The sequence below is a fragment of the Nerophis lumbriciformis genome, linkage group LG21 (genome assembly GCF_033978685.3).
Source record: "Nerophis lumbriciformis linkage group LG21, RoL_Nlum_v2.1, whole genome shotgun sequence".
NCBI classification, from domain to species: domain Eukaryota; kingdom Metazoa; phylum Chordata; class Actinopteri; order Syngnathiformes; family Syngnathidae; genus Nerophis; species Nerophis lumbriciformis.
The window spans coordinates 9,523,068-9,652,500 of NC_084568.2; the positions used below are offsets into that span (position 1 = coordinate 9,523,068).

At 40.3% G+C, this 129,433-nt stretch overlaps 4 protein-coding genes across 9 annotated transcripts in view; 1 reads left to right on the forward strand and 3 right to left on the reverse strand.

Moving 5' to 3' along the window:
* The window catches only part of LOC133621184 (neuronal acetylcholine receptor subunit alpha-7-like), a 17,935-nt gene extending 10,766 nt beyond the window's left edge, over nucleotides 1–7,169 (reverse strand). For 2 of the 4 annotated variants that reach the window (XM_061983137.1, XM_061983136.1), the window contains exon 1: nucleotides 6,704–7,097. In XM_061983137.1, coding sequence (XP_061839121.1) covers nucleotides 6,704–6,976 — 273 coding nt within the window. In that variant the 5' untranslated portion in view covers nucleotides 6,977–7,097. Of the gene's footprint in view, nucleotides 1–6,703 lie in introns of all 4 variants that reach the window. The other 2 variants (XM_061983139.1, XM_061983138.1) reach the window with 2 other exon arrangements.
* A 17,789-nt stretch (nucleotides 7,170–24,958) lies between these two features.
* LOC133621183 (uncharacterized) lies at nucleotides 24,959–42,361 on the reverse strand. Its single transcript, XM_061983135.2, has 4 exons — nucleotides 41,486–42,361; nucleotides 32,453–32,599; nucleotides 28,140–28,301; nucleotides 24,959–27,667 (listed from the first exon to the last, which is right to left on the reverse strand). Exons 1-4 carry the CDS (start codon nucleotides 41,610–41,612, stop codon nucleotides 26,157–26,159), a joined length of 1,947 nt encoding a protein of 648 aa, XP_061839119.1. The 5' UTR covers nucleotides 41,613–42,361; the 3' UTR covers nucleotides 24,959–26,156.
* Nucleotides 42,362–57,985: 15,624 nt separating this feature from the next.
* Nucleotides 57,986–97,903, forward strand: LOC133621182 (low-density lipoprotein receptor class A domain-containing protein 4-like). 2 transcript variants are annotated; one of them, XM_061983134.1, is made up of 4 exons: nucleotides 57,986–58,326; nucleotides 87,878–88,026; nucleotides 91,724–91,774; nucleotides 96,303–97,903. In XM_061983134.1, exons 1-4 carry the CDS (start codon nucleotides 58,233–58,235, stop codon nucleotides 96,864–96,866), a joined length of 858 nt encoding a protein of 285 aa, XP_061839118.1. In that variant the 5' UTR covers nucleotides 57,986–58,232; the 3' UTR covers nucleotides 96,867–97,903. The 2 variants fall into 2 exon arrangements, with proteins under 2 accessions (XP_061839118.1, XP_072771640.1); XM_072915539.1 differs by lacking the exon at nucleotides 91,724–91,774.
* A 5,340-nt stretch (nucleotides 97,904–103,243) lies between these two features.
* On the reverse strand, nucleotides 103,244–121,213 carry LOC133621181 (protein FAM210A-like). Of its 2 annotated transcripts, XM_061983133.2 has the most exons (5): nucleotides 121,056–121,169; nucleotides 117,171–117,245; nucleotides 116,200–116,638; nucleotides 111,723–111,834; nucleotides 103,244–104,228 (listed from the first exon to the last, which is right to left on the reverse strand). In XM_061983133.2, the coding sequence occupies exons 3-5, from the start codon at nucleotides 116,604–116,606 to the stop codon at nucleotides 103,914–103,916; spliced, it is 834 nt and encodes a 277-aa protein (XP_061839117.1). In that variant the 5' UTR covers nucleotides 116,607–116,638; nucleotides 117,171–117,245; nucleotides 121,056–121,169; the 3' UTR covers nucleotides 103,244–103,913. The 2 variants fall into 2 exon arrangements, with proteins under 2 accessions (XP_061839117.1, XP_061839116.1); XM_061983132.1 differs by lacking the exon at nucleotides 117,171–117,245 and having other exon boundaries at nucleotides 121,056–121,213.
* Between the last annotated feature and the right edge of the window lie 8,220 nt (nucleotides 121,214–129,433).

Consider the following 129,433-nt stretch of genomic DNA (forward strand, 5'->3'; position numbering starts at 1 on the left):
TACACACATATATACAGATACAGTACAGGCCAAAAATTTGGACACCTTCTCATTTCAATGTGTTTTCTTTATTTTCATGACTATTTACATTGTAGATTGTCACTGAAGGCATCAAAACTATGACACCTGCAAAGTGAAAACTGTCAGGTTCAAACACCAACATACTTGCCAACCCTCCCGAATTTTCCGGGAGACTCCCGAAATTCAGCGCCTCTCCCGAAAATCTCCCGGGACAAATATTCTCCCAAAAATCTCCCGATTTTCAGCCGGAGCTGGAGGCCACGCCCCCTCCAGCTCCATGCGGACCTGAATGAGGACATCCTTTTTTAACGACGGGAGGACAACAGGGTGACAAGAACTAAATCATCCAGACAAGAGATAAATTGTATTATGTTTATCTTACCTAAAAATAAATATATTTATTAATTTAAAAAAAAGAAAAACAAAATACATTTTTACTATATTTTGCTAAAAACGTCAAAATTAATTGTATTTCTATTTGTATTTTTTCTGACTCCTTATTACATCCAGGCATTAGAATTATACATTAAAATAAACATATTTGAAATAATTAATTTTAAATTATCATAATTCATTTAAAATGACCATATTTAATTATTAAAATTGCTTGTTTATCAACAACTTTAGCATTTTATTCATTACATTTTGAAGCTCTCAGAAGCCAAGTTGTGTTATATTCCTTAATATTTATTTATGCAAGTTTGAAGTATCAATTATCTAAACACAGTTGTATTTGCATATTTTCAGGATGTAGATATATATGTATATATATATGTATATATATATGTATATATATATGTATATATGTATATATATATGTATATATATATGTATATATATATGTATATGTATATATATGTATATATATATGTATGTATATATATGTATATATATATATGTATATATATATATGTATATATATATGTATATATATGTATATATATATATGTATATATATATATGTATATATATATATATATATACATATACACATATATATATATGTATATATATATATATATATATAATGTGTGTGTGTGTGTATATATATATATATGTATATATATATATGTGTGTGTATATATGTATGAAATACTTGGTGAATTCTAGCTGTCAATATACCCTCCCCTCTTAACCACACCCCCACACCCCACCTCCTGAAATCGGAGGTCTCAAGGTTGGCAAGTATGTCAAACACTGATGACATCTATTAAACAAGACAAGAAGCAAAGAATCAAACAGAGGCAGAATTCAATTTTGCTCAATTGAGGAGAAACGTGTCAACCTGTAACCTCTTACAGTGTCACCCACGCTCTGGCGAAAGATTGTACGCCACCTCTTTTTATTTGGACTTTCCCTGTTTACATAACATCTGTTTCTAAAGGAATGGGGAGTATGTAAACAGTCATTGTTTTCGGTCACATTAACACACACAAAAAAAAAGCCTCGGGCTTGGGCTGGTCCTGGTTTCAGCTTAAGCAGGTCTTCGATGACAATAGATAACTCCCATCCCGTCTCCTCCATCGTACACAATGGAATTTTTCCAAGCCTTTGCTTGGTGCAACAAAGACAGCCTCTTATCTGTTCATTGGGAACTCAGAATGGAAAGTTTTTTGATCATTTACATACAAGTTATCTGACAAAAAACATTTCAGGTGACTACCTCTTGAAGCTCATCCAGAGAATGCCAAGAGTGTGCAAAGCAGTAATCAGAGCAAAGAGTAGCTATTTTATTTTCAGTTATTTCACCTTTTTTTGTTAAGTACATAACTCCACATGTGTTCATTCATAGTTTTGATGCCTTCAGTGACAATCTACAATGTAAATAGTCATGAAAATAAAGAAAACTGTTTGAATGAGAAGGTGTGTCCAAACTTTTGGCCTGTAATGTATATATATATTTTTTTTTCTATATATACATATGTATATATATATACATACATATACAAAAAATATTATTTATTTAACACATAACTCTTAGGCCGATTAGAAAAATAATTACTCACCAAATTTACTGTATAAGAAGGGACTCATGAATAACTGATGAAAAATAAATGTACATAATTATGTTATGCTAACATAGAAAACACATTGAATGAGAAGGTGTATCCAAACTTTTGGCCTGTACTGTAAGTATATATATATTTTATATATATACTTTATAGATAGGGATGTCCGATAAGGGCTTTTTGCCGATATCCGATATTCCGATATTGTCCAACTCTTTAATTACCGATACCGATATCAACCGATATATGCAGTCGTGGAATTAACACATTATCATGCCTAATTTGGACAACCAGGTATGGTGAAGATAAGGTACTTTAAAAAATAAATAAATAAATAAGATAAATTAAAAACATTTTCTTGAATACAAAATAAAGTAAAACAATATAAAAACTGTTACATAGAAACTAGTCATTAATGAAAATTAGTCAAATTAACTCCCTTGCAGACTGTATTGATATATATATATATATATATATAATGTAGGAACCAGAATATTAATAACAGAAAGAAACAACCCTTTTGTGTGAATGAGTGTAAATGGGGGAGGGAGGTTGTTTGGGTTGGTGCACTAATTGTAAGTGTATCTTGTGTTTTTTATGTTGATTTAATTAAAAAGAAAAAAATTAAAAAAAATAAAACTATACCGATAATAAAAAAAACGATATCGATAATTTCCGATATTACATTTTAACGCATTTATCGGCCGATAATATCGGCAGGCCGATATTATCGGACATCTCTATTTATAGATTATTATTTATTTAACACAAATTTTAGGCTGATTAAATATAATTAGATAAATTGTTAATGAATATAGTTCTGAAATAAGCTGTCAATACAATTAAAGTGCAGATGAAAATACAGCTTCACTACTTTGGTCATATTTTTTTGCGCTGAAGAAAATTCTCTTGTGACTTCAGCTCCAGACTTCTTTTGTTTAATATTGTCATTACTGCCACAAATGGTGGAAAAGTGTAATAAAACTATGTATATGTATTTACACACATATATACACATATGTATATATATTTTTTATATATACTTATGTATATGTATACCTATACAAAAATTATTATTTATTCAACACATAACTCTTAGGCCCATTAGAAAAATAGTACTCACCAAATTTACTGTATAAGAAGGGACTTGTGAATAACTGATGAAAAATAAATGTACATAATTATGTTGTGCTAACATACATTAGCTAAATTGGTAATGCATATGTGTCTTAAATAAACTGTCAATAAAATTAAAGTGCGGATGAAAATACAGCTTCACTACTTTGGTCATATTTTTTTGCGCTGAAGAAAATTCTCTGTGACTTCAGCTCCAGACGTCTTCTGTTTAATATAGTCATTACTGCCACAAGTGGTGGAAAAGTGTATTACAACCAAGAACATACCACAGCTGAGAAACAGATTGTTATTGGTGGCCCTCCAGGGGGCGCTCACGGCCCAACAGCGGTTAAGAAACACTGCTCAAAGGTCCCCAAAATATAATTAGAACTCGAAATGTGTTTGAGGCTGAAGTAGTTGGAAAAGATTGACTCATTTAAAGTGGAAAAATAAAACCTATGATATTTATACAGCAGTTTTATGGAAGCGGGCATTAAGTAAGTAAGGGTCTTTAAAGCAGTGTTTGTCAACCACTGTTCCGCAGCACACTAGTGCACCGTGAGATATTGTCTGGTGTGCCATGGGAGATTATGTAATTTCATCTAAATGGGTTAAAAATATTTTTTGCAAACCAGTAATTCTAGTCCGTTGTTGAGTGTCGGTGCTGGCTCGAGCTCGGCAGAGTAACCGTGTAATACTTTTCCATATCAGTAGGTGGCAGCATTGCTTTGTGGATGTCGGGAACATGGTTTGTCGTGATCACAATATGCAGACAGCGGGAGGCAGTGTGCAGGTAAAAAGGTGTCTAATGCTTAAACCAAAAATAAACAAAAGGCGAGTGCCGCTAAGAAAAGGCATTGAAGCTTAGGGATGGCTACGCAAAACAAAACTAAAACTGAACTGGCTGCAAAGTAAACAAAAACAGAATGCTGGACGACAGCAAAGACTTACAGCGTGTGTCCACAAAGTACATCCGTACATGTCATGACAATCAACAACAAAATAGGAGCGCGAGACAAGAACTAAAACACTACACACAGGAAAACAGCAAAAAAATCAAAATAAGTCACAGCGTGATGTGACAGGTGGTGACAGTACACCTACTTTGAGACAAGAACTATATTGATGCATGCTTGGTTATGGTTTGAATTCATATCCAACAATTGTGAGAACGACTTTTTAGTAGAGATGTCCGATAATGGCTTTTTTGCCGATTTCCGATATTGTCCAACTCTTAATTACCGATTCCGATATCAACCGATACCGATATATACAGTTATGGAATTGACACATTATTATGCCTAATTTTGTTGTGATGCCCCGCTGGATGCATTAAACAATGTAACAAGGTTTTCCAAAATAAATCAACTCAAGTTATGGAAAAAAAATGCCAACATGGCACTGCCATATTTATTATTGAAGTCACAAAGTGCGTTATTTTTTTTAACATGCCTCAAAACAGCAGCTTGGAATTTGGGACATGTTCTCCTTGAGAGAGCATGAGGAGGTTGAGGTGGGCGGGGTTGGGGGGTGGAGGGTAGAGGGTAGCGGGGGCTGTATATTGTAGTGTCCCGTAACAGTTAGTGCTGCAAGGGGTTCTGGGTATTTGTTCTGTTGTGTTACGGTGCGGATGTTCTCCCGAAATGTGTTTGTCATTCTTGTTTGGTGTGGGTTCACAGTGTGGCGCATATTTGTAACAGTGTTAAAGGGGAACATTATCACAATTTCAGAAGGGTTAAAACCATTAAAAATCAGTTCCCAGTGGCTTATTTTATTTTTCAAAGTTTTTTTCAAAATTTTACTCATCACGCAATATCCCTAAAAAAAGCTTCAAAGTGCCTGATTTTAACCATCGTTATATACACCCGTCCATTTTCCTGTGACGTCACATAGTGATGCCGATACAAACAAACATGGTGGATAGAACAGCAAGATATAGCGACATTAGCTCGGATTTCAGTGGCTTAAGCGATTCAACAGATTACGCATGTATTGAAACGGATGGTTGTAGTGTGGAGGCAGGTAGCGAAAACGAAATTGAAGAAGAAACTGAAGCTATTGAGCCATATCGGTTTGAACCGTATGCAAGCGAAACCGAGGAAAACGACACGACAGCCAGCGACACGGGAGAAAGCGAGGACGAATTCGGCGATCGCCTTCTAACCAACGATTGGTATGTGTTTGTTTGGCATTAAAGGAAACTAACAACTGTGAACTAGGTTTACAGCATATGAAATACATTTGGCAACAACATGCACTTTGAGAGTGCAGACAGCCCATTTCAGGCGCGCTAAGAACATATATTTTTCCACGATTTCAGCACTCAGGTTAACCATACCTAAATAGACACAAAATACTGCATTACACAAGACTACCCGAATGTACTCGAATGATTGAAAAAAATTAATGTTTTTAAGTTAAATTATTAGTAAACACAGTTTATGTATAATAATTTACGTAAAACCGCGAGTAATGAATAAAGTTTTCGTCAATTAATATATTCTGTAGACATACCCTCATCCGCTCTCTTATCCTGAAAGCTGATCTGTCCAGTTTTGGAGTTGATGTCAGCATCTGCTTTGAGTGTCGCAGGATATCCACACGTTCTTGCCATCTCTGTCGCAGCATAGCTTTCGTCGGTAAAGTGTGCGGAACAAACGACTGACCATTTCGTCGGCTTTCCCCACAGCCTCGTATTTTGAACAAATTTCGTCCAATTTCTTGCCACTTTCGCATCTTTGGGCCACTGGTGCAACTTGAATCCGCCCCTGTTCGTGTTGTTACACCCTCTTACAACACACCGACGAAAGTGAGAAAATGGCAGATTGCTTCCCGATGTGACGTCATCGCTCCGAGAGCGAATAATAGAAAGGCGTTTAATTCGCCAAAATTCACCCATTTAGAGTTCGGAAATCGGTTAAAAAAATATATGGTCTTTTTTTCTGCAACATCAAGGTATATATTGACGCTTACATAGGTCTGGTGATAATGTTCCCCTTTAAAGTTGTTTATACGGCCACCCTCAGTGTGACCTGTATGGCTGTTGACCAAGTATGCATGGCATTCACTTGTGTGTGTGTGTGTGTGAAAAGCCGTAGATATTATGTGATTGGGCCGGCACGCCCCCAATATTATTGTCTGGGTGGAAATCGGGAGAATGGTTGCCCCGGGAGATTTTCGGGAAGGGGGCGCTGAAATTCGGGAGTCTCCCGGGAAAATCGGGAGGGTTGGCAAGTATGACTGGGAGACGTTTTAAAAAGTCATACATTTTACTTTTTGAAACCTATACCGATAATTTCCGATATTACATTTTAAAGCATTTATCAGCCGATAATACCGGCAGTCCGATATTATCGGACATCTCTACTTTTTACTGTCAATATCGGCTGCTGAGTTTAATTTTTTTAATGTTTTCTGCTAGTGGAGTGCCTGGGGATTTCTTTTCAATGAAAGAAATGTGCCTTGGCTCAAAAAAGGTTGAAAAAAACACTGCTTTAAAGAGTTAAACGACGTGACAATGTCTGTGGTGTCAGGTGTATTTGAACGTGTTTTCCTACCACATCCATGACCTGCATCAGCGTGAAGGAGAACTGGACCACCAGTGTGTGCGAGTCGTTTGCCACCGGTCTCTCCATGGGGTTGTAGTCTCTCAGAAGCTCCCTGAGCAGAGAGCGCTGCTGCGGACCCTGCATTGTTCCTACAGGGGTCAACGGAGATGGAGAATTGGTAAAGTATTGATCTTTTTTGGCGGGGGGAGGGGCAGAGTCGTGAAGAAGAGAACGCTGTGTCAGGGCCGGCCAGATGATGGCCGAAGAGTAATAGAAGCTCATTACTTCTAATCAATTACCCGCCCGCTGATTGATCACGGCGGACAGACTCTCTTTCTGCCGTCGTAAAAGAAAGACCCGCTTCATTCCATGCAGTGAAAGTGAGGCTATTAACCATGGACACAACCTGGAGAGACACACACATAAAATTCCCCTGAATGGGGAGCTTTCAATATGCACCTCATAACCCAAAAGACACTTTAAAAGAACACGGTGCAAAAATGCAGCTTGGTTTTCATTGGTATAAAATAAAAGCAGTACCAAAGACTATAAAAATGGGACCCATTACCTCCCTGCTTGGCACTCAGCATCAAGGGTTGGAATTCGGGGTTAAATTACCCAACAATGATTCCCGGGCGCGGCCACCGCTGCTGCTCACTGCTCCCCTCACCTCCCAGGGGGTGGAACAAGGGGATTGGTCAATTGCAGAGGATAATCTTACCACACCTAGTGTGTGTGTGTGTGTGTGACAATCATTGGTACTTTAACTTTTTATTTAGATTTAGACTTCCTTTTATTGTCATTAAATGTTGAACTTTACAGCACGGATAAGAACGAAAAGAGCAATAAGGTGCATATATAAATAAATAGATTATTGTACGGATATATATAAATATATTGCACTTTTGCATATGCATCTATGTTTATAAATGTATGTTATATTGTCGTTATATTCCAGTGAGTTAATCCGTTTTGGGGGGGATTTGAGGGGATTATTATGATGCGATATAATAAGATGTATTATGAGATATTACACTTGTTTTTTAAATGCATCAACCCCTAGATCTTTAATTTTGACCTATATGTGGACCCGGCTGAACAACTGTTGGATATTCCTGTTAAATCGCAATGACTTTATGTAATAAGGGTCCATATTGTGATCATGTAATACATTTTCGCATCATTATGTAATAATGCTACATTTTCTAATAATCTGTCGCATTTTGTAACACGAATGTATTTGTATTTTCTATGACCGCTTATTAAAAAACTTTGACACATTTTGCAACAACATGTCACGCCTATCAAAAGTTATTATTACATTACAATTGTTCTACGTTTTTTAAAATTAATAAAAATTATTATTCATTTATTTGAAATTGTTTTAATAAACTTTGTCACACAAAAGTTATTTTGAATGTAACAATTTATATATATTTTTAAATTAATTGTAATTAAGTATACATTTATCTAATTATTATTCATGTATTATTGTATTTATTATTTAGACTAAGAGAGACTTAGACTTCCTTTTATTGTCATTAGAATTTGAACTTTACAGTACAGATAACGCAATTTCGTTGCATTAGCTCGTTGTAGTGCAGAATAAAAGAGCAATAAAGTGCAGATATAAATAAATAGATTACTGTACAGATACATATATTGCAGAGTAAACAAAAACTCTGAGAAGCTGTGTCCACACTTTTGGCCCGTACTAACTATATATATATATATATATATATATATATATTTTATATATATGTATATATATATACACACACACAGGTAAAAGCCAGTAAATTAGAATATTTTGAAAAACTTGATTTATTTCAGTAATTGCATTCAAAAGGTGTAACTTGTACATTATATTTATTCATTGCACACAGACTGATGCATTCAAATGTTTATTTCATTTAATTTTGATGATTGAAGTGGCAACAAATGAAAATCCAAAATTCCGTGTGTCACAAAATTAGAATATTACTTAAGGCTAATACAAAAAAGGGATTTTTAGAAATGTTGGCCAACTGAAAAGTATGAAAATGAAAAATATGAGCATGTACAATACTCAATACTTGGTTGGAGCTCCTTTTGCCTCAATTACTGCGTTAATGCGGCGTGGCATGGAGTCGATGAGTTTCTGGCACTGCTCAGGTGTTATGAGAGCCCAGGTTGCTCTGATAGTGGCCTTCAACTCTTCTGCGTTTTTGGGTCTGGCATTCTGCATCTTCCTTTTCACAATACCCCACGGATTTTCTATGGGGCTAAGGTCAGGGGAGTTGGCGGGCCAATTTAGAACAGAAATACACCATGGTCCGTAAACCAGGCACGGGTAGATTTTGCGCTGTGTGCAGTCGCCAAGTCCTGTTGGAACTTGAAATCTCCATCTCCATAGAGCAGGTCAGCAGCAGGAAGCATGAAGTGCTCTAAAACTTGCTGGTAGACGGCCGCGTTGACCCTGGATCTCAGGAAACAGAGTGGACCGACACCAGCAGATGACATGGCACCCCAAACCATCACTGATGGTGGAAACTTTACACTAGACTTCAGGCAACGTGGATCCTGTGCCTCTCCTGTCTTCCTCCAGACTCTGGGACCTCGATTTCCAAAGGAAATGCAACATTTGCATGGTTGGGTGATGGTTTGGGGTGCCATGTCATCTGCTGGCACTGTGATATAATAATAACATAATAAGATGTATTATGAGATATTACACTTTTTGTTTTTGAATGCATCAACCCCTATATCTTTAATTTTGACGTATATGTGGACCCGGCTGAAAAACTGTTGGACATTCCTGTTAAATCACAATGACTGTATGTAATAAGGGTCCATAATGTGATCATGTAATACATTTTCACATCATTATGTAATAATAATAATAATGTATTTGTATTTTCTGTGACCGCTTATTGATAAACTGACACATTTTGCAACAACATGTTACGCCCTTTCAAAAGTTATTACATTACAATTTTTTTACGTTTTTCAAAATGAATTAAAATTAAATATACATTTATTTAATTATTATTCATTTATTATTATATTTATAAATTGAAATTGTTTTAATAAACTTTGTCGCATGTTTCAACTTCTTACGTCCCCTAAAGGGACATGGGGGAATTTTTTATTTTTTTATAATTTTTTATTTTTTATTTTATTTTTTTTTTAGACATGTATCTCGTGCGCACGAGATACATGTCTAAAAAAAAAATAAAAAAAAATAAAAACAATTATAAGATACATGTCTAAAAAAATAAAATAAAATAAAAATATTTAAAAAATATATTTTTTTTTTTATAACTTTATAAAAAGTTTCTCGTGCGCACGAGATACATGTCTAAAAAAATAAAATAAAATAAAAAAAGTTATAAAAAAAAACATTTCCCCCATGTCCCTTTAGGGGCTCTGTAACTTCTTACACATTATAGAAGTTATTTAAAATGTAACAATTTATATATATTTTTAAATTATTTTAAATTAAGTATACATTTATTTAATTATTATTCATTTATTATTATATTTATAAATTGAAATTGTTTTAATAAACTTTGTCGCATGTTTCAACTTCTTATGGAGCCCCTAAAGGGACATGGGGGAATTTTTTTTTTTTGTAATTTTTTATTTTATTTTTTTTTAAGACATGTATCTCGTGCGCATGAGATACATGTCTAAAAAAATAAAATAAAATAAAAATATTTTTTTTATAACGTTATAAAAAGTATCTCGTGCGCACAAGATAGTTTCTCGAGAGCACGAGATACATGTCTAAAAAAATAAAATAAAATAAAAAAAGTTATAAAAAAAAACATCCCTTTAGGGGCTCTGTAACTTCTTACACATTATAGAAGTTATTTTAAATTTAACAATTTATGTATATTTTTAAATTATTTTAAATTGAGTATACATTTATTTAATTATTATTTATTTATTATTGTATATATTATTTAGAGTTAGAGAGCTGGCTGAAAAACTGTTGGATAATCCTGTTAAATCGCAATGACTGTATGTAACAAGGGTCCATATTGTGATCATGTAATACATTCTCACATCATTATGTAATAATGCTACATTTTCTAATCTCTCACATTTTGTAACACAAATTTATTTTTATTTTCTGTGACCGCTTGTTTATAAACTTTGACACATTTTGCGACAACATGTTACACATGCAACGATTTGGTGCATTTGCAAAAAAAGCTAAAATGATGTATAAAACTAACTATAACCTGCTACCCAAGAATGTACAACAGTTCTTCTCAACAAAAGAGGAGAAATATAACCTTAGAGGGAAATCTAATTTAAAACATTTGTATGCTCGTAAAACCTTTAGCGTATCTGTATGTGGAATTAAATTATAGAATGGATTAACCAAAGAAATCCAACAAAGCACCGGTATAATTCAGTTTAAGAGACTGTTCGAACTACAAATGTTCACAAAATACACAGGACAAGAATTATGATGAACATCTTGAACCCTTTTTTTATTGAGACAAATATTATTTATGTATTTAATATTTGTTTGGCTACTATGGTATATTATTCATTTGTTCACTGTTCTGTTACAGAGAACAAGGAAATTGCTAAATAAAATTGCTATGGTATGAAAAGGGGTAGGATTCAATAAGCTCTGCTTCTTCCTACTCCTTTTCGGACGTGGTGTAATGAAACAACTGGAATTGTGTGATGCATTACATTGTATCGTATGCATGTTACAAATAAACTGACACTGAACATTTCAAAAGTTATTATTACGTTACAAATTGTTTTGATAAACTTTGTCGCATGTTTCAACTTCTTACACATTGTAGGAGTTGGTTTATATTTAACAATTTCTATTTTTGTATTTTTTTAAAGCTTTTTTTTTTTTTTTACCGCATGTGTTTGCAAAATAAATTTTCCGGGCTCAAAATCTGCCTTTGCGAGCTCAAAATGAAGGCCCATATACAACTCCATAGTTTAGCGCAGTGTTTTTCAACCTTTTTTGAGCCGAGGCACATTTTCTTCATTGAAAATATTTGGAGGCACACCACCAGCAGAAATCATTAAAAAACGAAACTCAGTTGACAGTAAAAAGTGGATATGACTTTAAACCATAACCAAGCATGCATCAATATAGCTCTTGTCTCAAAGTAGGTGTACTGTCACCATCTGTCACATCACGCCCTGACGTATTTGGATTTTTTTGCTGTTTTCCGGTGTGTAGTGTTTTAGTTCTTGTCTTGAGCTCCTATTTTGGTGGCTTTTTCTCTTTTTTTGGTATTTTCCTGTACCAATTACATGTCTTCCTTGGAGCGATATTTCCCGCATCTACTTTGTTTTAGCAATCAAGAATATTTAAGTTGTTTTTATCCTTCTTTGTGGGGACATTGTTGATTGTCATGTCATGTTCAGATGTACTTTGTGGACGCCGTCTTTGCTCCACAGTAAGTCTTTGCTGTCGTCCAGCATTCTGTTTTTGTTTACTTTGCAGCCAGTTCAGTTTTAGTTCCGTTCTGCATAGCCTTCCCTAAAGTTCAATGCCTTTTGCTTATTTTTGGTTTAAGCATTAGATACCTTTTTACCTGCACACCATACTTGCCAACCTTGAGACCTCCGATTTAGGGAGGTGGGGGTGGGGGTGGGGGCGTGGTTAAGAGGGGAGGAGTATATTGACAGCTAGAATTCACCAAGTCAAGCATTCCATACACACACACACACATATATATATATACAGGTATATATATATATATATATATATATATATATATATACACACACATCCTGAAAATATGCAAACAAAACTGTGTTTAGATAATTGATACTTCAAACTTGCATAAATAAATCTTAATATAACATAACTTGGCTTCTGAGAGCTTCAAAATGTAATGAATAAAATGCTAAAGTTGTTGATAAAGAAATAATTATTTTAATAATTAGATATGGTCATTTTAAATTAATTATTATGATCATTTAAAATTAATTATTTCAAACATGTTTATTTACCTGGGGATAAGTTGATTGGCAACACTAAATTGGCCCTAGTGTGTGAATGTGAGTGTGAATGTTGTCTATCTGTGTTGGCCCTGCGATGAGGTGGCGACTTGTCCAGGGTGTACCCCGCCTTCTGCCCGATTGTAGCTGAGATAGGCTCCAGCGCCCCCCGCGACCCCAAAGGGAATAAGCGGTAGAAAATGGATGATGGATGTTTATTTAAATGTATAATTCTATGGCTGGATGTAATAAGGAGTCAGAAAAAATACAAATACAAATACAATTAATTTTGATGTTTTTAGCAAAATATAGTAAAAATGTATTTAGTTTTTTTTTTTAAATTAACAAATATATTTATTTGTAGGTAAGATAAACATAGTAATACAATTTATCTCTAGTCTGGATGATTTAGTTCTTGTCACCCTGTTGTCCTCCCGTCATGAAAAAAGGCTGTCCTCACTCAGGTCCGCATGGAGCTGGAGGGGGCGTGGCCTCCAGCTCCGGCTAAAAACCGGGAGATTTTCGGGAGAATATTTGTCCCGGGAGGTTTTCGGGAGAGGCGCTGAATTTCGGGAGTCTCCCGGAAAATTCGGGAGGGTTGGCAAGTATGCTGCACACTGTCTCCCGCTGTCGCCTGCATATTAGGATCACGACAAACCATTGTCGTCTCACATGATGTGTTCCCGACATCACCCTTGATCACCCCCTGGGAGGTGAGGAGAGCAGTGAGCAGCAGCGGTGGCCGCGCCCGGGAATCATTTTTGGTGATTTAACCCCCAATTCCAACCCTTGATGCTGAGTGCCAAGCAGGGATATACTTTTCCGTCCATATCTCCCAGCCCTATGTTTCACTAATGCATCCTATGCTTGTAACGGTCTGGGCGCATTGTGATGCGGGGGGTCGTTTTCCCAAGATGCAGATGGACTTCGGACACAGCCTGCAGAGAGGAACATTATTTATTATAACAATAAATCAGGCAGGAAAAAAACAAAGTGTGCACATAGCACTGGAAGACAGAGCCAAGTTGAGTCTAGCGTGAAAGCTAGTATATAAGACAGGAATCAAAAAACTATAGCGTGGAAACTAGTATATCAAGAGGAATCAAAATACTAACTGTCGTTACCTGTTGCGAGTAGCAAACTAGGAAGCCAGACTGAGTGTGGAAAGAAACAGGAATAAATATCACTCTGATTAGTGCCTGGCAGCAGGTGAGTATCTGAGACCAGTGTTTTGGCACACTAGTGTGCCGTGAGATACAGTCTGGTGTGCCGTGGTAGATTATCTAATTTCACCTATTTGGGTTAAAAATATTTTTTGCAAACCAGTAATTATAGTCTGCAAATGATGTGTTGTTGTTGAGTGTCGGTGCTGTCTAGAGCTCGGCAGAGTAACCGTGTAATACTCTTCCATATCAGTAGGTGGCAGCCGGTAGCTAATTGCTTTGTAGATGTCGGAAACATCGAGAGGCAGCGTGCAGGTAAAAAGGTATCTAATGCTTAAACCAAAAATAAACAAAAGGTGAGTGCCCCTAAGAAAAGGCATTGAAGGTTAGGGATGGTTATGCAGAAAAAAAATAAAACTGAACTGGTTATAAAGTAAACAAACACAGAATGCTGGACGACAGCAAAGACTTACTGTGGAACAAAGACATTGTACATCCGAACATGACATGGCAATCAACAATGTCCCCACAAAGAAGGATAAAAACAACTGAAATAGTCTTGATTGCTAAAACAAAGTAAATGCGGGAAATATCGCTCAAAGGAATACATGAAACTGCTACAGGAAAATACCAAAAAAATAGAAAAAAACACCAAAATAGGAGCTCAAGACAAGAAGTAAAACACTACACACAGGAAAACACCAAAAAAGTCCAAATAAGTCAGGGCGTGATGTGACAGGTGGTGACAGTACACCTACTTTGAGACAAGAGCTATATTGATGTATGCTTGCTTATGGTTTAAAGTCATATCCAACGATTGCGACAACGACTTTTTATTGTCAACCGAGTTTCGTTTTTTTTAATGATTTCTGCTGATGGTGTGCCCCGCATTTTTTCAACGCAAAAAATGTGCTTTGGCTCAAAAAAAGTTGAAAAACACTGTCCTAGACACTAATTAGAGGCAACTGAAACCAATCAGCACCCATGGCAACAGAAAAGAAACTCAAGGGTGATATATATATATATATATATGCTAGTTTTTTTTTTTTTAGCTCATTTAACTCATATTTTTGACGATTTCTGGACTGTTCGGCTTTGGCTCTTCAGCATTCACACAAAATTTATACCGAAATTGCTTTTTTCGAATAATCGGTATTATTGTACCGGTTTTGAAGGTGAAAACTAACGAAATGGCGCCCGCCGGATCCTTTGATGTGTCAGTCTGTGGCCCTCAAATGTCCAAAAAAGGGTCAAGCCGCTTGACCCAGTGGTGGGAAAAAAAGGAGAAGAACGCATTTCAGCTCCTTAGGAGCAAAGTCACATCCGGTAAAAGGCAAAAAGGTCAACCGTAAAAGTCACTTACCGGGCAGCTGAGTGGCAAGCGTCAGGAGGCAGAGAGCCGCGGAGCGCAACATGCTGCATCGGTGCAGGTGGGGAGGAAGTGTGAGGAGATGATGGATGGCTTGCGATGGCGGAGAGGTTGGTACTGGGAGGGAAGTGAAAAGCAGCAGAGTGAGGAGAAGCAGGAGATGAGGGCAAAGGGATGGGAGGGGGAGAGATATCGCAGTAAAATAAACACTAGTGGAAAGATGCTCTCGCTTCACTCTAACTTTTTTATTTTTTTATTTTTGAATTTTTTTTTTTAGGGTAGACGTCACTTAATTGTTGTCTGAATAATGTTTTCATACATTCGTTCTTTGTTTTTTTTATTTTATAAACCTTTATTTATAAATTGCAACATTTACAAACAATTGAGAAATAATAATAATCAAAATAAGTACAAAAACAGTACAAAACTCAATAAAGTAACTAAAATAGAATGCAATATATATATATATATATAGAGAGGGGGGAGGGGGGGGGGTCACCCACATATGCGGTCCTCTCCAAGGTTTCTCATTGTCATTCACATCGACGTCCCATTGGGGTTGTGAGTTTTTCCTTGCCCTTATGTGGGCTCTGAACCGCGGATGTCATTGTGGCTTGTGCAGCCCTTTGAGACACTTGTGGTTTAGGGCTATATAAATAAACATTGATTGATTGATTGATATATATATATATATATATATATATATATATATATACAGGGTGACACAAAAAAAACGTTCATCAGTAAAAATCGAATAACTTCCAAAATTGTATTTAGATTAACACAAAAATTCAGCTATATTAGGTTAAGTCTATGTAGCAGACATCTCTAAAGTTTAAAGTCTGTACCACAAAAACTCTTTGTTTGACTGGCGCTCAAAAAATGTGCACTAAATGAGAAAATAGGCCTCAACTATAAATGTCTTTTGTTCAGTATTAATTATTTCAAAAGTTATTCAAGTTTAGGTAATGAACGCTTTTTTTGTGTCACCCTTTATATAACAAAGTGCAAAGCCATAGGCTCACACAAGTTCAGTAAATAATTTACATTTGGAACACAGTGTCATCGTTTTCACAGCTTTTTGGTTGTTAGAGGTAGAGAGTGTTTTAACGTAGTCTTCTAATTCTTTTTTTAAAGGCACAAAAAACAGGTCCGCTTCATTCTAACTTTCTTCCTCCATCCGCGCTCGTTAACTTCATTACCGGAAATACTTTTATTGCACTGCTGAAAAGCTTTTAAACTTAAAGGCCTACTGAAACCCACTACTACCGACCACGCAGTCTGATAGTTTATATATCAATGATGAAATCTTAACATTGCAACACACGCCAATACGGCCGGGTTAGCTTACTAAAGTGCAATTTTAAATTTTGCGCGAAATATCCTGCTGAAAACGTCTCGGTATGATGACGCCAGCGCTTGACGTCACGGATTGTGGAGGACATTTTGGAACAGCATGGCGGCCAGCTATTAAGTCGTCTGTTTTCATCGCAAAATTCCACAGTATTCTGGACATCTGTGTTGGTGAATCTTTTGCAATTTGTTCGATGAACAATGGAGACACCAAAGAAGAAAGCTGTAGGTGGGAAGCGGTGTATTGTGGCCGACTGCAGCAACACAAACACAGCCGGTGTTTCATTGTTTACATTCCAGGAAGATGACAGTCAAGCTTTACCATTGGCCTGTGGAGAACTGGGACAACAGAGACTCTTACCAGGAGGACTTTGAGTTGGATGCGCAGACGTGGTACCGTGAGTACGCATGCAGCTGCGGCTTCCAAACATTTGATCGCTTGCCCGTACGTGCGTACCGCTATGTGCATGTCACGTACGTAACTTTGGGGACTTTGGGGAAATATATGTGCTGTATGAACTTTGGGGAGGTGAACGGTACTTTGGGCTGTGGGATTGAGTGTGTTGTGCAGGTGTTTGAGTTGTATTGGCGGGTGGGGGGAGGTGTTTGTTATGCGGGATTAACTTGTGGCATATTAAATATAAGCCTGGTTGTGTTGTGGCTAATAGAGTATATATATGTCTTGTGTTTATTTACTGTTTTAGTCATTCCCAGCTGAATATCAGGTCCCACCCGCCTCTCACAGCATCTTCCCTATCTGAATCGCTCCCACTGCCCTCTAGTACTTCACTCTCACTTTCCTCACTTATCTCATCCACGAATCTTTTATAAAATGTCTCAAAACGTCATCAGGATTCCCGACACAACCTGAAAATGGAAGAAAAAAAAGGTTTTACGGAAAAATAATTTTGCTAAAATGTCGTAAGGGGGGACCCTTACGAAAAATTCAAAAAAACGGACTTGCTTCAGCAGCACATTTCTTGTGCTGTAGCTGTATAAAATGTCTCAAAACGTCATCAGGAGTCCCAACAGAACCTAAAAATGGAAAAAAAAAAGTTTTACGGAAAAAAATGTTTGCTAAAATGTCGTAAGGGGAGACCCTTACGAAAAATTCAAAAAAACGGACTTGCTTCAGCAGCACATTTCTGGTGCTGTAGTTGTATAAAATGTCTCAAAACGTCATCAGGAGTCCCGACAGAACCTAAAAATGGAAGAAAAAAAAGGTTTTACGGAAACAATTTTTTGCTAAAAAGTCGTAAGGGGGGAGGGACCCTTACGAAAAATTTTAAAAAACGGACTTGCTTCAGCAGCACATTTCTGGTGCTGTAGTTGTATAAAATGTCTCAAAACGTCATCAGGAGTCCCGACACAACCTAAAAATGGAAGAAAAAAAAGGTTTTACGGAAAAACATTTTTGCTAAAATGTCGTAAGGGGGGCCCCTTACGAAAAATTAAAAAAAAACAGACTTGCTTCAGCAGCACATTTCTGGTGCTGTAGTTGTATAAAATGTCTCAAAACGTCATCAGGAGTCCCGACACAACCTGAAAATGGAAGAAAAAAAAGGTTTTACGGAAATAATTTTTTGCTAAAATGTCGTAAGGGGGGACCCTTAGGAAAAATTCAAAAAAACGGACTTGCTTCAGCAGCACATTTCTGGTGCTGTAGTTGTATAAAATGTCTCAAAACGTCATCAGGAGTCCCGACAGTACCTGAAAATGGAAGAAAAAAATGGTTTTACGGAAAAAAGTTTTTGCTAAAATGTCGTAAGGGGGGACCCTTACGAAAAATTGAAAAAAACGGACTTGCCTCAGCAGCACATTTCTGGTGCTGTAGTTGTATAAAAAGTCTCAAAACGTCATCAGGAGTCCCGACGGAACCTAAAAATGGAAGAAAAAAAAGTTTTACGGAAAAAAATGTTTGCTAAAATGTCGTAAGGGGGGACCCTTACGAAAAAAAAATTCAAAAAAACGGACTTGCTTCAGCAGCAGATTTCTGGTGCTGTAGTTGTATAAAATGTCTCAAAACGTCATCAGGAATCCCGACACAACCTAAAAATGGAAGAAATAAAAGGTTTAACGGAAAAAATGTTTTGCTAAAATGTCGTAAGGGGGGCCCTTACGAAAAATTTTAAAAAACGGACTTGCTTCAGCAGCACATTTCTGGTGCTGTAGTAGTATAAAATGTCTCAAAACGTCATCAGGTGTCCCGACACAACCTAAAAATGGAAGAAAATGCATATTTTACATGAAAAAATGTTTTTCTAAAAAGTCGTAAGGGGGGACCCTTACGAAAAATTCAAAAAAACGGACTAGCTTCAGCAGCACATTTTTGGTGCTGTAGTTGTATAAAATGTCTCAAAACGTCATCAGGAGTCCCGACACAACCTAAAAATGGAAGAAAAAAAAGGTTTTACGGAAAAAATGTTTTGCTAAAATGTCGTAAGGGGGGACCTTTACGAAAAATTCAAAAAAACGGACTTGCTTCAGCAGCACATTTTTGGTGCTGTAGTTGTATAAAATGTCTCAAAACGTCATGAGGAGTCCCAACAGTACCTGAAAATGGAAGAAAAAAAAGGTTTTACGGAAATTTTTTTTTGCTAAAATGTCGTAAGGGGGGACCCTTACGAAAAATTCAAAAAAACGGACTTGCTTCAGCAGCAGATTTCTGGTGCTGTAGTTGTATAAAATGTCTCAAAACGTCATCAGGAATCCCGACACAACCTAAAAATGGAAGAAAAAAAAGGTTTAACGGAAAAAATGTTTTGCTAAAATGTCGTAAGGGGGGACCCTTACGAAAAATTCAAAAAAACGTACTAGCTTCAGCAGCACATTTCTGGTGCTGTAGTTGTATAAAATGTCTCAAAACGTCATCAGGAGTCCCGACACAACCTGAAAATGGAAGAAAAAAAAGGTTTTATGGAAACATTTTTTTGCTAAAATGTCGTAAGGGGGGCCCTTACGAAAAATTTAAAAAAACGGACTTGCTTCAGCAGCACATTTCTGGTGCTGTAGTAGTATAAAATGTCTCAAAACGTCATCAGGTGTCCCGACACAACCTAAAAATGGAAGAAAATGCATATTTTACATGAAAAAATGTTTTTCTAAAAAGTCGTAAGGGGGGACCCTTACGAAAAATTCAAAAAAACGGACTAGCTTCAGCAGCACATTTCTGGTGCTGTAGTTGTATAAAATGTCTCAAAATGTCATCAGGAGTCCCGACACAACCTAAAAATGGAAGAAAATGCATATTTTACATGAAAAAATGTTTTGCCAAAAAGTCGTAAGGGGGGACCCTTACGAAAAATTCAAAAAAACGGACTAGCTTCAGCAGCACATTTTTGGTGCTGTAGTTGTATAAAATGTCTCAAAACGTCATCAGGAGTCCCGACACAACCTGAAAATGGAAGAAAAAAAAGGTTTTACGGAAAACATTTTTTGCTAAAATGTCGTAAGGGGGGACCCTTACGAAAAATTCAAAAAAACGGACTTGCTTCAGCAGCAGATTTCTGGTGCTGTAGTTGTATAAAATGTCTCAAAACGTCATCAGGAGTCCCGACACAACCTAAAAATGGAAGAAAAAAAAGGTTTTACGGAAAAAATGTTTTGCTAAAATGTCGTAAGGGGGGACCTTTACGAAAAATTCAAAAAAACGGACTTGCTTCAGCAGCACATTTTTGGTGCTGTAGTTGTATAAAATGTCTCAAAACGTCATCAGGAGTCCCAACAGTACCTGAAAATGGAAGAAAAAAAAGGTTTTACGGAATTTTTTTTTTGCTAAAATGTCGTAAGGGGGGACCCTTACGAAAAATTCAAAAAAACGGACTTGCTTCAGCAGCACATTTCTGGTGCTGTAGTTGTATAAAATGTCTCAAAACGTCATCAGGAGTCCCGACACAACCTGAAAATGGAAGAAAAAAAAGGTTTTATGGAAACATTTTTTTGCTAAAATGTCGTAAGGGGGGCCCTTACGAAAAATTTAAAAAAACGGACTTGCTTCAGCAGCACATTTCTGGTGCTGTAGTAGTATAAAATGTCTCAAAACGTCATCAGGTGTCCCGACACAACCTAAAAATGGAAGAAAATGCATATTTTACATGAAAAAATGTTTTTCTAAAAAGTCGTAAGGGGGGACCCTTACGAAAAATTCAAAAAAACGGACTAGCTTCAGCAGCACATTTCTGGTGCTGTAAGTGTATAAAATGTCTCAAAACGTCATCAGGAGTCCCGACACAACCTAAAAATGGAAGAAAAAAAAGGTTTTACGGAAAAAATATTTTGCTAAAATGTCGTAAGGGGGGACCCTTACGAAAAATTCAAAAAAACGGACTAGCTTCAGCAGCACATTTCTGGTGCTGTAGTTGTATAAAATGTCTCAAAATGTCATCAGGAGTTCCGACACAACCTAAAAATGGAAGAAAATGCATATTTTACATGAAAAAATGTTTTGCCAAAAAGTCGTAAGGGGGGACCCTTACGAAAAATTCAAAAAAATGGACGAGCTTCAGCAGCACATTTCTGGTGCTGTAGTTGTATAAAATGTCTCAAAACGTCATCAGGAGTCCCGACACAACCTGAAAATGGAAGAAAAAAAAGGTTTTACGGAAGAAAGATTTTGCTAAAATGTCCTAAGGGGGGACCCTTACGAAAAATTTAAAAAAAAGGACTTGCTTCAGCAGCACATTTCTGGTGCTGTAGTTGTATAAAATGTCTCAAAACGTCATCAGGTGTCCCGATACAACCTGAAAATGGAAGAAAAAAAAGGTTTTACGGAAAAATAATTTTGCTAAAATGTCCTAAGGGGGAGGGACCCTTACAAAAAATTAAAAAAAACGGACTTGCTTCAGCAGCACATTTCTGGCGCTGTAGTTGTATAAAAAGTCTCAAAACGTCATCAGGAGTCCCGACACAACCTGAAAATGGAAGAAAAAAAAAAGGTATTACAGAAAAAAAAATTTGCTAAAATGTCGTAAGGGGGGACCCTTACGAAAAATTCAAAAAAACAGACTTGCTTCAGCCGCACATTTCTGGTGTAGTTGTATAAAATGTCTCAAAACGTCATCAGGAGTCCCGACACAACCTGAAAATGGAAGAAAAAAAAAAGGTTTTACGGAAAAATAATTTTGCTAAAATGTCCTAAGGGGGAGGGACCCTTACAAAAAATTTAAAAAAACGGACTTGCTTCAGCAGCACATTTCTGGCGCTGTAGTTGTATAAAAAGTCTCAAAACGTCATCAGGAGTCCCGACACAACCTGAAAATGGAAGAAAAAAAAAAGGTATTACAGAAAAAAAAATTTGCTAAAATGTCGTAAGGGGGGACCCTTACGAAAAATTCAAAAAAACAGACTTGCTTCAGCCGCACATTTCTGGTGTAGTTGTATAAAATGTCTCAAAACGTCATCAGGAGTCCCGACACAACCTAAAAATGGAAGAAAATGCATATTTTACAGAAAAAAGAAATTGCTAAAATGTTGTAAGGGGGGACCCTTACGAAAAATTCAAAAAAACGGACTAGCTTCAGCAGCACATTTTTGGTGCTGTAGTTGTATAAAATGTCTCAAAACGTCATCAGGAGTCCCGACACAACCTAAAAATGGAAGAAAAAAAAGGTTTAACGGAAAAAATGTTTTGCTAAAATGTCGTAAGGGGGGACCCTTACGAAAAATTCAAAAAAACGTACTATCTTCAGCAGCACATTTCTGGTGCTGTAGTTGTATAAAATGTCTCAAAACGTCATCAGGAGTCCCGACACAACCTGAAAATGGAAGAAAAAAAAGGTTTTATGGAAACATTTTTTTGCTAAAATGTCGTAAGGGGGGCCCTTACGAAAAATTAAAAAAAACGGACTTGCTTCAGCAGCACATTTCTGGTGCTGTAGTTGTATAAAATGTCTCAAAACGTCATCAGGTGTCCCGACACAACCTAAAAATGGAAGAAAATGCATATTTTACATGAAAAAATGTTTTTCTAAAAAGTCGTAAGGGGGGACCCTTACGAAAAATTCAAAAAAACGGACTAGCTTCAGCAGCACATTTCTGGTGCTGTAGTTGTATAAAATGTCTCAAAACATCATCATGAGTCCCGACACAACCTAAAAATGGAAGAAAATGCAAATTTTACATGAAACATTTTTTGCTAAAAAGTCGTAAGGGGGGACTCTTATGAAAAATTAAAAAAAACGGACTTGCTTCAGCAGCACATTTCTGGTGCTGTAGTTGTATAAAATGTCTCAAAACGTCATCAGGAGTCCCGACACAACCTAAAAATGGAAGAAAATGCATATTTTACAGAAAAAAAATGTTGCTAAAATGTCGTAAGGGGGGACCCTTACGAAAAATTAAAAAAAACGGACTAGCTTCATTAGCACATTTCTGGTGCTGTAGTTGTATAAAATGTCTCAAAACGTCATCAGGAGTCCCGACACAACCTAAAAATGGAAGAAAATGCATTTTTTACAGAAAATTTTTTTGGCTAAAATGTCGTAAGGGGGGACCCTTACGAAAAATTCAAAAAAACGGACTAGCTTCAGCAGCACATTTCTGGTGCTGTAGTTGTATAAAATGTCTCAAAACGTTATCAGGAGTCCCGACACAACCTGAAAATGGAAGAATATGCATATTTTCCCGAAAACATATTTTTTTCTAAAATGTTGTAAGGGGGGACCCTTACGAAAAATTCAAAAAAACGTATGAGCTTCAGAAGCACATTTCTGGTGCTGTAGTTGTATAAAATGTCTCAAAACGTCATCAGGAGTCCCGACACAACCTAAAAATGGAAGAAAATGCATTTTTTACAGAAAAAAAATTTGGCTAAAATGTCGTAAGGGGGGACCCTTACGAAAAATTCAAAAAAACGTACTAGCTTCAGCAGCACATTTCTGGTGCTGTAGTTGTATAAAATGTCTCAAAACGTCATCAGGAGTCCCGACACAACCTAAAAATGGAAGAAAATGCATATTTTACATGAAACATTTTTTGCTAAAAAGTCGTAAGGGGGGACACTTACGAAAAATAAAAAAAAACGGACTTGCTTCAGCAGCACATTTCTGGTGCTGTAGTTGTATAAAATGTCTCAAAACGTCATCAGGAGTCCCGACACAACCTAAAAATGGAAGAAAATGCATATTTTACAGAATACAATTTTTGCTAAAATGTCGTAAGGGGGGACCCTTACGAAAAATTCAAAAAAACGGACTAGCTTCATTAGCACATTTCTGGTTTCTGTAGTTGTATAAAATGTCTCAAAATGTCATCAGGAGTCCCGACACAACCTAAAAATAGAAGAAAATGCATATTTTACAGAAAAAAAATTTGGCTAAAATGTCGTAAGGGGGGACCCTTACGAAAAATTCAAAAAAAACGTACTAGCTTCAGCAGCACATTTCTGGTGCTGTAGTTGTATAAAATGTCTCAAAACGTCATCAGGAGTCCCGACACAACCTGAAAATGGAAGAAAAAAAAGGTTTTATGGAAACATTTTTTTGCTAAAATGTCGTAAGGGGGGCCCTTACGAAAAATTTAAAAAAACGGACTTGCTTCAGCAGCACATTTCTGGTGCTGTAGTAGTATAAAATGTCTCAAAACGTCATCAGGTGTCCCGACACAACCTAAAAATGGAAGAAAATGCATATTTTACATGAAAAAATGTTTTTCTAAAAAGTCGTAAGGGGGGACCCTTACGAAAAATTCAAAAAAACGGACTAGCTTTAGCAGCACATTTCTGGTGCTGTAGTTGTATAAAATGTCTCAAAACGTCATCAGGAGTCCCGACGCAACCTAAAAATGGAAGAAAATGCATATTTTACCATTTTCATTTTTTATTAAAAGAAAAATTATACAATTAATTCATTTTTCAAACTGAGACTCACTGACTTTGGCTCATTTTCTGTGAAGAAAATATATCAGAATACATATTTAATGACCACACACCATACACCCCACCTTCACATTTCTATTAATAAGATGTTCGGGTCGACTGGGCTAATAGAAGTGTGGAAATTGATGTTCTGTGTAACACACGCACCCACCCACCCACCCACCCCACTCACACAGCAGGCCTAGACAGGAGGAGGACAGAGTGTAGGTACACAGAACATCAGAGGGTCAAATGTGCGAGAAAATGAGAGCAGACAGTGTTGACAAACAATGTTGCAACCTTGTGTGGGAACCGCAGGTGCAGAAACACAAAAGAAGAATCCCTGTGGGATGCAGAAACTGGCAAATAAAATTTCCATGCAACGTTCATATTGTTGTTACTCAGCCAGCATTTGTGGGTCTGATGGACCTGTTGCATTTTGTGGCTTTTATGCCTCACAAACACTTTTATGTTAAAATACTGAACAGATGTTTATTGGGATAAGGTAAACATCTGTTCAGTATTTTAACATAAAAGTGTTTGATTGTGAGGCATTAAAAGCCACAAAATGCAACGGGTCCATCAGACCCACAAATGCTGGCTGAGTAACAACAATATGAACATTACACAAGGGTTAATTCCAAGAGGCAAAACCATGCGGTACAGATGTAGTTTTGTCCCAGCTGCCATCACAGAACTAAATAAGCTGTAGTACCTATTTTTGCCTATATTTATTATAGTGCAATCTATTGTTCTATTATGGTGTTTTATTCTGGCCTGTCCCAAATCCTATCTGATTGGGATTTTATATGTTTTATCCATTTTGTGATCTTGGCAATGTGTGTGATGCTTGTTATGTGGTAGGTATTTGTATTGCATATCAAAGATGTTACTGTCTCTGTATGTTTAAATGGATGTCCTGATCTTTGCTGGCTGCAAAACAAGTTTACCTTCGGGTAGTAATAAAGTAACCTCATCTAACATAACCTTCTAAATTGCGGCATTAATTCTAATGTTCTCTAAACGTTAGTTCTAGGTTTAGTTCCAACTAACCAAGGCAGAACCATTCGCTAGCATTCTTTTCAAACATGAGAACTCCCAAAGGGCAGCCATTTGGCTTTTCTACACGCAGCTCCCAAAAGGCAGCAAAATGGCTGGATTAGTTCCTAATATCCTAACTCGAGTGTGAACAGCACAGCTTGTCACCATTGTTCTGTAAATGAGACAATGACTTCTCTATTACAGAGAGGGAACTGATGTTGCTTTGCCTTTACCTTTTCAGTGTGTTGTAATGTAACATCCTGGAAAAATCCAAACCCTTCTGTACATCTGTCATGAATTGATTAACGTTGAAAAACTTATTCGGGTGTTACCATTTAGTGGTCAATTGTACGGAATACGTACTGTACTGTGCAATCTACTAATAAAAGTATCAATCAATCAATCAATCTCTAGTAATGATACTTCCACTTTTGATTTGACAACGACAATGTATTGTCCCCTCCCTTCCTTGTAAGAGGTCAACACAGTTTGTTTTTAATTTCTTGCTCGGATTTAATGCTGATGCGCAAGATTCCAACAAGACTTATTTTACTCAGAAATGACTTCAATGAAATATACAAAGACACACATTTGTCCAGTATGCTGATCAAGTAATAAAGAATAACACCCAATGCATTTAGGCTCCAAAATTCTCACGTGTCGAGATGGTGGCTTGTCCTTGTTTGTGTGTTTGATGGGTGTGTCAACGCTTCAACCTTCAATATGGTCTGAACAGACTTGGCACTGCCACTCCATCGCCTTTCTGCATTTGCCACATGTGTACTTGTAGCAATCAACACAGCGCACAGTGGCATGATTGCTCTTGCACCGACAGTTCACCTGGCACATTGCCCTTTTCCCTTGGCCAGGCGTGGGAGGTTGTTGCCGAAGAAGATTGCCCTTATTCGTCTTTTTGACTCCCACAAACGACTCAGCAAGCTCGCTTGCTAGCTCCACCAGGAAGTCCAGCCGTCTCTCCTTGACCCCAGTACATGCCTGGTAAAGCACGTATGCATTCAGCACCGCAATGTCAATCATGTTGTAAAACACAGCGACTGGCCATCGCCGTGTTCCTGAGCGAACGGTGTACTCTCGCACCATCTGGTCCATCACCTCCACACCGCCCTTCCTGCTGTTGAAGTCGGAGAGTGTGTTTGGCTTTTTTTTCCGGGTGTGCCGAGTCTCCACCACTCTGTGCATGCTGCTGAGGATGCAGACGGTCTTCCTCCGTTTTGGCGCGTAAACCGTCAGTGTGGCACCAGAAGTTGAAAACACTCGAGTGCTGAATTCCTTGCGGCCCAGAGTCTCTTTCGCTGATTCTGGAAGCTCCCGGCGAATCTTGTTGACTGTGCCAAGGAGGGTTGTCTTCCGGCTGAGCAGTCGTTGCGCAAGTGACAATGATGTGAAGACGTTGTCTGTGGTAACCATTCTTCCTTTGTCCATGAATGGCTCCATGAGCCTCATCGCCACATCTTCTGACAGTCTAGGACAACTGGGGTCTTTGCCAAGATATGGGATGATATTGCACACATACTTGGATTTCGAGTCACATGCCACCCAGAACTTGATGCCGATCTTGTCAGGTTTCGCTGCAATGTACTGCAGGAAACAGCAGCGGGTCTTAGTTTGAAAAAGTTGCTCGCCGATGTTGATGTTCCTGCCTGGTGTGTAGGATGTGATGCAGTTGGCAACAAAGGACCCCCAAACATCGGACATTGCAGCAAACCTGTCAGTTCCAACTCTTTCACTGCGCGTGTCCTTGTCATCGAAGCGTAGGTGTCGCATGATGTCTTGGAAGCGGTTTCGGGCCATAATGCCGATGATCAGTGGGTGTCCCAGCTTTGCTGACCATGCGTCTTTCAACGATGGAAGTCTGATCACCCCGCGCAGGATGAGGACAGCAATAAACGCCATTAGTTCAGGAAGGTCCATGAACCAATTTCCATGCTGTGTATGGCGTCCATGCTGAACAGTACACTTCTGAATGGTTCGAAGCATGTCAGGAGTGACTAAACAGAGGAAGCTCTGTAAGCGACTCGACACCGTTTTTCGGACTAAAGCAGATGGCTCTCCATCTGTGGCGAAAGATTCAATTGGGTTGTGAGGGAGAGGCTTCCCGACCTGTTCTTCACACCACACTGTGCCGTCCTTTGCTTTTTCTGTTGGCCAAGTGTTTGTCTCCAGTCGACCTCTCTTTTCTGGTGGCGGTAAAGTCTCCTCATCTGTAGGATGATTATATTTTTGAGAAATTAGCAATGAAATATCCAAATGATGTGAGCAATGAAAACATCAACCGAGGTTAGAAATATATTTGAAGATACCATTTAAATTTTTTTTTTTTTTTAATCTCAAGTTTGCCTCCTCTGTATTGATTCAGGATTGTTTTCATTGTTTCCTCAAACACAACTGCCTGCCCTGTTGGCCCCACTATGGACTGGACTCTCACATTATTAACTGTATCCACTCTGCATCTATTGCACCGGGTCCCCACATCTGCGATCCCCTCCAAGGTTTCTCATTACGCCCACTGGGTTGAGTTTTTTTCTTGCCCTGATGTGGGATCTGAGCAGAGCATGTGGTTGTGGCTTCTGCAGCCCTTTGAGACACTTGTGACTAAGGGTTATATAAATAAACTTTGATTGATTGATTGACTGTTAATCAGCAAATGAAAATAGGATGTTAAAGAAATCTTACCAGAAGAAATTTCAGAGTCTGAACTCAGCTGAAGGGCTATGTCTTCTCCATCGGAGTCACAAGGGTTCACTTGGTTCAGGATCAAGTCCAAAGCCTGCTGGGTGCTGTACGACTCCCTTTGATCTGAGCATTCAAGTGGTCCACCACATTCCGATGTAATGGCTGCATTTAAAAATGAAGATGGTAAATAGTCAGTCGTTGAGTGGTAAATTTGAACCTAAAAGCCTTTTGGCTGCCCTCTGAGACACACAGCGCAGACACACACAGAGGAGGGACGAAGAGAGGACAAGCTAGCTTGAATGTGAAGTAGTGAAACAATAATATAATAAATGCATTGTACACGTAAACAGAAGGCTAATATGAACCACGTTACAGCAGAGAATAACAAACTAAGAAAAGGAAATTAGCAAATAGATTTAGTCCGGAGAGACAACACATCTGTCAGCCATAGATATGACGAAACAAGTCTTGGAGCTGCAAGTTTATCGCAACTGGGGCAGAAGTGTCTGAACATTCTGTGGTTTTAGAAGCGTCAAAAAGTTAAATCAAGGAAGCCTGCTCTCCAAGTAGGGACTTGTACTTATTTTTACTTACTTATACAAGCTTTTGTATACATCTATACTGTGCGTAGGAAATCCAAAAGAAATAAAAATGTTGCAATAGACATAGGAGGAGCCTTGTATATATATTATTAATATTTAAATAGAATTTGCAATTCCAGTAATAATTGTGTGTGAAAGCCCTATGTGCGCAAGCCGCCGAACCGCATGAAATGAAATGCTTGAATGTCCTGGGTGAGTGGACTGTGTAGATGTTGGAACAGTTCTAATCGGATGAGAAATGTGGAATATGCAGAGGTTTGTATATTGACCATTTATTGTAGAAGGGGAGAAATTCCTGGAAATTCTGGGAAAACTGGGAGTTTTGGGAAAGATGAACATTGTTTTGCCTTCCAAATCCTGGAAGAGTAGTGTGGGTGGATAGTTGAAAGGTCCAAATCAAGTAAAAAGTGGCGCAAAATGTTGAGAATTTTGGGCATTGTAGAACTATAAATAAGTCCATTCATTTGGATAGGAATTTCTTGAAAATTTCAGGAAAACTGGGAATTTTTAAATGTATTAATACTAGGACAGTGGTCATAGAAGATGTGAATGGGTTGGTGTTGGTATTTTTCAAATCAGTTTGCACTTGCACGAAAAAATTGTCCCAACTCAGATGAATGTTTTGAAGGTGGAATGGTCGGAATTGGTTGAAAAATGTGGATTGTGAAAACTTTCCAGAGGGAGGTGAATATAGAGAATTCCTGGAAATTGTTTGGAACTTGGAAAGTGGTAGTTTGATTGTCCAATGTGGGTGGAGTTTGTGGATGGTGGAACGGTTCGAATCGAGTGAGAAGCGTGGGAATTGTGCAAGTTCGAAAAATGGCCCATTCATTTTCAATGGGAAAAATGTCCCAGAAAACCAGGAATTCTGGGTAATCTGGGTTTTTAGGGGGGAGTGGGGGGCTCGCGATTCTTGGTCGAGCTGAACGTTTTCATACTTGAAGGGCTCCGATCGGACGAAAACTGTGGTCTGTGGCCACCGGCAAACTTTTACGGCGAAAATAATAATAAATACCGTATTTTTCGGAGTATAAGTCTCTCCGGGGTATAAGTCGCACCAGCCGAAAATGCATAATAAAGAAGGAAAAAAAACATATATAAGTCGCACTGGAGTATAAGTCGCATTTTTTGGGGAAATGTATTTGATAAAACCCAACACCAAGAACAGACATTTGAAAGGCAATTTAAAATAAATAAAGAATAGTGAACAACAGGCTGAATAAGTGTACGTTATATGAGGCATAAATAACCAACTGAGAAGGTGCCTGGTATGTTAACGTAACATATTATGGTAAGAGTCATTCAAATAACTATAACATATAGAACATGCTATACGTTTACCAAACAATCTGTCACTCCTAATCTCTAAATCCCATGAAATCTTATACGTCTAGTCTCTTACGTAAATAATATTATTTGATATTTTACGGTAATGTGTTAATAATTTCACACATAAATCGCTCCGGAGTATAAGTCCCACCCTGCGACTTATAGTCTGAAAAATACGGTAGATGATTTTTTTGGTGTAGAATCTTACATATGTGAATGCTTGGGCAGTCACACAGATATTTAGAATACATAAGAATAATGTACAGTACATTACCAATATTCAATATAATATATATATTTATAATGAAATCATAGCCCCTGGCTTAAATTCATAATCGAATAGTAATAGTAAGTTTCCCACGTCTGGTCCCCACTAAAAGGGGATGTTTAAAACCTATAGAGCGCTAACTTTTTTGTGTGTTTAAGCATTATATACCGCCCTATTACGGAAACTACGCTTGTGCGTAACACGCGAAGGCATTAGCTTTGTGTGCCAGCTAATGATAGCCATCTGGATAACTACAGTTAGCTTTTATTGAATGTATATTCCATCGTAACAACAAATGGTTTGTTGCATCTCTTGGACTGCTTTTGTGCACGTGCACGCGCTCCTTGCGTGTCCGTCGATAGCGATGAGTGAAACGCCAAAAAAAATTCCTCAGACCGACGAGGGATTTTTAAAGTTAAAAAGTTAAAGTACCACTGATAGTCACACGCCCACTAGGTGTTGTGAAATTACTCTCTGCATTTGACCCATCCCCTTGTTCCACACCCTGGGAGGTGAGGGGAGCAGTGAGCAGCAGCGGTGACGGCACTCGGGAATCATTTATTTAGTCTTTAGTCTATATAATTAGTAATTCTGAATAATATAGACACTTTACAAATATATATGTTCTGTTGAACCACAAATGGTGACATCAGTTAGCTGGGGATGGTCTTGCATACCTGCCAACTTTTGAAATCAGAAAAACCTAGTAGCCAGGGTCCAGGGGCCGCAGGCCCCGGTAGGTCCAGGACAAAGTCCTGGTGGGGGGTTCAGGCTTCGCCCCCCGACGCAAAATGATTATTAGCATTCAGACAGGTTAAAATGTTGCTAAAACCATCACTTTTCTATCAGTCACAGTGACTTTTCAAAACAAAAATATTACAGCAAAAATCATATGGGTTGATTGACATGTTTATTCTGTAAGCTAACTTCAATAGTTTGAAATTATTTTGACAGTTAATGCCAGTTATCCTGTCAACCTTTCACAAGACTTCAATTTGTTAATTGAAAGTATAAACAGTATAAACACTTTTTACAGTAAACAAATACAGTACTAAACAATTCTGTCCAAGCTTGTATAATCTACTGCCTTGTTCAATTGTAAAAAATATTCTGTGCCTAAAATTCACATTTCTATCACAATTATCATACTGTAAACATGGTAAGCTAACTTCATTAAAATTAATAGTCCTGTCAATAGCATGGAATTACAATTCAAATGTAGTTTTTTTGTAAGCCTTTCAAAATAATTCAAAATATGAAAAATTAATGAAAATTAATTTAAGCCATCAGACACTTGAAAAGTGGCACATCACATCTCTAATGTAATCATTTTAACTTTTCAACAGAAATAGCACTGCAAAAATATTAAGGACATACTTCTGTATTTTGGTAGTTATGCTGTCAACATTTAACAAGATTTCTTCAACTTGGACTTGAAAGCATAAATAGTATAAACACTTTTAACAGTATAACAGTACTAAACAATTCCAATAGATAACATTGGTGTCATTACCTTTTTGTGGCTAAAATCCGAAAAACGTTGAAAGTTTTCCACCTGTATCGCTAGCAACGGCATTAGACTTGTGTTTTTTTGTCCCAACGTGGTCTTTTACATCGCTAATTCCTCCGTGTCCGATCGAAAAATCTTGTCTGCACAAGGTGCAATTCGCGTAGTTTTCACCCTTTTTGGAACAGATAATTATTCCCGGATAGGCTTTTGAATATTCTTCACGGAATGACTGCAGTTTTCTTTTCGGTTTAAGACTCGTATTCGATTTTTCTCCGGCTGATTCCATGATCGTTCGCTCGTTTGGAAACAATGACAACAGGTGCCTCGTGCTTGGCAGCGGTGCTATAAATAGCCTCGCGGAATGGCTCGATAGGAAGTTACGGGAAGCAGGTCGAATGTCATTGTTGTTACGCAATTTCGTGAATACAACTTTAAAAAAAAAATTTTTTTTTAATTAATGAAAAAACGTATTTTTTATCACTGCAACCGTAACCCGGAATAGGTTGATGAAAACCGTACTAATTACGGGAAAACCGGAGTAGTTGGCAGGTATGGTCTTGTTATATTTCTGTTTGAAGAATGAAACTGTGAGCAAGGTGCTTACTTGGACTGTGATGAAGCTGTGAGGACTGAGGTGGTTTGTCTTCATGGTCTTCAGTCTTCAAAGAAACAACAGTGAGATCAGCCTCTTCCTCCTGACTGAGGCACACTTCCTTCTCTTCCCTTTTAATGTGGGGAGGCTGCTGAACATCTGTTGGGTAAATAAGTAAATAAGATTAGGAAATAATAGAAATAGCTTGTGACTGACACTGTTAACACAATGAGAGTATTTGCGTTCTGCTGTGTGCTGTGTTAAAAGTGTGTTTTGCTTAACAACCAATGAAAACAAGCCACTAAAATCTCTTTGAAAGCGGTACAGTGAGTATGGTCAAGTGAGTAAAAAATTAAAATCTTCAGAAAAACAAGCCAAAACTGTTCGAAACATTCCTGAAAAAACTTTATAAATCTACTGTGCAAAGTGAGTAACCATTTTTTTCCTGTACATACTTCAGCTTATTACATCTAAACCTTACTCCTAAAATTAACCATAATCTTGTAATGGCATTGTCCTAACCATACCTTTAGTATCTAGGACAGGGGTGTCAAATGTACGGCCCGAGGGCCGGATCGGGCCCGCGAACAGGTTTTATCCGGCCCGCGGGATGAGTGTGCTAAGTATAAAAATGTACCTGAAATGTTTTAATGAAAGAAACTGCTGTTTTAAATGTGTCCAATGGATGTCACAATAGCAATTATTTGCATCTTTGTAGATGATGCTACATATCAAATTGTCAAATTATCGGCCCATTTCTAAATTACCTTTTGTGTCAAAAATTTTGGAGAAATGTGTTTTGGCGCAACTACAGCCTTTTTTAGATGAAAATAGCACTTTAGATCCATTTCAGTCTGGATACAAAGCTTTGCACAGTACTGAATCTGCACTTTTAAAGGTTTTTAATGATTTGCTTTTAATATCTGATTCTGGCAGCTCTGCCATTTTAGTGCTTTTAGATCTTACAGCTGCCTTTGACACAGTCGACCACACAATTCTTTTAGATCGCCTGAGAGACTGTGTGGGTGTCAGGGTGACTGCATTAGAGTGGTTTAGATCCTACCTGTCAGAAAGGTCCTTCTCTGTCAGGCTGGGGGACGCCACTTCTTCTTCTGCTCCGCTTTACTGTGGTGTCCCCCAGGGATCTATTCTAGGCCCCATCCTGTTCGCTCTATATCTCCTCCCTCTTGGAGAGATTTTTAAGAGGCATGGAGTGTCTTATCACTTTTATGCAGACGACTGCCAAATTTATATGCCTATTTCAAAAGGCCACGGCCCCCTGACACTCCTTCTCAACTGTCTATGCGACGTCAAGGCTTGGTTAGCCCAGAATTTTTTAATGATGAATGAGGGAAAAACGGAAATTTTAGTGTTTGGTCCGGCCCTCACTGACTTGGGACCATTGTAAAATTATGTGCGTCCCAAAGTCACCAGCCTTGGCGTCACTATAGACAGCGATTTTAAACTTGACAAACAAGTCAATGGCGTTTTAAAATCGTGTTTTTATCATCTTCGTCTTTTAGCAAAGGTAAAACCGTTTTTATCTTTTAACCTTTTTGAACAAGTCGTGCATGCTTTTATTTCAAGTCGCCTGGACTACTGCAATGCACTTTATGCTGGCATTAGCCAAAAAGCTCTCTCCCGGTTGCAGTTAGCCCAGAATGCGGCAGCACGACTTTTAACAGGGGCCAGGAGACGTCAGCATATAACCCCAATCCTTGAGAGTTTGCACTGGCTCCCTGTTCATTTTACAATTGATTTTAAAACCTTGCTGTTTGTTTTTAAAGCTTTACATGGACTGGCACCTCAGTATATCTCGGACCTCATCCAAACTTACAATCCTGCGCGCGCTCTGAGGTCCGAGAGCCAGCTCCAGCTCGTGGTGTCCAAGACCAGATTTAAAACCAGGGGAGACAGGGCCTTCTCTGTGGTCGGCCCTAAGCTCTGGAACACTCTGCCCCTCCATGTTCGAACTGCTCCCACAGTGGAGTGTTTTAAGTCTCGTCTTAAGACCCACTTTTATTCTCTGGCTTTTAACACTACGTGAGTTGTGTGGTCCTCTGTTGTCCTCTGTGTTTTTAAAATTTTGCTTTTTGCTTTCTACTTACTGTTTTAATTGGTTTTACCCTTTGAAATTGTTTTTAATCACATTTATTTTATATTGTTTTTAATTGTGTTTAATATTGTTGTGCAGCACTTTGGAAACATTTTGTTGTTTAAATGTGCTGTATAAATAAAGTGGATTGGATTGGATTGGATATGTAAAAAAAAAAATAACTACATGATGTTAGTGCACCAGTCGAGGAAAATGATCAAACTACATAAATAACATCCTGTAATTTGATTTTGATATAATTTTTATATCTTGACAGATTGAAAATTAACACCAATGAGTTGACTGATGAACATTATCACATAATTTATTCAGAAAGTATAAATAACGACAAATAAAGATAGAATACTATTAACCGCAACATGTAAGTGTAAAAAAAACCCAACAACATTATGATTTATACATTTTCAGAATGTGCTTGTTCTATTTGTAAACAAAGAAAATAATCTGAATTTATCTTTATTTTTAATTTATCGTGCCGTGATTTTACCAGTCCGGCCCACTTGGGAGTAGATTTTTCTCCATATGGTCTCCGATCTAAAATGAGTTTGACACCCCTGTCCTCGGAAATAAATACAAAACAATACAAGACTACTTGTATAAAAATTTACCTGAAATGTTTTAATGAAAGAAACTGCTGTTTTAAATGTGTCCAATGGATGTCGCAATAGCAATTATTTGCATCTTTGTAGATGATGCTACATATGTAAAAAAAATAAAAATAACTACATGATGTTAGTGCACCAGTCGAGGAAAATGATCAAACTACATAAATAACATCCTGTAATTTGATTTTGATATAATTTTTATATCTTGACAGATTGAAAATTAACACCAATGAGTTGACTGAAGAACATTATCACATAATTTATTCAGAAAGTATAAATAACGACAAATAAAGATAGAATACTATTAACCGCAACATGTAAGTGTAAAAAAACAACAACAACATTATGATTTGTACATTTTCAGAATGTGCTTGTTCTATTTGTAAACAAAGAAAATAATCTGAATTTATCTTTATTTTTAATTTATCGTGCCGTGATTTTACCAGTCCGGCCCACTTGGGAGTAGATTTTTCTCCATATGGTCTCCGATCTAAAATGAGTTTGACACCCCTGTCCTCGGAAATAAATACAAAACAATACAAGACTACTTCAAATCATACTATATTTTTGTCACCATAAAATACTTTCCCCCCATTTTCGTGTAATTTTGTTGGCTAGGCCAAAAGGAACTCTTACAAAACATGTTTTACTATGAAGTGTTTTTATTAAGTATCTCCATTTAGAGCTGAGCTCCCACATTCATTTGGAGACCATCTACGACACGCTGAAGGAAAGTCAGTCATCTTTATGTTCTTTTCATAAATCAACTGTTGACTAGTTTAGTTATTTAAATATGATTGACAATAAATGTTTACTTTCACTTATTGATGCATGTAGGTCAGAACCAGAAAGTGAAATTAGCCATGAAACTATGAATTATATTGATTACAATGTTTTGTTTAAACACAGTGATACACATTGTTACAAACTGAGAGGAACACCAACCTCATAAATATTGTGTGTCTCATTTTCATGAACAATACACGGGAAAAATTCACAATTTCACCAATCATTTATTTCTAGAGTTTATACAAAATATCTAAACAAACTTAATTCAAGTCACAATCCTCTAAATCAGTGGTTCTCAAATGGAGGTACGTGTACCCCTGGGGGTACTTGAAGGTATGCCCAGGGGTACGTGAGATTTTTTTTTAAATATTCTAAAAATAGCAACAATTCATAAATCCTTTATAAATATATTTATTGAATAATACTTCAACAAAATATGAATGTAAGTTCATAAACTGAACATCAAATCAAGTAGGCTATTCCATTCATTACAATGCAACAATGCAATATTCAGTGTTGACAGCTAGATTTTTTGTGGACATGTTTCATAAATATTGATGTTAAAGATTTCTTTTTTTGTGAAGAAATGTTTAGAATTAAGTTCATGAATCCAGATGGATCTCTATTACAATCCCCAAAGAGGGCACTTTAAGTTGATGATTACTTCTATGTGTAGAAATCTTTATTTATTATTGAATCACTTGTTTATTTTTCAACAAGTTTTTAGTTGTTTTTATATCTTTTTTTCCAAATTGTTCAAGAAAGACCACTACAAATTAGCAATATTTTGCACTGTTATACAATTTAAAGGGGAACATTATCACAATTTCAGAATGGTTAAAACCATTAAAAATCAGTTCCCAGTGGCTTATTATATTTTCGAAGTTTTTTTCAAAATTTTACCCATCACGCAATATCCCTAAAAAAAGCTTCAAAGTGCCTGATTTTAACCATCGTTATAAACACCCGTCCATTTTCCTGTGACGTCACATAGTGAATACAAACAAACATGGCGGAAAGAACAGCAAGATATAGCGACATTAGCTCGGATTCAGACTCGGATTTCAGCGGCTTAAGCGATTCAACAGATTACGAATGTATTGAAACGGATGGTTGTAGTGTGGAGGCAGGTAGCGAAAACGAAATTGAAGAAGAAACTGAAGCTATTGAGCCATATCGGTTTGAACCGTATGCAAGCGAAACCGACGAAAACGACAGCCAGCGACACGGGAGAAAGCGAGGACGAATTCGGCGATCGCCTTCTAACCAACGATTGGTATGTGTTTGTTTGGCATTAAAGGAAACTAACAACTATGAACTAGGTTTACAGCATATGAAATACATTTGGCAACAACATGCACTTTGAGAGTGCAGACAGCCCAATTTTCATCAATTAATATATTCTGTAGACATACCCTCATCCGCGCTCTTTTCCTGAAAGCTGATCTGTCCAGTTTTGGAGTTGATGTCAGCAGGCCAGGGAAGCTAGGGTCGATATTCTTCTCTTGATCATCTTCGGTGGCATAAGGGACGGTGTGAGCCAAGACATTTAGGGGGTTTAGCTCGCTCGTCTGCGGGAACAAACTGCCGCCATTGCTTGCCGTGCTACCGAGGTCCTTTGTCCCTGAATTGCTCACACACTCCGGCAGATTCAATGGGGGTCTGGCGGCAGATTTCTTTGACTTTATCGTTGGAAATGCATCTGCTTTGAGTGTCGCAGGATATCCACACATTCTTGCCATCTCTGTCGTAGCATAGCTTTCGTCGGTAAAGTGTGCGGAACAAACATCCAATTTCTTGCCACTTTCGCATCTTTGGGCCACTGGTGCAACTTGAATCCGTCCCTGTTCGTGTTGTTACACCCTCCGACAACACACCGACGAGGCATGATGTCTCCAAGGTACGGAAAACAGTCGAAAAAACGGAAAATAACAGAGCTGATTTGACTCGGTGTTTGGGAAAATGGCGGATTGCTTCCCGATGTGATGTCACGTTGTGACGTCATCGCTCCGAGAGCGAATATTAGAAAGGCGTTTAATTCGCCAAAATTCACCCATTTAGAGTTCGAAAATCGGTTAAAAAAAATATATGGTCTTTTTTCTGCAACATCAAGGTATATATTGACGCTTACATAGGTCTGGTGATAATGTTCCCCTTTAATAAATCAGAAACTGATGACATAGTGCTGTATTTTACTTCTTTATCTCTTTTTTCAACCAAAAATGCTTTGCTCTGATTAGGGGGTACTTGAATTAAAAACATTTTCAAAGGGGGTACATCACTGAAAAAAGGTTGAGAACCACTGCTCTAAATAGTAAGTTTTCAGTGTTGTTTTTAGGCAATAGATCTTCTGAGGAACAATACTACTTTTGAGCATGGCAAGTTTGTTATAAGACACAAAACTTCACAATACCACTAAGTGTAGCTAAGAATAATTTTTAATGGCTAATTTCTTATTTCAAGAAATTTCACCCAGACAATTTTTGTTTTGCTCATTACAAGGAAAAAGAAATCTGCCAATGGAGTAAGTGAAAACTGTCTGGGTAAAATTTGTTTAAAAGGGAAATAAACAAATGCAACTTATTTTTAGTTTAGTTTATTATTCTTCGGTCAATGGTCAACAAAATAAACAAACAGTTGTACATTCATAGATTGAAAATGAAAATGTTGCAGACCGAAAGGGTTTAGGCTGAAGTTGAACACTTATAGCGCCTAACCCTATAAATAATGTCAAGTACAAGATGAACTTCCGAAAATTATGAAATGTCTTTTGTACAACATATTATAAATACACATTATACACAATATGAACACTGTTCAATTATATACACAATAAAGGCATGTGAAATATCCGTGTACGCGTGTTAAACCTTTGTACCAATTCATATACTATATACAAACAATTATACTTCCATTATTATTTATATCCCATATTTAGTATTTTAATTAACATTGATCATAGTATTAACTGTGTTGATTCAAGAGTGATATATTTTTTCAAGACATTGGTCTTAAAGTGTTTTTTAAATGTGTGAATGGAACTGGAACATTTTAAAGGATCATCCAAGCTGTTCCACAGTTGAACCCCCCTGACAGAAACACATCTACTTTTTAAGCTTGTTCTTATCTTAGCTTTCTGGAAGACAGCTGAACCTCTGAGGTCATAGGGATTCTCTCTGGGTTTGAACCTCTCCTGTAGACACCGAGGCAGCATGTGGTTATGAGCTTTGTACGTCACAATAGCAGTGTTGAGGTCAACAAGATCATGCAGTTTTCATGTTTTTAATTTAACAAACAGAGCATTGGTATGGTCATGATAATCTGCATAATTTACAATTCTAATCGCTTTCTTTTGAAGTAAGAATATAGAGTTGATGTTTGTTTTGTAATTGTTACCCCAGATTTCAACACAATAATTAAGCTATACTTTGTAGTATTGTGAGGTTTTGTGTCTGATAACAAATTTGTGACGCTCAAAAGTAGTTTTTTTTCATCAGAGGAAACATTGCCTTAAAAACAAGTTATCATCCATCCATCCATCCACCCATTTTCTACCGCTTATTCCCTTTTGGGGTCGCTGGAGCCTATCTCAGCTACAATCGGGCGGAAGGCGGGATACACCCTGGACAAGTCGCCACCTCATCGCAGGGCCAACACAGATAGACAGACAACATTCACACTCACATTCACACACTAGTGCCAATTTAGTGTTGCCAATCAACCTATCCCCAGGTGCATGTCTTTGGAGGTGGGAGGAAGCCGGAGTACCCGGAGGCAGAGGTGGGTAGTAACGCGCTACATTTACTCCGTTACATCTACTTGAGTAACTTTTGGGATAAATTGTACTTCTAAGAGTAGTTTTAATGCAACATACTTTTACTTTTACTTAAGTATATTTATAGAGAAGGAACGCTACTTTTACTCCGCTACTTTTATCTACATTCAGCTCGCTACTAATTTTTATCGATCTGTTAATGCACGCTTTGTTTGTTTTGGTCTGTCAGACAGACCTTCAAAGTGCCTGCCTTACTGGTGACGTTTCACTTCGTTCCACCAATCAGATGCAGTCACTGGTGACGTTGGACCAATCAAACAGAGCCGGGTGGTCACATGACCTGACTTAAACAAGTTGAAAAACTTTTTGGGGTGTTACCATTTAGTGGTCAATTGTACAGAATATGTACTGTACTGTGCAATCTACTAATAAAAGTTTCAATCAATCAAAAGTGTGAAGGAAAAAAGATACTTTTTTATTTCAACCGTACATCCCGTCAAAAGCCTAAAGACTGACCACACATGAGGACGTTCCTGTCTTCACAATAAAAGTGCCGCTCCATCGCGCCTGCGCTTTCAAAACAAGAGTCTCCGAAAGCCAGCGCAAACAAGCTAGCAAGCTACGGAGTTTGCCGCCAATATATTTATTGTAAAGTGTATAAAAACAAATATGGAAGCTGGACAAATAAGATGCCAAAAACCCAGCACTTTCATGTGGTATTAGACAGAAAGGAGGAACTTTTCTTCTCCTCCATTTGAAAACGTGGACGTTATCATCACTACTGTCTGATTCCAATCAATGCAAGTCATCAGAATCAGGTAATACACCAACTTATATTCTTGTCTTCATGAAAGAAAGGAATCTATATGTTAAACATGCTTGTATATTCATTAAAACACCTTTAACATGTAAACAAAAACAGCAAAATAAATAAATATAAATTATATACTGTATATATCAATGTATATATATATATATATATATATATATATATATATATATATATATATATATATATATATATATATATATATATGATATGATATGATATATGATATGCTGTGTGGAGTTTGCATGTTCTCCCCGTGACTGCGTGGGTTCCCTCCGGGTACTCCGGCTTCCTCCCACCTCCAAAGACATGCACCTGGGGATAAGTTGATTGGCAACACTAAATTGGCCCTAATGTGTGAATGTGAGTGTGAATGTTGTCTGTCTATCTGTGTTGGCCCTGCGATGAGGTGGCGACTTGTCCAGGGTGTACCCCGCCTTCCGCCCGATTGTAGCTGAGATAGGCTCCAGCGCCCCCCGCGACCCCAATGGGAATAAGCGGTAGAAAATGGATGGATGGATGATATGATATGAGTGTGTATGTTACTCATCAGTTACTCAGTACTTGAGTAGTTTTTTCACAACATACTTTTTACTTTTACTCAAGTAAATATTTGGGTGACTACTCCTTACTTTTACTTGAGTACCGTAATAAATCTCTAAAGTAACAGTAGTCTTACTTGAGTACAATTTCTGGCTACTCTACCCACCTCTGCTGATAAATGACTATTCAGGGGATTGTGACTTTAATTAAGTTTGTTTAAATATTTTGACTAGAAATGAGAAACATTTACTTGGTGAGATTGTATCCAAACAAAGCAGTGGGTCATCCTCACAAGACAATTCACTTTCCTGCAGACGACATTTTTAAGAATATTGTTAATAATCAAATACAAAGTTAGTAAACGTGTGAGAGTAAGAAATAAACAAACCTGTTCTGTGTAACACAACTTGATGTTTCACGAAAACAGCGTCCAGTAGTTGATGTTGTCGCTCCTTCTCCTCTCCTGTTGGACAATTAAGTTCCTCCTCGTACTCTGCTATCGTTCTTTCGCACATTTTCACACAATCACACTTGTTAGCAGCTAACAAGCTAAGCTAACTAGCGAGTTAAGCCAGTACGATGAGCTTAAACGGGCGCACGCACTAATGTATCCGAATATAAACATTAATCAACGAGGTTTAATGTATTCAACTACATATTTGTGTACGCCCTCGTTCTGTTTTGTTCGGATCTCGCGGGATAAAATGAGCAAAACAGCGATTTGTCTTCTTCTTCTTCTACTAATTGTTAGTAAAGGTTAAGAGCGCCACCTACTGTACTGTAGAATGTAGTGTGGGCCATAGGACAAAACGAGGAAATCCCGTTAAGAACCTGTGGAGGGCAGCAATACGCCTAAAATGCTCTACTAGTCTGCTGAGAAGGGTCTCGCTGCGGCCGCGGACTTTGGAGACGTCCCCCTGTACGGGTCGGCTCCCTGTATGGGAGAAGATGGCGACAACGGAAGTAAAGTGCGTTGACAACGGAAGTGAATAAGAATTTTTTTTTTTTAAACTGCGGCTGAAAATATTTGTCTTTCTTTCTTTCTTTAGTTTATTTCGAACATAAACACACTTACAGCATAATGCATCACACTATTTCATATCATTCACTTTACATCATGTCCGAAAAGGAGTAGGAAGAAGCCAAGCTTATTCCTACTCATTTCCCACATCAGAGCGTTTACAAATATATACATCATTTACTGATCTTTTTATAATAGAATGACATCTGTGAATTAGTACAGTAAATACAACAGTTTTCCATCCATCCATCCATCCATCCATCTTCTTCCGCTTATCCGAGGTCGGGTCGCGGGGGCAGCAGCCTAAGCAGGGAAGCCCAGACTTCCCTCTCCCCAGCCACTTCGTCCAGCTCTTCCTGTGGGACCCCGAGGCGTTCCCAGGCCAGCCGGGAGACATAGTCTTCCCAACGTGTCCTGGGTCTTCCCCGCGGCCTCCTACCGGTTGGACGTGCCCTAAACACCTCCCTAGGGAGGCGTTCGGGTGGCATCCTGACCAGATGCCCGAACCACCTCATCTGGCTCCTCTCGATGTGGAGGAGCAGCGGCTTTACTTTGAGCTCCCCCCGAATGACAGAGCTTCTCACCCTATCTCTAAGGGAGAGCCCCGCCACCCGGCGGAGGAAACTCATTTCGGCCGCTTGTACCCGTGATCTTGTCCTTTCGGTCATGACCCAAAGCTCATGACCATAGGTGAGGATGGGAACGTAGATCGACCGGTAAATTGAGAGCTTTGCCTTCCGGCTCAGCTCCTTCTTCACCACAACGGATCGATACAGCGTCCGCATTACTGAAGACGCCGCACCGATCCGCCTGTCGATCTCACGATCCACTCTTCCCTCACTCGTGAACAAGACTCCGAGGTACTTGAACTCCTCCACTTGGGGCAAGATCTCCTCCCCAACCCGGAGATGGCACTCCACCCTTTTCCGGGCGAGAACCATGGACTCGGACTTGGAGGTGCTGATTCTCATCCCAGTCGCTTCACACTCAGCTGCGAACCGATCCAGTGAGAGCTGAAGATCCTGGACAGATGAAGCCATCAGGACCACATCATCTGCAAAAAGCAGAGACCTAATCCTGCAGCCACCAAACAAGATCCCCTCAACGCCATGACTGCGCCTAGAAATTCTGTCCATCAAAGTTATGAACAGAATCGGTGACAAAGGGCAGCCTTGGCGGAGTCCAACCCTCACTGGAAACGTGTCCGACTTACTACCGGCAATGCGGACCAAGCTCTGGCACTGATCATACAGGGAGCGGACTGTTACAACAGTTTTGTAATATGTAATTAATTAATTCAGTCATTATTAATATACTGAGATGAAGAATATCTTATTTTCAATAAGGTTGAAAGTAATTGTCATAATTCTTCTTCTTTGTACTTTGTAAGCACTATTAATTTGAACAACCTCTTAAACTGGATCATATCAGTACAATATTTAACTTCTTTACTTAATCCATTCCATCATTTAATTCCACATACTGATATGCTAAAGGTTCTAGGTCAGTGATTCTTAATCTGGGTTTGATGGAACCCTAGGGGTTCGATGAGTCGGGCTCAGGGGTTCGGCGAAGGTCAAGACGCATCCGACTCATCGTGAAAATAAAAACTTCTCCCTAGCGGCGTATTGCGGATACGGCAACAGCAGAAGTCAGACTGATTTGCAGGTGTGTAATTTGTTGTGAGTTTATGCACTGTGTTGGTTTTGTTGTTTGAACAAGGTGATGTTCATGTACGGTTCATTTTGTGAAACAGTAAAAAAAACATGTTAACATTTTAGTATGGGGAACATATTTACCATTAATTAGTTGCTTATTAACATACAAATTAGTAACATATTGGCTCTTAACTAGTCATTATTAAGTACTTATTATGGCCTTATTCGGCATGGCCTTATTATAACCCTAACCCTCTAACCCTAACCAAATAAATCTAAATTAAGTCTTTGTTACTTAGAATATGTTTCCCTAGTGTCCAAAAAAACTCTAAATTAAGTCTTTGTTACTCAGAATATGTTCCCCATACTAAAGTGTACCAAAAACATACAACTTTGTCTTGAATTTGAAAAAAAAACCATAATTTTATTTTTCACTAAAGAAGGGTTCAGTGAATGCGCATATGAAACTGGTGGGGTTCGGTACCTCCAACAAGGTTAAGAACCACTGTTCTAAGTGTTGTACGTGCATGCAAATGTTTTTGATTAGATTTTCCTCTAAGGTTTTATTTCTCCTCTTTAGTTGAGAAGAATTGTTGTACATTCTTTAGTAGCAGGTTATAGTTTGCTTTGTACATCATTTTAGCTGTTTGCAATTTTGCCAAATCCTCGAACCACTATATACATATATACATATATATATATATATATATATATATATATATGTACATATATATATATATATATATATATATATATATATATATATATATATATATATATATATATATATATATATATATATATAATAAAATAAATATATATATATAGCTAGAATTCACTGAAAGTCAAGTATTTCTTATATATATATATATATATATATATATATATATATATATATATATATATATATATATATATATATATATATATATATATATATATATATATAAGAAATACTTGACTTGGTGAATTCTAGCTATATATATATATATATATATATATATATATATATATATATATATATATATATATATATATATATATATATCCATCCATCCATCCATCTTCTTCCGCTTATCCGAGGTCGGGTCGCGGGGGCAGCAGCCTAAGCAGGGAAGCCCAGACTTCCCTCTCCCCAGCCACTTCGTCCAGCTCTTCCTTTGGGACCCCGAGGCGTTCCCAGGCCAGCCGGGAGACATAGTCTTCCCAACGTGTCCTGGGTCTTCCCCGCGGCCTCCTACCGGTCGGACGTGCCCTAAACACCTCCCTAGGGAGGCGTTCGGGTGGCATCCTGACCAGATGCCCGAACCACCTCATCTGGCTCCTCTCGATGTGGAGGAGCAGCGGCTTTACTTTGAGCTCCTCCCGGATGGCAGAGCTTCTCACCCTATCTCTAAGGGAGAGAGCCCCGCCACCCGGCGGAGGAAACTCATTTCGGCCGCTTGTACCCGTGATCTTGTCCTTTCGGTCATAACCCAAAGCTCATGACCATAGGTGAGGATGGGAACGTAGATCGACCGGTAAATTGAGAGCTTTGCCTTCCGGCTCAGCTCCTTCTTCACCACAACGGATCGATACAGCGTCCGCATTACTGAAGACGCCGCACCGATCCGCCTGTCAATCTCACGATCCACTCTTCCCTCACTCGTGAACAAGACTCCGAGGTACTTGAACTCCTCCATATATATATATATATATAAAAATACTTGACTTAGTGAATTCTAGCTGTAAATATACTCCTCCCCTCTTAGCCATGCCGCCGACCACGCCCCCGCCCCACCCCGACCACGCCCCCCACACCCCCACCTCTCGAAATCGGAGGTCTCAAGGTTGGCAAGTATGCACTTGCTGCTGTTGAAATGATGAAATCAGGCAACACGAGTGAAAGAAATGACTTGATTTATGAGATTTCAGAAATGCTGTTAGGAATTCATAACCTGGGAACATTTGTCAAATCTGTTTGGGTTCCAGCTCATGTAGTAGTGATGGAAAATGAACTAGCAGACAAATATGCAAAGCAAGCAATAACGACTATAAGTATAACAGTTCATTGTTAATTAGTAGATATATATATATATATATATACATACAAGTATTGAATATTAATATGTATACATATATGTACAGTATGTATATATGTATTAAGGCGAGACATGATGTGTCCCGAGCAGCCCCTAACCCTTCTTTGTGACACCTACATGGGTGCCTTCTATGGATGATGTGACATACCTCATACACCTGGTCTTGTTGGAGTTCGATGTTAAAGATGGGGGTTGTTGTGTTTTTGTGTCACACTATTCTTGGGTGCAAGAGTGTGTCCTTCCCCTTGCTTCCCTGCCATGTTTCCTTTTGTCTTGTCCACTGCAAAGTGCATGCTGGGTAATGACAAGTGCCCCCTTTCCTTTCTCCAGACTTGGTTTGATAGACTTGTCTATACGCTCAGTCTATCGGGCCCAGTGTGTGTGCACGAGGTAATGATGCAGCTGGCCCGTTAAAAGTGACAGCACTACCTCCATCCCACACACAAAATGAACCCCCACGTAGTAAATAGAGCTCACACGACAATAGCGAGTATTTCTCTCCTGATGAGGATTACACATTTGTTTAGAAAGAGACAAGAGGGTTGAAGGAAGGGGGAATCTATCTTTCTTGTAGACCACCGCCTGTCTTTTTCCTCTTTCGTCTGTCGGAGGTTGTGTACGTTTGAAGTCTGTCCATTTGTCTTAGGGGATTGTGAAGTCTTTCTATTGACTATTGAGTGTGTAGGCGAGTGTAGAGAGTGAAGTGAAGGTGTTAAGGACTTGACGTGAATAGCCTTCATCCATCAGTCATTGAGGTCAGCAGGGAGAGACTAGTAGTCCTGGGTGGTCTTGCATTTTCATTGAAAACACCATCCATTCATACACATATTTGTCCTACTGTAAGGGATGGGTGGTTGATTGTGTGTGTAAATGTGTATTGTGTGCGTGTGCACGCGTGCAAATGCGTCTTATGCGCATACCAAGTGGATCTCTTCATCAATGTTACAAAGTATCGAGAGTTGAATTTTTGAGATTTTGCACATCTTATGTACAAATTGTTTAAAGCTAGGCTTGAGCGATAAATCGGTTTTATCGATAAATTCTAGGTTTTTGTTGCAAAGTCTTTTGTATCCTTTGTGATATGTTGGCATGTTTACATTTAACAGACTGCATCAATCAATCAATCAATCTTTATTTATATAGCCCTAAATCACAAGTGTCTCAAAGGGCTGCACAAGCCACAACGACATCCTCGGTACAAAGCCCACATAAGGGCAAGGAAAAACTCACCCCAGTGGGACGTCGATGTGAATGACTATGAGAAACCTTGGAGAGGACCGCATATGTGGGTAACCCCCCCCCCCTCTAGGGGAGACCGAAAGCAATGGATGTCGAGTGGGTCTGACATAATATTGTGAGAGTCCAGTCCATAGTGGATCCAACATAATAGTAAGAGTCCAGTCCATAGTGGGGCCAGCAGGACACCATCCCGAGCGGAGACGGGTCAGCAGCGCAGAGATGTTCCCAGCCGATGCACAGGCGAGCGGTCCACCCCGGGTCCCGACTCTGGACAGCCAGCACTTCATCCATGGCCACCGGACCTGTGCCCCCCCCCCTCAAGGAAAAGGGGAGCAGAGGAGAAAAGAAAAGAAACGGCAGATCAACTGGTCTAACAGGGGGGCTATTTAAAGGCTAGAGTATACAAATGAGTTTTAAGATGGGACTTAAATGTTTCTACTGAGGTAGCATCTCTAATTGTTACCGGGAGGGCATTCCATAGTACTGGAGCCCGAATAGAAAACGCTCTATAGCCCGCAGACTTTTTTTGGGCTCTGGGAATCACTAATAAGCCGGAGTTCTTTGAACGCAGATTTCTTGCCGGGACATATGGTACAATGCAATCGACAAGATAGGACGGAGCTAGACCGTGTAGTATTTTATACGTAAGTAGTAAAACCTTAAAGTCACATCTTAAGTGCACAGGAAGCCAGTGCAGGTGAGCCAGTATAGGCGTAATATGATCAAACTTTCTTGTTCTTGTCAAAAGTCTAGCAGCCGCATTTTGTACCAATTGTAATCTTTTAATGCTAGACATAGGGAGGCCCGAAAATAATACGTTACAGTAGTCGAGACGAGACGTAACGAACGCATGAATAATGATCTCAGCGTCGCTAGTGGACAAAATGGAACGAATTTTAGCGATATTACGGAGATGAAAGAAGGCCGTTTTAGTAACACTCTTAATGTGTGACTCAAAGGAGAGAGTTGGGTCGAAAATAATACCCAGATTCTTTACTGATTCGCCTTGTGTAATTGTTTGGTTGTCAAATGTTAAGGTGGTATTATTAAATAAATGTCGGTGTTTAGCAGGACCGATAATCAGCATTTCCGTTTTCTTGGCGTTGAGTTGCAAGAAGTTAGCGGACATCCATTGTTTGATTTCATTAAGACACGCCTCCAGCTGACTACAATCCGGCGTGTTGGTCAGCTTTAGGGGCATGTAGAGTTGGGTGTCATCAGCATAACAATGAAAGCTAACACCGTATTTGCGTATGATGTCGCCTAGCGGCAGCATGTAAATACTAAAGAGTGCAGGGCCAAGAACCGAACCCTGAGGAACTCCGCACGTTACCTTAACATAGTCCGAGGTCACATTATTATGGGAGACGCATTGCATCCTGTCAGTAAGATAAGAGTTAAACCACGACAAAGCTAAGTCTGACATACCAATACGTGTTTTGATACGCTCTAATAAAATATTATGATCGACGGTATCGAAAGCAGCGCTAAGATCAAGAAGCAGCAACATAGATGACGCATCAGAATCCATCGTTAGCAGTAGATCATTAGTCATTTTTGCGAAGGCTGTCTCCGTAGAGTGATTTGCCCTGAAACCGGATTGAAAAGGTTCACAGAGATTGTTAGACACTAAGTGTTCATTTAGCTGCTGTGCGACAATTTTTTCGAGGATTTTCGAAATAAAGGGAAGGTGGGACACCGGTCGGTAGTTTACCATGAGGTCAGGATCAAGGTTAGGTCTTTTGAGCAGAGGATGAATAACCGCTTTCTTGAATGCTAGGGGAACAGTGCCAGAGGAAAGTTTTTGAGTGATTATATAATTTTGTCCGCTGCCGTTAAACGCTGTATTAGGCCTTTTTTTTAATATGTCGATATTTTTAGGCCATGTCACGATACACGATATATATCTCGATATTTTGCCTTAGCCTTGAATGAACACTTGATGAATATAATCACAGCAGTATGATGATTCTATGTGTCTACATTAAAACATTCTTGTTCATACTGCATTAATATATGCTCATTTGAAACTTTCATGCAGAGGGAAATCACAACTAAGTCAATTGACCAAAACTGTATTTATTAAACGGCTATTAAGCAGTGGCACAAACATTCATGTCATTTTAAAACAGAAAGTGAAAGATTGTGGGAGACATTTTAAAACAAGCTATGAGTGCACTTTTGTGCATGATGTCACTAAGATGACATATCAAAACAACACTAAATTAAAGTGCACTTTTTGTACAGAACGCCACTACAATGTTTTAAAACAAATAAAGTGCACTTTTGTGCATGATGTCACACAAGATATTTCAATAACTGTCAAATACTAATGAGCTGCATAATAGGAAATCAAATAGTGTATGTCCTTCGCTATGTGGTAGGTTCCTGCGGACGTTATCTCCTTCTGTTGTTGACTATTTTTTTCATACGGTGTTGATCTGGAAATGGTTGTCTCTGCATTTTGTTGGTGTGGCACTGAACGGAGATGTTGACATGCGGAGTTTCAAGCATGCACTCTTCATTCTCTAGCAGGTGACTTTCCAAATGATGCCACATACTAGCAGTAATGCCACTTTTTGTAGCAACGTTTTTGCCCCACACTTGACAAATTACGGTTGTCTGTTCGACATATTCCCGCATGAAGCCAAACCACCGCCAGACGATGGACCCCGTGCTGTTTTTCTTGGGAATAAATTTTTCCTTCATTTGTTACCAGATTCGCACCTTCTTTCTCTCGTATTACCACTCGCACCACAGCTAACGTTACCCATGCCGCTACCTCTCTGCTCCGTGAGGGCGTATATGTATGTGACGTATGTAAGAAGGTGCGCTTGCTTTATCTCTCTGTGAAAAGGAGAGTGTAATGCCCAAAGCTAAAAGCAACTGCGTGAGAACGTATACTCGAATATCACAATATAGTCATTTTCTATATCGCACAGAGACAAACCCGCAATATAAAGTTAAAAGTTAAAGTACCAATGATTGTCACACACACACTAGGTGTGGCGAGATTATTCTCTGCATTTGACCCATCACCCTTGATCACCCCCTGGGAGGTGAGGGGAGCAGTGGGCAGCAGCGGTGGCCGCGCCCGGGAATCATTTTGGTGATTTAACCCCCAATTCCAACCCTATATCGATATATCGCCCAGCCCTACGCTGTATGTACCTTAAAGCCAGCTGCAACGACTCCATCTTTTTAAAAACTCTTCTGTTTTGGCGATGTGCATCCATCTTCCCGCAGCACACAGCAATTTCAAACCACTGGTGAAAAGAAGCATCTCCTACTGACTCACGATTGGCCACAAAGAGCAGCACTTAAGCACATGGCTACTTTAAATATGATTTGCATATTTAAAAGGGGGCGTGGCCTGGGTGTGCCATGTCAAGGCAACTCTTGGGATCAATTCCACGTTGATTGCGGTGTAACACAGAAATGTGCTTGGATTTGTGCACACACTAGAGATGCGCGGATAGGCAATTATTTCATCCGCAACCGCATCAGAAAGTCGTCAACCATCCGCCATCCACCCGATCTAACATTTGATCAGAACCGCACCCGCCCGTTGTTATATATCTAATATAGACGATGCAAGGCATTAGTGAGGTTATAAAGCTTTTGCCTGTTAAAGAAAGGAGACTGATCCAATGCAGCACAGACATTCGCGTGCCACGCTGTCACGACCCAGACGCACACCAGTGCGCAATCATATGGGAGCCGCGCTGAGCGCACCTCCAAGCGCGTCTCGCTGCCGGCGACGGCCGGGTATGGGCCCGACGCTCCAGCGCCATCCATTTTCAGGGCTAGTTGATTCGGCAGGTGGGTTGTTACACACTCCTTAGCGGGTTCCAACTTCCATGGCCACCGTCCTGCTGTCTATATCAACCAGGGTGAGCCCCACCCCTTTCGTGAGCGCACTGCGCGCGGAGTGACCCCTGTTACGCGCCCCCGGCAACAGGGGTGGTGGGCAGGTAAGCTGCGCAGGCGGAGCGCGCGGAGTGACCCCTGTTACGAGCCCCCGGCCACGGGGGTGGCGGGCAGGTAAGCTGCTTACCTGCTGCGCGTGACGCCGGCCGCGGGAAGGCGGACGAGGCGGGGTGTCGGTGCGGTGGGCGCGGTGGTGACCCTGGACGTGCGTCGGGCCCTTCTCGCGGATCGCCTCAGCTACGGCTCCCGGTGGGGCCCTCTCGGGGGAAGGGGCCTCGGTCCCGGACCCCGGCGAGACGTCCCTTCTCCGCTCCGTAAAAGTGTCCATCTCTTTTTTTTTTTTTCTTCTGTTGTGGCATATGCAGCAGGTGCCTGCTCGTTTTTCGTATGTGGGTAACAACATTTAACTATGTATATATATTTCCGAATTGGTTTAACTGCCACCCGCCTGAACCTATTTAAAATCTAATTTTTTTTATTTCAACCGCCCGACCCGACCCGACCCGCGGATAAAATCTAATTTTTTTTTAATTTCATCCGCCCGATCCGCGGATAATCCGCGGACTCCGCGGTTGTGCCCGCAAACCGCGCATCTCTAGCACACACATACGTACTTTTCTGGATTTGACTGTATGTCTAGTTTTAAAGTCTAGTGACATGAGGCCCCTGGCCTCTCTGTTAACGTCAAGCACAAGACCGGCGCAGGGGTCAAGTCACTGTTAGCCTCCTCTATTGGTTGAAGCCCGCCATAACAAGGGAAAGAAACTTGAAGCACTCTTCCCTCCCTCTCCCATAAAAAACAGCAGGCCAACCCTCTCATCCCCCTCTCATTCAACCTTCGCGAACCACTCCCCCATGTAGCTGTTGAGAATATGCCTGTAATATAATTCTTTGATTTTGGACCTCCAGAATCAGCATGGCCTCATACATTTGTGTCAACAAGGTGAAATTACGTCTGAAGACTTTTGACTAGTTCCCTGCCCATTAGGACGTTTCAAAGTGTATAATATGATATACCTTGAACACAGGGTATTTTGTTTTGAAAATAAACCGGATGTTTTTATTTTGTGTTGTGCACGACTTCCTGTTCATTGCAAGCACACTTTAGGTAAATGGATCTGCCGTGTTGACAAGCATAGAAGCTCTGCGTATATTTAGCAAAGAGATGCGGTACGACACCGGCATGGCGGCACCGGTCCGCAGCCGTTACCCATTCAGTGGAAATCCGGGCTTAACTAGCTTAAAGGGGAACATTATCACCAGACCTATGTAAGCGTCAATGTATACCTTGATGTTGCAGAAAAAAGACCATATATTTTTTTAACCGATTTCCGAACTCTAAATGGGTGAATTTTGGCGAATTAAACGCCTTTCTATTATTCGCTCTCGGAGCGATGTCGTTACAACGTGACGTCACATCGGGAAGCAATCCGCCATTTTGTCAAACACCGAGTCAAATCAGCTGTTATTTTCCATTTTTTCGACTGTTTTCCGTACCTTGGAGACATCATGCCTCGTCGGTGTGTTGTCGGAAGGTGTAACAACACGAACAGGGACGGATTCAAGTTGCACCAGTGGCCCAAAGATGCGAAAGTGGCAAGAAATTGGACGGTTTGTTCCGCACACTTTACCGACGAAAGCTATGCTACGACAGAGATGGCAAGAATGTGTGGATATCCTGCGACACTCAAAGCAGATGCATTTCCAACGATAAAGTCAAAGAAATCTGCCGCCAGACCCCCATTGAATCTGCCGGAGTGTGTGAGCAATTCAGGGACAAAGGACCTCGGTAGCACGGCAAGCAATGGCGGCAGTTTGTTCCCGCAGACGAGCGAGCTAAACCCCCTGGATGTCTTGGCTCACACCGTCCCTTATGCCACCGAAGATGATCAAGAGAAGAATATCGACCCTAGCTTCCCTGGCCTGCTGACATCAACTCCAAAACTGGACAGATCAGCTTTCAGGAAAAGAGAGCGGATGAGGGTATGTCTACAGAATATATTAATTGATGTAAATTGGGCTGTCTGCACTCTCAAAGTGCATGTTGTTGCCAAATGTATTTCATATGCTGTAAACCTAGTTCATAGTTGTTAGTTTCCTTTAATGCCAAACAAACACATACCAATCGTTGGTTAGAAGGCGATCGCCGAATTCGTCCTCGCTTTCTCCCGTGTCGCTGGCTGTCGTGTCGTTTTCCTCGGTTTCGCTTGCATACGGTTCAAACCGATATGGCTCAATAGCTTCAGTTTCTTCTTCAATTTCGTTTTCGCTACCTGCCTCCACACTACAACCATCCGTTTCAATACATGCGTAATCTGTTGAATCGCTTAAGCCGCTGAAATCCGAGTCTGAATCCGAGCTAATGTCGCTATAGCTTGCTGTTCTATGCGCCATGTTTGTTTGTGTTGGCATCACTGTGTGACGTCACAGGAAAATGGACGGGTGTATATAACGATGGTTAAAATCAGGCACTTTGAAGCTTTTTTTAGGGATATTGCGTGATGGGTAAAATTTTGAAAAAAACTTCGAAAAATAAAATAAGCCACTGGGAACTGATTTTTAATGGTTTTAACCCTTCTGAAATTGTGATAATGTTCCCCTTTAACAGGCTCCAGACCTTACCTCCCTTTTCTCTTCTGCCACAGTGAACACCGTCGTCTCGCTCGGTAGCATGAACTATTAGCTAGACAAAAAATCTGCACCATAGTAAAGCAGGAGTATATAAAGAATACAAGAGTACCAGCCAAGGGTGTTAACATCATTCTTTTAAATGCAAACGGAACATTTATCCATGAAAATATGGAGAAGCTGCTGGAAAGAGATACCGCAGAAGTAGTCACGACTACTTTTGGTGACAAACTCCATCACAGAACCAATTAAACTTGTAAGAGTGTCATAAAACCATGGCATGCAAATTAGCCATTCTGAATTGTCCATACTGTAAGTATGTATGTGAATGTGCTGTATGTGCTCTGCGATTGGCTGATGAAGTCCAGGGGTTACCCTGCCTCTCACCCCTAGTCAGCTGGGATTGGCTCCAGCTCACTCAGGAGCCTCATGAGGACAACAGTATAGAAAACAGATTGTTGGGGGAAAAAAAGTAGAAATGTTGATGCAAATAACACAAACACGTGCTGACCAGGACCAGAGGGCGGGAGCACATTACACCAGTTTTAAAGTTGCAGGGTCGATTCTTAAGTTGTATAATTAGATTTTAAATGTCTTAAAGGTCTTATTTATCTGGATGTTGTGGGGCTGTCTTGGTTGACAAGACTTTGCAACATCGCGTGGACATCGGGGGCGGTACCTCTGGATTGGCAGACCGGGGTGGTGGTTCCTCTCTTTAAGAAGGGGAACCGGAGGGTGTGTTCCAACTATCGTGGGATCACACTCCTCAGCCTTCCCGGTAAGGTCTATTCAGGTGTACTGGAGAGGAGGCTACGCCGGATAGTCGAACCTCGGATTCAGGAGGAACAGTGTGGTTTTCGTCCTGGTCGTGGAACTGTGGACCAGCTCTATACTCTCGGCAGGGTCCTTGAGGGTGCATGGGAGTTTGCCCAACCAGTCTACATGTGCTTTGTGGACTTGGAGAAGGCATTCGACCGTGTACCCCGGGAAGTCCTGTGGGGAGTGCTCAGAGAGTATGGGGTAACGGACTGTCTTATTGTGGCAGTTCGCTCCCTGTATAATCAGTGTCAGAGCTTGGTCCGCATTGCCGGCAGTAAGTCGGACACGTTTCCAGTGAGGGTTGGACTCCGCCAAGGCTGCCCTTTGTTACCGATTCTGTTCATAACCTTTATGGACAGAATTTCTAGGCGCAGTCAGGGCGTTGAGGGGATCTGGTTTGGTGGCTGCAGGATTAGGTCTCTGCTATTTGCAGATGATGTGGTCCTGATGGCTTCCTCCGGCCAAGATCTTCAGCTCTCACTGGATCGGTTCGCAGCCGAGTGTGAAGCGACTGGGATGGGAATCAGCACCTCCAAGTCCGAGTCCATGGTTCTCTCCCGGAAAAGGGTGGAGTGCCATCTCCGGGTTGGGGAGGAGATCTTGCCCCAAGTGGAGGAGTTCAAGTACCTCGGAGTCTTGTTCACGAGTGGGGGAAGAGTGGATCGTGAGATCGACAGGCGGATCGGTGCGGCGTCTTCAGTAATGCGGACGCTGTATCGATCCGTTGTGGTGAAGAAGGAGCTGAGCCGGAAGGCAAAGCTCTCGATTTACCGGTCGATCTACGTTCCCATCCTCACCTATGGTCATGAGCTTTGGGTCATGACCGAAAGGACAAGATCACGGGTACAAGCGGCCGAAATGAGTTTCCTCCGCCGAGTGGCGGGGCTCTCCCTTAGAGATAGGGTGAGAAGCTCTGTCATTCGGGGGGAGCTCAAAGTAAAGCCGCTGCTCCTCCACATCGAGAGGAGCCAGATGAGGTGGTTCGGGCATCTGGTCAGGATGCCACCCGAACGCCTCCCTAGGAAGGTGTTTCGGGCACGTCCGACCGGTAGGAGGCCACGGGGAAGACCCAGGACACGCTGGGAAGACTATCTCTCCCGGCTAGCCTGGGAACGCCTCGGGATCCCCCGGGAGGAGCTGGACGAAGTGGCTGGGGAAAGGGAAGTCTGGGCTTCCCTTCTTAAGCTGCTGCCCCCGCGACCCGACCTCGGATAAGCGGAAGAAGATGGATGGATGGATGGATGGATGGTCTTATTTATCTGACCTGCTTTTACCGTATCAGCCCTCGTGGATCCTGAGGTCCTCTGGCACTGACATTTTATTTTTTACCAAATACCAGAACAGTCCTGATGTTGAGTAACTCAAACATAACTTAGAAACAACATGCTTTTATACGATGTTTAATCGATGTTGGGTTCTGACGTTGATTTGACCATTGAATTTTTGGTCATTTACCAACCAATATTCTACAACACAAATACAACGTTGAAACAACATGAATTTTGACGACCTTTACTCAATGTCAAGTTGCGACGTTGATTTGAACTTTGAAATTTGGTCATTTCCCAACAACGTGGATCCAACGTTAGACATCAACGTTGTCTCAATTTACAAATACAACTATTTGGCAACGTTGTTTCAAAGTCAGTACGTACGTATAATCAATGTTGTATCAATGCCTGCTGGGTCAGGGCTGCAGAGACCATTTAAATAATAATAAAACCGACTTAAGACACACCTTTATAATCAGGCTTTTTACTGATCATGTTAAACTGTTGTGTTATTGTGTTTTTTTTCTATCTGAATTATTTACATTACTACTGTTATTCTCTCAATCATATGTTTTTATTTATGTCCATCGATCCATTTTCTACCGCTTGTCCCTTTCGGGGTCGCAGGAGGTGCTGGAGCCTATCTCAGCTGCATTCGGGCGGAAGGTGGTGTACACCCTGGACAAGTCACCACCCAAGACCTTCGTATTGTGAGGCACACACACTAACCCCTGTTCCACCGTGCTGCCTTTTTATTTATGTATTATTTATAATTTATTTTTACATTTATTTTATCATATGTTTCATCACATTAAAAAGTGCAGTAATACATGGGACACTTAAGTATTATTCATATATTTCGTTTTTCATTTTTATTTAAACACACAGAAATCGATCCAAATTAAAAAATACAACATACAATACAATATTATTTTTACTATTAAGCTATTATTACATTATTATTTTTTTAGGGGGGGGGGGGGGCGTGGACATACTATCGAACCCTATACCATCCATCAGGGCCGGCCCGTGGCATAGGCCGTATAGGCAAATGCTAAGGGCGCCGTCCATTAGGGGGCGCCACGCCAGTGCCACAAATGTTGGAGAAAAAAAATAAATAAATAAATAAAAGTTGGTACTATTTCTAAATACAAAAAATAATCCCACGTTAATTAAAATGCAAAGTAAAGCCTATTTAATAGAAATATTATTTGTTACAACATTACGCCCCCCCCGCACGGTGCGCCCCCTCCCTTCCCGTACCATGACTCTTTTTGGACGTCACCACATCAAAAAATCAACACAAGATGTCAAAACGGCCAAAACTGTCAGGTGCCCAGGGAAGAAAAAAGAGAAAAGAAGAGGAGGAGAAACGAGAAAAGACAGAGGTAGCAGGTAAGTAACGTTAGCCTACATGAAATTATTGGTCTGTTACAGAATGTGATAGTAACCTGGCTTTTTAGCATTAAGCTAATGTTACATGATTCGGCAATTGCTAATCAATAAATAGCTAGTTCTGTTTTAACGTCGGGTTAATATTGTGGAGGGGGCTAAATTGTTATGGAAAATAATAATGTAACGTTAGGTAATTACAGTACTCCCACCTTACATTCCTCAGGGACATTTGTATTAGATCTTTTAAGCAGGTGTTTTTTGTTTACATTGTTATTGCCTTCTGGTTAGCTAATGTTTGCCCTGCAGGTAATAGTCACTTTTCCACCCCTTTATATATTAGGTATAGTTGTAAGTAAAAAAAAAAAAAAGGTCACAGACAAAGCTATTCGGGTTCTTGTGAGTATATACACTTCACTGCCGATGTGGGGGGGCGCCACCTAAAATCTTGCCTAGGGCGCCAGATTGGTTAGGGCCATCCATCCATTTTCTACCGCTTGTCCCTTTCGGGGTCGCAGGAGGTGCTGGAGCCTATCTCAGCTGCATTCGGGCGGAAGGTGGGGTACACCCTGGACAAGTCGCCATCTCATCGCAGGGCCAACACAGATAGACAGACAACATTCACACTCACATTCACACACTAGGGCCAATTTAGTGTTGCCAATCAACCTTACAATAATGTTAATCTAAGTCCAAGTAATATTAACTTGGCCTTGCGCACTTTGCCGTAAGAAATGAATGACATCATGCTCAGTAAAGGCTCCTCCCCCCGAGTCGTTTGATTGGTCGGCGTGGCTGTCAGTGACGTTAGGGGTGGGGTTTGAGACCACCGGTTCTTGTGCGAGGACAGCTGCACAGGCAGGAGGAAGACGGAAGAACCGCACCGAAGCAGCCACTAAATCACTTTCCCAAACCACCTCGGAGCGAAACATGGCGTGAGAGACCACCGCGGACAATACGAACCAAAGTGTCGGACTCTGCTGCCGCTGCCGGGAAGTTTTTGCTTGTTGAGCCGTCGGAGAGGCCGACGGTGGCGGCAGCAGCGGCGGCGGCGGCTCCTCTCCCCACGGAGCGGTGTCCCGGTCTACCGAGCCCCATGCAAAATGTAACGGCCCTTGCCGGGTCCGACAAGTCCGATGTCACCTGCTCCTGCAACTGCACCTCCTCGCAGCCTCAGGGCATGGACATATGTAAGTACACTTTCCACCTCCTTTTATGGAGTCTTTACTTTATTCACGTAATCTGAATGTTGGGTGCGCGCTAATTCTCGAAGAACAATATTCATAACTGCTTGCACACTACAGTATCAACTTTTATACAGGGTCCCTGCTGTTTTTTAATGTGACATACAGTATTTTTAGATCATGCTGTTACAATATGATTGCACAGGATTTATGTTGGATTTTTAACCCTTTCTTTTCTTTTTTTTCCTAATCTCAAAGAAGTCATACCAAAGTAAAGGAAAGCTTTCATTGAAACAAATCTTTTTGCGTCTTCCACACTACTAAGTGCCATATTTTCAGGACTATAGAACGCACCAGTATACAGGTAAAAGCCAGTAAATTAGAATATTTTGAAAAACTTGATTTATTTCAGTAATTGCATTCAAAAGGTGTAACTTGTACATTATATTTATTCATTGCACACAGACTGATGCATTCAAATGTTTATTTCATTTAATTTTGATGATTTGAAGTGGCAACAAATGAAAATCCAAAATTCCGTGTGTCACAAAATTAGAATATTACTTAAGGCTAATACAAAAAAGGGATTTTTAGAAATGTTGGCCAACTGAATAGTATGAAAATGAAAAATATGAGCGTGTACAATACTCAATACTTGGTTGGAGCTCCTTTTGCCTCAATTACTGCGTTAATGCGGCGTGGCATGGAGCCAGCAGATGACATGGCACCCCAAACCATCACCCAACCATGCAAATTTTGCATTTCCTTTGGAAAATCTGGAGGAAGACAGGAGAGGCACAGGATCCACGTTGCCTGAAGTCTGGTGTGTTTCCACCATCAGTGATGGTTTGGGGTGCCATGTCATCTGCTGGTGTCGGTCCACTCTGTTTCCTGAGATCCAGGGTCAACGCAGCCGTCTACCAGCAAGTTTTAGAGCACTTCATGCTTCCTGCTGCTGACCTGCTCTATGGAGATGGAGATTTCAAGTTCCAACAGGACTTGGCGCCTACACACAGCGCACAATCTACCCGTGCCTGGTTTACGGACCATGGTATTTCTGTTCTAAATTGGCCCGCCAACTCCCCTGACCTTAGCCCCATAGAAAATCTGTGGGGTATTGTGAAAAGGAAGATGCAGAATGCCAGACCCAAAAACGCAGAAGAGTTGAAGGCCACTATCAGAGCAACCTGGGCTCTCATAACACCTGAGCAGTGCCAGAAACTCATCGACTCCATGCCACGCCGCATTAACGCAGTAATTGAGGCAAAAGGAGCTCCAACCAAGTATTGAGTATTGTACATGCTCATATTTTTCATTTTCATACTTTTCAGTTGGCCAACATTTCTAAAAATCCCTTTTTTGCATTAGCCTTAAGTAATATTCTAATTTTGTGACACACGGAATTTTGGATTTTCATTTGTTGCCACTTCAAATCATCAAAATTAAATGAAATAAACATTTGAATGCATCAGTCTGTGTGCAATGAATAAATATAATGTACAAGTTACACCTTTTGAATGCAATTACTGAAATAAATCAAGTTTTTCAAAATATTCTAATTTACTGGCTTTTACCTGTATAAGTCGCACCCACTAAATTTTAGAATTAAAAAATATTTTTCCATACATTAGACTATAAACCGCAGGCATTAGTGTTGTCCCAATACCAATATTTTGGTACCGGTACCAAAATTAATTCGATACTTTTCTGTACTTTTCTAAATAAAGGGGACCATAACAAATTGCATTATTGGCTTTATTTTAACAAAAAAATCTTACGGTACATTAATCATATGTTTCTTATTGCAAGTTTGTCGTTAAATAAAATACTGAACAAACAAGACAACTTGTCTGTTTTTAGTAAGTAAGCAAACAAAGGCTCTTAATTAGTCTGCTGACATACGCAGTAACATATTGTGTCATTTATCATTATATTATTTTGTCAAAATGATTAAGGACAAGTGGTAGAAAATTAATTATTAATCTACTTGTTCATTTATTGTCAATATCTGCTTACTTTCTTTTTTAACATGTTCTGTCTACAATTATGTTCAAATGTAATAATCACTTATTCTTCTGTTGTTTGATACTTTACATTAGTTTTGTATGATACCACAAATTTGGGTATCAATCCGATACCAAGTCGTTACAGGATCATACATTGGTCATATTCAAAGTCCTCATGTGTCCAGGGACATATTTCCTGAGTTTATAAACATAATATAAATAAAAAAAAAACGAAAGAAGATGTTGTGATGCCAAAAAATATCGACGTAATCATAGTAGTATTGACTAGATACGCTACTGTACTTGGTATCATTACAGTGGATGTTAGGTGTAGATCCACCAGTGGTGTTTGTTTACATTCTGACACCGGTGAGCTACGGTGTGTAGTAAAATTTGTTTAGCTATTCCTCGCCCTGCAGGGATGATACTTGTAAGAAACGTACTCTGTTTGTCGGCATGGAGACGAGGATTAGTGATTTAGAAGTAGCTAAAACACTGCCGACTGGGGCTGGACTTTAGCCGCTAGCTAGCCAGCCATGTCTTAAAGCACCTCTGCCGGTGGGCGTTTCAGTGTTACTAATGATAAATCGTTAGTTTTTAAGCCAAAATGCGTCCATTCTCCCTTTTCGGTCTACACACTGTAAGTACTCCGTGATTGTGCGCTGCCGAACATGCTCGTCTGCTGGTAAACCAGCAATGACACAACGTGACGACGACGGGGAGCGGCGGACCGGTACTTTTCAGAGGCGGTATAGTACCGAAAATGATTCATTAGTATCGCGGTACTATACTAATACCGGTATACCGTACAACCATAGCAGGTATATGTGTTGTGAATTGAGGTATTTATAGAGGTGGGGAAATAATTAATTTTGACATGCATCGCAATTCGGACATGGATGATTATAAAATTGATTAGTAAACGTCGATAATCGATTTAATTTATTGTAATTAAAGTAATGCAGACAGTTCTAAAATTTGGCTGAGCAGCTCCTTTATTTTAGGGCCCTTATGTTCCAGTTTTGCACACATTTCCATGAATTTAATAAATGTGATGGGAATATTTTATTACAAATGCACTATTTTTAAAAGTCGGAAGTGATAAACGCTTATTTAGTGAAACGAAAATAAATGTAAAACTGCATCAGTATACATAAATTAATCGAATCGTAGCTCCTAATCATAGTCGAATTGTGAGGTGGCCAAAGATTCCCGCCTCTAGTTATTTACACAGAAATATTGTGTAAATGTTTATTTACGTACCGTACCTTAATTGTTTCCGAGCGGTGTCTGTAACGCGGCAGTAAAACGGCTGATCAAACAAAACAGAAGTCATCGTCATGGAGCCACTAGCTGCGCAAGCTAGCTCTCCAAACAGCTAAACAAACTGAATAACTCTACGGTGACACTTTGGTGAATTTACTGAGGAAATTGTGAAACCAAAACAATACAAAAATAATGCCATTGTAAGTTAATGATACTAACACAGACACTCGTAAACATGTTAGCATATTAGCTAATGCCAACGGCGCTAGCTTCAGTACATTATGATAGCACGTACAAATATGCATGAAAACACTCTTACATACATCACACATGGGACGGTTTAGTAAGTATGAATTGTTTTAGTTGTATTGTAAAACTTACAAATGTTGCTTGGAGGGATGAATGAAGAATCCATATGAGTAGAAACGCTATGGACGGCTCGAAGACAGAATGGCACGTCTACTTCCGGTTGAAAGCACTAAATGGAAGGACACTACAGCACCTGCATCGAGGAAATTTGTCCAAAAGATGGCGCCATAGCACAAACAACAAAACAGCCTCTCAGTGCTTGTTTTTTAAAAAACATAATTTTTTTACTATGGCCATCAGCGAAAAAAAAATCTATAAATTAGCCGCTCCGTTTTATAAGCCACAGGGTGTAAAGTATAGGAAAAAAAAGGAGCGGCTTATAGTTTTGAATTTACGGTAATTGTATATTTACTCAGTAGTGTTGGTTGGAAAAACAGTAACATGCTGTGCAAAAGCTACACAAATAATAATTGTATCCCTGCCTTGTTGTTTAGCGTAAGCTAAAACTTAGTGTGTTCCGTGTACCTGGGAAGTTGGAGGCCGGAGCTGGGAATGACGTCACAGCCGGGCTTTGAGTGTTCCAGTTACGAGGCCGGAAATCAAGATGGCCACATTCATGGAAGCTATTCATGCGCTTGCTTCACCTGAATATATGTTAATTGCGCTAAAAAAAACAAGGGCACACTTCTGGCCTTCACAATAAATTTGCTGTGCGTTACATCCTGTCGGACTTTGCTAACAAAATAAAACTCCCATAGAGTAGCTTACATATGTACAATTATTATTTTGCACTTGCAGAAACAATATCTTACTACAATTTGCAGTGAGGACTGTTGCCATACAATTACTTTTAATCCAAAATTGCACTTTTGATATTTTGGAAAAATTTTTAACTGTGCAGAGTTTTTTTTAAATGGTGAAAACAAAGTACATTTGTATTTTGTAAAAAAAAAAAACAACACATTTTTAATATTTAAGTGTACCGTATTTTCCGCACTATAAGGCGCACCGGATTATTAGCCGCACCTTCTATGAATTACATATTTCATAATTTTGTCCACCAATAAGCCGCCCCGGACTAAAAGCCGCGCCTACGCTGCGCTAAAGTGAATGTCAAAAAAACGCTGCGCTAAAGTGAATGTCAAAAAAACAGTCAGATAGTTCAGTCAAACTTTAATAATATATTGAAAACCAGCGTTCTAACAACTCTGTCCCAAAATGTACGCAAATGTGCAATCACAAACATAGTAAAATTCAAAATGGTGTAGAACAATAGCAACATAATGTTGCTTTAACGTTAATGTCACAACACACAAAATAAACATAGCGCTCACCTTCTGAAGTTATTCTTCATTCGTAAATCCTTCGAATTCTTCGTCTTCGGTGTCCGAATTGAAAAGTTGGGCGAATACGGGATCCAAAATGGCCGGTTCCGTCTCGTAGAAGTCATCGGGAGTCAGTGTCGCTGTTGTTCTGTGAATCCTGCCTTCCGGAAAGCTCGGACCACAGTTGTGACCGAAATATCTGCCCAAGCATTTACGATCCACTGGCAAATGTTGGCGTATGTCGTCCGAGGCTGTCTGCCCGTCTTAGTGAAGGTGTGTTCGCCTTCGGAGCTGTGTGAAAAAAGCCACCCGGCCTCTTCGCGTAAACTTCCCTTAACCACTCGCTCATCTTTTCTTCATCCATCCATCCCTTCGAGTTAGCTTTTATGATGACGCCGGCTGGAAAGGTCTCTTTTGGCAAGGTCTTCCTTTTGAATATCACCATGAGTGGAAGTTAGCATGGCAAGCTAGAACCACAGTGAAGGATGACTTCATTCCCTGTGGTGCGAATATTCACCGTACGTGCTCCCGTTCCACAGTGCGGTTCACAGGAATATCAGTTGCTGTGAAATACGGTAGTAATCCGTGTGCGGATGGAGAGATTGCGTCTTTTTATGAACCGGATCGCTTATTAGGAGCCATTTTGTGGTCTTTACAGATGTAAACAGGAAATGAAACGTACGGTGATATCCGCGCGTTTTTTCTTCTTCTTCCGGGGGCGGGTGAAGCGCTTCCTTTTCTATGGGGGCGGGTGAAGCGCTTCCTGTTCTATGGGGGCGGGTGCTTTCCTTGGCGGTTGCTTGCGTAGAAGAAGAAGCGCTTCCTGTTCTACCGGGAAAAAAGATGGCGGCTGTTTACCGAAGTTGCGAGACCGAAACTTTATGAAAATGAATCGTAATAAAGCGCACCGGGTTATTAGGCGCACTGTCAGCTTTTGAGAAAAATTGTGGTTTTTAGGTGCGCCTTATAGTGCGGAAAATACGGTAGATCAAATCGAGTTGAATTTAATTAAATTGTGCTTAATTGATTTCGAAGCTTGTGAATCGAAATCAAATGGATTTGGGAAATGGGCGATGACACCCAGCCCGAGTCAGGACACCTTAGACTAACAGCGCATTTCCAAACTTCACAATAAAAGCACTGAACGCTAAATTCTGTCCGACAAAATAAGGGTCTTAGGTAAATAGCTTTCACAAGCATGTTTTTTGCACATTTGCTGTGTTCTGTAATTATTATGGTTTTGCTGTGATAACTATGACAATATGTTGTGGGACTCTGCAGTATTGCGTGGACATCGGGGGCGGTGCCACTGGATTGGCAGACGGTGGTTCCTTTATTTACGAAGGGGAATCGTAGGGTGTGTTCCAACTTTCGTGGGATCACATTCCTCAGCCTTCCCGGTAAAGTCTATCCAGGTGTACTGGAGTAGAGGCTACGCTGGATAGTCGAACCTCGGATTCTGGAGGAGCAGTGTGGTTTTCATCCTGATCGTGGATCCGTGAACCAGCTCTATACTCTCGACAGGGTTCTTGAGGGTGCATGGGAGTTTGCCCAACCAGTCTACATGTGCTTTGTGGACTTGGAGAAGGCCTTTGACCGTGTCTCTCGTGAAGTCCTGTGGAGAGTGCTCAGAGAATATGGGATATCGCACCGTGTGTATGATCGTTGTCAGAGCTTGGTCCGTATTGCCGGTAGTAAGTTGGACCCATTTCCAGTGAGGGTTGGACTCCGCCACGGCTGCCCTTTGTCACCGATTCTGTTCACAACTTTTATGGACCGAATTTCAAGGTGCAGTCAGGGCGTTGAGGGAATCCGGTTTGGTGGCTGCATGATTAGGTCTCTGCTTTTTGCAGATGATGTGGTCCTGTTGGCTTCATCTGGCCAGGATCTTCAGCTCTCACTGGATCGGGTCGCAGCCGAGTGTGAAGCGACAGGGATTAAAATCAGCACCTCCAAGTCCGAGTCCATGGTTCTCGCCCGGAAAAGGGTGGAGTGCCATCTTTGGGTTGGGGAGGAAATCTTTCCCCAAGTGAAAGAATTCAAGTTCCTCTGAGACTTGTTCACGAGGGAGGGAAGAATGGATTGTGAGATCGACAGGCGGATGGGTGCGGCGTCTGCAGTGATGAGGACCCTGTATTGATCTGTTGTGGTGAAGAAGGAGCTAAGCCGGAAGGCAAAGCTCTCAATTTACCGGTTGATCTACGTCCCCATCCTCACCTATGGTCATAAGCTTTGGGTTATGACCGAAAGGACAAGATCATGGGTACAGGCGGCAGAAATTAGTTTCCTCCGTCAAGTGGCACGGCTCTCCCTTAGAGATAGGGTGAGAAGCTCTGTCTTTATGGAGGAGCTCAGAGTAAAGCCGCTGCTCCTCCACATTGACAGGAGCCAGTTGAGGTGGTTCAGGCATTTGATCAGGATGCCCCCTGAACGCCTCCCTGGGGAGGTGTTTAGGGCACATCCGACCGGTAGGAGACCACGGGGAAGACCCAGGACACAATGGGGAGACTGTGTCTCCCAGCTGGCCTGGGAATGCCTCGATATCCCCCGGGAAGAGCTGGACGAAGTAACTGGTGTGATGGGAGTCTGGGCTTCTCTGCTTAGACTGCTGCCCCCGCGACCGGACTTTGGATAAGCGGAAGAAGATGTATGGATGGATGTGATATTTATTACATAACATTTTATTCATATTGTTGCATTATTTAAATTACAATTCAGTTGCTTGCTTGTCAAAAACTGCTTTTTAAACGAAATGTATATGTTTTCTCCTATTCAGTTGATTTGGTTCAGGTATGGGTAAAATAATACACCACAAAAGACAGTATTCGTGGATAAATATCTGCCGTTTAGTTAATCATTTTAACATCCTTGGCAGACTTGCAGTCTTACGGTCAAACTGCTTTAGCAAGTTGGCTATGCGGTCACTCATGTTTTTGATGGTTTCTTTCTTTAATTCAACGAATATCATTCACTTCTTCGCAGCACTTTTCTTCACACTCTCCTTTGCAATGGTATGAAAACAAATACGTCAATCACGAGCTATAAGATAAGACCATCGAGTAAGAGTGCAAGTTTTTGGCGGATCTTACAGGGCTCATACTGACAATCACTACGCCAACTAGTGGTGGGGAGAGTCATAACTGAAGTTTTTGCTCGCAAACTAAAGCACAACAATTAGGTGAGACAGAGGTTGGATTTCAAAACACTTGTAAGGCGAGGTACCGCTGTGCTAATATTACTACTGCTGCTTATAACAAAGCTGGTATGCAGGTTTTCTATTAAAATATGTACAAGTTGTAGACTCTTGTGTTTACCTTTTTCTCTTTAAATGAAACAAGATCAAATTGGGCCCTGCATCTTTTGACTTCTCAGTGCAAAGAAGTTAGGTGCAGGGGTCCCCACAGAGGGTTAAATAGTTGTCAGTCAGACAGGAAACCGGAGGCTTGATATGTCTGCAGCCCACAGAGAAAGTGTTCTACCATAACGCTGCCCGCAGATTTTCCTCTTTAAGCAGACATGCACAGCAGAAACACAGGGGTCAGGGATCAGTGACAGTGTGCAGACAAAGACAAACAAACGGAACGATGGCACACACAGACAGTAAATTCCAAGCAGAAACAAACAAGCATGGGGACGTGCACTCCGAAGACAAACATGTGGCCATACAGAAAGGGTCCAGACTGAGTTCTGCTCATGTGTCATTTCCATGGGGACACAGTCCCGGCCAGCGTGAGGTGAATGCAGGATATTCTTTTTTCCGTGTGGATTCTGTAACCAGGGAGTGTCTGTTTGTCTACAACAGGGATGTCCGAACTTTTGACTTGGGAAAAATTGGTCGAGGGCCGAAAGCCCACCTCATGTAAAGTAATATACAGTATATATATATATATATATATATATATATATATATATATATATTAAGGCTGAAACGACGCGTCGACGTAGTCGACGTCATCGGTTACGTAAATACGTCGACGCCGTTTTTGTGCGTCGGCGCGTCGCATATTTACGTCACACTACTTTACTGTCATGGCGGAGCGCAAAGCAGACGATGCGAGCGAGGGGAAAAAAGCACGCCAAAAGTCGTCAAAAGTGTGGGAGTATTTCAATAAACGGCCTAATAATGTTGTTGTATGCACACTGTGTCGAGCGGAAATGGCCTATCATAGCAGCACAACGGCTATGAACGAACATTTGAAAAGAAAACCCCCGACAGCGTTCTTGCCATCACCATCAACAAGTCAATCGTCCGCGTGAGTATACGTTGTCATTATTACACAAAAACATGAATGTGTCATTTGTATCTGCGTTGTAAATTCATAAACTAAAGCACCGTTTCGCTCTGAGAGGCGCGTTTGGCGTGCCTGTTCAGTGTTTACAAAGACGCGCTCCTCTTTAACGCTGTGGAGAGGCGGCGGCGGCGAGCGAGCGGCGAGGCGGGGCACGCCGGGAGCGACGCCGCAATCGTGCCCAGGTGCGCGATCCGCGCAGTTGGAAGAGAAAAGACTTTGTGTAAAATTAAAAGATTGTAAACCTGGCAAAGCCGTCTGGCGTTCAGTCTGTCGGTCCTGAAAGAACCCCACGGCACAAGACGTGTCACAAACGCTAACGTTAATTAGTTGTGCAAATACCTTTTACAACATTAACAGTTACATATACTATGTACAAACGAACAATTAACTTTCACTTTAATCATACTATCATTGTTGTGTTATTAAGCAAAATAAGCAATACTTTTACTTTTGTTGAAATGTTTACACTGTACACTTTTTTGTATTGGATGTTTAGCTTTATTTTTGCACATTTTAGCAAATAAGCAATACTTTTACTTTTGTTGAAATGTTTACACTTGTTACAGAATATTTCCGTTTTGCACTTTTTTGTATTGGATGTTTATCTTTATTTTTGCACATTTTAAAGCAAAATAAGCAATACTTTTACTTTTGAAATGCTTATACTATTCCAGAATATTAAGATTTGCACTGGATGTTTACTTTTATATTTGCACATTAAAAAGCAAATAAGCTACTTTTAATTTTGTTAAATGTTAAAAGTTTTAAATGTTTACATTGTTACAGAATATTTTGTCATGTTGTTGTCAATGTTGACTGAGTGGCCATACTTTTTTTTTTGTAAATAAAAGCCATGCCTTTTGAAAAAACTGGCCTACATTTATTTTTTCCTCTTCATTTTAAATTAAAAAAAAAAATCGGTAAAAGGAAAAATAATCTATAGATTAATCGAAAAAAATAATCTATAGATTAACTGATTAATCGAAAAATAATCTATAGATTAATCGATAGAAAAATAATCGTTAGCTGCAGCCCTAATATATAGATATATATATAAAGTTGATTTGATTTGATTTGATATATATATATATATATATATATATATGGGGCGTCACGGTGGAAGAGGGGTTAGTGCATCTGCCTCACAATACGAAGGTCCTGAGTAGCCTTGGGTTCAATCCCGGGCTCGGGATCTTTCTGTGTGGAGTTTGCATGTTCTCCCCGTGATTGCGTGGGTTCCCTCCGGGTACTCCGGCTTCCTCCCACCTCCAAAGACATGCACCTGGGGATAGGTTGATTGGCAACACTAAATTGGCCCTAGTGTGTGAATGTGAGTGTGAGTGTTGTCTGTCTATCTGTGTTGGCCCTGCGATGAGGTGGCGACTTGTCCAGGGTGTACCCCGCCTTCCGCCCGATTGTAGCTGAGATAGGCTCCAGCGCCCCCCGCGACCCCAAAAGGGAATAAGCGGTAGAAAATGGATGGATGGATGGATGGATGGAGATATATATATATATATATATATATATATATATATATATATATATTAGGGGTGTAACGGTACGTGTATTTGTATTGAACTGTTTCGGTACGGGGGGTTCGGTTCGGAGGTGTACCGAACGAGTTTCCACACGAACATATAAAGTAGCTAAACAAGCTGCTCCGCTTCCTTCTGCCTGTCTGTCAGTACTCTACACAGCACCCAGCATTGTCCCACCCACACAACCATCTGATTGGTTACAAACAGAGCGGTAACAGCCAATCAGCAGTGCGTATTCAGAGCGGTAACAGTCAATCAGCAGTGCGTATTCAGAGTGCATGTAGTCAGTGCTTAGCGTTTAGCAGGTAAGCATCAGGCAGCGGACTCTCCCCAAATTATAATAAACACCTCCCAGTCAACTACTAGTAACATCACTATGAGCCCGTTGACCTTCTAGAAACATAAATGGCAGCTTCAGCTCGCTCGCAGTCCTGGCTTGACGTGAAGGCTAATTCGCTTTTAGCGTAACGTTAGCTCATTTTGCGGTGTGCGTGTGTGTGCGTGTGTGTTACGGACAGCAAAGCCCTGTCTGTCTGTTATTTCACTTTACCCTTTTCTGTGTTGATTGAGCTGTGTTGAAGCAGCAAAAAAGGACATTATGTTAAATGAAGAGTTTCTGTCTCTGATAGTTGATATAATAATGTAACTGCATCATAAAGCCTACATGAACTCCATGGTGTTCAGGGATGAATAGTCTCTCCTTTCGATAATGTACTATTTTTTCAGCTATAGCTACATTAATCATTAGTAATGGAGCAGCCTAGTTTTGAATGGCAGGGTCCCTGCTATCACATGTTGATAAAAATACAACATTTACATAATAAAAATCAACTACAGGCTTCCCAAATGCTGTAATAAATTAAGCATGATGAGTTGACTTGAAACTGTTTAATGTTGCACTTTTTATATGTAGAAGTGAATTAGTGAAGTGAATTATATTTATATAGCGCTTTTTCTCGAGTGATTCAAAGCGCTTTTACATAGTGAAACCCAATATCTAAGTTACATTTAAACCAGTGTGGGTGGCACTGGGAGCAGGAGGGTAAAGTGTCTTGCCCAAGGACACAACGGCAGATCGAACCTGGAACCCTCAAGTTGCTGGCACGGCCACTCTACCAACCGAGCTATACCGCCCCATGAAGAAGAAAAATTTTGTGATTTTTATTTAATCTGAGCAACAAGCTGAGGCAGTTTAATGTTGATTAACGTGGGCAGAATTATTATAGTGTTCCCAATGTTAAAAGGATAAAGCAATTGTTTACAAATTTGGTAAATAAATAACCAAAAAAATGTATATTTTGTTGTTTTCTTACTGTACCGAAAATGAACCGAACCGTGACCTCTAAACCGAGGTACACAGTTTTCAATACTTCAATCGTCTCCATCTTTCAAAGGCATCCTGATACAAATCCTCGTTTTGTCATGAATAAGTTCAAAATCGTAACGACGCCTGTTAGATTTACTAAGGTCTGACATGTTTAGTAACTTTACCAGTGGCAGTAGCCCGACGAAGGTGGCGCTGTGTAACTGGCAACCTGGATGTGACACACTCACAGACTTTCTAATTGGTCAAACGGTGGAGGGCGGGGCATCGAAATGAAAACAATACGATTTCTGGGATGTAAATCTAAATTTGGAATGAGCATATCCCGGCTGAACTACTGTTATCAGTTATAGAGGTATTCGAAAAGAACATGATTTATTAATGCCTTTTGACATATCAGGGTCATTTAATGATAACTTGACATCAAACTATTACATATGGCACCTTTAAGTAATGTAAAAATTGATCACAGCTGTTTATGTATTTTATGGAGAAATGTATTTAATCATAGAACTGGAACCCGATGTTATTAAAAAGTATTGATTTTGAATCGAGAATTGATTCTGAATCGAATCGTTACCCCAAGAATTAAATCGAACTGTGTGGTGCCCGACGATTCACAGCCCTACTAGCTAGCTTAAATGCTAACATGAAAAGCATAACAACCTAAAAAAAACATAATAGGAATTCCCCAATGAAACTCGCATACACGCATTACTCTCTGAGCAGCCAAGATCTTCACTCGTGTACATTAACCGGGATGTCTCGTAACCAAGTATGTGGTTGTGGACCCCCCAGGATTCAGTTACATAGTCAGCATATTTCATAACCTCAGTGTACCTGGTCTCGCTGCATTTGTTTACCAAATATGGAGCCAACAAAAGCAAGCAGATGCTGCCAGGGAATTACTACTCAGTATATTCCTGACAAGTAGAGACATGTCGGGTTATCCGCGGTGGATTTTGAAGAAGCACATAACAATCACTATATTTCCATGCACACAATATGTCCGTAGTAACAGAATATAATCTATTCTAACACGTTTTGAGACATGCAAACACTTTTTTCAGGGCTGATGTGGTTATTAAGAAGCTGACAGGTATCCCTGGCACAGTCCTGTATCAAGCCCAATGTCAGCTGATATAAAGAAGTACATGTCGAAATGTCAAGTGCTTATTGTGCATGCTCACTGCCCAGATGGCAAAGGTTTATGGGATTTGTTTGAGTCCAGCACGGCAGCAAGGTGGGTAACGTTTACGTGCGTAAATGCAGCTATAATACAGTCTGACATTTGCAGGTAGGGATGGGAATCAAAAACCGGTTCTTGTTCAGAACTGGTTCCCAGTGTATCAATTTGTTGGAATCGCTTGCCATTTCTTTCAAACGGTTCCCTTAATGATTCTTTCAGGTAGGGATGACGTCATTACACAAGGTGCGTAGTGACGTCAGATTGCGAAAAGGCGGTGCCCGGTCGGAACAATCACTAACATTTTTCAAGAACAGATGGCAACATTTCTACTTGTAATAATTATAAGGCCGCTAGTTTATCAAGAGGACATACGAGCAATATGCTGAAACATTTCAAGAGGCAGCATGCAATAATTGTAAATGAAAGTCGTGTTTTTATCTCATCGTAGCAGCTGAATACAACAGGTACTAACTAACACCGCCTATCATGTTAGCGCTATATTTGTTAAATTGAAATGAATGCCTTCTCATTTAGATGAGCATGACGAGAAACAGATTCTGATTGGCTGCGAGGCGGGCAGCACTCGCTCCAGTTCACGTCTTCCGCTAGACGAATGTCACAGAGCAGCGACTAAGTTTGTGGTCAAAAGCTTGCATACACTTGCTGCAGTAGAAACTCCTAATTTTTGGCAAGTGAATGTTCAATTGTAGTCACAGACATTTTCACTCGGTCATTATAACTCATACAATTAGAATATGGTGTAAAAGTCCATTCATGTCAGCAATTAACTTCAAATGTGGAACTAGTATGTGATGTAAAGTGACATACTTCAAAGCCTTTATTTGTTATCATTTTGATGATCATGGCCTACAGTTTTTGAAACCTTACATTTTCTGAGATTTTCAATTCAAGGTTTTTATAAACTAAGCCATAACCATCTATATTATAACCAATAAAGGCTTGACATATCTCACATTACATGTAATAAGTTAATATCACATGTTAATAAATGTTACATTGTTGTGTAATTTTCCCATGCTTTATTATGTTAATTCTACAAAATATTTGTTTCTTATATTTCTTTAAAAAAAAAAAACTACCTTTTTTTCTGCTATGCTACTTATGAGACCTCACTGTAGGCTTTGTAAGGACATGTGGCCTCTAAACTTATCAAAATGTCTCTTTAATTCCAAATAGGAATCAATAAGAGAACCGTTAAGGAACCGAATCGTTAAGCAGAATTGAAAGTGGAATCGGAACCAGAAAAATCTTATCAATTCCCATCCCTGATTGCATGTTTTACACATGTTTTCAAAGGGTGGTTTACATCAATTAACAGAAACAGTTCATAGTTTCAGTTCTCAGTTGAGCTATCAAGCTTCCCGTCCAGACTATGAAAAATTCAACTTTTTGTGAAAGTCAAACAAAGCCACGTCCTTTTTTTTCTTTTCAAACCATTAACCTTCTAAAGATGTCTTATAATGATTTTTTTCCCCTATTTTTTTAAACCCTTCATTTTGGTCTATGTAACGTGTGATGATGGTTCTTTGGTCAACACTTTGCATAGATTTTGCTTTAAAGACCTACACTATATTGCCAAAAGTATTTGGCCACCCATCCAAATGATCAGAATCAGGTGTCCTAATTACTTGGTGTATAAAATCAAGCACTTAGGCAGTTTTTACAAACATTTGTGAAAGAATGGGCCGCTCTCAGTGATTTCCTGCGTGGAACTGTCATAGGATGCCACCTGTGCAACAAATCCAATCGCAAGATTTCCTCACTCCTAAATATTCCAAAGTCAACTTTATTATAAGAAAAGTAAAGAGTTTGGGAACAACAGCAAGTCAGCCACCAAGTGGGAGGCCACGTAAACTGACAGAGAGGGGTCAGCGGATGCTGAAGCGCATAGTGCAAAGACTTTCTGCACAGTCAGTTGCTACAGAGCTCCAAACTTCATGTGACCTTCCAATTAGCCCACGTACAGTACGCAGAGAGCTTCATGGAATGGGTATCCATGGCCGAGCAGCTACATCTAAGCCATACATCACCAAGTCCAATGCAAAGCGTGGGATGCAGTGGTGTAAAGCATGTCGCCACTGGACTCTAGAGAAGTGGCGACGCCTTCTCTGGACTGATGAATCACGCTTTTACATCTGGCAATCTGATGGACGAGTCTAGGTTTGGAGGTTGGCAGGAGAACGCTACATTTCGGACTGCATTGTGCCGAGTGTGAAATTTGGTGGAGGAGGAATTGTGGTGTGGGGTTGTTTTTCAGGAGTTGGGCTTGACCCCATAGTTCCAGTGAAATGAACTTTGAATGCTCCAGAATACCAAAACATTTTGGACAATTCCATGGGATGGCACTTCAAGTTCATATGTGAGTAAAGGCAGGTGGCCAAATACTTTTGGCAATATAGTGTATCTTCAAGCCACTTTTTGAAAAACAAAGTTGTTGGATGCAAATGAACCCCTCCCCACCACACCCCCTTACTCCAACAAGCCTTGTTTTATAGTTTGTTTATTTTGCTTTTCTGTTTTGAGTGACTTTCACCACAACAAAACATCCCAGATGGTTAAGCGAGAAACAAAACACAGCGGCTTACTGTGTTTTGTTGTCAGCTCAATGAGGAAACGACGTGGAGGACAGAAAGTAAGAAAGCCCGGCTGCAAATCAAGTCTTTATCTCTATAATGCTAAATCCGTTGAGATGGTCCGTGATTACAAGTATCTAGGCACAATTTTAGACAATAAATTGACCTTTGATGCCAACACTGACCGTATTTGTAAGAAGGCCAATCAGAGGCTGTTTTTCTCGAGGAGACTGAGGGGCTTTCAGGTTGATAGGACACTGATGAGGATGTTCTATTCATCTTGTATTGAATCTATTTTAACTTATTCCATCACTTCCTGGTTTGGAAACCTCGGTGTGGCCAGTAAAAATAGATTGGGTGGTATAATCAAGATGTGCCAAAAGACCATAGGCACTACCTTGAACCCCCTGAACCAGATCTATCAGGCCAGAGTCATCCAGAAGGCAAAGGCCATTCTGGTCAACCCTCAGCACTCTCTCTTCTCAGAGTTTAGACTCTTGCCCTCAGGATGCTGGTACGCCCCTACTAATAGAAAGGCCAAAAACAACAGATACATAAGATCCTTTGTTCCCTCAGCTGTTGACTTTATAAATGAGCTTCTTAAACAAGCTTAGCTGCTATGCAGTCCCTTTAATGGGAAGTGACGTGTGATGATTAGTTTTTATTGTTTTACAAATGTTTTTAGTTTTTAGCTCAATTCTTTCATGATGGTTTGTATGTTGTATGTATTTTATGTATTTGTACCTTGTTTTACTGTTGTACCTTGTTTTTACTGTTGTACCTCGTTTTACTGTTGAACCTTGGTTTTTAATGACTACTGCTGCAAACCAAATTGCCCCTCGGGGACAATAAACATTTTCTAAGTCTAAGTCTAAGTCCTGGATGTAAAATGCTTTTCCATTTTATATTACTGCATGACCACTTGTAAACAATAAAGGCTCAAGCTATCTATACAGTAAGCAAATGGTACAAGCTACATCGCAAACATTCTGTATTAACGGATAATATAAATTACTGGTCCATTGCCAAACAGTAAACACAGATCCAATTAAAAGTTGTTTTTAGAAAAATCATTCTTACAGTAGAAGGTTAAGATAGCTACACAACAAATCAAACTAACATTGCTAATGTATTCACACATTTCTAACTTACTGTTATTACTTACTGTTTTATTGTCTTGTACTTTGCCATAAATAGTAGGCACCGACTATGCCATTAAAAGTAGTTTTTCTGAAAATCCATCTTTTTGTGAAAGTTTGTGGGTGAAACAGTACTTCTCTTTGCACACACTCAAAGTGACTTCTTCACAGGTGAAGGCACATTGCCACAAATCATAAAAGTTCAAAGTAAGGCACTTTTTACTTCAGATAACGCTGAAAGTTGGTGTAGTGACGTGTGCTGGTTAAAGGAAACCAACAACAGAACATTTTCTTCACTGGGTTTCATCGTTTAAATGTTTTGGTACAACCGGTCCTACATCAATTAAAAAATGGATGACTTGCGCAATGTTTAGGTAATTAATACGCTGACTTCACGTCAAATAATAATAATGGATTAGAGAACTGAGAATCCATCATTCATGCAGTCCACATTCACACAAATAGTGGTAAGCTACATTTGTAGCTACACGTACAACAGGAGCAAATTCCAAACGGACCGTTTGGAGGAAGTATGAAGGAAGGCAAGATTGTTTTAGAAATATCGCTACCATGCCTCCATGGTTTGATCTAACATTTTCGGGACTTACACAGATCTCAAATACACAACAAGAGGTAGCAATAGGTAAGGAAAGTTACTTTTGTATAATAGCACCTTTAAACCCTGGCCACAAGGGGGCTATTGGGCAAGAAACAAATCAAAAAATATTTGCTGTGCATGTACAAGGTGTGCAGTACTTGGGGGATGTTGGTATAATAGTAAATACCTTGATGCTTTTTGTAGATATGAACATAGAAATATATTCACTGCTGAATAAGAATAAATGAAAATATATTTGGAAGGGTTGAATACTAAGTTTGTTACAGTGGGGTTTTATTTTATGGAATTATTCATGAAATGTGTTGTTCTATGACTGCTTGCTTGTTGTTGACATTGTATCATGCAGAAGCAACCCAGTTTGCACTGGTGAAAAGGTGGAAAAGGGAAAATGCACCTATTTGTCTGTGCGTTCCCCCTTTTGCGGAAATTGTGTTTTTAGGGTTAACCCTATATATATATATATATATATATATATATATATATATATATATATATATATAGCAAACACATTTGGGACCTCAAAGACAATAATGTTGAATATTCAATAACATGGCAAATTCTTGCATCCAGCACACCTTACAATAGTGGTAATAAAAGATGCAACCTATGCTTGAAAGAGAAACTGTTTATTATTTACCGTCCAGACCTGTCATCCCTCAACAAGCGCAGCGAAATTGTAACAACATGCCGCCATAGACGGAAACACCTCCTAGGCAACACATGAGCCAATCACCACGCCCCTAGGCCAGCCTGTACCCACCCACTCTGTGCCCTATATAAACCATGGTATGCGAATGCTCCCATTAAAATCTCCTGACGATTGAGGGTACCCCCCCTCATGAAACAGGCCTGTAGAGATGAAATAGTCTTGTGATTTTTTTCCCACACATACATATATTGCGCTCTACTACGGTATCAAGCACTATTTTTTTGGATAACCTTATTAAGACATATACTCCGCTCCAAATTGACATTTGTTGAGCACTGTACGACGATCAGAAATGGAAAAATTCAACATCGACTACTCCACGAAGAACATTCCCATACCCGCGCACAATGACTACAAGCTAAGGCTCATAGAAAAGACGGAACACTTCCTAAGAAGGATGCGGTGGAAAGCACATTTTTTCCTCCACCCTGAAACAAAAGGAATGCAAAAGGAAACTTACGGATTCAAATCTACCAAGAACCCACCCACAGTTGAGGAACTAAAGGATTTTGAGAACGACATGCTCAAAATGATACAATCAGTCAAATTCAAGCCAATCCGCAACCCACTCCTCACCAAGCTGAAAAATGACAAGCAGCGCATCAAGAAAGTAAACAACCTCATCATAGCTGCCGATAAAACCACAAACTTCTACAGAATGGACATACCAGAACACCACACCTTACTGGACAGAAGCATCACCAAATCATACAAAAAAGCGCAACCCAACACCTTACAGAACATCCACCTGGAAAATAAAAGGATCGCGGCTGAACTGGACATTGAGGACAGGGTGGACGCCACAGCCAACAAGGAAGCCTTCATCACATTGAAGGACCACAAACCCAACTTCGCAAATAACCCAACATGCCGACTAATAAACCCAACTAAATCTGAAATAGGAAAAATCAGCAAAATAATCCTGGACAGAGTCAACACAAAAATCAAGGACAAAACACCACTCAACCAATGGAGAAATACAGCAGCAGTAATCAAATGGTTCAACAACATCCAAGACAAACAACAGCACAACTTTATCTCCTTTGATATCGAGGAATTTTACCCTTCCATCACGCAAGACCTACTGACTCAAGCACTAGACTTCGCCTCAGACTACGACTCAATCACAGGCAACGAAAGAAACATCATCATCCACGCAAAAAACTCCATTCTCATCCACAACAGTACACCATGGCAAAAAAAGAACAATGCAACATTTGACGTCACTATGGGAAGTTTTGACGGAGCAGAAACATGTGAACTCGTCGGGAGTTTCCTCCTCTCCCAGCTCGCTAGCCTCAATCTGAACCTTGGTATTTACCGTGATGACGGACTGGCAGTGTGTCGCGCCTCACCAAGGAGCAGCGAGAATACCAAGAAGCGCTTATGCCAAATTTTCAAAGAGAACGGCCTACGGATCACGATTGAAGCCAACAAGCAAACCGTCAACTTCCTTGACGTCACTTTCAACCTGAGAAATAACAGCTACCAACCATTCACGAAACCCAACACAACACTCCAACACGTGCACCATGACAGCAACCACCCACCCACCACCACGAAAAGAATACCTACCGGAATCAATAAAAGGCTATCGATGCTGTCATCTAGCAAAGCTGAATTTGACCAAGCAACCCCCCCGTACCAAAAAGCCCTTGATGAAAGCGGATACAATTTCACCCTCACCTATGAACCCACGCCAGGAAACCAGCCAAAAAAGAACAGAAAACGGAACGACATCATCTGGTACAACCCCCCATACAGCAAAAACGTCTCAACGAACATTGGACACAAATTCCTCAATCTGATTGACAAACACTTTCCCAAAGACAACATCTTAAGAAAAGTATTCAACAAGAACAACATTAAATTGAGCTACAGCTGCATGAACAATATACGACAAATCATCTCAAACCACAACAAAACAATTGCAAATGAGCCGTCGGCCCTCAGACAGAGCGACTCCAAAACCAACAAAGGATGTAATTGTCGAAAGAAACCTGATTGCCCCCTCAACGGGGGGTGCTTACAGACATCAGTTGTCTACCAATCTAAGGTAATACGCAAGGACATTAACACATCCGACACATATGTAGGATTAACCGAGGGAGAATTCAAAACCAGATGGAACAATCACAAGGCTTCTTTCAGGAACAAAAACCTGCGAAATACCACAGAACTCAGCAAACACATTTGGGACCTCAAAGACAATAATGTTGAATATTCAATAACATGGCAAATTCTTGCATCCAGCACACCTTACAATAGTGGTAATAAAAGATGCAACCTATGCTTGAAAGAGAAACTGTTTATTATTTACCGTCCAGACCTGTCATCCCTCAACAAGCGCAGCGAAATTGTAACAACATGCCGCCATAGACGGAAACACCTCCTAGGCAACACATGAGCCAATCACCACGCCCCTAGGCCAGCCTGTACCCACCCACTCTGTGCCCTATATAAACCATGGTATGCGAATGCTCCCATTAAAATCTCCTGACGATTGAGGGTACCCCCCCTCATGAAACAGGCCTGTAAAGATGAAATAGTCTTGTGATTTTTTTCCCACACGTACATATACATACATATATATATATATATATATATATATATATATATATATATATATATATATATATATATATATATATATATATATATATATATATACACACACACACTTTTGACCCAGCAGATTTGGTCACATTCTCAGTAGACCCATAATAAATTCATAAAAGAACCAAACTTCATGCATGTTTTTTGTGACCAACAAGTATGTGCTCCAATCACTCTATCACAAAAACATAAGAGTTGTAGAAATTATTGGAAACTCAAGACAGCCATGACATTATGTTCTTTACAAGTGTATGTAAACTTTTGACCATGATTGTATATATATTCAATTACATATACATATATAAATACATATACACCAGTGACTTGCAGTCACTAGAGGCAGGTGAGGCCCCGCCTCACCTGCCATCATGGAGAGAAAAAAAATGTAAAAAGAAAAAAAATTAATTAAATTGTTATATGTATCCAGTGATTATACTATAAAGTTATTTTCCATTTAATTTCACCAGTTTTAGATTATTTTTATTCAAAATCGCTGAATTTTCACATTTGCCGTTCAAATACTGAGAAGAGACGGTGTGGTGAACAGCAGCCAGTTGAGGCACGTCACTCAGTGCCTCAACATGGATTCCGGACTCGGCTAACTGCTGGCCTGCTGTGCAGTGAGACTGTATTGCTATATGAATTATATTATACATATCCATAGTTTAGTTAGCTGAGGTATATAATGTACAGTGTATTTTGTCAACAACTGTATGTGTGTAACGTATTTCTTGTGCTGAGCGATCATAAAACAGCTGCAAAAGACGCACTGGCTGAGGCTCCAGTAGCCCCGCCTCCTGCACCCCCGCCGTAGAATTGTTATATCAACTAAAGCCCACACTTAAACTTTCCACGTGCAAGATTGAATCTATTTAAAAAAGTTATTTCATAAGAAGCCAAAAAGTGCAAAAACAATAATGTTCGTGTTGGAGGAGTTGTGAATGACTGCAGGGCCACAACATTAGGTACACCTGCAGACTGCAGGTGTATCTAATTCACAACTCCTCCAACACGAACATTATTGTTTTTGCACTTTTTGGCTTCTTATTAAATAACTTTTGTAGCCTATTTTTATGGGATTTCCTCTTTGTGATGTTAAGTTCCTGTTATGCGCTGTTATACAGTATATGCCTCGAGCTCTTATTTTGAAGGCGCTAAGAGCGGAAGTGATGACATGGGGTGGAGCGGAAGTTTTTGAAAGAAGGTAAATAAAGTGGTCCTCGTGTAAACTGGAGCCTCCGTGTTTGTTATTTTGTAGTTTCATACAGTATAGGCGACATTTATAAACCCTCGGTTACACTTTTTTAAATAGATTCAATCTTGCACGTGGAAAGTTGAAGTGAGGGCTTTAGTTGCGGCGCATGGACATATTTGTAAGTAAAAGTAAGACCATAATAACGTTTTTTTTATTAAATGTGCTTTTTTGTGTGCTACAGTTTGTATGTGTAAAGTTAAAGTTCAGTTAAAGTACCAATGATTGTCACACACACACTAGGTGTAATGAAATTTGTCGTCTGTATTTGACCCATCCCCTTGTTCACCCCCTGGGAGGTGAGGGGAGCAGTGGGCAGCAGCGGCGCCGCGCCCGGGAATCATTTTTGGTGATTTAACCCCCAATTCCAAGCCTTGATGCTGAGTGCCAAGCAGGGAAGAATGCTGGTATGAGCTTTTAAACATAACCCGTTAACTGCTGCCAATCAAATGGTGAATAAGATACTCTTTAGGGTTCATATGTTTGTAAATCTGACTGTGATGAAGTCAGTGCCTCACCAGCCATCAACCTCACCGCACGTCACTGATATACACATATATACACAAACATATAAATATATTTAATTACATATACATATATAAATACATATACACATACTGTATATACACAAACATATCTACTGTATATATTCTGAGATCGGCTCCAGCACCCCACGCGACCCCAAAAGGGACAAGCGGTAGAAAATGGATGGATAGATGGATATATACACAAACACACATGCCTCTAAAGTTTTAGCTCTATTCTTGACAAAAGGGCACCAGACACAAGTACTCGATGCAGAGACATCTTCCTCGCTATGTTTTTATTAGTAATCTCAGATTGTCTCATCCTGGTGTCGTTGGAGCCAACGTGTAAAAATATATTTGAGGAGCTAGCGTTGCCATTTCGTAAGTGTCTAGGCCTCTTGCGAGTCAGCTCCCGAAGACTAGCTTCGATGTCGGGAGCTCTGGCCCCGGAAACACACGTTACCTTTCTTATTATTTATCTATTATTTGTTGTCGATATGCTGCGTTGACATGTCTTACACCTTTATATTCTTTCCTCCTCTTAAAACAATCTCATCACCTCACTTTGTATCGGTCCTCCCTTGGGGTTTACATTTACCATTCTTTTCAAGTGTGCTTTCTCTTCGCTTCTACTATCTTCCCCTTTCGGATCTCTCAGTGCGACTTTGCGTGTATGTGTGCCAGCTCGGTCGCTGCCATGGCGCCCCGGTAGCTCCGGGCCCTGTTGATCACAGCGCCATGCTGAAGTGTTGCCATAGCAACGACGTGGCAGCAGTTAGGGCTGTGTGTGTACAAGTGTGTGTGAGGGGGGGGGGGGGGGGGGCAGGCTGTGAACTCAGCGGGCCTTTAGCTTAGCCGCGGCTCTCAGGAGAATCGAGTTGAAGCAAATAAAAACATCCTTTATTTTTGCCTCAGTTAGCTTTCTTGACTCGTTCCGATTACGCTTTCCAACAATTCTCAATTCAATTCTTTTGTGAGGAAATCATTACATAAATATCAATCCTATGACTTTGGAATGTTCTGAAGGTTCTTTTTACTAGAGTTGTGGTCAAAAGTTGACATACACTTGTAAAGAACATAATGTCATGGCTGTCTTGAGTTTCCAATCATTTCTACAACTCTTATTTTTTTGTGATAGAGTGATTGGAGCACATACTTGTTGGTCACAAAAAACATTCATGAAGTTTGGTTCTTTTATGAATTTATTATGAGTCTACTGAAAATGTGAGCAAATGTGCTGGGTCAAAAGTATACATACTGCAATGTTAATATTTGCTTACATGTCCCTTGGCAAGTTTCACTGCAATAAGGCGCTTTTGCTAGCCATCCACAAGCTTCTGCTTGAATTTTTGACCACTCCTCTTGACAAAATTGGTGCAGTTCATCTAAATTTGTTGGTTTTCTGACATGGACTTGTTTCTTCAGCATTGTCCACACGTTTAAGTCAGGACTTTGGGAAGGCCATTCTAAAACCTTCATTCTAGCCTGATTTAGCCATTCCTTTACCACTTTTGACGTGTGTCTGGGGTCATTGTCCTGTTGGAACACCCAACTGCGCCCAAGACCCAAACTCCGGGCTGATGATTTTAGGTTGTCCTGAAGAATTTGGAGGTAATCCTCCTTTTTCATTGTCCCATTTACTCTCTGTAAAGCACCAGTTCCATTGGCAGCAAAACAGGCCCAGAGCATAATACTACCATTACCATGCTTGACAGTAGGATTGGTGTTCCTGGGATTAAAGGCCTCACCTTTTCTCCTCCAAACATATTGCTGGGTATTGTGGCCAAACATTCATACACCAAATCAATGTTTGGTGTATGAATATAATTTAATGTTTGGTGTATGAATATGAATGCATGTTTGGTGTATGAATATGAATGCATGTTTGGTGTATGAATATGAATTGTTTGGTGTATGAATAAAAATGAATGTTCGGTGTATGAATATTAATGCATTTTTGGTGTATGAATATGAATGTTTGGTGTATGAATATGAATGTTTGGTGTATAAATGACTGATTGAGATTGGTGTATGAATGGATGAATGATTGTTGTATGAATATGAATGAATGAGATTAGTGTTCGAAAGAATGAATGTTTGGTGTATGAATGAATGAATGTTTGGTTTATGAATGAATGAATGTTTGGTGTCTGAATGTGAATGAATGTTTGGTGTATGGATATGGATGAATGCTTGGTGTATGAATGAATGGATGAATGTTTGGGGTGTGATTATGAATGAATGTTTGGTGTATGAATATCAATTAATGTTTGGTGTATGAATATGAATGAATATTTGGTATGAATATGAATGACTGTTTGGTGTACAAATATAAATGTATGTTTGGTGTATGAATGAATGAATGTTTGGTGTATGAATATGAAGGAATGAGATTGGTGTATGAATGTTTGTTGTATGAATGAATGAATGTTTGGTGTATGAATATGATGGGTATGAATTGGTGGCATAATGCTAATGATAGCTATCTGAAATTTGTGTGGTAGCAAAAAAATAGCCACCAGCGTGATAGTTCCACACTACTTTCCAAAAAAAACCTCCCGCTGGTCTTTCTTTGCTTGGGACCTGCATCCGCGTCATGTTTGTAGCGCAATCCAAGATCATTTCCTGATAATGTCTGCTATTAAACATCAGCATAGCTATTAGAGACAGTATATATATATATATATATTATTTTTTTTAAGAGACATAATATTTGTGACAATATTACAGAGGACATCGTGTCAGTGTGACACTATATGCGCTAGGCATCATGGGAAATGTGGTCTTCTTCTGGCAAAACACTACCGCTTTGGTCCCCTGGCGCCGCCAAAATCAACTAAAACTGAAAGTTCTTAAGTATGTGTAACGCTTACATGGGCTAGGCGGTTTAAAAGTATAAACCGTGTAACAGAAGATGGTTCGTCTAGGAGCCTGAGGTATGAAAGATGACGACAACTAGTTATCTTGCTTTCGACTGCATTAAATGTATTAACACACAAATATAAATATAAAATAAAAAATAATGCCCAAAACAAAAATACAACATGCAGTCCTTCTGCCTTCTCGGAACCAGTTCACAGTTCAGTTCAAAAGGTACGCAAACACTTTCGCGTCAGTCCAAAAACAAAAGTAATCCAAAAAGGTTCGCGGCGGAAGAGAAAAAAATGCTTGTCCTACCGCGTAGGTGTTTAGCTTGTTGAGGTGAGTTTGAAGGTGGATAGGAAGCTCAGGTTGTTTGGGTCAACGGGTATTCCTTCCCGTAAAAAAAACCTGACCTAAAAGTCCAAAAAAAACAAAGTGAGTCACCTAGTTACCTCTTCACTAGCAAAGTACATTATATATGTACTTGAAAGCATAATGTAAGCATTCAATTGTCCCGAATGACTAATTTGTTGTACTAATAAACCAATTGATATGACATAATTAACCATGTTGATTAATATACAATCATGAGTCCAATTAAAATGAACATTCATAATACATTTCTAATAATACAGATCATGATTTCTTATCTAAAGTGATAAAACTCAATCATAGATCAATTACATATTCAATTACAAATTCATTTACAAGTTCAATTACAAATTCATTTACAAGTGCACTTATATAACCTAGTTTCATAATAATACTCATTAGAAACGCAATGTATCGTAATTCATATTCAATTACTTATCCAAACATTCAAAATTGATAAACAATCAAGCAAAGTTCAATTAAAGTGTTGCGCAACAACCTAAATACACGCACCTGCGTTCCATCTGATTCACATCCACAAAGTGGCAAAAGCATATTAGCAGTGCAAAGCCCTTTGCCACTTTGCTAGACTAAACTGTTGCCTATAAATCGGCTGGATGATCAGAAGAAAATAAAACATAATTACCTGAGTAATCGAGGGCAAAACATCATACCATGCACGCCCCGATAATTAATCTATGGAAGAATGGCAGCGGTTAGCGCCGATGCTAAAACAAATGCTAAATTAATATTGGCGACATGACACATGATTGTGAGTTTGGAATTCCGTTGATTAGTGATGGGTCCGGCAACACCGATGCATCGGCGCATGCGTCGAGCTCATAGAGCAAAACCCTGTGTCGGTGCGCGTACCGCTTTTAGAAAGTCACGTGACCGATCATAAGCTGTTTTGGTCACGTGACCGATACGCGAACTGTGTCGCACTGACGCCTTCTCTGTGCCCCGTGAGCGGGTCTTTTCTACAGCCGGAGAAATAATAACTAAGAAGAGAAATCGTCTAAAATGTAATACGTCGGAAAAACTTTTTATTTTTATTTTTATAAAAATGTGTAAAAAAATAAAATTAAAAAAATTCCCAGTCCACAATCATCCACAACATGTTCTCTTAGATTTCCATGTTATGATACATGTTCACATTATTTATTGACTGTATCTAAAAAAGATAATATATTTTTATTTAAATGAAGATATGAAATAATCCTAAATGAAATACAATGACTTGGTTTATATTATTATTGTATATACTAGGGCAGGGGTCACCAACGCGGTGCCCGCGGTCACCAGGTAGCCCGTAAGGACCAGATCAGTCGCCCGCTGGCCTGTTCTAAAAATAGCTCAAAGAGCAGCACTTACCAGTGAGCTGCCTCTATTTTTTAAATTTTATTTATTTACTAGCAAGCTGGTCTCGCTTTGCTCGACATTTTTAATTCTAAAAGAGACAAAACTCAAATAGAATTTGAAAATCCAAGAAAATATATTAAAGACTTGGTCTTCACTTGGAATAAGCGGTAGAAAATGGATGGATGGATGGGTCTTCACTTGTTTAAATAAATTCATTTATTTTTTTACTTTGCTTCTTATTACTTTTAGAAATACAATTTTAGAGAAAAAATACAACCTTAAAAATGATTTTAGGATTTTTAAACAAATATACTTTTTTACCTTTTAAATGTCTTCCTCTTCTTTCCTGACAATTTAATTCAATGTTCAAGTAAAAAAAAATTTTTTTTATTGTAAAGAATAGTAAATATTTTAGCTTCTGTTTTTTCGACGAAGAATATTTGTGAAATATTTCTTTAAACTTACTATGATTAAAATTCAAAAAAATTATTTTGGCAAATCTAGAAAATCTGTAGAATCAAATTTAAATCTTATTTCAAAGTATTTTGAATTTCTTTTAAAATTTTTCTTCTGGAAAATCTGGAAGAAATACTGATTTGTCTTTGTTAGAAATATAGCTTGGTCCAACTTGTTAAATATTCTAACAAAGTGCAGATTGGATTTTAACCAATTTAAAACATGTCATCAAAATTCTAAAATGTATCTTAATCAGGAAAAATTACTAATGATGTTCCATAAATTCTTTTTTTAATTTTTTCAAAAAGATTCAAATTAGCTAGTTTTTCTCTTCTTTTTGTCGGTTGAATTTTGAATTTTAAAGAGTCGAAATTGAAGATAAACTATGTTTCAAAATGTTTTTATTTATTATTTCGTGTTTTCTCCTCTTTTAAACTGTTCAATTAAGTGTTTTTTTTCATCATTTATTGTCTACAAAAAACCATCTGTAAAAGGGAAAAAAAATGTATGACGGAATGACAGACAGAAATACCCATTTTTTTTTATATATATAAATTTATTTAGCTATTCTTATTTAAATCACACTTACGTGTAACTTACAAATGACAATATATTTATTTAAGTGTGTATCAAACTGGTAGCCCTTCGCATTAATCAGTACCCAAGAAGTAGTTTTTGGTTTCAAAAAGGTTGGTGACCCCTGTACTAGGGCATAAAATCAGTGTCAGTTGAGTCGGTCCATAGGTTGCCTGTAGGGATTTTTAATGTCCAGCAGATGTCAGTATTTAGTGACACAGTATCGACACAGTATCAATACAGTTTTGCAATGTGTCGAAACGCTTCATGAGGCCTCATCAACCCATCACTAACACCATGCACGCCCCGATAATTAATCTATGGAAGAATGGCAGCGGTTAGCGCCTATGCTAAAACAAATGCTAAAATAATATTGGCGACATGACACATGATTGTGAGTTTGGAATTCCGTTGATTATGCCATGGCAAAAGACTCACCTAATTAAGAAGTTTGCAAAGTGTGAGAATGAGAAGATTTTGCAAGTTTCTTCTCAAGCGCGTCTCACAGCACCGCAGACGGGAGGGGGGTTGTGAAGTGAGCAGCACTTCCTTAAAAGGAAGCGAGCGGCAGGAAGTAACCCTCCACAATAAAAGTCTTTGCACTGTATGCATGTTTTCAATGGGTATTTTAAATATGGGTTACATATGGCTTTACATATTATTGTTATTATTAATAAATGTTTCCTAACACTATCAAAGTGTTTATCATTATTATTAATAAATATTTAACACCATTAATGTGTGAATGTGGAGTGAATGAATGATGACTTCTCAGGTTTCACTGTAATGCACTTTAAGTTTCTAGAAAAGTGTCATAGAATTGTAGTCCATGATTATTATTACTACTTTAATGTTCCCTTTAAATGTGAAGTTGTCTTGCATTCCAGGTTTTTTCATCCGCAGGGTCAAAATGTGATAATAACCAGTCCAAACATAAAATACTTGTTTTTTGTAGCTTTTACGGGGCTTAACTATCAAACACACGCCTAGGCCACTGTAGTGTGATCACTTGTACAGTAACATTTGAGGTGTACATGTACAGTGTGTGTGTGTGCATTTTGGGGGTGGGGTATCTTGCGCTAAAGAGCGTGGAGACACATGCGCGTGTGTAGCACTGCCAACTGTATTGCAATCGCCCCTCCACATGTTCACAAAGTCTCACAAGGGAAGGATTTTGTTGTCAGCGTCTCATCTTTCCTTTTGTGTGTCTGTGTGTTTGTGTAGCTGAACTGGAGTTTGTTCAGATCGTGCTCATCGTCGTTGTAATGACAGTGATGGTGCTGCTCATCATCTGCTTGCTAAACCACCACAAGATCTCCACCTTCGTGACCACGCAGACTCAGGCCGGCGGGCCAGACCGTTTCCTGCAGCAGGTCAGTGAGTGTGTGTGTCTGTGTGTGTGTGTGTGTGTGTGTGTCTCATCGTAGCTGAAAAAAATGGGAGGGGTGTCAGAAAAGTCCAGGACTGTTTCCGGTGTCTTTGGATGTGAGGCACGTCTCCAAAGCGCTTTGGGTATAGTGAAGCATTATATAAATAGACGATTTACTATTCAGTCTAGAGTGCATAAAAGTGTGGCAGAACTGGGATTTTAAATATCGATTTTAAATATAGATTTTGTGACACCAGTCTTGCAACTATTCTTGTTGTTATTTTCATGCTGCATCTTTTCTTCTCCCTCACTAAAAAGTGAACAATATCTTGCTACCTCATTTCTTGTGTTTTTCATGAATTAGTTGCCACTTTTTGATTCATGATGACTCCGCAACACTGAGCTTTTTTTAAGTCAGTACTTGGGTCACATAAACCGTAAATTTCGGACTATAAGCGGTTACTTTTTTCTTTCACTTTGGACCTTGCGGCTTATGAAACACTGAGGCTAGTTTATGGATTTTATTTTTCGCTGTAACGCCATGATAAAAATAGTTGGGGGAAAAAACAAGCAAATACACCTAGTAAGTGTTTGATTGTTTGTGCTACGGCGCAATCTTAGGGACGAGTTCGCTCATTGCAGGTGCTGCTTCCATTCACGGGTAGTACTTTTTTTTTTTTTTCAACCGTAGTACAGTGTTCGCTTCCAGCCGTCCATAGCCTTTCTACTCGTATGGATTCTTCATTCATCACTCCAAGCAACGTTTGTAAGTTTTACAATATAACTAAAACAATTCTTACTTAGTGTGTGATGTCTGTAGGAGTGTTTTCATGCATATTTGGATGTGCTATCGTGATGTAATCAAGCTAGCGCCGCTAGCATTAACTAAAATGCCAACACGTGTCTGTGCATACAATCAGAGGTGGGTAGTAACGCGCTACATTTACTCCGTTACATCTACTTGAGTAACTTTTGGGATAAATTGTACTTCTAAGAGTAGTTTTAATGCAACATACTTTTACTTTTACTTGAGTATATTTATAGAGAAGAAACGCTACTTTTACTCCGCTACTTTTACTCCGCTACTTTTATCTACATTCAGCTCGCTACTTGCTACTAATTTTTATCGATCTGTTAATGCACGCTTTGTTTGTTTTGGTCTGTCAGACAGACCTCCATAGTGCCTGCGTTTCAACAAATACAGTCACTGGTGACGTTCACTCTGTTCCACCAATCAGATGCAGTCACTGGTGACGTTGGACCAATCAAACAGAGCCAGTGGTCACATGACCCGACTTAAACAAGTTGAAAAACGTATTCGGGTGTTACCATTTAGTGGTCAATTGTACGGAATATGTACTGTACTGTGCAATCTACTAATAAAAGTTCCAATCAATCAATCAAAAGTGTGAAGGAAAAAAGACCCTTTTTTTATTTCAACCGTACATCCCGTCAAAAGCCTAAAGACTGACTGCACAGTTCCTGTCTTCACAATAAATGTGCCGCTCCATGGCGCCTGCGCTTTCAAAATAAGAGTCTCCGAAAGCCAGCGCAAACAAGCTAGCAAGCTACGGAGTTTGCCGCCAATGTATTTCTTGTAAAGTGTATAAAAACGAATATGGAAGCTGGACAAATACGATGCCAAAAAGCAACCACTTTCATGTGGTATTAGACAGAAAGGAGGAACTTTTTTTCTCCTCCATTTGAAAACGTGGACGTAATCAGCACTACTGTCTGATTACAATCAATGCAAGTCGTCAGAATCAGGTAATACACCAACTTATATTCTTGTCTTCATGAAAGAAAGGAATCTATATGTGTTAAACATGCATGTATATTCATTAAAACACCTTTAACATGTAAACAAAAACGGCAAAATAAATAAATATATATATATACAGTATATATGTATATATATATATATATATATATATATATACAGTATATATATATATATATGTGTGTATATATATATATATGTGTGTATATATATATATATATATATATATATATATATATATATATATATGTGTGTGTGTGTATATATATATATATATATATATATATATATATATATATATATATATATATATATATATATATATATATATATATGATATGTGTGTGTATGTTACTCATCAGTTACTCAGTACTTGAGTAGTTTTTTCACAACATACTTTTTACTTTTACTCAAGTAAATATTTGGGTGACTACTCCTTACTTTTACTTGAGTAATAAATCTCTAAAGTAACAGTACTCTTACTTGAGTACAATTTCTGGCTACTCTACCCACCTCTGCATACAATAGCATTATTTTTGTATTGTGTCAGTTTCACAAATACCTCAGTAAATTCACCAAAACTGTGGAGTTATTGAGTCTGTTTAGCTGATTGGAGAGCTCGCTTCTGCAGCTAGTGGGTCCATGACGATGACTTCTGTTTTGTTTGATCATCCGTTTTTCTGCCGTGTTACAGACACCGTTTGGAATTCAATTAAGGTGTGTAAATAAACATTTACAAAATATTTGTGTAAATAACTAATTTCACAACGTATATATCTGCGACTTATAGTACGGTGCGACTAATATAAAGAACATATTTTTTCCTCAAAAATTGTCGGTGCGGCTTATATACCGGTGTGCTCTATAGTCCGGAAAATATGTTATTTTATTTTACATCCCTTAATTTTGGGTACAGTAAGAAAAAAAAATGCACAACTTCAACCCCGGAAGAAGGTATTCCAGCTTTGCTTGCTTTTTGGCGCTATCGCTAACAGTGACTCCCGCTATCCAAAGACTGGACTGCCTTTGTTTCGCGAGTCGTCCCATAAACACTTCCTGTCCTTCACCTATTGTGTACCATTTGTGAAATCGATACCAACACATCTTGTTACTAATATGTACTCTAATATCTGATCACCTGTTTTAAGGTTTACTTGCTGACTAAGAGCATGTATCTCTAGAACAGGGGTCGGCAACCCAAAATGTTGAAAGAGCCATATTGGACCAAAAATACAAAAACAAATCTGTCTGGAGCCGCAAAAAATTAAAAGCCATATTACATACAGATAGTGTGTCATGAGATATAAATTGAATTAAGAGGACTTAAAGGAAACTAAACGACCTCAAATATACCTACAAATGAGGCATAATGATGCAATATGTACATATAGCTAGCCTAAATAGCATGTTAGCATCGATTAGCTTGCAGTCATGCAGTGACCAAATATGTCTGATTAGCACTCCACACAAGTCAATAACATCAACAAAACTCACCTTTCATGCACAACCTTAAAAGTTTGGTGGACAAAATGAGACAGAAAAAGAAGTGGCATAAAACACGTCCTAGAACGTCGGAAAAAGTTATACACGTAAACAAACTACGGTGAGTTCAAGGACCGCCAAAATTAGTAGGACAAAACGGCGCTCACCAAATACTCGAATCAATGAAGAGTTTAATATAAACAGTGTGCTTTGTAACAATTGGGGAGGTTTGTGTCATGTTTGTCCTCCTATAGAAACCATATTAAAACAAAAAATAGATTTTTTTTCCCCTCATCTTTTTCCATTTTTCATACAGTTTTGAAAAAGCTCCAGAGAGCCACTAGGGCGGCGCTAAAGATGCCGCATGCGGCTCTAGAGCCGCGGGTTGCCGACCCCTGCTCTAGAAGAAATGACATCATCTTTGTTTCATTTTGCGTAGGACGGATGTCTGTGGCCGTCAGACTGCAACTCTCGACAAGGAGTCTCAGAGGTAAGAAACGCTTCCTTGCACATAAATCATTACAAAAAACTGAAACAGTCGCATCCCGAACTAGTTTGTAAAGTTTACATGCACTGTCTTTAATTGGTAGAGGAATAGAATGCTGCATGCTAATACCTAAGCGATACAGGTCAAATGGATAAATCTCTCAGGAGCCGGTTAAAGGGGAACTGCACTTTTTTTTAAAATTTTGCCTATCATTCACAAATTATTATGAGAGACAAGAAGACATCTTTTTTTTTTTTAGGATTCTAAAAATTATTTAAAAAATTGGAAGATGCGGCTAATTTGAGTCACCGTTGTAGCCTTCAAAGACGTCTAAAACTACTTCAAATCCCTGCATGGCATCCTTGGTAACAGACAACAAAGACGACTATTTTTGGACAAATGAGGATTCACAGCCTTATCTTATCAAGCGTCGGCTAATGTAACCCGCTTGGTCCAGCCCCTGCTTCTGTTACACTCGGGACTTGAATTTGGGTCCTCCAAATAAGAGTGCAAGAGCGCTAGTCTTCTAATATTGTTTTCAATGGTATTGTTTAGTACATTCTTTGGAGTAATTGTTTTCACATTTGTTTCTTAAAAGTGTTTTCCAGCATCAGCTCACGCCAGCCATGAAGTTGGCGTGAGGCTCCACTCGTTTCCACCTTCAGGTCACTTGCCGGGAGAAAAAGTGTACACCACGTTTTTGTGCATACACACTTATAATACATGAGGCCCAGGTCCTAAGTCTTGGGGAAAGGAAAATTGAATGGCCTATTCTGCTTTACGGTGGGAGATGCTCAGGTTCCATCAGTGTCAGAAAAGCTAGTGAAGAACTTGCCTAGGCTCCTTCAACCTGAAGGCAACACGGCAAAGTAGCAGCGATGACCTCAACACTTGGCTCTCGGCAATGGACAAGTCTGGACTTCCCAAAAAGTGTAAGGCCTGGATCTACTAGCTTGTCTCCTCTGGCTGATGGTAGTTTAATAGCAGTCACCATGGAGGATGGCTTTGAAAGGAAGATTAGCTAGTTCCTGTGTAGGGAACTGGGCCTGCTCTGTATCTTTAGCAGAATTGCACACTTTGGGCGTAAGACCAAGCTCAGCTTTTGTTCATCTAGTTCAAGGTCTCTCGAGCCAAAGGAGTCCTGCTCCACGGAGATTCCTCAGGAGGCATAAAGGTTATAACAGGATGGAGGTGCCATACCCTGGATGCTGTGGAACAGGTTGCGACACAGCATCTTGGTGGCTACCGAGTGGGCCGCAGTGGGTAGCAATTCAGTACCTGATCTAGAAGGAGCTACGTGACCAGGTGGGGGAAAGTCGCTTTAACTCGCATGTCCAAGCAGGACTCTTGGACCAAGTGAAAGTATTCAGCTTCAAGTTGCTAATCCAGTTAGCGTATGACATCCTCAATTACCAACTCTGCAAGAAAAGGGATTTTTTCCAACACTTCCTAAGCTCCTTCTCAAACCTCTTATGAGATGGTCAGTATGACCAGGTTCTGTGGACAGTAGCAGAGAGCATCTAAAGAGCAAGCGGCAGCAGCCCTTCAAGTGTTCCATCATGTCTGTTTGAGCCGGTGAGAAGCTCAGCCCCCAAAGAAGACCCAGCGGGACCTGCTTGCAACAGCTAGGGACCCTGAGAGACTGTTATGTTTGTGGCAGTACCAACACTGGAGCCATACATGGTCTTAATGTCCAGAGCAAGCAAACAGGTGGTTCTACTGGAGCTAAATGTCCTCTGGGAAGAGCAGATGGAGAAAGGTCTCGAACAACAGAGGACCAAGTATGGTGACCTGGTGGCTGAGTGTCAAAGGAATGGGCGGAGGCCTGCCGTGAGACCACTGAAATGGGTTGCAGGGGCTTAGCACGGCAGTCTCTCGGGTCCTGGGACTACTAGGGATCTGTAGGCTGCACACAGCTTTTGATCAGCGGCAGTCATGACTTGCAACAATGATAGGAAGAGTCTTCTGCCTTAGATGACACTTCACATACCCGTGAAATACGTAAAGCAGTGAAGTCTAAAGGCTGGCTGAGAGGATCTAAATAGTGTTGGTCTTCGAGAGACCTCAACACAAGGAGGATGTGTGTGTTTGGTGCGTCAATCAACAGCAGCGCCTCGCCTGACAGCATATACACACTACATTTGTTCAGCTCCTTCATTTCCTTTCTTAGTGTTTTGCATTGGCTGCAATAGAAATGTATTACAAACAATAGAACATAAAAACAAATCCCTCCAAAACCCAAGTAACCTCATTCCCCAAAACCCTAAAAAAGAAAGTCAGTACAAGGAACAATATTCTAAAAAAAACTTGGCAAACTCGAAATGGGGAGGAAACCCACAAACACTCAGGACTACCGCCCTTGCATTCAGTTATTTTAGAGTGGAGTAATGCGCCCCCGTGTGGTACCACTTCTGCCATGCACCCAAGGATCATCACAGGATGCCTGCGGTCAACACAATCAATAACCTATATAGACTTGCGGGAATAGCACCCCCAGTAATACAAAAGAAGGCTTTAGCAAAAGCAGAAAAAAGAAAACTAACTAAATAACTTTCTCTTTTGCACTGTTCTCCAAAAAATCTAAACATGGAATTGATAAACTTGTCCCTCCACTCAATTGATAAGATCTTCTTGACGAAAAACTCAGGTTCGGTGAAACCTGCATGTCCTGACAGGACGTTTGCTGCCGAATACATGAGGGACTCATGGGAGAGGTGGCGAGTCTTGTCTGTCAGGACGTTGAAGACATCTATTTGAAACTGTGATAACAGGTCAAGTGCTGATTGGATTGCACATCGCTGGGGTCTATCGACAAATTTGGAAGACAATGGCAGCCGTTCAAGGAGCCCAAAGGCTGCCCTTTGCGATGGATTCGATGGGCAGAGTTGTGGGCATTCAAACATTGGCGATCTTGGAATTGAATCACAAATTGGATAAAATCTCGGAGAAGCTTTCCGCTCTGCAAGGCGAAATTAAGATCAATTGGCGAGTTACACTGGACGAATCCATTGGAATGTTTGCTCGCTCAAAGCCAATAACAATTCGTATCTACTACCACACACTTTCAAACCAAACAGTCCAGTTGCAATCGATTGAATGCCCTGAGATGACAGTGACCTGAATGAATGAGAACATTCATAGACAAATCCTTATCTGCAATTCGACTCCCTCTGCAAATGCTGTAAACATCCCAGTGAGACCTGTGCAGCGAAAGACGCTCTGAATCTTCTCCAAGAACACCTGTAGTGTTGTCTCTGTTCGTGGACGCCGAGCGGCGCAACTTCTAGGGTTATAGGCCTAACATGCACTCATACGGACACATACCACCACCTCCACCCAATGCATTCGTACACCCCGCCGACCCTGATATGAAGGCTTACGGAACGGCGCCCAGCTTTGGACCAGATGAGCTCACGTCTCTTGTTGCAAGTTTTGAGTTTTCTGTGTATCGTGGCATGTGTTCATATGTGCTTATTGTTGCTCAAGGTTTTTTTTCTTCCGCCAAACATACCAAGTCATGTTTAATGATACATATTGTTATCACATCTTCGGGTTGGGGAGGAGACCCTGTCCCAAGTGGAGGAGTTCAAGTACCTAGGAGTCTTGTTCACGAGTGAGGGAAGAGTGGATCGTGAGATCGACAGGCAGATCGGTGCGGCATCTTCAGTAATGCGGACGCTGTATCGATCCGTTGTGGTGAAGAAGGAGCTCAGCCGGAAGGCAAAGCTCTCAATTTACCGGTCGATCTACGTTCCCATCCTCACCTATGGTCATGAGCTTTGGGTTATGACCGAAAGGACAAGATCACGGGTACAAGCGGCCGAAATGAGTTTCCTCCGCCGGGTGGCGGGGCTCTCCCTTAGAGATAGGGTGAGAAGCTCTGTCATCCGGGGGGAGCTCAAAGTAAAGCCGCTGCTCCTCCACATCGAGAGGAGCCAGATGAGGTGGTTCGGGCATTTGGTCAGGATGCCACCCGATTGCCTCCCTCGGGAGGTGTTTAGGGCACGTCCGACCGGTAGGAGGCCACGGGAAGACCCAGGACACGTTGGGAAGACTATGTCTCCCGGCTGGCCTGGGAACGCCTCGGGATCCCCCGGGAGGAGCTGGACGAAGTGGCTGGGGAGAGGGAAGTCTGGGCTTCCCTGCTTAGGCTGCTGCCCCCGCGACCCGACCTCGGATAAGCGGAAGAAGATGGATGGATGGATGGATGGATGGATTGTTATCACAGAAGGCTGCAAAATAAAGCATATGGTGGTATAGATTTTGGCCCACATTACCCATCCTTAATGTACAGTACACATTGGACACTAAACTAGTATTTAATTGGTCAAGCTGAGTCCAGGATTAGAGAAGTTCATGTATCCCGAGAACCAGCATCTTCTGCAGTGGACATTTGTATTTTTCACAATGGTCCAAAATGTGTAACTCTGACCAAAGAAAACAGCAAAGACAAATGTCCTCTGGTTGTAAGGTTGATAATGTATCTTGCTTGACGTCTGCAGATATTTAATTTTTCTCCTTCGTCTCCCAGGTTTTATATGCTCCCCCAGCCAGGGATGGCTTCACCGCTTCTGCCTTCGTGCACCGTGACCGCTTCAGCCGCTTTCAGCCAACCTACCCATTCCTGCAACACCAGATTAACTTGCCGCCCACCATCTCGCTGTCGGACGGCGAGGAGCCCCCACCGTACCAGGGACCCTGCACCTTGCAGCTTCGCGACCCTGAACAGCAGATGGAACTCAACCGTGAGTCAGTCAGGGCGCCACCTAACCGGACCATCTACGACAGCGACTTGATCGACAGGGGTGGCGAAGGCTCGGGAGGTGCGGGTGGTCCGAGGCCGCCAAGCAGCAACTCTGGCATTAGTGTAGCCAACTCCAGCAGCCACAGGCGATTGGAGGGGCCCCCACCCCCATACAGCGAGGTGATTAGCCAATACTCGGGCTTGACTTTTTTTCTACACCAGCAAAGCAATAACCAGAGGATGGGAGAGTTCGGGGGGCCTAAGAGCAGGACGATCCAGCAGCAGAACCTGCCAGAAAGCACAATAATGCCTGCCCAGTGGAAGGGCCACCACCCTGAGGACTCAGTATAAGAAAAAGAGCGAGTGGGACATGACCTTTACTACAACATTATTGCATTTTCTCTCACTTTGCTTTAGAACTGCAATTCTTATTGGTGGCAAACTTTTTTCGTGGAGAGATGGGGTTTTCTTTTCAGGGATTTGTGCACAATGCCGGGGACTGACGACCCCAACAGATCCCAAGAACAAGAACGGTGACAAGGAGACTTTACCAAGAAAAGTTATTTCAAAGTTGCACTATCTTTGGCTTTTAAGAGTAAGGAGGGAAATTGTGTGCTTGGAAAATGGACTGAGCTCAAGTTCTAAAAGCTTAAGTCCAACCGCCTTTCAACCTCCAAGAAATACTCGTACTAAAAGTCTCTAACTGCAAGGTTGGTCGCTACAATCCTCAATGACCATGGACCCCGAGCTACTGATGTTGTATCATCGGGTAAATGAGGTAACATGTGCTTTGAGTACCTTTAAGGTAGAAAGGTGCTGTAGAAGTAATTAGCAGAAAAAGAAGTCCTGACATTTGCCTAGCAACACCGTCCTTATTGTATCCTTTCATTGTTATCTATGTGACCCTAGCTTTTAAAGGTTTGGACACCCCTGTTTTATAAGAACACAAATTCACTGACTGGTGCTCACACAACCCTAATTTAGATCACCTAATTCAATACATGATCAATAAACAAAGATCATTTTAGGGCGTACTCAAATGAGGCCACACTTGGGCCCTCAACTGAAGTCTAACACATTTGGCTACCGTGAGAACTCTGATGCGTGCTGAAGTTTGGTATGTTCCGGCACGATTGACGGAGGTCGGCTAGGGTATGGCATGACTGGTCATGCACACACATGCTCAAAGTATTGCAATCGCTCCTCCACAGCAACATTTCGCAAACTCTTATAGCGTGGGACCTCAGTTTTTGTTCGAAAAGGTCCAACGAAAATACAAGAAATAATGTCAATCTTATTGTTCTGTTCCAGAGACCCAATATATTGAAGATTAAAACACATTTTATTGAGAATATATATGTCAAACATGCATAAAACTGTGTGAAATAAAGAAATTAAATTTAATTTAACGTCACTTTTACTTTGATGAGCTTGAAGGAGGCGAAGGTAAAGGGGCGCTCACACATTGCCGGTTTGGATGGTGGTTCACGGCGGTCTGAACACGTTTTGAACAGGGTGTTAGCGCAGATTGGCGCAGTAGTACCACAAATCTCCCCTAAAGGCGTCAGAGTCCTGATCCCTCTCGACTCCGCATCAACCCCAGGGCCTTCATGTTATGAGTCCCTGATGAGCCCGTGATGCATTCCACCATCTCTGTGTAGTTACCGTGTTCATATTGTGAAGGTTCGGGTGGTATAAAAACGACTGACATTAGTCGGTGTTAACAGTCTTATCACACATCTTGTGGCGCAAATACAGAGGCTGCCGATATTTACACAGCGAAACGCATTTTGAACTGGGCCCATTTCAAACCGCCAAGACCACCATGGAAAATCGAACATGTTTAATTTTTTTGTGGGTCCGCGGGGTTCTGAGTTTGTGGCGAATGAGTGACGGGAGACCAAGTTTTGTGTTCGGTGTTCACGTGGTCTTTGCCCGAGCACGGAAAATTGTCAAACTTTTCTTTTTCTTTATTTCTTTAGTTTATTTCGAACATGAACACACTTACATCATAATACATCACACAATTTCATATCATTTCATTTTACATCATGCCCGAAAAGGAGTAGGAAGAAGCAAAGCTTATTTAATCCTACCCCTTTCCCACTTCAAGCGTTTACAAATATATAGAATCATTTACTGACCTTTTTATATAATAAAATAACATCTATGAATTAGTATACAACAGTTTTGTAATATGTAATTAATTAATTAATTCAGTCATTATTAACATACTGAGATGAAGAATATCTTATTTTAAACTGACATCTTAATCATCAAAAGAATTGTTTGAATGCCCCTTGTGAGAAAGATACGTTTCTTGAACGGGTCAGGGCTCTTACAGCAAGTTTGGATTTACACAATATTCTTTTACACAGTATTATTATAGAGTATTTCACACGTTATTGTTACAGAAAGTGTTGATATACACAAGATTAATATAGAGAGTATTATTTTACTCAATATTATTAAAGGGGAACATTATCACAATTTCAGAAGGGTTAAAACCATTAAAAATCAGTTCCCAGTGGCTTATTTTATTTTTCGAAGTTTTTTTCAAAATTTTACCCATCACGCAATATCCCTAAAAAAAGCTTCAAAGTGCCTGATTTTAACCATCGTTATATACACCCGTCCATTTTCCTGTGACGTCACATAGTGATGCCAACACAAACAAACATGGCGCATAGAACAGCAAGATATAGCGACATTAGCTCGGATTCAGACTCGGATTTCAGCGGCTTAAGCGATTCAACAGATTACGCATGTATTGAAACGCATGGTTGTAGTGTGGAGGCAGGTAGCGAAAACGAAATTGAAGAAGAAACTGAAGCTATTGAGCCATATCGGTTTGAACCGTATGCAAGCGAAACCGACGAAAACGACACGACAGCCAGCGACACGGGAGAAAGCGAGGACGAATTCGGCGATCGCCTTCTAACCAACGATTGGTATGTGTTTGTTTGGCATTAAAGGAAACTAACAACTATGAACTAGGTTTACAGCATATGAAATACATTTGGCAACAACATGCACTTTGAGAGTGCAGACAGCCCAATTTTCATCAATTAATATATTCTGTAGACATACCCTCATCCGCGCTCTTTTCCTGAAAGCTGATCTGTCCAGTTTAGGAGTTGATGTCAGCAGGCCAGGGAAGCTAGGGTCGATATTCTTCTCTTGATCATCTTCGGTGGCATAAGGGACGGTGTGAGCCAAGACATCCAGGGGGTTTAGCTCGCTCGTCTGCGGGAACAAACTGCCGCCATTGCTTGCCGTGCTACCGAGGTCTTTTGTCCCTGAATTGCTCACACACTCCGGCAGATTCAATGGGGGTCTGGCGGCAGATTTCTTTGACTTTATCGTTGGAAATGCATCTGCTTTGAGTGTCGCAGGATATCCACACATTCTTGCCATCTCTGTCGTAGCATAGCTTTCGTCGGTAAAGTGTGCGGAACAAACGTCCAATTTCTTGCCACTTTCGCATCTTTGGGCCACTGGTGCAACTTGAATCCGTCCCTGTTCGTGTTGTTACACCCTCCGACAACACCCCGACAAGGCATGATGTCTCCAAGGTACGGAAAACAGTCGAAAAAACGGTAAATAACAGAGCTGATTTGACTCGGTGTTTGAGAAAATGGCGGATTGCTCCCCGATGTGACGTCACAACGTGACATCATCGCTCCGAGAGCGAATAATAGAAAGGCGTTTAATTCGCCCAAATTCACCCATTTAGAGTTCGGAAATCGGTTAAAAAAATATATGGTCTTTTTTCTGCAACATCAAGGTATATATTGACGCTTACATAGGTCTGGTGATAATGTTCCCCTTTAAAGAGGCTCTATCACCTTTACTTGGTACTATTGTACCAGGTACTAGTAAAACTAGTAGAAGGTGGTCATCCTACCTGCTAAGAAGAGCAGTACTAGTCATCTGGTCTTTAACCTGCGTCAGAAAATCATTTGCGTACTCATTTAACGTGTCCTATCAGGGTTAAAAATATAAATATATGTAAATATAACTGAAGTACTTTTACATACATGTGCTGTGTGATACCTTCACAATTCTTAATGACGTCTCTGAGTGGAGGTAACAATGATTGGCCCCAAAACTGAACCCTGTGGCCCCCCGCACGAGTGGGGGACAAACTCAATAGAGAAAGATCCATCTTCCAAATGTTATTTCAACCTTTGGACTGTCCCTAAAAGTCCACCCAACATCGGAGGACCCGTATGGCACATTTACCAATATTAGAGGACCGGTATCGCACATTTACCAACATCAGAGGACCGGTTTTGTACATTTACCAACATCAGATGAACGGTATTGTACATTTACCAATATTAGAGGACCGGTATCGTACATTTACCAACATCAGAGGACTGGTATCGCACATTTACCAACATCAGAGGACCAGTATTGCACATTTACCAACATCAGAGGACCGGTATTGTACATTTACCAACATCAGAGGACCAGTATTGCACATTTACCTACATCAGAGGACCGGTATCGTACATTTACCAACATCAGAGGACCGGTATCGTACATTTACCAACATCAGAGGACCGGTATCGTACAATTTTCAACATCAGAGGACCGGTATCGTACATTTACCAACAGCAGAGGACCTGTATCGCACATTTACCAGTGTCAAGAGTCCATGATATCATTGGAGACCCTGAGAAAAGCAGTTTGTGTGGAAAGAAACTGACGATACTGGACTGAAATTTATCAAAGATATCAACTAATCGGTCTGCCATAAGTTTTTTTTAACATGTTGGCCCAGAAAGCTGTGAGCAATTAATTGTAGGGAGAAATGATGGATTAAATGTCAAATAGATTTGTAACAAAGTTGTGAGCAAGATGTTTGGTGGACTAGAAGAGCTCTTCATAGTATTGTAAGTAGTTTAGTACACAATACATACTCTAAGCATTAAATATCAATAAGCCTGAGAGTCAGAGGACGGTTTTGTTATCTCTGTCGGCCTCTAGCGGCCAAACTGTTCCACTACATTTGCAAACGAGATGAAAACTGTCTTCATTGAGGTAAAGGGCTAAAGCACTTGGTTAAAGAAAATCTTGCACCAGGGCTTCTTAACTTTTTTGACCTCAGGGCCCAACTTTTCTTCTACAGAGGGGCGCGGGGACCCACTCAAATATTAACACTGATTTAATACTCTATCTGTGTTGGCCCCACTTTTCTGAAGTGAACGACAAGGGATTGGCTGCAATTATCGATCAATGTACAAATACCTGCTTAAAGGGGTAACTGCACTTTTTTTTTGTTGGTATTTTGCCTCCATTTGGAGTAACACACAAAGTTCTGGCCAAAAGTACAGCATAATTGTACATCAACGGACAACTCATTCTCAAATCTACACTGAGGGGGTTCATCTCTTAACAGCACTAATTATGTTGTCATTCCAAAAGTACAACAAAATGTTTGTTTCAGCACAAAGCCCTTAAAGAACAGACTTACGTTGCGCAGGGTGACGGAACAGGAACACTGATGGGATGCCACCTACGGCGCCCTGTAAAAGGCGAGAAAAAGGAGGATGCTGAGGAGAGGAGTAGAACAAAGAAAAATCAATGCCAAACTGGCCTCCTATGAGGGCCTTAGTCTGGGCGCAAGCAAAAAAAAAAAAACTTGAGCGCCACGATAAGCACACAAATATGTTACGACACAGAAACCATGAGTCTTGCATCAGTAGGGGAGGGGGATGCCACTGATGGCGATTCTGCAGCCCTTTGGTGCTGCTCCAGCCGTCCGTTGCTCCTAAGGAGTTCAGCGGTGGCAAAGAAGTGGGGTCAGGGTGGGGGAATGTGTGCACATGTATTCATGGTCTATGTGGTGTGCGTGTGTGTTATGTCTGTAGGCCTGGAGTTGCTCTGCAGGCGCGGCGAACAGAGTTCAACTTCCCAGGTGTTGCTGACAGGGAAGGAGTTTGTTGCGTCTACGCTGCACTGTCCTCGAGGAGGGTCTCAAAGTAACGACCTTGCCAGGTCGCTTGCAGCCAGTGGAAACAATCCAGATTAGAATGTTTGCATTCGAGCAAAAACTAATATAAACTTTGCACTACAAATGCCTGTTTCTGGTTCTCAAATTAATTATGGTTTGCTTTAGAGAGCAGACAGCTTTTCCAAGATGTTATCCCGTTTGCGATTTAGTTCAGAAACAACGAAAGTCTGAGTGCCCACACTCTGCCTGCATCCTCCAATCATTTGTGGCAGCTTTGGGGTACCTTGAACAGCTGCCAGCATCTTGCAGTTTGTTAATACACCGGGGCAACGCTTATTTCAATCAGCAGATGTCCTGTTATCATGATTCCCAATACGTAGATATCTTCAACGTCCTCGACTGAAGGGTCGCCAGACACGCGGCACTCATCTCCAAAGAGTCCATTGTGCATCCAGCAACAACCGTTCCATCAGGACAGGCAGGTTCCCCCAAACCCGAGATCTTGTCAATTTTGTTGAGAGGTCGATTGATCAATTCCATTGTTTAGATTTTGGAGAGCAGTGCATAAAGAGGCTACAAGAATGTTAAACAAGACAAGACAAAGAGGCAAGCAGGGCAGATACGGAGAGGGAGGGAGTGTGACCGCCTTCGCTTAGAGCTAAGAGTGAAAACTGTAAAGACGAGTGAACAAAAAAACATTTGCTTTCCCAGTTATGAAAATATGAACGCAGTATTGTCCTGAGGAAGTTGATAAGACAGGACACACTTTCTGCTGATTCACTCCTTGGTTTATTGATCTGTAGCGCCCCATCAACAGGCGTTTCTATTCCATGCATGTTGACATCATTATTAGATCGTCACTTTCTGTTAAATACATCAGGTCCGAGCCCCACTGGCATAAATTAGCTTTGGCTAACAGATAAAAATACGTTAAAAAAAGTGATATTTTCAGGTGGACGTTACAGAAGACACAAGGTGATAGCCAGCCTTCAGAAAGGCCCGAGGGGTCCGCACATACAGTACATGCTGTTGTATGATCGTTAGCTTCAAGTTGTTTTTGCGCAGAGCACCCACTGTCTGTTTCATGTTTCTCTCCGTTTGCGGGGCCACAAACATGCACGAGCACGTGCTAACAAAATGTCGGAACAGAATGTCTGAACCGACACCGAGATCAGACATTGTTGGTCTGGCAGAGTCCACGTTGGGATGGGGTGATGTGAAGTGAGGAGGCGGAGCTACAAAGAAGCTACAAGTAGCGTATAGGTGTACAGTGTGTGTGGCACAATAGTGTGCGGACAATTAGTACATGAATTTGTAAAGAGCCAGAAGTGGGTGAAATTTCAGGACAAAGACTTACCAGACAGAGGTGTCGCCAAATCACTCGTCTTGTTACACCTGAAACGCATCGTTCATTAAGCGCCACCTAATTACTACTTCTAATCTTTTTTTTTACTGAAAAATGATTTTTTGTCCGATACTCTGTCTTTGGTTTCCTGTATCTTCTCTGACAGCTTGTCCTTAGTCTCCTCCATCTTCTCAGAGAAGCGCCCCTTGGTTACTTCAATTTTCTCCGAAAACCTCTCCTTGGTCTCCTCCATCTTTTCTGACAGTTTCTCCTTGGTCTCTTCCATCTTGTCCTGGATGTAGTCTTTGACTGGCGGCGGGGTGGACAAGTATCCGTGCTTTCGAAGGTACTGCACAGACAGAGACGTGCCGCCCAAAGTCACCGTGTATCTGGCAGGCGTGGCAATCTGAGGACAAAGACGGATTATTAGTGTTGAATTATTGAATTTATTGGGTTTAGAAAACATTACTTATGACTTAGGATGGAACCGTATGAACATTTTATACCATACTTATTATGACAAAATGATCACGGTCATCATTATCATCACGTATTTTCTAAAAATACACACTGTGAAACCAGATTCACACGAGTAGCAAAACATGGCTAATGCTCGCACTAACGAGATGTTTGTTCTGAAGAAAACAAAGTGGTTTAGATTTGCGGCAACAGGCGTGAAACAAGTCACTGCACGCTGCAAAGTTTGTTCAAAAAAGGTGGCAGCACACCAAATGTATTCCTGCATCTGAAAACAAAGCAGTGCGAGAAATGCAACTTTTTACGAGGCGAACAAGACCGTAGCAACAACAACAACAACAACAAACTACAGCTAATAAGCAGCGTACTGTAGTAGAATGATACATACAAGGTACCATGTCACTGTCCTATCACTTCCTGTGGACACGTGCGTGTATAGATCTATCACTTCCTGTAGATCTATCACTCTGTGCTAAGATGTTCACAAATGAAGATCGAGCGTTTATCCATGATTGTAACATGCTAATTCTTCATGGTGGAAGATGCTAATGTGTCTTGTGTATTATTGATTTTGCCAAAAAAGTACCGGAAACCGTACCTAAGAACAAAACTCAGACTAAATCTATTACTCTTTTAATTAATTTGTTTTTTGCCCTCAGAGTCTTCCTGTGTCTAAAGACTTATTTATAAACATTAACAAATAAACAATAATCATTTTAAGAAAATAAAAAATCTATCGTATCACTCTAGTATTCCATATTCTGACATTATTGTCATGATCTGGCAGCTCTTCTTTTTGTTGCAGTGCCTGGTTTCTGAGTCAAGGAACGTGGCCACCTGCCCGCCCACCTGATGCTCATCTCCTTCCGACTACTTGAGCTCTCCAGTCCCTTCACTCGGCGCCAGTAGATTGCCTGATGATTCACCCTTCCAGCCGTGCTTTGGCTCCACTCACGCTTCTCCTTCCCTGTGACTCGGTCCGAGGATAACTGTGTCGTGTTGCCTGGTATCTCTCACACCTTCTGTGTCCTAGTTCTGTTTTCTCACACCATGAGTGTGCATCTTTAGGTAGTTTTTGCCCACTCCTTTCTAAATGCTCTTTTTGTTATTATTCTTATACATATATTTTGCTTCGCATCGGGGCTAAGCTTTGTGACAATTATTTTAAAATGGATGGATCGATCAACCCTCCTTTCGTGTACTTCTGACTGTGACAATGCTGTCACGTCAACAGTTACCAATTGATATCTTGAAATACTGATTGCCTAGTATCCCTAGTATTAACACTTTTTAGGGCGTAATAAACGACTAGGCAGCAAAGACTGAACTGACTAGCAAAGGCACTAATAACTACAGTAAGTAAGGTTGTATTTTTGCCTCATCCCTGTGAGAATCCTGCATGTTACTGAAGCATAAAAGAGTGGGACGATCCAGGACTAGCTGCAGTGTGCTCAAACAACCACCAGGTAGCATCTGTGAGCAGAAAATACTGTATCATCTTTCTCTTTTGTACTAATCAGGTCAACGGTGCATTCTTCACTCACGCTTTAAGTGCGGGATGAGACAAAAACTCACTAAAACCCAATGTATACACTACAGCCATCCAATGTCTTGGACTTGCACCTGTTATTGAGACTCAGAAATGAAAAGACGTAACAACTGGATAGCGGTTATTACAGTCAGCTCAATTTTAAAGGTTTCAATAAAAAAAAAAGTTTACTATCATAAACTATTCAAATTTGTATTTCTGTTTGCATGTCAGCAAGTTACATCACTGTGGAGAGGCGGGCCCGTCGGTCCGACACCGGGGCCCCCTCCAAGATGGCAGCGGGGAGGCGTGGCCTGCAGACCCGTGTCCAAATGGACTACAGGTGCGTGGGTCGGGCAGCTGGGCACAATCAGATAATCTGTCTGTGTATAAAAGCGTGACAGCCGAGAGAGACGAGAGGAGAGGTGGAGAGCCAGAGGCAAGACGCGGAGCACAGTCCACAGCGAGAGCGAGACGACGAAGACGGAGACGCGGCTGGCTGAAAAGCGGGAGGCGGATCGAGCAGCAGGTGGAGCCGGAGCTGAAAAGCGGCCAGCAAAAGACTTTCTTATATTGAAAAATAAAGAAGTCTAAACCTGCTCCCGACGATGTCGTCCGTTGATGGTCCTGAGAACTCACCCGGAAGCAAGGGTCTTCCACAATCACATATTACACATTTCCATTTCTCTTTACAACATGTGCGAAAAGGAGTAGGAAGAAGCAAAGTTTATTTAATCCTAACCCCTTCGACTTCATAACAACTTCTAATACATTTATTTCTTCCTTATTTTCAAATTGTAACAGTTTAAATTAATGTATTTACGTGCCACGATTCACATATAAGATTAATAACTAATTTAAATTACGATCAAGATGTTGATCAAATGTCTTCTTCCTTGTACTTTGTAAACACTTGTAGTTTGAACAGTCTCTTAAAGTGGATCATATTAGTACTTTGTTTGATTTCTTTGTTTAATGCATCCCCACATACTGTTATCCTAAGGATTTAAGTGTTGTACGTGGATTTTGTTGAGAAGAATTGTTGTGCATTCTTGGCTAGAAGGTTATAGTTTGCTCTGTACATAATTGTAGCTGTTTGAAAATGCACCTAATCCTTGAATTTCCATATTTTGGATTCGATACCGTATGGGTTCAAATATAAACGGGACTCGGGCTGCACTATTAATCGACATTGGGGTTTTAATTAGTGCGATTACATAAAACCAAGAGACACAATATTCTATTTGGTATATAAAAGATAATAGAAACATTTCAGAACGAGTAAGAAAGGCTCCTTTTTTGGCTGTTGACATATGCAGCAACATATTACATAATCTCCCATATTAATCTACTTGTTAATATTTGGTAACTTCCTGTTGTAACATGGTCTATCTACACTTGCATCAACATGTAATAACTCTTCTTCTCTTGTTTTCATACTTGACATTACTTTGGGGCGATACCACAAATTGTCATCATTGAATGAATCCATTTTTGATCACAAATGCTACAGGTTTATGAAGTAACAATGTCAATTGAATAATTACGGTCTATTGTTTCTATTGCACTGGTTCTTAACCTGGGTTCGATCGAACCCTAGGGGTTCGGTGAGTCGGGCTCAGGGGTTCGGTGGAGGTCAAAACACACCCGAATCATCGTGTAAATAAAAACTTCTCCCTATCTGCGTATTACGGATACGGCAACAGCAGAAGTCAGACTGATTTGCAGGTGTGTAATTTGTTGTGAGTTTATGCACTGTGTTGGTTTTGCTCTTTGAACAAGGTGATGTTCATGCACGGTATTGGGGTACTGAGGGTTGCAGGTTCGATCCCCGCTTCCGACATCCTAGTCACTGCCGTTGTGTCCTTGGGCAAGACACTTTACCCACCTGCTCCCAGTGCCACCCACACTGGTTTAAATATAACTTAGATATTGGGTTTTCACTATGTAAAGCGCTTTGAGTCACTAGAGAAAAGCGCTATATAAATATAATTCACTTCACTTCACACTAGAGATGCGCGGATAGGCAATTATTTCATCCGCAACCGCATCAGAAAGTCGTCAACCATCCGCCATCCACCCGATGTAACATTTGATCAGAACCGCACCCGCCCGCACCCGCCCGTTGTTATATATCTAATATAGACGATGCAAGGCATTAGTGAGGTTATAAAGCTTTTGCCTGTTAAAGAAAGGAGACTGATCCAATGCAGTACAGACATTCGCGTGCCACGCTGTCACGACCCAGACGCACACCAGTGCGCAATCATATGGGAGCCGCGCTGAGCGCACCTCCAAGCGCGTCTCGCTGCCGGCGACGGCCGGGTATGGGCCCAACGCTCCAGCGCCATCCATTTTCAGGGCTAGTTGATTCGGCAGGTGGGTTGTTACACACTCCTTAGCGGGTTCCGACTTCCATGGCCACCGTCCTGCTGTCTATATCAACCAGGGTGAGCCCCACCCCTTTCGTGAGTGCACTGCGCGCGGAGTGACCCCTGTTACGCGCCCCCGGCAACAGGGGTGGCGGGCAGGTAAGCTGCGCGCGCGGAGTGACCCCTGTTACGAGCCCCCGGCCACGGGGGTGGCGGGCAGGTAAGCTGCTTACCTGCTGCGCGTGACGCTGGCCGCGGCGAAGGCGGACGAGGCGGGGTGTCGGTGCGGTGGGCGCGGTGGTGACCCTGGACGTGCGTCGGGCCCTTCTCGCGGATCGCCTCAGCTACGGCTCCCGGTGGGGCCCTCTCGGGGGAAGGGGCCTCGGTCCCGGACCCCGGCGAGGCGTCCCTTCTCCGCTCCGTAAAAGTGTCAATCTCTTTTCTTTTTTTTTTCTGTTGTGGCATATGCAGCAGGTGCCTGCTCGTTTTTCGTATGTGGGTAACAACATTTAACTATGTATATATATTTCCGAATTGGTTTAACTGCCACCCGCCTGAATCTATTTAAAATCTAATTTTTTTTTTATTCCAACCACCCGACCCGACGATAAAATCTAATTTTTTTTTATTTCATCCGCCCGATCCGCGGATAATCCGCGGACTCCGCGGTTGTGCCCGCAAACCGCGCATCTCTACTTCACACGGTTCATTTTATGCACCAGTAAAAAAACATGGTAACACTTTAGTATGGGGAACATATTCACCATTAATTAGTTGTTTGTTAACATGCAAATTAGTAACATATTGGCTCTTAACTAGTCATTATTAAGTACTTATTAATGCATGGCCTTATTATAACCCTATAACCAGGGGGTGAACAAGGGGATGGGTCAAATGCAGAGGACAAATTTCACCACATCTAGTGTGTGTGTGTGTGACAATCATTGGTACTTTAACTTTAACCCTCTAACCCTGGCCCTAACCCTAACCAAATAACTCTAAATTAAGTCTTTGTTACTTAGAATATGTTCCCCTAGTGTCCAAAAAACTCTAAATTAAGTCTTTGTTACTTAGAATATATTCCCCATACTAAAGTGTTACCAAAAACATATAACTTTGTCTTGAATTTGAAAAAAAAAAAAAACCATTCTATTTTTCACTAGAGAAGGGTTCGGTGAATGCTCTTATGAAACTGGTGGGGTTCGGTACCTCCAACAAGGTTAAGAACCACTGTTCTATTGGCTGTGATTGAAATCCTTAGGTTACAACCCCTCCTGTGTCCAGGCACTCATCTCCTGACTTTGTAAACAACAATGCATACCTGCCAACTTTTGAAATCAGAAAAACCTAGTAGCCAGGGTCCAGGGGCCGCAGGCCCCGGTAGGTCCAGGACAAAGTCCTGGTGGGGGGTTCAGGCTTCGCCCCCCGACGCAAAATGATTATTAGCATTCAGACAGGTTAAAATGTTGCTAAAACCATCACTTTTCTATCAGTCACAGTGACTTTTCAAAACAAAAATATTACAGCAAAAATCATATGGGTTGATTGACATGTTTATTCTGTAAGCTAACTTCAATAGTTTGAAATTATTTTGACAGTTAATGCCAGTTATCCTGTCAACCTTTCACAAGACTTCAATTTGTTAATTGAAAGTATAAACAGTATAAACACTTTTTACAGTAAACAAATGGTAAAACAGTACTAAACAATTCCATTAAAAAAAAAATTGGTGTCATTATTAACTTTCTGTCCAAGCTTGTATAATCTACTGCCTTGTTCAATTGTAAAAAATATTCTGTGCCTAAAATTCACATTTCTATCACAATTATCATACTGTAAACATGGTAAGCTAACTTCATTAAAATTAATAGTCCTGTCAATAGCATGGAATTACAATTCAAATGTAGTTTTTTTGTAAGCCTTTCAAAAGAATTCAAAATATGAAAAGTTAATGAAAATTAATTTAAGCCATCAGACACTTGAAAAGTGGCACATCACATCTCTAATGTAATCATTTTAACTTTTCAACAGAAATAGCACTGCAAAAATATTAAGGACATACTTCTGTATTTTGGTAGTTATGATGTCAACATTTAACAAGATTTCTTCAACTTGGACTTGAAAGCATAAATAGTATAAACACTTTTAACAGTATAACAGTACTAAACAATTCCAATAGATAACATTGGTGTCATTACCTTTTTGTGGCTAAAATCCAAATTTTATTTATAAAACTTTGGCATTCATCACATCCAAAGAATCTGTTTGGGCGACGAAAAACGTTGAAAGTTTTCCACTTGTATCGCTAGCAACGGCATTAGACTTGTGTTTTTTTGTCCCAACGTGGTCTTTTACATCGCTAATTCCTCCGTGTCCGATCGAAAAATCTTGTCTGCACAAGGTGCAATTCGCGTAGTTTTCACCCTTTTTGGAACGGATAATTATTCCCGGATAGGCTTTTGAATATTCTTCACGGAATGACTGCAGTTTTCTTTTCGGTTTAAGACTCGTTTGCGATTTTTCTCCGGCTGATTCCATGATCGTTCGCTCGTTTGGAAACAATGGCAACTGGTGCCTCGTGCTTGGCAGCGGTGCTATAAATAGCCTCGCGCATGGCATTCGGAATGGCTCGATAGGAAGTTACGGGAAGCAGTGTCGATTGTCATTGTTGTTACGCGATTTCGTGAATAAAACTTTAAAAAAACAATTTTTTTTTAATTAATGAAAAAACATTTTTTATCACCGCAACCGTAACCCGGAATAGGTTGATGAAAACCGTACTAATTACGGGAAAACCGGAGTAGTTGGCAGGTATGACAATGCCAAAAAGATTTATTTGATAACAAAACAAATATCTATCTAAACACTGCAGTATTGACCATATACTGATCCTCTACTTGGCACTGTTAATGTCCATATTTGTGTCCATCAACCCAATTGTGTTTACATTCAAGGGCTTGAACTTGCAATTACCTTATCCTACGGTGTGTAGCAGGGGTGACAAAAAAAACGTTTTTCGACTGAACCGCGATTCTTATTTGTAACAAGTCTTAATCGACTATATATATATATATGTATGTATATTTCCCCCCACCCCCAAATCTGGCGTGTCCATCCACTTTATTAAATGTTTGGGTAGAATTTTACCAAACAAAACCAGTTTTGTTTTAAGTAATATAGAAATTGATCAGAGCTGTTTATCTATTTTTTGGAGGAATTAAGTTAATTACAGAACTGGCACCCAATGTTATTAAAAAAGTATTGATTTTCAATCAATAATTGCTTTGAGTGTGATGCTCAAAGACTCACAGCCCTAGTGTGTAGTATATACAGTATATTAGGGTATTCCTTGTCCTGCGCGGAGGATACGTATAAGAAACTTACTTTATTTTCCGCCATGCAGGCGAGCATTAGAAGTGGCTTTGAACTGTGGAGGGACATTAGCCGCTTGCAAGAATGCGGCACATGCTGGACAAATTGATATCACTAATATGGTGTATATGCAGTAATCCTGCACACCTACCTTGTACATGGCGTAAGCAGTCAGAGCGTAACCACTGGAAGATTCTTTCAAAAGTCCAACAAGGAATTCTGGTACTCCGATCAGCTCCAGGAACGGAATCACATTTACTCCTCTGCAGAAAAAATGCCATTGGGAATTATTTTCAATAGAGCGCACGAACGCAAACCTTCTGATATAGGATAGATAAACTTTATTCATCCCGCAGTGGGGAAATGAGGTGGTTGCAGGGCAAAAACAAAAACAGCCCGGTCTCTTCCTCCACATGTCTCCACACAGAGAGCCAGCAGCTGGTCTCCGGTGCAAACACGGCCATGGTCAAAATGGTCCTCCGGGCAGAATTCCTAAACCGTGCTCCCAATCCTCCATGCAGCACTTGGTTGGCCAAAATGACACGTATATTGCCAATCATTCATTTGAAATCATTACCAAAAGTTGTCCAAAAAAATCTCTGATTGTATTTTGTGTTGAAGATAACCAGTTGGCTTAATATTTCTATAACTAACAAAACCGATTGGGTTACAATAACTAGTAGTTGGCAATGATAAAAATTGTTTTAGTTGCACCAACTACTGGCAACCAAGAGTGGACGATTAGGGCAAAAATAATAATTCCGATTATTTTTATTTCATTGCAATCACGATTAACAACACAAGTATTAGGGAGGTCCCGATCCGATATTGATATCGTAAATCAGTCCGATATTAGCCAAAAAAGTGAATATCGGATTTTATCGGACTGAATCTAAAAACCTATTTTTGGGTTGGGGAGGAGATCTTGCCCCAAGTGGAGGAGTTCAAGTACCTCGGAGTCTTGTTCACGAGTGAGGGAAGAGTGGATCGTGAGATCGACAGGCGGATCGGTGCGGCGTCTTCAGTAATGCGGACGCTGTATCGATCCGTTGTGGTGAAGAAGGAGCTGAGCCGGAAGGCAAAGCTCTCAATTTACCGGTCGATCTACGTTCCCATCCTCACCTATGGTCATGAGCTTTGGGTTATGACCGAAAAGACAAGATCACGGGTACAAGCGGCCGAAATGAGTTTCCTCCGCCGGGTGGCGGGGCTCTCCCTTAGAGATAGGGTGAGAAGCTCTGCCATCCGGGGGGAGCTCAAAGTAAAGCCGCTGCTCCTCCACATCGAGAGGAGCCAGATGAGGTGGTTCGGGCATCTGGTCAGGATGCCACCCGAACGCCTCCCTAGGGAGGTGTTTAGGGCACGTCCGACCGGTAGGAGGCCGCGGGGAAGACCCAGGACACGTTGGGAAGGCTATGTCTCCCGGCTGGCCTGGGAACGCCTCGGGGTCCCACAGGAAGAGCTGGACGAAGTGGCTGGGGAGAGGGAAGTCTGGGCTTCCCTGCTTAGGCTGCTGCCCCCGCGACCCGACCTCGGATAAGCGGAAGAAGATGGATGGGTGGATGGATGGATGGAATCTAAAAACTCCGATATAAGCGCTCCGATATAAGCTGTCCATTTACCGCTGCAGCACGTCTATAATAGGTGACTCTGGTTTGATCACACTCCAACACAGTAGGTGGCGGCAATGCCCCTTAATTAACGTTGGTGCCGGGCGCGGAAGAAGAGCGTCTCTGATCCAGCATGCACAGCCCACGTGATCACAACAACGACAACGCGTGTGCTTGCAGCAAAGAGTAGTGATGTCGGCTGTGTGGAAGTATTTTACCCTAAACTCGGACAAAGACGTTGCCGCTAAATGCAACATTTGCCAGGCGCAAGAGTCCCGTGGAGGGACAGAACCGGGAAGGTTCAATACAAGCAACCTCATCGCACATTTGAAAAAACACCACAAAAAAGAACATGAGGATTTTCGCGAGAGCAGCAAGGCGAAGCAACAAACCTCTGGCTCGCTTCAGCAACCCACGCTGGCCGAAAGCTTTGCAAGACGTGACAAACTACCACGGGACAGCAAAAAGGCAATGGCCATAACAGAAAAGATAGCCCAGTTTATTGTGCTTGATGACCAGCCCCTGTCGGTGGTGAGTAATGTCGGGTTTAAACGCTTAATGGAGCACATCGAACCTCGCTACATTATTCCTAGCCGCCACTACATTGTAGACAAAACTATACAATCCAACATATGCTGACAGTAAAAAAATAACTGAAGTAAACTTGAATTGTTTGCACTTTAAAACGTTTTTTTTATTTTTTTAATTTGGATTTATTTAGGTTATTTTTCAGGGTCTTCTAATTTATTTTTAATTTATTCTATTCTATTGTATAATTATGTTGGTATTAGTGGTTATTTTGCACTTTAAATATCACATTTTGTTTTTATTGGATTTGTTGAGATAATACTCTTATTTTGAAGGTTAACATATATGTAACCAATTGGTTAATAATAAATGGGTCAGTTTTTCCTATACCTACTCTTGATGACTATTGTTTTCTGTTTTAACACTACAACATCAGTAACAGTAACATCACTTTATCAAGGCTTTTCCAACAACAAAATAAAGAATAAATATATGTATGATTCGTGCCTATATCGTATCGTATTGATATCGGTATCGACCAATACTCAAGGCTACAATATCGGTATCGTATCGGAAGTGAAAAAGTTGTATCGGGACATCCCTAACAAGTATACTCACGTTCATTAAAAAACGTGAGTATTTATCGTCTCAAAACTCTGATCACAATAAGCGGTCAGGAAAACTTTGCTCGCTATCTTGATAACATTATTATAGCACGCACAAATATGCATGAAAATACCCCATACAGACAACACACATGGGTATGTATTAGAGATGCGCGTATAGGCAATTATTTCATCCGCAACCGCATCAGAAAGTCGTCAACCATCCGCAATCCACCCGATCTAACATTTGATCAGAACCGCATCCGCCCGCCATCCGCCCGCACCCGCCCGTTGTTATATATCTAATATAGACGATGCAAGGCATTAGTGAGGTTATAAAGCTTTTGCCTGTTAAAGAAAGGAGACTGATCCAATGCAGCACAGACATTCGCGTGCCACGCTGTCACGACCCAGACGCACATCAGTGCGCAATCATATGGGAGCCGCGCTGAGCACACCTCCAAGCGCGTCTCGCTGCCGGCGACGGCCGGGTATGGGCCCAACGCTCCAGCGCCATCCATTTTCAGGGCTAGTTGATTCGGCAGGTGGGTTGTTACACACTCCTTAGCGGGTTCCGACGTCCATGGCCACCGTCCTAGCTGCTGTCTATATCAACCAGGGTGAGCCCCACCCCTTTCGTGAGCGCAATGCGCGCGGAGTGACCCCTGTTACGCGCCCCTGGCAACAGGGGTGGCGGGCAGGTAAGCTGCGCGGGCGGAGCGCGCGGAGTGACCCCTGTTACGAGCCCCCGGCCACGGGAGTGGCGGGCAGGTAAGCTGCTTACCTGCTGCGCGTGACGCCGGCCGCGGCGAAGGCGGACGAGGCGGGGTGTCGGTGCGGTGGGCGCGGTGGTGACCCTGGACGTGCGTCGGGCCCTTCTCGCGGATTGCCTCAGCTACGGCTCCCGGTGGGGCCCTCGGTCGGGGGCCTTCTCCGCTCCGTAAAAGTGTCCATCTCTTTTTTTTTTTTTTTTTCTGTTGTGGCATATGCAGCAGGTGCCTGCTCGTTTTTCGTATGTGGGTAACAACATTTAACTATGTATATATATTTCCCAATTGGTTTAACTGCCACCCGCCTGAATCTATTTAAAATCTAATTTTTTCTATTTCAACCGCCCGACCCGACCCGCGGATAAAATCTAATTTTTTTAAATTTCATCCGCCCGATCCGCGGATAATCCGCGGACTCCGCGGTTGTGCCCGCAAACCGCGCATCTCTAGTATGTATTGTTTTAGTTATATTGTAAAACTTACAAACGTTGCTTTAAATGATGAATGAAGAATCCATACGAGTAGAAACGCTATAGACGGCTTGAAGACTGAACAGCACTCTAATTGTGGCTGAAAGCACTAAATGGAAGGACACTGACGAACCTGCAGGGGGCGGATTCACCAAAAGATGGCGCCATAGCAGAAACAATAAAACACATTCTCAGTGTGTTTGCTTGTTTTTTGGAAAACTTTTTATATTCTGGCCGTCACTGAAGAAAAATTCATAAATTATCCGCACCCGATCGTTCAAAGTGTAGGGACTAAGTAGCGGAATTTACGGTATTTGATACAACAAGCTATTCCGAGCTTTAACATCTGCTTGTTATCTTGACTTGTTAATCCAAAGCAGTTTGTTGGTAAATAACGATAAGAATGAAATGAACAACATTGATGCTAATCAACTGCTCTGGTATCTGTTATTCCAAATGACAACGGATCGGAGAATCCATGGTCACAGTTACACAAACAATTGACCTGCATCCGTGTGGGGGTGTGGCTTACCGATATTTGGACAAACGCACAGAGCAAGCATCATAAACAAGAGAGTCATTGTGAAGGTGAAGGAAAGCATTAGTGTCAAACACTGAGGCAGGAAGTGGGTGTGGCAGGCTTACTTCATAGCAGCATAGTAGAAGGTTCCAAACCACATGGAGGATGTGAGGAGATGCACAGGGATCATCACCTTGCCATACTGTTTGAAGGTCTTCTTGAACCTCTGAACGAGGCCGATGGTCTTGTCCTGCAAAGGGTCTACCTCCTCGACGGTCTCCTGTTGATCTGACGGTGCTTGAGGGGAAGAGCTGGATTGCGTTCCCGCCTCGGAAGGCTGGGGTTTTGGCTGCTGTGCTGCCAAGCTGGGCGACGACGTGGAGAATGGCTGCCAGCCATCACGATGCGTGGGGCGCTGTCGGAAGCAAAGCGACGGCGGCGAACGATGGACGGCAGCACTCGCTAATAATCGCCGCACCACTGACACTCTTTGTAACGTGCCACGTGGGAGGACGCCCTGCAATGACGCCATCTTGTCTCTTTCCCTGGTCACCCTCACCAAAACTGTGGATGCAAAGCAAAGACAAAACAGACTATTAATATTGCAAGGAGGAGTGAATAGAGCTACACTTTAGCACATAAAACAATAGCTATAGAACACTTGTGTCCAAAGTGCGGCTCGGGGGCTAATTAAGGTACGCAGATCGAGCTTTGTTGGTCCGCAGCATATTGTCGTAAAAAAATGTTACAGTAAAAATGTAAGAAAAGAGAGCAAAAATCCGAATGAAACTAGAATAATATGAAATTTTCCAACTAATGATTCCTAGCATTCCCACCTAGAAAATTCTACACCAAAAAAAATCATCTACTTATTAATATTATTCCGCCGCAAAACTTTGGTGCGCTCCACAGCCCATGGTTTTCATCCCATCAGAACCGCTCAAGTATCAAAACGTTCGGCTCGACCGGGAAACGTGAGGTCCTCAAAAAAAAAAATCCTAAATTACAAAAAATTCCGGGTCATTTCTCGAACTTGCACAATTCCCACATTTCTCAACCGATTCCAACTGTTCCACCATCCACACACTCCACTCACCTTGGACAGTCAAACGTCCAATTTCCAGGAATTCCCAGAATACCCGGTTTTCCGAAGCCCTAGTTTCAGCTCTTCCTGGAAAGTTTTCACAGTCCACATTGTTTAACCGTTTTTGACCAGTCCACCTTCAAAACATTCCTCTTATTTGGGACAACAAAAGTATCATTTTATTTTTCATACCAATTCCCGGTTTTCCCGAAATTCCAGGAATTCCAAAACACCCATTTAAAATCAAACTATTACTACGTCAACATTTTTCAACCGTTTTGAAGAATTCCAACACCAACCCATGTATGTCATCTCGGACAATTGTGGATTACATATATTCTTTTAAAATCCTGTTTTTCCCGAAATTTCCAGATTTCCAGGAAATTCCCAATCAAAAAAATGGACGTATTCATAGTTCTACAATGCCCTAAATTCTCAAAATTTTGCAAGAATTTTCACCCGATTCTGACCTTTCAACCATCCACCCACACTTCTCTTCACAAAACATGTTTTGCCTTTCCCCAAATTCCCGGTTTTCTGGTATTTTTTCCCCCCCATTGACAATGAATGGTAAATATACAAACCTCTACCGGAATTGCAAATTGTAGTTAATAATATACTTAGCCACCTATTACACAAAGCTGACACAAAGTTTAGTTTTTAATATTTATAATTTATGTTTTAGGCATTTTTCTTTTAAATAAAAACAAGTATGCATTTTTGTTAACAGAAATGTTTTTGTTTGTTTATTTATTTAGAATAACAAAAGTTATTTACCTTCTAATTACAGTACAATGGTTAACAGTTATACAATAATGAGAAATACAAGTTAATATCCTTTTAAATGATTATCCTCATTTTTTAAATTACATATTATGATTAAATTATAAACATATAGTTTATAATCGATTATTTCTTCAGTTTAAGAGCATGATGTCGAAAAAAGCTCTGAGCCAAATGTTTTGAAAGTAAATGACTGCATATTGCTGTAATTTGTGGCACCTTGAGACAATAATATGTTGATTGATAGTCTAAAAGTAACATGTCTTCCTTCACTCTTAATTTTTTTGCAGTTTTAACATTTTTATGTATAAAATATAAATATCGCAAATTAAATCGCAACCGCAATTTTAGAGAGAAAAATAGCAATTACGTTGTTTTCTCAAAATTGTGCAGCCCTATAAATTAGAGTGTTTTATTCCAATATATATATATATATATATATATATATATATATATAAAAATCTCCTGACGATTGAGGGTACCCCCCCTCATGAAACAGGCCTGTAGAGATTAAATAGTCTTGTGATTTTTTCCCACACATACATATATATATATATATATATATATATACACACACACACACACACACACACACACACACACACACACACACACACACACACACACACACACACACACACACAGGTAAAAGCCAGTAAATTAGAATATTTTGAAAAACTTGATTTATTTCAGTAATTGCATTCAAAAGGTGTAACTTGTACATTATATTTATTCATTGCACACAGACTGATGCATTCAAATGTTTATTTCATTTAATTTTGATGATTTGAAGTGGCAACAAATGAAAATCCAAAATTCCGTGTGTCACAAAATTAGAATATTACTTAAGGCTAATACAAAAAAGGGATTTTTAGAAATGTTGGCCAACTGAAAAGTATGAAAATGAAAAATATGAGCATGTACAATACTCAATACTTGGTTGGAGCTCCTTTTGCCTCAATTACTGCGTTAATGCGGCGTGGCATGGAGTCGATGAGTTTCTGGCACTGCTCAGGTGTTATGAGAGCCCAGGTTGCTCTGATAGTGGCCTTCAACTCTTTTGCGTTTTTGGGTCTGGCATTCTGCATCTTCCTTTTCACAATACCCCACAGATTTTCTATGGGGCTAAGGTCAGGGGAGTTGGCGGGCCAATTTAGAACAGAAATACCATGGTCCGTAAACCAGGCACGGGTAGATTTTGCGCTGTGTGCAGGCGCCAAGTCCTGTTGGAACTTGAAATCTCCATCTCCATAGAGCAGGTCAGCAGCAGGAAGCATGAAGTGCTCTAAAACTTGCTGGTAGACGGCTGCGTTGACCCTGGATCTCAGGAAACAGAGTGGACCGACACCAGCAGATGACATGGCACCCCAAACCATCACTGATGGTGGAAACTTTACACTAGACTTCAGGCAACGTGGATCCTGTGCCTCTCCTGTCTTCCTCCGGACTCTGGGACCTCGATTTTCAAAGGAAATGCAAAATTTGCATGGTTGGGTGATGGTTTGGGGTGCCATGTCATCTGCTGGTGTCGGTCCACTCTGTTTCCTGAGATCCAGGGTCAACGCAGCCGTCTACCAGAAAGTTTTAGAGCACTTCATGCTTCCTGCTGCTGACCTGCTCTATGGAGATGGAGATTTCAAGTTCCAACAGGACTTGGCGCCTGCACACAGCGCAAAATCTACCCGTGCCTGGTTTACGGACCATGGTATTTCTGTTCTAAATTGGCCCGCCAACTCCCCTGACCTTAGCCCCATAGAAAATCTGTGGGGTATTGTGAAAAGGAAGATGCAGAATGCCAGACCCAAAAACGCAGAAGAGTTGAAAGCCACTATCAGAGCAACCTGGGCTCTCATAACACCTGAGCAGTGCCAGAAACTCATCGACTCCATGCCACGCCGCATTAACGCAGTAATTGAGGCAAAAGGAGCTCCAACCAAGTATTGAGTATTGTACATGCTCATATTTTTCATTTTCATACTTTTCAGTTGGCCAACATTTCTAAAAATCCCTTTTTTGTATTAGCCTTAAGTAATATTCTAATTTTGTGACACACGGAATTTTGGATTTTTATTTGTTGCCACTTCAAATCATCAAAATTAAATGAAATAAACATTTGAATGCATCAGTCTGTGTGCAATGAATAAATATAATGTACAAGTTACACCCTTTGAATGCAATTACTGAAATAAATCAAGTTTTTCAAAATATTCTAATTTACTGGCTTTTACCTGTATATACATACATATATATATATATATATTAAAGTTAAAGTACCAATGATTGTCCCACACACTAAGGTGTGTGTGAAAATGTGTCCTCTGCATCTGCGTTCACCCCCTGGGAAGTGAGGGGAGCAGTGGGCAGCAGCGGTGGCCACGCCTGGGAATCATTTTTGGTGATTTAACCCCCAATTCCAACCCTTGATGCTGAGTGCCAAGCAGGGAGGTAATGGATCCCATTTTTATAGTCTTTGGTATGACTCGGCCGGGGTTTGAACTCACGACCTCCCGATCTCAGGGCGGACACTCTAACCACTAGGCAGGTGAGGTCTTGTGTTTATAGTCATACGTGTCTGGAAGGCATTGATTGGAAATGAATGATTTATTATGAGAACAATTATTTTGCTTTACAAACCATTTGGTACACGGCCCTGTACATGAATATTTCATGCAATCCAAACCAAAAAAAGTTTAATTTACCGTAAAGGGAAGTAATAAGCGCAATGTGTTGTCTATTTCCACTTAATGACGTTGCATGAATCCAGTAAGTAATTTACATTTCACAACAATAAACAGACTAATATTAGCAAGTGCATTCCAACACAATGTCTAATGTAGTTACTGTACATGGGCCACATGGCCATAGCTCATCTTTGCAGGACATAAAGAAGTCAGCATTACCTTCCTAATGAAAGGTTTTGAAATAAAGTCGTATTGTTCTCTGTTAGTTTTGTTTAATTTCAGGCCAAATCTCGAACTGCTGTCAACTTTTGACTTTAGGCTGCTAGTTGAGTTAGCTGCTAGCTAGCCGCTGACGTGCAGTTGACGCAGACGTCAGCATGTTTGTCTTTCAACTAAACGACAATGCACTTTGAACAAAGTCAAGTTTACTCACGGTTGCAGTTTAGTGTTGAAGGTCGTCAAAGTCGCTGATATTATTGAGGCCTTGATGCACAAACACGATGTCGGTCAAGCTGCACATTTCTCGCTGTGGCGTTTAACCTACAGCGGTGCATTATGGGTAACGTAGTGTTATATCGCTGCCTCGTAGTCATATTTTTAGGCAACACTAGATAAGATATATCTATATACTTCGTAACTGTAACCAAGTTTTTCTAATTTTACAACTTCGTACTATACTATATCTGTCACGGCCAACTTTACGTGTGCTTTGCTTTCATTCCTAGAGAAAACGGATTTATATTTTTATTTTATTTTTTTTACCTGCAATGAGCATCAACCCTCGTTACTTTTCGTTTTCTTTCGGTAGCCAATGGCTGTAAAGAATGCTGTGATGCCGCACGCAAAGCCAAAGAAGAGGGCGCATGATTGGTTCTATGTGTGAGGTGACGTAAACCTATGACGTAACGATGTAAACAGGAAGTTATGGCCTGGCTTGCAGTATTTCTGGGTTCACGCTCTCTTATTTGTTTCCTTTATTGAACGATGGCATATAGAAAGTACAAAACAACGCCGGGTTATATCATTGAATTAAAACATACGTATACGACATGGGTATTGATGTAACAGAAATTTAAAAAAAGAAAAGAAAGCCGCATCCTGCATCACACGGCAGCCACCAGGAATGAGGCGACAAATAGAAGGATATTTATTTCATTTTTATTCATAGGAAAATCAGAACAGATAATCAATCAATCAATCAATCTTTATTTATATAGCCCTAAATCACAAGTGTCTCAAAGGGCTGCACAAGCCACAACGACATCCTCGGTACAAAGCCCACTAGGGCAAGGAAAAACTCACCCCAGTGGGACGTCGATGTGAATGACTATGAGAAACCTTGGAGAGGACCGCATATGTGGGTAACCCCCCCCCCCCCCTCTAGGGGGAGACCGAAAGCAATGGATGTCGAGTGGGTCTGACATAATATTGTGAGAGTCCAGTCCATAGTGGATCCAACATAATAGTAAGAGTCCAGTCCATAGTGGGGCCAGCAGGACACCATCCCGAGCGGAGACGGGTCAGCAGCGCAGAGATGTTCCCAGCCGATGCACAGGCGAGCGGTCCACCCCGGGTCCCGACTCTGGACAGCCAGCACTTCATCCATGGCCACCGGACCTGTGCCCCCCCCCCCCCCCCTCAAGGAAAAGGGGAGCAGAGGAGAAAAGAAAAGAAACGGCAGATCAACTGGTCTAACAGGGGGGCTATTTAAAGGCTAGAGTATACAAATGAGTTTTAAGATGGGACTTAAATGCTTCTACTGAGGTAGCATCTCTAATTGTTACCGGGAGGGCATTCCATAGTACTGGAGCCCGAATAGAAAACGCTCTATAGCCCGCAGACTTTTTTTGGGCTCTGGGAATCACTAATAAGCCGGAGTTCTTTGAACGCAAATTTCTTGCCGGGACATATGGTACAATGCAATCGACAAGATAGGACGGAGCTAGACCGTGTAGTATTTTATACGTAAGTAGTAAAACCTTAAAGTCACATCTTAAGTGCACAGGAAGCCAGTGCAGGTGAGCCAGTATAGGCGTAATATGATCAAACTTTCTTGTTCTTGTCAAAAGTCTAGCAGCCGCATTTTGTACCAATTGTAATCTTTTAATGCTAGACATAGGGAGGCCCGAAAATAATACGTTACAGTAGTCGAGACGAGACGTAACGAACGCATGAATAATGATCTCAGCGTCGCTAGTGGACAAAATGGAACGAATTTTAGCGATATTACGGAGATGGAAGAAGGCCGTTTTAGTAACACTCTTAATGTGTGACTCAAAGGAGAGAGTTGGGTCGAAAATAATACCCAGATTCTTTACTGATTCACCTTGTGTAATTGTTTGGTTGTCAAATGTTAAGGTGGTATTATTAAATAAATGTCGGTGTTTAGCAGGACCGATAATCAGCATTTCCGTTTTCTTGGCGTTGAGTTGCAAGAAGTTAGCGGACATCCATTGTTTAATTTCATTAAGACACGCCTCCAGCTGACTACAATCCGGCGTGTTGGTCAGCTTTAGGGGCATGTAGAGTTGGGTGTCATCAGCATAACAATGAAAGCTAACACCGTATTTGCATATGATGTCGCCTAGCGGCAGCATGTAAATACTAAAGAGTGCAGGGCCAAGAACCGAACCCTGAGGAACTCCGCACGTTACCTTAACATAGTCCGAGGTCACATTATTATGGGAGACGCATTGCATCCTGTCAGTAAGATAAGAGTTAAACCACGACAAAGCTAAGTCTGACATACCAATACGTGTTTTGATACGCTCTAATAAAATATTATGATCGACGGTATCGAAAGCAGCGCTAAGATCAAGAAGCAGCAACATAGATGACGCATCAGAATCCATCGTTAGCAGTAGATCATTAGTCATTTTTGCGAGGGCTGTCTCCGTAGAGTGATTTGCCCTGAAACCGGATTGAAAAGGTTCACAGAGATTGTTAGACACTAAGTGTTCATTTAGCTGCTGTGCGACAATTTTTTCGAGGATTTTCGAAATAAAGGGAAGGTGGGACACCGGTCGGTAGTTTACCATGAGGTCAGGATCAAGGTTTTTTTTTTTTTTTTTTTGTCCTCATCAGTTATCTTTTTGGATATGTGAAATATTGTAAACATAAGAGCCCAGAAGGTGTCAGCAACAAGACATTTTCCAACAATAATCTACAACTTTTTTCAAGAAAAATATGGAGAAATAAAAGGTATTTTCTCCATTCTGCAAGATTGAATCAGATAGAGTATTTTGCACGAACTTAAACTGGACAATACCACAAAAATAGACAAGACAAAACACAACATAAGACATAGTGGAAATTAAACAAGGTTAGTTATGACTGACCCCAGAAAGAATGTACAGAAAATTCAGATTTTTTTTAAAATCTGAAAACCCTGTAACAAATTTCACCGTCCTTCTCTAAAAAAAGGGAACATAACAAATTATATCTTTCTCCACCCGTACCTTGATTCTTTACACTTTTCTCGTGCAGACTTATTTGTGTTTTTGACCCCGTCTTTTGTACTCATCTGGTCACCACTTTTACCAAATTCTCCTTTTCGGGTTAACGTATCTTCAGCCAACTAAACGACAGAAAAATCACTTCAGGAATTTTTTCAATTGAATTACTTGTTCTAAAATCATATTTCCATCATTTGTGTAATTGATTCATAGGGGTGTAACAAATAATCGATCTATTGATTAATATTCCTTAGATTCAACTACACTTCTTGGTCTGGTTCCCCCTTAGTTAAGATATTTTATATGTAGAGACTCCAGTCGCTACAGTTTGCGGTCAAAGAACATCCTTGATGTGTTGGTTTCTAGAGCCAACACGAGTCTCGGCAAAAAAACAAAAAAAAAAAGCCTTCAGATTTGTTGCTCCATGGTCATGAAATTAATTACATAAGGATCTGATGCTACTTGAACTCATCACAATTTCAGGCCATTTTAAAAGAACAAAAGCTGTTTCTATTGGACACTGTACTTGTTTTTAAATAGCTTTTATGGAAACATTAAATGATTTGCCTATTGCGTGTTTATTTTGTAAGTAATTTGTGCTTTTAACTGTAGTGTGTGACTGCCCCTGTGTTTTGTTGTTGATCTATGAATCGATGAAACCTGCTTTGTTGGTCCGCAGCAATTAAGTGACTGTGCCACCAAATTCCACTCTTTACCCATAATGCATTTGAAAACAGCTACAATTATGTACAAATCAAACTATAACCTGCTACACAAGAATGTAAAACAATTCTTCTCAACAAAAGATTGGAAAAATAACCTTAGAGAGAAATGTAATTTAAAACATTTGTATGCACGTACAACACTTAAAACATTTTGCATATCCGTTTGTGGAATTCAATTATGGAATGGATTAATAAACAATGTACTAATATTATCCACTTTAAGAAACTGTTCAGAAGTGTTTACAAAGTATCAATCGAAGACGATTTATCTAGCCTTTAATCACACGTCCCTAACGAGGTGCACGAATCACAATTACATGATGGGTCTGAACCGGCTGCAATGGCCAGCTGGGAGACATAGGGCCTGATTGACTAAAGGTTTGCGTGTGCTAAAACACGTGCAAACTTGATAGCACATGCAAAGCTGATCTACTAAACATGTGCAAAGCGAATTGCGTCTGTTATACCAAAGACTATAAAAATGGGACCCATTACCTCCCTGCTTGGCACTCAGCATCAAGGGTTGGAATTGGGGGTTAAATCACCAAAAATGATTCCCGGGCGCGGCCACCGCTGCTGCCCACTGCTCCCCTCACCTCCCAGGGGGTGATCAAGGGTGATGGGTCAAATGCAGAGAATAATTTCGCCACACCTAGTGTGTGTGTGACAATCATTGGTACTTTAACTTGAACTTTAAGTGAGCAGAATAAGGCGTGCAATTCATTTTGCATCTCTGTCTTCATTAATATGCTAAATACATGCTAATCATCAAAACGCTCACAATACTGGGAGCATAAGATGCACATAGGAGCACGATTTTGTGTTCTATTTAGTAATTGTGCAAACTGACAGTTCCATACACGGCAGCAGGATCAGTGCTCGTGCTGCACAGACAGACGATCTGACATCATAAGCAGGGACGTGCACATGATTATAGAGCGGCAGGGGCTCAATGTCAGAAAAGGGCAGGAAATTTGTTTTTGGTCCTTTGCACAATATGGAAATTAATGTAAAATTAAATTTGCTAATAGGAAGCTAACTACTTAGCTGTGTGTCCTTTGTAGGTAAAAGTGATTGCCATTTCTTTTGTGTCAACAAATTATTGTCATAATGAGTTAATTCACATTATCATAGGCTTGGAAGACATGAAAAGCAACAAAAAACTGGTTTATTATTAGGCTATTTATTGTTAAAGATAAGCACTTTAATATTGAACATTGAACAGTGCAACATGAACTTTGAAAAAAAATACAAAAATAAATACTCAAATGGAAAAAAATTAAATGAGAAAATCTGTCCTTCCCTTAACTTGATGAAAACACCATCAAGTTGTAACTTATGGTCTTTCTCACTTAATGCTCAGACTAAACAACTGAAACGCAATACAGGGCCAAAAATATGGACAAGGGGCCAGTAGAGGGCTGTAGGATGGAGGCCACCCATACCCAAATATGCTCCTCAATGTAAATTCAGGGCTTCCATGATGCTAGTACTTGGTTTTAGCCATGCATTAAGAGGTCTGCTACCCTTAGCTGCTTCCTGGCGCTCCTTCTCCTTCCTTTTCTGTATCCTTTCTTTTTTTGGCATTGTGCTGCGGGCATAATCAACATGAATCAAGTTTAAATACAGATGGTAATATTCCTAACAGATAACCTACATCTTATAACCCCAGAATGCTGAAATTATTATTATTAATAATAATAATAATAATAATAATTATTATTATTATTATTATCATTATCATTATTATTATTATTATTATTGTTATTATTATCATTATCATTATTATTATTATTATTATTATTATTATTTTGTTAACCCACACAGTAATAGCAAAGTCACAATAAACTTTATATCTAAACCTCTACTGTGAGAGAAATGTGATCCGCCGTATTTTGAAAATTAACCTGGTGTTTTATTTTGTATTTTGTACACTATTTCCTGTCCCGCACGATCCGCTCTGCTCTGTGCGGAATTGATGTGCCGTGCTCAATTGATGCGCCGTGCTCCGACGTCCGGCAAAAACAGAAACTGACACATTGAATAATAGAATAATACAGCGTTTTTCTGAAATATTACTCATATTAGATGCTGAATAAGTGGACGGCGACTAGACCATAACTCATAGGTTCAAGTTGCTCCACTGTCACGTCTCCTCAGGGGCGCAGTTGGCTCTCTCTCCTCTCACTTACTCACTCACTCGCCCTCTCTCTCCCTCTCTGGCGGAAGCGGCAGGCTCAAACAACCCGGTATTACAAGAAAACGTGGAGTTTTTGTACCGCTGTTTTTTTTACATCCCTGACAGGAATTTATTAATGTTATTTAAAGAAAAAAAAAAACACACACACACACAGGCAGAGGGCACTTTTTAAGAGAGGCAAAAAAGGGCAGGGGCCCAAGCACCCATAGGGCCCTATGTGTGCACGTGCCTGATCATAAGTGTGTGTGTCAACATTTTTGGATGGTCAAAAATAAAAACTATGACATTGTCTATTCAGTAACATAATTTTATAATTTTATAGAGGACTTTAGAGTCTGATTAAAACAAATTCAATTGATGCTCTTTAATATTTTTTTAATGACGTATGTATAATATTTATATATAATATATATCAATAAAATATTCCTTAGATGAAAAAAAACCTTCTTGAAGTATACATTTTTGCGTATTGGACAGAGTAAGTGCAGCCTCTCTCCAATGCACCTTCAGCGGGAAAATAAAATAAAAAAATGGTTTCAATGTCGATGCACTGCATTAGAGGTGTCATTTTAGCTCATAGGGTGCATGCAGAAAAATCTGTGCACACGCGGGCCGGCCTATTAAAATCATGGCATTAAAACTAAAAAATAAAGACAACTTCGGATTGTTTTCTTTGTCTTACTTTGGCCAAAAATACAACAAACACATTCTGAAAATATTACAATAAAAATATAGAAAAAAATACCGGCAACGGTAAAGTTTAGATCCATGAAGGAAAGAAGAAAATGATTTAACGTTTATAACTGAATATATTTACATATGCATAAAAGTTTGTTTTCTTTTGTATAATTGTTTTTAATGAATTAAGTAACGTTTATGACAACCTTTTTTCAAAACACAATATAGAATGTGTGATATAACAGGATAATGCATACATTTATCATTTGTTTTCAAAACACTTTCAAAAAAGTGGGACCCCAAAAATGTGCTGTGGGACCCCGTTTTTATGACTTGACGGGTCCATTTTGAAAATTCCTAGCGCCAACACTGATGGAGTATTGGTGCGTGCAAAACAGCAGCAGGCGGCTGTGGTCTGCGGGCCGGTTCTTATACTAATCAAATATCATCCTGGGGGCCATAGATAATTAATGATTTACTTTGACACATGGACACTACACGACTGCTCGTAAAATGCCCATAAAAAGTGGTAGATGTCTCGTGCGCGTTTGAAAACATAGCAAAACGCCACAGGTAGGGGCATGACAACATAAATGTACAGTAAGTGAGTGTCGCCATGGTGATGCCCCGTATAGTACACGCAAAATTTTCATTTAAATAAGGCGGTCTGCACTACCACCTGCTCAATGGCCTTGGGGTTAGAGTGTCCGCCCTGAGATCGGTAGGTCGTGAGTAGGGATGTCCGATAATATCGGCCTGCCGATATTGTCGGCCGATAAATGCATTAAAATGTAATATCGGAAATTATCGGTATCGTTTTTTTTATTATCGATATCGTTTTTTTTTTTTTATTAAATCAGCATAAAAAACACAAGATACACTTACAATTAGTGCACCAACCCCAAAAACTTCCCTCCCCCATTTACACTCATTCACACAAAAGGGTTGTTTCTTTCTGTTATTAATATTCTGGTTCCTACATTATATATCAAAATATATCAATACAATCTGCAAGGGATACAGTCCGTAAGCACACATGATTGTGCGTGCTGCTGGTCCACTAATAGTACTAAGTTAGTAAAATTAGTAAAATTAACTGTTAAAGGTTAGTACTACTAACCTTTAACAGTTCATTTTACTAATTTTCATTAATTACTAGTTTCTATGTAACTGTTTTTATATTGTTTTACATTCTTTTTTATTCAAGAAAATGTTTTTAATTTATTTATCTTATTTTATCAATTTTCTTAAAAAGTACCTTATCTTCACCATACCTGGTTGTCCAAATTAGGCATAATAATGTGTTAATTCCACGACTGCATATATCGGTTGATATCGGTATCGGTTGATATCGGTATCGGTAATTAAAGAGTTGGACAATATCGGAATATCGGATATCGACAAAAAGCCATTATCGTGAGTTCAAACCCCGGCCGAGTCATACCAAAGACTATAAAAATGGGACCAATTACCTCCCTGCTTGGCACTCTGCATCAAGGGTTGGAATTGGGGCTTAAATCACCAAAAATGATTCCCGAGCGTGGCCACCGCTGCTGCTCACTGCTCCCCTCACCTCCCAGAGGGTGATGGGTCAAATGCAGACGACAAATTTCACCACACCGAGTGTGTGTGTGACAGTCATTGGTACTTTAACTTTAACTTAACTTTACAATTGTACAGGCAGTCTTAGTAAATCACACACAACACACCATTAATAGTATTATTTCATAGATTGCTCACAGACATGGCAGCC

Bases quoted from the DNA above. Each gene is read 5' to 3' on its own strand.
- LOC133621183 (XM_061983135.2), bottom strand. From the start codon at position 41,612: ATGTGCGAAAGAACGATAGCAGAGTACGAGGAGGAACTTAATTGTCCA. The intron at 28,302-32,452 runs GTAAGCACCTTG...TTTTAAATGCAG, and splicing joins ACAGCTTCATCACAGTCCAA to CCATTACATCGGAATGTGGT. The intron at 27,668-28,139 runs GTAAGATTTCTT...ATCATCCTACAG, and splicing joins AGACTCTGAAATTTCTTCTG to ATGAGGAGACTTTACCGCCA.
- LOC133621181 (XM_061983132.1), bottom strand. From the start codon at position 116,606: ATGGCGTCATTGCAGGGCGTCCTCCCACGTGGCACGTTACAAAGAGTG. The intron at 111,835-116,199 runs GTAAGCCTGCCA...TTTTTTCTGCAG, and splicing joins TTCTACTATGCTGCTATGAA to AGGAGTAAATGTGATTCCGT. The intron at 104,229-111,722 runs GTAGGTGTGCAG...CTTTGTCCTCAG, and splicing joins CTGCTTACGCCATGTACAAG to ATTGCCACGCCTGCCAGATA.
- LOC133621182 (XM_061983134.1), top strand. From the start codon at position 58,233: ATGCAAAATGTAACGGCCCTTGCCGGGTCCGACAAGTCCGATGTCACC. The intron at 58,327-87,877 runs GTAAGTACACTT...GTGTTTGTGTAG, and splicing joins GCCTCAGGGCATGGACATAT to CTGAACTGGAGTTTGTTCAG. The intron at 91,775-96,302 runs GTAAGAAACGCT...TTCGTCTCCCAG, and splicing joins CTCGACAAGGAGTCTCAGAG to GTTTTATATGCTCCCCCAGC.